The 139,671-nt window shown below is 39.1% G+C and overlaps 8 protein-coding genes, 7 long non-coding RNA genes and 5 other non-coding genes across 34 annotated transcripts; 11 read left to right on the forward strand and 9 right to left on the reverse strand.

Moving 5' to 3' along the window:
• Window positions 1–1,470: 1,470 nt before the first annotated feature.
• Window positions 1,471–9,568, reverse strand: LOC130429930 (uncharacterized). The gene is made up of 3 exons (XR_008907708.1): window positions 8,687–9,568; window positions 6,193–8,236; window positions 1,471–6,109 (listed from the first exon to the last, which is right to left on the reverse strand). It is a non-coding gene; the product is annotated as an uncharacterized LOC130429930 (long non-coding RNA).
• On the forward strand, window positions 2,592–10,738 carry LOC130429929 (uncharacterized). Of its 4 annotated transcripts, XR_008907705.1 has the most exons (10): window positions 3,242–3,382; window positions 3,463–3,542; window positions 3,660–3,917; window positions 3,996–4,244; window positions 4,611–7,556; window positions 7,639–7,848; window positions 7,944–8,118; window positions 9,587–9,698; window positions 9,788–9,859; window positions 10,018–10,738. It is a non-coding gene; the product is annotated as an uncharacterized LOC130429929 (long non-coding RNA). The 4 variants fall into 4 exon arrangements; XR_008907706.1 differs by adding an exon at window positions 2,592–2,717 and having other exon boundaries at window positions 2,843–3,917; XR_008907704.1 differs by having other exon boundaries at window positions 3,463–3,917.
• A 584-nt stretch (window positions 10,739–11,322) lies between these two features.
• Window positions 11,323–17,224, forward strand: LOC130430148 (uncharacterized). 3 transcript variants are annotated; one of them, XR_008907737.1, is made up of 3 exons: window positions 11,323–11,468; window positions 12,858–15,890; window positions 15,974–17,224. It is a non-coding gene; the product is annotated as an uncharacterized LOC130430148 (long non-coding RNA). The 3 variants fall into 3 exon arrangements; XR_008907738.1 differs by lacking the exon at window positions 11,323–11,468 and having other exon boundaries at window positions 12,748–14,460; window positions 14,609–15,890; XR_008907736.1 differs by lacking the exon at window positions 11,323–11,468 and having other exon boundaries at window positions 12,748–15,890.
• Window positions 14,291–14,397, reverse strand: LOC130431081 (U6 spliceosomal RNA). The gene has a single exon (XR_008908105.1). It is a non-coding gene; the product is annotated as a U6 spliceosomal RNA (small nuclear RNA).
• Window positions 17,225–19,824: 2,600 nt separating the features above from the next.
• Window positions 19,825–21,534, forward strand: LOC130430259 (uncharacterized). Its single transcript, XR_008907757.1, has 2 exons — window positions 19,825–20,800; window positions 20,949–21,534. It is a non-coding gene; the product is annotated as an uncharacterized LOC130430259 (long non-coding RNA).
• On the reverse strand, window positions 20,631–20,737 carry LOC130431082 (U6 spliceosomal RNA). Its single transcript, XR_008908106.1, has one exon. It is a non-coding gene; the product is annotated as a U6 spliceosomal RNA (small nuclear RNA).
• LOC130430258 (uncharacterized) lies at window positions 20,788–23,462 on the reverse strand. The gene is made up of 4 exons (XR_008907756.1): window positions 23,382–23,462; window positions 22,568–22,892; window positions 21,815–21,937; window positions 20,788–21,172 (listed from the first exon to the last, which is right to left on the reverse strand). It is a non-coding gene; the product is annotated as an uncharacterized LOC130430258 (long non-coding RNA).
• A 1,390-nt stretch (window positions 23,463–24,852) lies between these two features.
• On the reverse strand, window positions 24,853–27,164 carry LOC130430446 (uncharacterized). Its single transcript, XM_056759560.1, has 3 exons — window positions 26,947–27,164; window positions 26,049–26,862; window positions 24,853–25,970 (listed from the first exon to the last, which is right to left on the reverse strand). The coding sequence occupies exons 1-3, from the start codon at window positions 27,151–27,153 to the stop codon at window positions 25,924–25,926; spliced, it is 1,068 nt and encodes a 355-aa protein (XP_056615538.1). The 5' UTR covers window positions 27,154–27,164; the 3' UTR covers window positions 24,853–25,923.
• Window positions 27,165–30,122: 2,958 nt separating this feature from the next.
• On the forward strand, window positions 30,123–36,216 carry LOC130429852 (uncharacterized). Its single transcript, XM_056758676.1, has 12 exons — window positions 30,123–30,231; window positions 30,586–31,082; window positions 31,164–31,220; window positions 31,539–31,624; window positions 31,717–32,174; window positions 32,353–32,665; window positions 32,750–33,548; window positions 33,645–33,854; window positions 33,950–34,197; window positions 34,444–34,700; window positions 34,779–35,027; window positions 35,394–36,216. Exons 2-12 carry the CDS (start codon window positions 30,587–30,589, stop codon window positions 36,214–36,216), a joined length of 3,996 nt encoding a protein of 1,331 aa, XP_056614654.1. The 5' UTR covers window positions 30,123–30,231; window position 30,586.
• A 1,405-nt stretch (window positions 36,217–37,621) lies between these two features.
• LOC130430261 (uncharacterized) lies at window positions 37,622–39,768 on the forward strand. Its single transcript, XR_008907759.1, has 3 exons — window positions 37,622–37,705; window positions 38,195–38,359; window positions 38,420–39,768. It is a non-coding gene; the product is annotated as an uncharacterized LOC130430261 (long non-coding RNA).
• A 569-nt stretch (window positions 39,769–40,337) lies between these two features.
• LOC130431083 (U6 spliceosomal RNA) lies at window positions 40,338–40,444 on the forward strand. Its single transcript, XR_008908107.1, has one exon. It is a non-coding gene; the product is annotated as a U6 spliceosomal RNA (small nuclear RNA).
• Window positions 40,445–42,204: 1,760 nt separating this feature from the next.
• LOC130430332 (uncharacterized) lies at window positions 42,205–47,647 on the reverse strand. Of its 3 annotated transcripts, XM_056759391.1 has the most exons (6): window positions 47,372–47,647; window positions 44,147–44,316; window positions 43,543–44,050; window positions 43,174–43,410; window positions 42,849–43,064; window positions 42,205–42,756 (listed from the first exon to the last, which is right to left on the reverse strand). In XM_056759391.1, the coding sequence occupies exons 4-6, from the start codon at window positions 43,389–43,391 to the stop codon at window positions 42,498–42,500; spliced, it is 693 nt and encodes a 230-aa protein (XP_056615369.1). In that variant the 5' UTR covers window positions 43,392–43,410; window positions 43,543–44,050; window positions 44,147–44,316; window positions 47,372–47,647; the 3' UTR covers window positions 42,205–42,497. The 3 variants fall into 3 exon arrangements, with proteins under 3 accessions (XP_056615369.1, XP_056615367.1, XP_056615368.1); XM_056759389.1 differs by having other exon boundaries at window positions 43,174–44,050; XM_056759390.1 differs by lacking the exon at window positions 47,372–47,647 and adding an exon at window positions 44,871–44,986 and having other exon boundaries at window positions 43,174–44,050.
• Window positions 47,648–51,910: 4,263 nt separating this feature from the next.
• LOC130431084 (U6 spliceosomal RNA) lies at window positions 51,911–52,017 on the forward strand. The gene has a single exon (XR_008908108.1). It is a non-coding gene; the product is annotated as a U6 spliceosomal RNA (small nuclear RNA).
• A 7,840-nt stretch (window positions 52,018–59,857) lies between these two features.
• LOC130431086 (U6 spliceosomal RNA) lies at window positions 59,858–59,964 on the forward strand. The gene has a single exon (XR_008908109.1). It is a non-coding gene; the product is annotated as a U6 spliceosomal RNA (small nuclear RNA).
• Window positions 59,965–72,080: 12,116 nt separating this feature from the next.
• LOC130429764 (uncharacterized) lies at window positions 72,081–76,993 on the reverse strand. The gene is made up of 3 exons (XR_008907681.1): window positions 76,921–76,993; window positions 76,564–76,661; window positions 72,081–72,151 (listed from the first exon to the last, which is right to left on the reverse strand). It is a non-coding gene; the product is annotated as an uncharacterized LOC130429764 (long non-coding RNA).
• On the forward strand, window positions 73,073–77,046 carry LOC130429763 (SLAM family member 9-like). Of its 2 annotated transcripts, none has more exons than XM_056758520.1 (4): window positions 73,073–73,190; window positions 76,084–76,422; window positions 76,559–76,840; window positions 76,914–77,046. In XM_056758520.1, the coding sequence occupies exons 2-4, from the start codon at window positions 76,125–76,127 to the stop codon at window positions 77,027–77,029; spliced, it is 696 nt and encodes a 231-aa protein (XP_056614498.1). In that variant the 5' UTR covers window positions 73,073–73,190; window positions 76,084–76,124; the 3' UTR covers window positions 77,030–77,046. The 2 variants fall into 2 exon arrangements, with proteins under 2 accessions (XP_056614498.1, XP_056614497.1); XM_056758519.1 differs by having other exon boundaries at window positions 73,079–73,194.
• A 1,278-nt stretch (window positions 77,047–78,324) lies between these two features.
• LOC130429758 (uncharacterized) lies at window positions 78,325–88,630 on the reverse strand. Of its 6 annotated transcripts, XM_056758507.1 has the most exons (6): window positions 88,197–88,630; window positions 86,073–86,135; window positions 84,361–84,690; window positions 82,025–82,312; window positions 81,642–81,923; window positions 78,327–78,827 (listed from the first exon to the last, which is right to left on the reverse strand). In XM_056758507.1, the coding sequence occupies exons 3-6, from the start codon at window positions 84,662–84,664 to the stop codon at window positions 78,685–78,687; spliced, it is 1,017 nt and encodes a 338-aa protein (XP_056614485.1). In that variant the 5' UTR covers window positions 84,665–84,690; window positions 86,073–86,135; window positions 88,197–88,630; the 3' UTR covers window positions 78,327–78,684. The 6 variants fall into 6 exon arrangements, with proteins under 6 accessions (XP_056614488.1, XP_056614485.1, XP_056614484.1 ...); XM_056758510.1 differs by lacking the exons at window positions 86,073–86,135; window positions 88,197–88,630 and adding an exon at window positions 85,121–85,445 and having other exon boundaries at window positions 78,325–78,827; window positions 81,642–81,848; XM_056758506.1 differs by lacking the exon at window positions 86,073–86,135.
• A 1,946-nt stretch (window positions 88,631–90,576) lies between these two features.
• LOC130429761 (uncharacterized) lies at window positions 90,577–97,737 on the reverse strand. The gene is made up of 5 exons (XM_056758516.1): window positions 97,412–97,737; window positions 96,939–97,208; window positions 92,953–93,249; window positions 91,486–91,605; window positions 90,577–91,055 (listed from the first exon to the last, which is right to left on the reverse strand). Exons 1-5 carry the CDS (start codon window positions 97,479–97,481, stop codon window positions 90,988–90,990), a joined length of 825 nt encoding a protein of 274 aa, XP_056614494.1. The 5' UTR covers window positions 97,482–97,737; the 3' UTR covers window positions 90,577–90,987.
• Window positions 97,738–115,971: 18,234 nt separating this feature from the next.
• On the forward strand, window positions 115,972–118,058 carry LOC130429762 (natural killer cell receptor 2B4-like). Of its 2 annotated transcripts, none has more exons than XM_056758518.1 (4): window positions 115,972–116,270; window positions 116,660–116,995; window positions 117,116–117,412; window positions 117,486–118,058. In XM_056758518.1, the coding sequence occupies exons 2-4, from the start codon at window positions 116,701–116,703 to the stop codon at window positions 117,599–117,601; spliced, it is 708 nt and encodes a 235-aa protein (XP_056614496.1). In that variant the 5' UTR covers window positions 115,972–116,270; window positions 116,660–116,700; the 3' UTR covers window positions 117,602–118,058. The 2 variants fall into 2 exon arrangements, with proteins under 2 accessions (XP_056614496.1, XP_056614495.1); XM_056758517.1 differs by having other exon boundaries at window positions 115,972–116,266.
• A 9,234-nt stretch (window positions 118,059–127,292) lies between these two features.
• On the forward strand, window positions 127,293–135,797 carry LOC130429853 (uncharacterized). The gene is made up of 8 exons (XM_056758678.1): window positions 127,293–127,458; window positions 130,378–130,686; window positions 132,013–132,348; window positions 133,433–133,741; window positions 133,815–134,120; window positions 134,396–134,473; window positions 134,706–134,756; window positions 135,110–135,797. The coding sequence occupies exons 1-8, from the start codon at window positions 127,293–127,295 to the stop codon at window positions 135,154–135,156; spliced, it is 1,602 nt and encodes a 533-aa protein (XP_056614656.1). The 3' UTR covers window positions 135,157–135,797.
• Window positions 135,798–139,671: the final 3,874 nt, after the last annotated feature.

Below are 139,671 nucleotides of genomic sequence, written 5' to 3' on the forward strand. Positions count from 1 at the left end.
TGTGAAAAAGGAGGTAAAAGTTTTTTTATTAAAAATGTACGTTTGTCAGCTAAGAATTTTAACACTCAATGTAAGGTAAGAATTAATTGGGAAAATATTCAAAACCGCTGTCATAAGCAAATAATAAAAAGCTGGATTTTTTTAGACTTATTCGATAATATAAATTGTTTCTTTATTTGTTTTTAATTAGAATGGATGGGTTGAACATTTTTGTCGTCTTTGTTGTATTATCTTTTATTTGTCTTGCCTTAGCCCCGCTTAAAATTGATGTTTTCGAAAGTAAACTGTATACCATCTTGTTTTGTAATGTGATTTTTATCGCAGATGGAATTGATGCAGTTTAATCGCCAGTGCTTTCATATGAAGGTGGTTATGAGAACAATATTCTTCGCATAGGTGTTTTTCCGCATAAAAACACAAACTACTTCAATTAATGGACTTAACTAATAATGGCACACTTAAAAAAGATATCAGCTGACATTCTCGCCCAATGAGCATTTAAGCTGTGTCGTAAGCAAGTTAGGGACGAGACGAAGCCTCGTGAAGCTTTTTAGCCAAGTGAAGCGAGAACAGCGCCATGTGGTGCTTATTTAAAACATAGCAGCCGGAAGTATGTGGAAGAAGCCCTGACATATGAAGCAACCACCACACACTCCATAGCTTCTATGTTATGTGTGCAAATAAACGCCTTACACATTTGTGTTTAATTTCTCCATAAAATAAATTAATATAACCATTAAAGTGTGACGATAAAATATTTTCATATGGGCTCATAAAATTCAATATGATCTATAGCACTCTCTCTCTACACACACAGTGAATAAGGACATTGTGTGATAGAATCATCTGTATAGGCAGATGAGCCGATAAAGATGAAACAGAAAGCAATGGCATATAATTACTGTATAAGACAAAAGTCTTGTTGTATCATCAGTTTTTTATACATTTAGTCATAAAGGTTAAAATATAAAACGAATGACAAATGGCCTAAAAGAAATCAAATGAATAACAGTATTAACATTACATCTCAAACCCATAAAACATATTACACTCCTAAGAAACAATGTCAATTAATGTCAATAAGATATGTAACAGACAGAACAAATAATAAATCTCTACTCACCATAGACAGTAACGTTGAATGTGTATAAGGTCTCTGCTTGCTACTGATGGTTATTTGATAAAGTCCAGAGTTGAGTTGTGTACCTTTTTATTATTGTTTAAGCACAAAGATAATTCTGATATTACTCAAACAACATGCATGCTATTGATATATTACGTTTCAGATACTCCTTTCATTGATCTTGACCAACGCACCTCAGAATTGGAGTTGGTCCCCATAGTTAGGGTAAATACAGAGGACACATTTTCCCACTTAGTTGCAAGTGCAACTTCATACTCATGATACCTATAAATCTATTGGTAATTAACCTATTGAATGTTGAAACAAAACATTGCAAATGAATCCTCTCAAGTCAAATCCATTTTAATTGAAGTGCAAGAACAAACAGATTAAACAAATGTACCATTTACAAATCTGAAAATAATACATTTATATTTCAGGTTTTATTTTATAATGGCAGCCGTTATAATTCAAGGTTAGAATGACTACAAAGATCGTAAAAAAATATTGTAGTGTCATTATGTGCACGTTCCCCTCGTGCGCAGTAATTTAGCCTTTCATTTTTCAACGTAGAAACATGGGTTTTCCAAAAACAAAGGAAAACAATGTGAATTAGCTCTGGCAAAATAGCATAAATAAGTGATTTTCAAATTTTAACAATGCATTCCAACACACACTCATTTTTAAAACAACAATTACATTGCATGAACGTGTATGAGTTTAATATAGCATAACAAGCATTTTCTTGCACACTGTGGAATCTGCTGCTCTAAATGACTGAAGAAAGAATAACGCATGCGTGGACACGTGATAAATAAATACAATACGTACAAATAAATGAACGTTGTATATGTACACAAGAGCTCAGACGCACATCAGCCTGCATGCGGTAATGATGATGAAATAGACAAAATGACAGTGAAGGGATCTTCCACTGAAACGTTTTCAAACATATCAAAAAGTTCGCTGCCTCCAAACAAAGGTCAGTAATTGCAGTCGCACCAGGGGCAGGTCCTGGCAGCATTGACGGCGCCACTCGCACTTTGAAGTGTTATTTACAAATATTTTATGAAATTCGAATCTTTACGCAGATATTTTATCTGAGGTTTTCAAACAGGTTAAGAAGCTCAAACAGGTTTTCCTGATTTAGGTTGCCAAAAGAAATGATTTCACAATGAAAATACTTTAAACCACTATTATAAAAAAGTCCTTTTGTAAAATAAAAAATATACTGAAAAGAACGACGAGGGTGTTCAAGACCTTAATAGACAACTTTCAGTTTAGGCACCAGAGGATCACACATTATGTTGAACCCATCAAATAGTCTTACAGAATTATTATAAAATGCAAATTTGATTTAGTTTTTAAATAGAGGATTTTAATTATTACTTAAACAATATAAATTATCTGCTTAACTTGTATTTAAAAGGTGAGAATTTTATGTTATGTTCAACAAATAAAGTGAAACCAATCGTCGAGTGAACTGCTCGAATTGTCTCTCCTGCTGATTGGCCCCCGACGAATTGTTTCAAGTGCGGGGTATTAGAAACTGCTATCGTTTCATTGGCTTTCGACGAAGTGTGTCAGATAACAGGTAAGTGCTTTTCTTACTTTAAAACCGTATCAATATCTCATAGAATTTTCTGTTTCTATTGAACACCAATTTGGTGTTCTCAAACTAATCTCATGAAACTTTATGTCTTTACCGTTTTATAAAAGCAATAATCCCCGTTTTTGATTGTGCTAACCTGCGCAATGAAGCTGGAGACCTGGTGCTGATGGAATCAAAGAAAGCATCCGTCATGGAGAAACTCCACATGGCCCAAGTGGCTAAAGGAGTGTCGTTTGTTCCAAAGGACTCTGAAGCTGTGCTGGGGGAGGCCAAGGTCAGAGTTGTTGACGCTGGAGGGGATCCCTTTGATCAATTGGTGTTAGCGAGTCAGAGTGCCATTCAATTTGGGCAGTACAGGGGGAAAACCTTCAAGTGGCTTCTTGAAAATTACCTTGTTTACATCCTCATGGTCCTATCTGCGCATCAGTGGGAGCGTGAGGCTTGGAGACTGAACAGAGGGGCCCTCATGGAGAAAAAGGATGCCTTTCTCCAATACGCCTGCTCATTCAAGAATCAAGAATAAACATGACATGATAGCTGAATCATGACACCTATGCCATCTGCATTATCTTCCCAACATGTTCGGCATCCTTCACACCGAGCTTCTCCCACACAAAGCAGACATTCCCACCCAGTCACAGCACGTGGTACGTTTTTTATTGTAATTCTAGCCTAGTTCAAATGTTTGAACTTCTTTATGATTTACATTTTTATTTTTTTGCCAAAGATGAGGAGCCAACGGATGCTGTCTTGGTGGCCTCAGCTATGAATAAAAGCATACCAATGTAGCAGAATTAATACAGACAAGTAAAGCTAATAATAAAAGAACATTTATTTTATATTTAGCATATCCTGATTTGTATTCTTTGACTACTTTGCTTTAGTGTTTCATAATTAATTTTGGAATGTTCTTTCTTCTTGTAGGTGTGAAGAGGACCGGATGGGGCTCCAGAGTATGAAAGGGTGGTGGAGCTGGCGAGGTACCTGGTCGAGCTCAGGAAAAACAACCCGTCTCTCGGATAGGGAAGCCACTGTTATTATCGTGCTGTGGGACAGACTCCCAGACAGTGACAAACAGGGGGTTTCCTATCCACCCAGGCACAAGGACAAGCTTTTGTAGGGCAGGTTTAAAGCCTCACACTCGAAAAACAAATCCTGCCACAGAAAAGAGAGCCTTAAGCGGTAAGTTAAACATTTGCACCTAAAGCTGTGATAATGCTAAACAAATAACACTTAATAAATCCTTTCCTTATTTTACAGGTGTGTCCTGGGGCAAGGATCAGGATCTGCACAATGGCCTACAATAAGCAGAATTGTAGAGGCTGTATGTCTGGAGCTGTGCTCCATAAATCCAGCAGGTAGGATAAAGTGGGGCGTTACTATGAACCGGTGGTCAGCCATTCTCTACGACTACCAGGCCATCAGGAGGCTGGTGGGGAACTGCCCTACACTGAAGGGAAAGACCCGAATTCAGCTGTTCGAGGTCAATCAACGGACACTTTCTGTTTGGTATGTATTTTCTTTCAGTTATCCCACTTCTCATTATAAAACGTTTGTTCTGTTTCAAAGGAAATGTTTGGAAGATCAACTATATTTTTATTAATATCACTACATTTTTATTTGCTTTGTTTTATTTTTTTAAACCTCGCAACATCTACGGAATAACTATTTTATAAAAACAATGAGTCACAAGAAGTCTTGCTTTACAGTGATTTTATGTCAGATTGTGGAGTTATTAAAACGCACCCTTAGCTGTTATAACATCACTGTCTATAACCACAGTGTCACTGAGCTAATTGCTTTAGTAAGTAGTTTCTTTCACCAAACCAATTTCCAGATTTTTTGCAATTCTTCTAATTGTACAATTTTAAATAGGTACAACGACTACAGGAAGAAGATAGAGCCAAATGTCTTGTCACTGAGTTTGCCCCTACCTCAGATGAGCATGATGTCTCACACCCCTCTTCCAGTGGCCAGTCAGAAGCCTTCAGGGACATTAGGGGCTGAAACAGCTATTCGACTCTACCACTTTGTTGTGAACCCGGACAAGTCAAATCAGGCCACTTGGCAGGGACAATGCCCACCTCACCCTGCAGCTGCGCCCCTCTCTGCTGCAGGGGAATCTCCCCTTAAAGCCTTGAGCAGGTCAACACTTTGGAGAAAAAGGAAGGCAGCAGAGAGTTTGGCTTGTGAACAGGCCCGCAAACACTACAGGGCCGTCAGTGTGGGCAACCATGCAGAAGAGAGTTTGGGCACGCCAGGATTGGAGGGACATTCTTCTGTGCCACCACAGAGGGGAAGACTGGATTAAAGAGATGAGAAATTAAGGAAATCCTCCTCCTCCAATGTAAATTAATTTATTGTGAATATATACACATAGTAAACTATTTTTACATAGAAAGTTATTTTTTTTGCAATTTTTTGCTCTTATGCTCTTGTTTTAGTGTATATAGCATGCATAATGCATTCATATTGAAGAACATGGTCTATTTGCCCACTTGTACAGTGGATTTATGGGGTATTTTATGATTTTTGCATGTGCTTCCAGTATTTACTAGCTAACCCTTGAATTACCGGATACATGTTTGTGGTGTGGCCGTTGGCAGAGTTGAACTTCTGGGACTGTTGCTTGTTAAGGTTGTTCCTCTCTGCCCACTTCTTTACAGCATTATCCCTCTGGCTTTCGGTTCCTGGGATCTCTGGACTATTTTTTGTTGTTTCTGCCGTGTTTGGAGTTAACAAGCAGCTTTGTTTTTGTGCAGGATAAACTCTCTTCAACGGCTTCCTGCTTTTGAGTACTTTGTGTTCCGTGACACACACAGAATTATCTTTTAAGGACGGGGTCAACAGCCCGCTGCTCGGCCAGCCACAGCTCTACTGTTTTACCATCATATGTCGAGCAAAACCTTTTACTCTTGTACTGAGAATGTCCACATTATTTTGTCTTAGGCTGAAGGCAAAGTTGACATGTAAAAATTTTGGAAACCTTTCTGTTCCTGATTGTATTGCCTTCCTCAATAGCTTTCTGCTGCACCTGTTCTTTGTCTTCTTCGCCAGGCAGTCGAGGAACATCCTGACCAATGTCTGTACCATGAACCCTCTTCTGCTCAGAGAGTCATTCAGAAACACTTCTACATACTGCAGTGGCACAGAAACTCTTTCCCTTGTAAAAACTGTCCGAACTCTAATCTTTTCGGCTGACCACACATGACATGTTAATCCCTTGGGATCTCTGCATCTTGCTGGCTTCTTACCATACTGCAAGGCCCTTCGGTCTTCTTCGGCTCTTTTCTTTCGCCTCCATGCAGTGGCCCCTGGCACCCGTTTACAGACTTCCCCATCCACAGAGGGTTGTGAAGCAGTTTGGGGTAAACCTGTCAGAGACATTAAATCATTAATATTATAAAGTACATTCCTCAACTAATTTATATTTTATTCATGTGCATTATTTAGTCACCTGGTTTAGCTGGATGTCTCAGCACATCAGGCCATTGAGATTTTCTTAATTTTTTCCCCTTTTTGTTTTTTTCTCTGAGGCTGCAGACTTTTTGAAGGCTTGATCTCCAAAAACTTTGCTTGGCAGAGATAACAGGAGGCCAGTAAGGTTTACAGAATTTGGCAATTCTTTTGGCTTTCTCTGCCGTTGCAAAAGGTCCCCACTGCTACAGGTTTTCCTAAATCATTCTTCATCCTCTCCATTAAAAATAGACAGAATAACTTTGCAGACACAGGGGACACCACCGGATCTTCCATATTTAATTAAATACAGGTGCTGGGGCAGTGACTCAAGATTGTTCTGGATCTTTTGCATACAGAGAAGATTGTTTGGGTTCCGCTGAGCAGAGAGGTTGTGAGATTGCTGCGGGGGTGTACGCTAGGGAACAGTGCCACAGCTCTGTACAGGCACCTGTGCATCAGACACAAAGAGCATTGGCTGAGCCAGTCAGCAATGTATCTGTCTGTGCTGAAGACGTTTGTGAACCAGGAAACTGATCCCAGCAGTCTCGTTGCCCCACTGCCACAGATGGGGCCCGTGCCTGGTCCTTCTTGGCTGCTGTCCGTGTACGCTAAAGACGTACTGACACGGCTTTCTGAGCTTAGGCCCGTGTCAGCTCTGTCTATGGTTCCATCTTGAAGATGGATTCCACCAAAAAGCCAACACCTCATTTAGTGTCACATTTAGTTATTATAATTATAAAAAAATAAAAATGTTCCTTGCATGATAATAGTAATATTTCTTATCGTGTGCTTTAGATCACCAAGAAGCTAGCTGGTGAAGTTGCTGGCACCGCTTCGTGGGCGACAGATGTGTGGAACGAAATTGGACAAGTCCTCATGTGTATCCTCACAGAAAGAGAGGGAAACGGCCTGCTGCCCATGTGTTCCGGATTTGTGGATCGCTACCGTCGAGCTGGAGAAGCTCCTCCTCAAATACTTTACGTGGACCAGGACTGCTGCGCCTCAGGAGGTAAAGGCAAGGCGACAGCAATGTTTAGCGAGTGGGACCTGCTGGTGGTCATGCACACTGTCGCCGCCGCACTCGTGGGGCACCGGAGACTAAGGAGCTGATCGAACAGCTCCTAAAGGACTTCATGTAGGCAACGGACACAAAGGGAGTAAGGCTCTTAGACAACGACAGGATGAACGAGATACGGACACAGCAGCTGCACATCAACTGTATCCAGGACCCACCACGCGTGCAGCTGTACAGAAAGATAGGGCAGGTGACAAAAGGGGGCATCATTCTACCCCAGTATCGCTATGCACGTGGCTCGACATCCTTGGAGTCCTTTCACTTGCACTTGAACCGCTTTGTGCCAGGTATCCATTTTTTCGTAAACAAAGTGAGTTATTTTGTCACGTGGTTTCCTTGGTGCCAATTTCTTTCTGCCTGCTTTTATAGGAACAAGTGCAAATGACCTTCATTTTCAGATGTTCTTGCTGAAATGGCTTGTACAGTGGAATGAGGCTCATGCGGTTGCTGAGGTTGAAGGTGGGAGCAAAAAGGATGTCATGTTCGGTGTTCATCTGTAGCGGTACGCCAACACCCTGAGCCAGCAGTTTATGGGCCTTAATTTGGTGGAGGACTACACCAGCACTGGCGAATACACGGGTAACATGTTCGTCGTGCAGCACACATGAAACTTGTGTAGTAGCTGTGACACCTGCATTTCACCCCTGTGCTCATCACATTTTGAATGTCTACAGATGAACTCATTGGTGTGCAATATTTGTATTCCCAAACAAACACCGCTTTTGGGGGAGATTTCGGTGACGACCCTGATATTCCGGATGGGATTCAGGAGCAAGACCTTGAGAGTGATCTGGAGACTGATGAGGGGTTGCGGATATTGCTATGAGTGGTGAGCCCCTCGAAATCATGGTGAAGAATTTCTTCTTTTCTATAGGCTGAAGGCTACAAGTTGCTTGTAATGACAACAATGTCTCAATCCAGTGATTTCTAAATCTTGTTTATTGATGCATAAACCTTGTGTGTGGTTCTGTAACAAATAAATAAAAAACAAACATGAAATATAGAAAAATATCACAAACATAAATCAACTAGTAAATACTTTGAACAGCTATAAATACTATAGATTAACAAACGAAGCAACAACTCTGATATACTGATATACTCTGAACAAAGCTGATATACATGCGCTGCCCAGGTGCAAGCGGCTGCTTCTCCACGTGCGCAGGTGCTAATTTAGCCAATAGCTCTGAACACTTATGAGGCCCTATACTATTACTGAGTGGTTGTGCTAAGAAATAGACATACATACACATACACACATTACATGAATGTTAACTACCTCCAATAACAGTTGACCGTCAATAGCGCAGTCACGTAACGGTATTAAATGTAATCATATGTATATTATAGTGCCGAATGCGACAGTTACATGCAAACAACCAAACAGTTACAGGTATACATATTTCGGGGTACTTACATTATGATGCACGCACACATATGCAAACAATGTACACTTTGAAAGTTCGATCCACCCGTTTCTTCTCTAAACTTTAGCACAACTGAACTCTGTCCTAACGTTCACCTTTTATCCGCTCGGTTACCTGAAAACCGCATCACAAACTTTGGTACAGTCCATTTCGCTTCAAAGGATAGGGGTGATCGGGAGAGTCCATGTTTTAGGCGGAATAGTTTTTACACATGGAGCTCAGCTTAGACGTAGAGCCATAGTTGCCATCGCGTTAAAAAAAATCATGAGTCGTGGGTTGCGTTTTTTTTTAGCTTATTTAAAAAATATTTGTTGCTTGTTAGGAAAATTTGACAAGCAACTTCCTTTCTTTAGATTTATGGTCACCGTTTTAAACGCATGCATTGATTGACATTTTCAGATTACAACTAATTGCCAATCAATGAAGTAATATCAATTCTGTGACGTATTTCGTCAAAACATTCAGCCTCTCCTTCCCCTCTCCCCTCATTGGAGAAAAATCTCATTCAAATTGCAGGCGCGTGACGTTGTAATCCAAGAGATGACATTTAAATGGACATAAATAAAACATGTAAATTTGAGAAAACAATGGCACCAACAAAGTGGTCCAAGTATGGAAAAAAGTACAACAAAGCCCTTTAAGGCTGTTATCTTTTTCCATCTCTCAACCCTGCTCACAGCTCATCAAAGATGAGAGGTTATAGTGTGCCCTCACGTTTTGTTGCCGTTTGCTGATTTTTTTTCTAAATATCGTCTGCTCTTCATTTTTTGAAATAAACAAGAATTTCCAGTTTAAATATTGCAGGCTCATTTATTGTAAAAAAATAGTAAATGATAAATTAGAACGATGGAGAGAAAAATAATCAAATAATATTGGGCTTGTTTTTAAAGCTGAGGTTGGCAACTATGCGTGCAGCAGCAGGCAGAGGCCATGCAACCTCGTGGTCTGTCATTGACACGGAAAGAGTCTTTCCTGAGAGATGAGAGGCCCTCTCAGATGCAGGTAATTTACATCCCATATAGGTATTAACATTGTGATAATGATCATTTATTTTGATCTAAGTGGAAATTACCGTATACACTTCATTTCAGAGGATGCAGAGTGATGCAGCAGAGGTTACTTTGCTCGAGCCCATGATAGACAAGCCGCCCAGTCAGAGCCAGGTAATTTACATCCCATATAGACATTAACATTGTGACAATGATCCTTTATTTTGAAGTTACTTCATTGCCTCACTTTTAGATGTTTCAAAGTCTGACATACTTTGAAACACATATCTAAGCATGGTAGCACTTGTGTAATAATTTCCTTTAATGTACAGATGGAGATCCTGGGACCAGATGGCAAACTTGGTTATGATCACGTCATCAGGTTAGCACGTCACATACGAGTTCGACATTCCTGCGGATGCATCGGGACAGGCAGTGCAGCGTGTTCAAGGCAAACCCTCTTCAGTGGCTGTTGTCATGCCTGCTGCAGCACAACAGGTGCAAGGCCAGTCCCCTCCAGTCCAGGAAAGTGTTGCAGTCCCTGACCCAGCCCACTTGCTTCAGGCTACAGACACTGAAGATATTGATGTACCTGCTGCTACACCTCCTGGTCCAAAGGTGCCGAGAACCACAGCTTGGCGGCAGAGGCAGCTGCAGCACAAGGTGCCATTAAGAAAAAGAGGCAAAAGACAGAACAATGTTTGTAAAAAGTGTGGCCGACTAAAGAGTTTGGCGAGTCAGTTTCGAAGGGTTCACTTTTGTACAAAAGCCTCAGGAAAAATCTGTTGAGCAGTGGACAGAGGAAATGAGGAGAGGACAACGCTGAAATTATATATACAGACATGTATATATTGTTTTTGTTAGTTTATTGTTGTTTTTCTTCTGTGTATATTTAATATTATAAAGCTTGCAATTTTCTCATTAATGTGGACATTTCTACTATATTAAATATTTAAATTTAATGTGCATTGTGCAATAACCCAAGACTTAAAGAACATAATTATATGAAGAAAGCACTTTATGAATAAAAATCAATAAATTGTTGCATTTTGACACTCCTATAAACATTTACTTCTCAGATATGAAGTTCAGAAAGCATTTTGGCAAAATTAATAAATGGCCTCTCGAGTTAACATTTTTAACATATAAACACTTGTGTATATGTACGGCAACATATGTGCTAATAAACAAACACTGAAATAAGTTGTGACCCGCCAAGGGTGTCAGTGAACACAGGGGGCCGAGGAGAAGATTCATCATCATCCTCGTACAGAGAAGATTGTTCGGGTTCCGCACCCTGCAGAGTGGAACAAATGGAACAGTGTGCTGGCCTCTGATTGGCTGATGTGTTGTGAATTGTTTCATCACCCGCCCCTCACGCTTTGCATTGCGGGACACAGTATTACATAAAATATAGTGTTTCTATAAAGCATCGTGACAGATATCACGGATACCTAAGATCTTCATATTATAAATAGAGTCTGAAACGACAAAAAAATATTTAGCCATAATATTTATTGCACACATGTATTGTAAACATGACTGTGAAGTGTCATTTTCAAATATTTTATTAAAATATTTGGGAAAAAAGTTCAATTCAACTAAAGCGTGCATCCACACAATAAAATACCGAAGATTTGCATGAAACAATGTGGAGTTTAAAGTGTTTTAAAGCCAAATACTGGTCGAGAAGATTTAGTTGATTGTTGATGTGTCATAACATCTGTCTTGACTCGGGAAGCTCCTTCACTTCTTAACTGAAAACTTCTCCTCAGAGCGAAATGTAAGTTATTTTATCTTCATCTTTCACTGTTTGTGTAAAACCTCGTAGTTGTTTCTGTTCTTGTGGACGCGCATCTGATGCTGTGAGGGGCGACCAAGGCTCGTGAACCTCAGGCTCTGTATTTTGTTGCCACCTAAAGTAGAACATATATTATACTAACACATCTACAAATATATTTCTCTATTTAAATGTTTTATTATATGTATTATACGTTATAAACCGAAAGGACACATCGGTTTAATCACAGGTCAGTAATCTAATGTTATAGCGCCATCTGGAGACCGTCAAATCTTTACGCAGATATTTTACCTGAGGTTTTTAACCAGGTTCAGCAGCTCAAACAGGTTCTCCTGGTGTATTTTGCCATAAGAATTAATTTCCAAATAAAAACACTTTAAACCATTATTAGAAAAAAGTCCTTTTGAACAATAAATATACTGAAAAAAACATCGAGGGCGTTCAAGACCTTAATGGGCAACTTTCAGTTTAGGCACCAGGGGGCGCCAGAGGATCACACATTATGATGAACTCATTAAATAGTCCTATAGAATTATTAAAAAATGCAAATCATTAATATTTATAAAGGGGAAATGACAAGTTTATTGGTCAAGTATACTTTGCACATACAAACATAAATATTTAGTAAGTCAAGTGCTTTTATGGCTCTCTGCTTGTCTGTTTGACTTGTATTCATGTATTGAAACCTTAATGTTCTTTTAAAGAGATAAAATGCTAAAAGGTCAGAATTTTACGTTATGGTTCAACACATGACAACACACAGACCTTAAATCATGAAATAAGTCTTAGAAATGTGCACAGCTGATGTCATTTTCAGTTAAACTCATTCATTATAAAGAATTTGATTAAAATGATGAATTAAAGTATAAATAAAGGACAAAAATGAGGAACGCTTCACGAATTTGCGTGTCATCCTTGCGCTACAGGTTAATCTTTCTTCATTCTCTCCATTAAAAACAATAGACAGAATAACTTTTCAGACACAGAGGACACACCGGATCTTCCACCTTTAATTATACACATGTGCTGGAGCAGAGACTCAATATTGTTCAGGATCTTCTGCAGACAGAGAAGATTGTTCTGGATCCGCAGAGCGCGTGTCTTCTGTTCCATTAATGTTCCAATTTCTGGGCGCGCTGATTGGTGCTGCGCCTTGGCCGTGATTGGACGGCGGGATGTTCCAAATTGTTGCGCAGCTCGCCATTTGTCCATTTTGGCGTTTCAATATTTCTCGAGCACGCCGATTGGCCGTGTGGGCGGGTCCGCGGACTGCGCGTTTCGCGTGGGGGATGAGAGGGTCTTCAGTACTGTATATCGCTTCGTTGTGACATCACCTGTTGTATAATTGACTTGTGTGCTATGATGTGTCAGGGGGCCGAGGAGAAGATTCATCATCATCCTCGTACAGAGAAGATTGTTCGGGTTCCGCACCCTGCAGAGTGGAACAAATGGAACAGTGTGCTGGCTTCTGATTGGCTGATGTGTTGTGAGTTGTTTCATCACCCGCCCCTCACGCTTTGCATTGCGGGTCACAGTATTTCATAAAATATAGTGTTTCTATAAAGCATCGTGACAGATATCACGGATACCCAAAAACTAAATATTATAAATAGAGTTTGAAACGCAACGAATATTTATCCAGAATATTATTTTTTGCACACATGTATTGGAAACATGACTGTGATCTTATTTTCAAATATTTTATTAAAATATTTGGGAAAAAAGTTCAATTTAGGTAAAGCATGCATGCACACAATAAAATAGCGAAGATTTGCATGAAACAATGTGGAGTTTAAAGTGTTTTAAAGCCAAATACTGGTCCAGAAGATTTAGTTGATCGTTGATGTGTCATAACATCTGTCTTGACTCGGGAAGCTCCTTCACTTCTTAACTGAAAACTTCTCCTCAGAGCGAAATGTAAGTTATTTTATCTTCATCTTTCACTGTTTGTGTAAAACCTCGTAGTTGTTTCTGTTCTTGTGGACGCGCATCTGATGCTGTGAGGGGCGACCAAGGCTCGTGAACCTCAGGCTCTGTATTTTGTTGCCACCTAAAGTAGAACATATATTATACTAACACATCTACAAATATATTTCTCTATTTACATGTTTTATTATATGTATTATACATTATAAACCGAAAGGACACATCGATTCAATCACAGGTCAGTAATCTAATGTTATAGCGCCATCTGGAGACCGTCAAATCTTTAAGCAGATATTTTATCTGAGGTTTTTAACCAGGTTAAGCAGGTCAAACAGGTTCTCCTGGTGTATTTTGCCATAAGAATTCATTTCCAAATAAAAACACTTTAAACCATTATTAGAAAAAAGTCATTTTGAACAATAAATATACTGAAAAAAACATCGAGGGCGTTCAAGACATTAATGGACAACTTTCAGTTTGTGCACCAGGGGGCGCCAGAGGATCACACATTATGTTGAACCCATTAAATAGTCCCACAGAATTATTTAAAATGCAAATCTTTCATTTTTTATAAAGGGGAAATGACAAGTTTATTGGTCAAGTATACTTTGCACATACACACATAAATATTTAGTAAGTCAAGTGCTTTTATGTCTCTCTGCTTGTCTGTTTGACTTGTATTCATGTATTGAAACCTTAATGCTCTTTTAAAGAGATAAAATGCTAAAAGGTGAGAATTTGACGTTATGGTTCAACACACAGACCTTAAATCATGAAATGAGTCTTAGAAATGTGCACAGCTGATGTCATTTTCAGTTAAAACTCATTTATAATAAAGAATTTGATTAAAATGACGAATTAAAGTATAAATAAAGGACAAAAATGAGGAACGCTTCACGAATTTGCGTGTCATCCTTGCGCAGGGGCCATGCTAATCTTCTCTGTATCGTTCCAATTTTAGTATATGTGCTGCCGAAGCAAGCACGAACAAGCAGCTGGACTGCTGGGTATTTATACCACGGTGCTTCAGCAAGTCTTCTAATAGATGGTAAGCGGACAAACCACATGTACTTGTCTTTGGCTTTCACATTCCTGATACAAACCTGTTACACACTCCATAACAAATCCAAGCCTCACATTAATCATTAAACCTTTAAAAACAAGATATTTAGTGTAAACTATGTCTGTCTGCCCAGGAACGGGCAAACATGCAGATCAGAAGGTCCTCAGACAAACAGGATTGGCTCACGGTGGTGACTTCCCGAAGCTTTGTTCTCTGTCCCCTCCCCCGTCAACATCGAATAAACATAGAGTTGAGTTGTGATGGTGAGAGATCCTGTCTGAACGTCCACCTGGGGCCCGTTTCAATAAGGAGGTTCAACCACCGAGTTAAAGTCTCAAGTCTACTTTATTTATAGAGCCCTTTCCACTACAAAGTAGACCAAAGGACTGTACAACCAGTACTAGTGTTGTAAAAATATAACGCATGACGTGTGCGGTTGACAAATGCGACTCCCTGAAAAACAAACTAAATCCTGGCAAGGACGCATCCGGGAGAAAGGTCTCATCTGGTCCCCTATCTAACATTAACTTTGTGAATGTAAAGTCTGACCCATTGGTTCTGGCCCGCGAGATCCACTTTCCTGCCGATTTTAGCACCAACCCGGATTAAACACCCGAAGATGCTGATCAGTTACTACAGGAACAGATGCGTTCACCATAAAGTTGGGTTGCGCAGATTGTTTGAATCTAGAAAGTGACAAATGTGCTGAATTATAGACAGTGAGACATGTCCTTTGAGTGTGTTTAAATAAGCGTGTTTGGTTTGTGTTTCTTCCTTCCAAATCTAAGTAGGCCTACTCTCCACACTTCAGATAAGTACGTGGCATTAATAAACCAGAAGATCTCGCGGGCCAGAGTTGGGAACCAATGGTCTAACCTGACGTTACCTAACTAGCCGGCTAATTTTAGCCTATTCAATATTCATGAAATCAAATGTTGGAATAGTGGTAAATTATATACATACCTCGTTCAAACACGCAACCACATTTCCTCGTCAGTTCGTGAGAAGCGTTCAAGAACACCGCCCAAAATGTACCCGCAGAGAAAGAAGATCCAGAACCATCTTCTCTGTCTGCAAAAGATCCAGAACAATATTGGGTCACTGCCCCAACACCTGTGTATAATTAAGGGTGGAGGAGAAAAAGAAGGCAGAAAAACTGAAGAACTTGGAAAAAATGCAGCATGCTACAATGCAAAGGCTTTTTGCTTTTGCAACTGCAGAGAAAGTGTAAAAAAAGGCCAAATTCTGTAAACCTTACTGGGCTCCTGTTATTTCTGCAGAGGAAAGTGAGACAAGGAGACGTTTTAGAGAAAGTTAAGAGATCAAAAGATCTGCAGCCTCAGAGAAAAAAACAAAAAGGAACAAATTCAGAAACTCTCAATGGCCTGATGTGCGGAGACGTCCAGCTAAACCAGGTGACTAAATAATGTACATGAATAAAATATAAATTAGTTAAGGATTGTTCTGAATAATATTAATGATTTCATGTCTTTGACAGGTTTACCCCAAACTGCTTCACAGGCTGTGCTGCCTCCACATCCCTCTGTGGTTGAGGAAGCTCTTAAACGGGTGCCAAGGGCCACTGCATGGAGGCGAAAGAAAAGAGCCGAAGAAGAGAGAAGGGACTCGCAGAATGGGAAGAGGCCAGCAAGACTCAGAGATCCCTAGGGACTCCCATGTAGTTTGTGTGGTCAGCCAAATAGACTTAGTTTTTTACAAGGGAAAGAGTTTCTGTGCCACTGCAGTAGGCAGAAGTGTTTCTGAAAGACTCCCGAAGCAGAAAAGGGGTGCATGGTACAGACATTGCTTAGGATGTTCCTCAAACCACTGCCTGGCTAAAAAAGAAAGCTATTGAGGAAGGAAATCCAATCAAGAACAGCAAGGTTTCCAAAATTTTTACTTGTCAACTTTGGCATCAGCCGAAGACAAAAGAATATGGACATTCTCAGTACAAGGGTAAATATGAGGTGACATATGAGGGTAAAACAGTAGAGCTAAACATAACTCACGAGGGGGAAAACAGGACAAGATAAACTAATTACCAGAACAAGGACACAGACTGACTAGACTAAGAAAACAAACACTAAACTACACTTACAAGACACGATGAAACAGGAACTTTGCATGACAAGGTAACTAGCAACAGCATACACATACAGACAATGACCAAGACAAGACAAAGAAACATGAGGACTCTTTAAAGGGAACAAACACAGGATAATTCATGAGGACCTGGTGATAGGGATGAACACTCAAGGAAAGCTTACGAGAAAACGAGATGGCGGGAACAAAGACACAGACCAGAGGGAGAGTATAGCAAGCCGTTAGGATCACTATCTCTCCCTCCACGTACAACCTTGGGCTATGCCATGACTGCGCTGCAAGAACAAGAATAAACATGACATGATAGCGGAATCATGACACCTGTGGCATCTGCATCATCTTCCCAACATGTTCGGCATCCCTCACACCGAGCTTCTTGTTAGATTTAATTTCCGCATAAATGAATATACACATGCAAACTAATGAATTGTGAGGTTGTTAAGCTCACTGAATACATTCCTGGCTAGATAGTTGGATGAAGGGTTTCCCTCTGGCCATATGGGGGGGGATTATTCTAAGCTAAACATTCTTTGTCTTATGTGCTTTATCTTATTTGGTCATTCTGTTAACCCCTGGACATTTGAAACCATCCAGAGGTCTTTTGTTACCTTTATAAAGGCTGAAATAAAATAAATGAGTTAAAAGCTTGATGCCTTTGTGTCTAGTTCTTATGCTCCCAGATCTGCAGAAGAATTCTCTTACAACATCCAGCCTATTTCTGATTTGATTTTAAGTGTAATCCAAAACACAGAAAGAAACTTAGTGTTCGAAAGGAACCAGAAGTTTAACACTTCTCCCACACAAAGCAGACTTTCCCAGCCAGTCACAGCATGTGGTACGTTTTTAACATTTGCACCTGAAGCTGTGATAATAAATCCAGCAGGTAGGATAAATTGGGGCGTTAATATGAACCGGTGGTCAGCCATTCTCCATGACAACCAGGCCATCAGGAGGCTGGTGGGGAACTGCCTTACACTGAAGGGAAAGACCCGAATTCAACTGTTCGAGGTCAATCAACGGACACTTTCTGTTTGGTATGTATTTTCTTTCAGTTATCCCACTTCTCATTATAAAACATTTGTTCTGTTTCTAAGGAAATGTTTGGAGGATCAACTATATTTTTAATATTATCTCTACATTTTATTTGCTTGCTTTTATTTTTTTAAACAATGCAACATCTACGGAATAACTATTTTATAAAAACAATGAGTCACAAGAAGTCTTGCTTTACAGCGATTTTTTTTGACAGATTGAGGAGTTATTAAAACGCACCCTTAGCTGTTATAACATCACTACCTATAACCACAGTGTCACTGAGCTAACTGCTTTAGTAAGTAGTTTCTTTCACTAAACCAATTTCCAGATTTGGTGAAATTCTTTTAATTGTAAAATTTTAAATAGGTACAACGACTACAGGAAGAAGATAGAGGCAAATGTCTTGTCACTGAGTTTGCCCCTACCTTAGATGAGCATGATGTCTCACACCCCTCTTCCAGTGGCCAGACAGAAGCCTTCAGGGACATTAGGGGCTGAAACAGCTATTCGACCCTACCACTTTGTTGGGAATATAATGTTGTGTATATTTTGGCACGCCAGGATTGGAGGGACATTCTTCTGTGCCACCACAGAGGGGAATGCTGTGGAGGACTGGATTAAAGAGGTGAGAAATGAAGGAAATCCTCCTCCACCAATGTAAATTATTTTATTGTGAATATATATATATATATTGTAAATATGTACATAAAACTCTATTTTTACATAGAAAGTTATTTTTTTGCTTTTTGTTTGCTCTTATGCTCTTGTTTTTCTGTATATAGCATGCATTATGCATTCATATTGAAGAACATGGTCTATTTGCCCACTTGTACATAGTTATTTGACTTGTTCTTATTATGCCACATATATTATCATAAAAAGCTCTTGTAAAAAGTTATTTGACTTGTTTTATTACAAAGGAACAGGCATGTTTATTTACAAAACTCTTGTAAAAAGTTATTTTTATTAATGTGCTACATTTGTTTAAAATTAAACCTTACATAACATGCTTCTTGTTTTGAACTTTAATTCCTTTAACAGCTTCTTTAAACATTCAAGTAAACAAACATTAAATACAATATCTCTTAAAAAACATAATTATCAAAATAAATTTAAGAACACACCTTTGATTAAGATTCAAGAAAAAATATATTAATTTTAATGTAAACAGTCAAGTACTTTTTGTTTTTAATAGACACACAGAATTCACTTTTAAGAACGGGGTGAACAGCGGGAATTTGTTGTTGTTTGTTTGTTTTTTCTGAGGCTGCAGTTTTTTTTAAAGGATCTCTAAACTTTCTCTAAAAAGTCTCCTTGTCTCACTTTCCTCTGCAGAAATAACAGGAGGCCAGTAAGGTTTACAGAATTTGGCCTTTATTTAGGGTTTCTCTGCAGTTGCAAAAGCTAAAATCCTTTGCATTGTAGAATGCTGCATTTTTTTTCTCATCTCTGGAGATGTCAGGAGGCCAGTGGGGTTTGCAAACATTTATTATTTTCTTTCAGCTTGTTTTAAAGCTTCTGCATATGGTCCAACACAGAAGGTCTCCACTGCTACGGGTTTCCCCAAATCTTTCTTCATCCTCTCCATTAAAAACAATAGACAGAATAACTTTGCAGACACAGAGGACACCACCGGATCTTAACCTTTAATAATACACAGGTGCTTGAGCAGAGACTCAATATTGTTCTGGATCTTCTGCAGACAGAGAAGATTGTTCTGGATCCGCCGAGCGCGTATCTTCTGTTCCATTAATGTTCCAATTTCTGGGCGCGCTGATTGGTGCGGCGCCTTGGCCGTGATTGGCCCGTCGGGATGTTCCAAGTTGATAAGCAGCTCGCCATTTGTCCATTTTGGTGTTTCAATATTATTCGTGCACGCCGATTGGCCGTGTGGGCGGGCCCGTGGACTGCGCGTTTCGCGCATACTCGTACAGAGAAGATTGTTCGGGTTCCGCACCCTGCAGAGTGGAACAAATGGAACAGTGTGCTGGCCTCTGATTGGCTGATGTGTTGTGAATTGTTTTAGCACCCGCCCCTCACGCTTTGTATTGCGGGACACAGTATTTCATCAAATATAGTGTTTCTATAAAGCATCGTGACAGATATCACGGATTCCTAAGATCTTCATATTATAAATAGAGTCTGAAACGCCACGAACATTTATCCAGAATAATATTTATTGCACACATGTATTGAAAACATGACTCTGAAGTGTTATTTTCAAATATTTTATTAAATTATTTGGTAAAAAGTTCAATTCAACTACTCTGTATTTTGTTGACACCTAAAATATTATACTTACAGATCTACAAATATATTTCTCTATTTACATGCTTTTAATTGTTATGACACATTATAAACCGAAAGGACACATCGACTTAATCACAGGTCAGTAATCTAATGTTATAGCGCCATCTGGCGACCGTCGAATCTTTACGCAGATATTTTACCTGAGATTATCAAACAGGTTAAGCAGCTCAAACAGGTTCTCATGATTTAGTTTGGCAAAAGGTTTAAACCACTATAAGAAAAAAGTCCTTTTGAACAATAAATATACTGAAAAGAACATCGAGGGCGTTTAAGACCTTAATGGTCAACTTTCAGTTTGGGCACCAGGGGGCGCCAGAGGATCACACATTGTGTTGAACCCGTTAAATAGTCCAACATAATTATTATAAAATGCAAATCTTTAATTTTTAAAAAGGGGAAATAACAAGTTTACTGGTCAAGTGTACTTTGCACATACACACATAAATATTTAGCTAGTCAAGTGCTTTTATGGCTCTCTTCTTGACTGCTTGACTTGTATTGTATGTATTGAAACCTGAATGTTCTTTTAAAGAGATAAAATGCTGAAAGGTCAGAATTTTACGTTATGGTTCAACACATGACAACACACAGACCCTAAATCATGAAATGAGTCTTAGAAATGTGCACAGCTGATGTCATTTTCAGTTAAAACTCATTTATAATAAAGAATTTGATTAAAATGACGAATTAAAGTATAAATAAAGGACAAAAATGAGGAACGCTTCACGAATTTGCGTGTCATCCTTGCGCAGGGGCCATGCTAATCTTCTCTGTATCGTTCCAATTTTAGTATATGTGCTGCCGAAGCAAGCACGAACAAGCAGCTGGGCCGCTGGGTATTTATACCACGGAGCTTCAGCAAGTCTTCTAATAGATGGTAAGCGGACAAACCACATGTACTTGTCTTTGGCTTTCACATTCCTGATACAAACCTGTTACACACTCCATAACATATCCAAGCCTCACATTAATCATTAAACCTCTAAAAACAAGATATTTAGTGTAAACTACATCTGTCTGCCCAGAAACGGCCAAACATGCAGATCAGAAGGTCCTCAGACAAACAGGATTGGCTCACGGTGGTGACGTCCCGAAGCTTTGTTCTCTGTCCCCTCCCCCGGAACAGACGTCACCAAACCCACTCTCACCCCCCCGACCATAAGAGAACATTCCACGTGGTCAGGCGCTCAAAGTCTGAAACCGTGGGGGTGGTAAAACGAAAGCAGTCTTTTATGTCTCCGGCTACCAGCTCATGTAAAAGAAAAACGTGTGTTTAGTAAGTTCAGAACAAACCAGAACAAAGATGAGACAAAATATTATTTCCAAACATACATAAAAACTGTGTGACATTCTGCGGAGGAGGGCAAGCTTTGACACATCTCGTTTGGTATAATCTATTCATTTTGCTATTATTCATTTTTTATTTTTATGGCCGATAGTAAGATTAGATGTAATGCCTTTGTATGCCACGAGATTCTCTAAAGCACAACACTTTCTTTTCCTTTTAAAATAAACTAAATATGTTCATCATCTAAATGTTTCATGAAACAATTAACAGCATTTAATTTAAATTATTAACATTTTAATAAAGGCTATTTTTTAACATTGTTATTTTAATAAGACTGATGTGTGTCTGCAAGCTCTTATGATGTAATGACGTTAGTTGTAATGCATCTGTCTACCACTAGAGGCTATAAAGACCCTGTTTTATACTTTGTGCACCCAATGAAATTTTATTTTATTTATAGTTTAAGTTATCAAAACAATACCTAAAACCATCAGATCTAAATAAGTCTCCACCAGAACATTTTCAAATCAGCTATTCAATTGAGCTTACACTTCTTTTACAGGATTCAAATGACATTATAAGTGACATGTATGTTTATTTCACCTGATGAACAACAGAAGCTGGCGATTGATGATCTGCTGCACATTAGAGACTCTTACGGGCGTTTGTACCGACTGACTTCTGACTGCAACTCCTCCTGTTGTTCTCCCATCAGCCCTATATTAGCTGTGTGGACAGAAAAAGGAAACATTAAAGCATTGAAAAACTAACACGCATCAACAACTCACACGGTGCTTGAGATTCTGTAGTTTACCAAGATCAAATGATGATCAAAATAAAACATCAATACTCGCTAATAGTACACACTTTTCACCCATTTGCTGGGTAAAAACAACATTAATCTTAATGGAAGAAGCGCATTGTGATCTCGGAGGAGATCTGAAACAGTCTGAACAACATTTGCATTTACAACTAGCCAGAATAATATTGGAGAGAAATTTCGACGAATCATTTTTATAAAAAAAATCAGAGTAAACTTAACATTGTGGAGAGCAAAATGGCATTTGCTGGGCTCCTGAGCCCTCACATAAACCACAGTCTCTGTATTTTGTGGCACCTAAAACAAACCAAATGAACAATCCTGTATGCTGAAAGCGTTTGGCCACCAGGGGGCGCCATAAGATCATATATGATGTTGAACCCTACAGCACTATTATTACACGCAAAGATGCTTTAAAAGACAAAAACACAAGTTTACTGGCCAAGTGTACCAGTGAAACATGAACAAAGTAATAAAAACAATAAAAAGGTAATGACCGTATATTGCAAAACGCATATTGTAATAGCAATAGTTACCATTTCAAACACAATTTCATTGTTTCATCGTTGCTTTAGCCTGGGTCAATCCTGATGAGTCCCTCTATGGCTCGTCATAAGAGACCCCGGAAAGCTTTGACTACACAGAGACATCATTTATTATTCATCTTAGCTTCAATAAAATAAATATGCAGCTGACCTCATTGTTTCCGGCTTTTAATTTGTGAAGTTGCGTCGGCATGTGGGCCTGCGGAAGGGTGTCATCCTTTCCTCTGATTCACAGTCACAAAACAACATCTATATGGGCCTGCACAGCTCTTCTTGAAGTTATTCCAGTAATAAACCAGCTCTCCTGACCCAGAACCTGGGCAAAGACCAGATGGTATCTTAACAAGCATCATTCAGCAAAACAAACCAAAAGTTAAATCACTAAACTAGTACTAAACTATACTTTGTAATTTCCCAGTTCTCAGTGCATGGCTGACCAGGTACTTCAACGCAGAAATATGTCTTTTCCACATACACAGTCAAACAATATGTATTAGTTCTGGCGAAATGGCATAAATGAGTGATTCCCAAATTTTAAGATGCATTCCAACACACACAACAATTACACACAGTAAACAGACCTTTTCTAAATAATACAGTATAACAAACTTTTTCTTGCACACTGCACTGTGGAATCTGCTGCTCTAAATGACTGAAGAAAGAATAACGCATGCGTGGATGATAAATAAATACAATACGTGCAAATAAATGAACTTTGTATATGTACACAAGAGCTCAGATGCATATCAGCCTGCACGCGGGAATGATGATGATATAGACAAAATGACAGTGAAGGGATCTTCACCTAAAACCTTTTAAAACTTCGCTGTCTGCAAAGAAAGTTTCTTCTGACATTTTACCGATCAGTCGCATCAGGGGCAGGTCCTGTCAGCACTGACGTCACTGGCACAACACGCTACAAGCCAATAAGACTGCACGAACTTTTGCAACGGACCAATGGCAAGCTACTCGTTCTGACCATATCGGGAAGCTCGCCCAGTGGAACAGAGCTCCGACCAATCGCGAGCCAGTCGACAGGCCAATCAGGGTGAAGAAATAGTTTTTATCGCGCTGTTTGGAAAACTCTTAAATGAGTCTTTCGTGATTTCGCATTTTCACGTATTTTGCGTTTTGCAGTTGTTCATGATTATATTAGACACGTAAAATGAAAATTGAAGCGCCTCGTTTAAACACGCACCCACATTTCCTCGTCAACACCGCCCAGAACAATCTTCTCTGTTTGCAAAAGATCAAGAACAATCTTGGCTCACTGCCACAACACATGTGTATAGTTAAGGGTGGATGAGAAAAAGAAGGCAGAAAAAATGCAGCATGCTACAATGCAAAGGCTTTCAGCTTTTGCAACTGCAGAGAAAGTCTAAAAAAAGGCCAAATTCTGTAAACCTTACTGGGCTCCTGTTATTTCTGCAGAGGAAAGTGAGACAAGGAGACGTTAAGAGATCAGGCCTTCAAAAGATCTGCAGCCTCAGAGAAAAAAACAGAAAGGCACAAATTCAGAAACTCTCAATGGCCTGATGTGCTGAGACATCCCGCTGAACCGAAAAGAAATGTTTCCAAAATTTTTACATGTCAACTTTGCTATCAGCTAAAATAATGTGGACATTCTCAGTACAAGAGTAAAAGGTTTTGCTCGACATATGAGGATAAAACAGTAGAGCTGTGGCTGGCTGAGCAGCGGGCTGTTGACCCCGTCCTTAAAAGTTCAAAGCAAAATTTGCTTGACTGTTTACATTAAAATGTATTTATTTTTATCATAATCTAAGTTGTGTTCTTAAATTTATTTTGATACTTATGTTTATTAAGAGTTATTGTATTTAATGTTTGTTTACTTGAATGTTTAAAGAAGCTGTTAAAGGAATTAAAGTTCAAAACAAGAAGCATGTTATGTAAGGTTTAATTTTAAACAAGTGTAGGACATTAATAAAAATAACTATTTACAAGAGTTTTGTAAAGAAACATGCCTGTTCCTTTGTAATAAAACAAGTCAAATATCTTTTTACAAGAGCTTTTTATGACAATGTATGTGGCATAATAAGAACAAGTCAAACAACTATGTACACGTGGGCAAATAGACCATGATCTTCAATATGAATGCATAATGCATGCTATATACATCAAAACGAGAGCATAAGAGCAAAAAAATGCATAAAAATAACTTTCTATGTAAAAATAGAGTTTTATGTACATATTTACTAATATATATATATATATACACAAACAATAATTTAAATTAGAGGAGGAGGATTTCCTTCATTTCTCATTTCTTTAATCCAGTCCTCCACAGTCTTCCCCTCTGTGGTGGCACAGAAGAATGTCCCTCTAATCCTGGCGTGCCCAAACTCTCTTCTGCGTAGTTGCCCACACTGACGGCACGTGTAGTGTTTGCGGGCTTGTTGCTCGGGCATGTGAAGTCCCTGTTCTCGAGCCAAACTCTCTGCTGCCTTCCTTTTTCTCCAAAGTGTTGACCTGCTCAACGCTTTAAGGGGAGAATTCCCTGCAGCAGAGAGGGGCGCTGCTGGTGGCGCAGAGAGGGGCGCTGCTGCAGGGTGAGGTGGGCGTTGTCCCCGCCGAGTGGCCTGATTTGACTTGTATGGGTTCACAACAAAGTGGTAGGGTCGAATAGCTGTTTCAGCCCCTAATGTCCCTGAAGGCTTCTGTCTGGCCACTGGAAGAGGGGTGTGAGACACCATGCTCATCTGAGGTAGGGGCAAACTCAGTGACAAGACATTTGCCTCAATTTTCTTCCTTTAGTCGTTGTACCTATTTAAATTGTACAATTAAAAGAATTCCACCAAATCTGGAAATTGGTTTAGTGAAAGAAACTACTTACTAAAGCAGTTAGCTCAGTGACACTGTGGTTATAGACAGTGATGTTAGAGCAACTAAGGGTGCTTTTTAATAACTCCACAATCTGTCAAAAAATCACTGTAAAGCAAGACTTCTTGTGACTCCTTGTTTTTATTCAATAGTTATTCCGTAGATGTTGCATGGTTTAAAAAAATAAAACAAAGCAAATAAAATGTAGTGATATTGATAATAATAAAGTTGATCCTCCAAACATTTCCTTTGAAACAGAACAAACGTTTTATAATGAGAAGTGGGATGACTGAAAGAAAATACATACCAAACAGAAAGTGTCCGTTGATTGACCTCGAACAGCTGAATTCGGGTCTTTCCCTTCAGTGTAGGGCAGTTCCCCACCAGCCTCCTGATGGCCTGGTAGTCATGGAGAATGGCTGACCACCGGTTCATAGTAACGCCCCACTTTATCCTACCTGCTTGATTTATGGAGCACAGCTCCAGACATACAGCCTCTACAATTCTGCTTATTGTAGGCCATTGTGCAGATCCTGATCCTTGCCCCAGGACACACCTGTAAAATAAGGAATGGATTTATTAAGTGTTATTTGTTTAGCATTATCACAGCTTTAGGTGCAAATGTTTAACTTACCTCTCTTCTCCGTGGCAAGATTTTTTGAGTGTGTGGCCTTAAACATGCTCTGCAAAACCTTGTCCTTGTGCCTGGGTGGATAGGAAAGCCCCTGTTTGTCGCTGTCTGGGAGTCTGTCCCACAGCTGGATAATAACAGCGGCTTCCCTATCCGAGAGACAGGGTTTTTCCCTGAGCTCGACCAGGTACCTCGCCTGTATCCTTTCTTGATCCATCAAGGAAATCCCGATGGTTTCCTTGGCATCCTTGAAGCCCTCCAATGTCTCCCCAATCATACGCTCTGTAACTTCGGTGCCGCGTGTACGACGGCGACAGTGCTTCGCCAGCTGCTTGGGGTTAAGCTTCCTCATTAGCAGCTCATCTGTGAGGCCTGTGACGCCCTGGCATTGCTCAAGCTCCCTCCTTTTTGCCTCCTTCAGCATGACCACATCTCCCTCATCCCACTCAAAGATGCAGGCAGAGAGCTTTTCCATAAATAGGCCGTACAGCGGGTGACTGTCTGTGTGGAGACCAGCTGCAAAGCGCCTCAAAAAGTGCCAAACATCGAGGCGCAGCACCAGGTCATCCCACCCGACAAACATGGCACCTGCTCTCGATGTTCCCATTGCCGAGCAGCAGTCTCTGTCCACGTAGAGCACGTGAGGAGGAGGAACCCCGGCCAACTTGTACCTGTTGACCAGGCCTGTAGTCATTGGGAGCAGCCCCTGACCCTCATGTGAGGTGAGAACGGACATTAAGATCTGTCCGTGCTCGTTCCCCACATTCGTGACCCAGGCTGCAGTCCCCGCTGCGGCTCCTGCCAGTTTTTTGGTCACCTATTTTAAAACAGAAGATACGGAAAGCATCAAATGTATCATAAAATGTATACGCACATGTAAATGTATGTATGTAAATGTCACCTTTTTTGTGGAATCCATCTTTAGGATGGACCCAAAGACAGAGATGACCCTGGCTTTGAGTTCCTCATACCAGGACAAGACACCCTCGACGTGGACATAAAGGAGCCATCTGGCAGATGGTACAGGTGGCATAGGTGGTGGGGTGACGGGCCGTGTGCTCCCCTGAAACTGGTCGCACACAGTGAGATATTGCATGCTCCTCTGCATCCAGTCCTCGCTGTGCTGTTCATGTAGCGTGTTGTGCAGCATAGTAACACTGTTTCCAAGGGAGCGCTCCCTCATCAATTTCACCACATGCATGTCACAAGACAGAATGTTAAAACACACAGACAAACCAAATTACATTCAAGTGAACCTACAATGTTATGGATTTACAAAGTTTTTGTTAAACATCACTACACCTTTCTATTAAAGTATTCATATATTTTTTAATTAATTATTAATAATCAACATGTTCACCGTTTCAGTATAATATCAAAAGTATCTGACTCACCTGTAAGTGACACTCCAGGTATTCCGCAGCCAGGAAGTACCAGCTGTACAGATTGAGCACCCGTCTCACCGTTTTGTAGAGCCCACACGATGTAAGCCGATGCCCCAAGTGTTTGCAGGTTGGTGCACTGCAGATGAGCTTGTACGACCACATCCTGTAGGGCATCCACAGACATAGAGGCCAGGTGAAAAATGTGTCTGGTGATGCTGCCGGCTGATAATACTGCAGATGTGGCTGCTGTGGAAGTACTGTAAAAAAACACAAAAGAACTCATTCACATGCAAGCAGCGGGGTGCATTTACAGTTTGAAGACGGTTTTGGCAACACAACAAAAGATCATGACGTTAGTGACTAAATCTGAGATCACATATGATCAGCTGAGCACAAATCAAAGCAGAATGTGGTTTTGAGGCATGGATTAAAAGCAGTTTGGCAAGGCAAGAGTAGTTTGGTTGTGCCACAGGAAGGACAAGACATGCAAACTAATCTACGATGATAACGGTTTGGCTCTTAAACACTTACCCCATATCAAAACAGCTTTTGTTAAAGCTAAAAAACAAAAAATAATTTTTACTCCAAGCTTACTTTTTTCCTCCAGCTGCATAGCTGAGGCCAACAAGTCAGCATCCATTGGCTCCTCCTCTTTGGCAATTTTTTTTTAAATGTAAATCATTAAGAAATTCAAACATTTGAACTAGGCTAGAATTACGATGAAAAACGTACCACGTGCTGTGACTGGCTGGGAATGTCTGCTTTGTGTGGGAGAAGCTCGGGGTGAAGGATGCCGAACATGTTGGGAAGATGACGCAGACGGCACAGGCCTCACTATCTGCTTGTCCCCCTCTTCAAAGTACTTCTTTAGGGTGTCCATCTTGCTGCCCACCTTTGTCTGCTTCATCCTTATGAACTTAAGATAACGGTGAAAAAAGTTATACCATTTAATAATACAAATAATACAACAACACAACTATGTTTCTAAACAAGCAAGCACAAATGTATTTTACTTCTTCCTCTCAGCATCATTGGCCTGATACAACTCTTTGTAGGTGTTACTTTTGTACCGGCCAAAGCCAACCAGGCATTCACCCTCAAAGCCAGGCAAGGTGCCTTGTCTCTGCCTGCAAAGTCTGATGGCCTCTGTGACGTCGCTGAATGAGCAGGCGTATTGGAGAAAGGCATCCTTATTCTCTATGAGGGCCCTTCTGTTCAGTCTCCCAGCCTCACGCTCCCGCTGATGCGCAGAAAGGACCATGAGGGAGTAACCGAGGTCATTTTCAAGTAGCCACTTGAAGGTTTTCCCCCTGTACTGACCAAACTGAACGGCACTCTGACCCGCCAACACCAACTGATCTAAGGGATCCCCTCCAGCGTCAACAACTCTGACCTTGGCCTCCCCCAGCACAGCTTCAGGGTCCTTTGGAACAAAGGAAACTCCTTTTGACACTTGGGCCTTGTGGAGTTTCTCCATGACGGATGCTTTCTTTGATGCCCTCAGCACCAGTTCACCAGCCTCATAGCGCAGGTTGGCTTTGCTGTCCATTCTGTAACGGTACATGATTACTATAATCATGATACATAATACTATGATCAACAATACACCAGTGCCACGTTTAACAGAGTATTGCAATGTAAACATGGCATTTGGTGTTGGTGATAATGCCTGCACTCAAATGCATCATTTATTAAAAAGTTGACGGTTCAATACCAAAGTGCAATTGCCAATATACATTATTTTACACCCGTGCACAATCGATTCAATAAAAACACGTGGATACAGAAGACTTGCGACGGACGAAGTGCATTAATGAAACTGTAGAAACATTATAACAGTTTCAATATCTCTTATAATTTTAAGTAAGAAAACCAATGAAATGTCAGAAACACTTCGTCGAAAGCCAATGAAACGATAGCAGTTTGTAAAAACCCGCCCTGCTACAACTCGTCCGAGGGCCTGATAACTCGTAAAGCTATACCAATCATCGAGTGAACTGCTCGAATTGTCTCTCCTGCTGATTGGCCGCCGACGAATTATTTCAAGTGCGTGGTATTAGAAACTGCTATTGTTTCATTGGCTCCCGAAGAAGTGTTTCAGAGGCCCACCGTTTGATTGGCCCTCGTACGAATTGTAGCAGGACGGGGTTTTACAAACTGCTATCGTTTCATTGGCTCTCGAAGAAGTGTTTCAGAGGCCCACCGTTTGATTGGCCCTCGTACGATTTGTAGCAGGGCGGGGTATTAGAAACTGCTATCGTTTCATTGGCTCTCGAAGAAGTGTTTCAGAGGCCAACCGTTTGATCGGCCCTCGTACGATTTGTAGCAAGGCGAGGTTTTACAAACTGCTATCGTTTCATTGGCTCTCGAAGAAGTGTTTCAGAGGCCCACCGTTTGATTGGCCCTCGTACGATTTGTAGCAAGGCGAGGTTTTACAAACTGCTATCGTTTCATTGGCTCTGGAAGAAGTGTTTCAGAGGCCAACCGTTTGATTGGCCCTCGTACGATTTGTAGCAGGGCGGGGTATTAGAAACTGCTATCGTTTCATTGGCTCTCGAAGAAGTGTTTCAGAGGCAAACCGTTTCATTGGCCCTCGTACGATTTGTAGCAAGGCGAGGTTTTACAAACTGCTATCGTTTCATTGGCTCTCGAAGTAGTGTTTCAGAGGCCAACCGCTTGATTGGCCCTCGTACGAATTGTAGCAGGGCGCGGTATTAGAAACTGCTATCGTTTCATTTGCTATCGACGAAGTGTTTCAGACATTTCATTGCATTTATGCGGTGATAAAGGTGTAAAAACAGGTAAGTTGTTTTTTTACTTAAAATTATAAGAGATATTGATACTGTTTTAATGTTTCTACAGTTTCATTAATGCACTCCGTCCGTCGCAAGTCTTCTGTATCCACGTGTTTTTATTGAATCGATTGTGCACGGGTGTAAACTAACGTATATTGGCTATTGCACTTTGGCATTGAACCGTCAACTGTTTAATAAATGATGCATTTGAGTGTTTGCATTTTCACCAAAACATTATTCAGCTATTGCACTATTTTTAAATGGCATGTTTAGATTCTAAAAGTCTGTTAAACGTGGCACTGGTGTATTGTTGATCATAGTATTATGTATCATGATTATAGTAATCATGTACTGTTACAGAATGGACAGCAAAGCCAACCTGCGCTATGAGGCTGGTGAACTGATGCTGAGGGCATCAAAGAAAGCATCCGTCATGGAGAAACTCCACAAGGCCCAAGTGTCTAAAGGAGTTTCCTTTGTTCCAAAGGACCCTGAAGCTGTGCTGGGGGAGGCCAAGGTCAGAGTTGTTGACGCTGGAGGGGATCCCTTAGATCAGTTGGTGTTGGTGGGTCAGAGTGTCGTTCAGTTTGGTCAGTACAGGGGGAAAACCTTCAAGTGGCTACTTGAAAATGACATTGGTTACTCGCTCATGGTCCTATCTGCGCATCAGCGGGAGAGTGAGGCTGAGAGACTGAACAGAGGGGCCCTCATAGAGAATAAGGATGCCTTTCTCCAATACGCCTGCTCATTCAGCGACGTCACCGAAGCCATCAGACTGCGCAGGCAGAGAGAAGGCACCTTGCCTGGCTTTGAGGGTGAATGCCAAAGCATACATTCCCAGCCAGTCACAGCACGTGGTACGTTTTTCATCGTAATTCTAGCCTAGTTCAAATGTTTGAATTTCTTTATGATTTACATTTTTATTTTTTTTGCCAAAGAGGAGGAGCCAATGGATGCTGACTTGTTGGCCTCAGCTATGCAGCTGGAGGGAAAAGGTAAGTTTGGAGTAAAAATTATTTTTTGTTCGTTAGCTTTAACAAAAGCTGTTTTGATATGGGGTAAGTGTTTAAGAGCCAAACAGTTATCATCGTAGATTAGTTTGCATGTCTTGTCCATCCTGTGGCACAACCAAACTACTCTTGCCTTGCCAAACTGCTTTTAATCCATGCCTCAAAACCACATTCTGCTTTGATTTGTGCTCAGCTGATCATATGTGATCACAGATTTAGTCAATAATGTCATGATCGTCTTCAAACAGTAAATGTATCCCGCTGCTTGCATGTGAATGAGTTCTTTTGTGTTTTTTTTTACAGTACTTCAGTCTTTGGCCCCCACACCGATCTCTTCGGCTCTACTGGTGCATTGGACCACTCAGAGGCAGGCATCAGCACCTTCTGAGGTATGATTTTCACATCCAACATTTGCGCACCGTGACTCGATAAATATGCAGGAATGAATATTTACGAATTTGGTTTGTGTGAGTGTGTTTAGGTTGTTCTCCCTGAGTCTTGGAAGCGGTCGCTTCCAAAAGAGCAGCATAGCTGGATCGTCCGAGCCCTCTTCCGGCAGCGGGGTGGAAAAACGGTGCTTACAGAGGACCTGCAGATGTGGTGGTATCCTCCCCAGCCACATCTGCAGTATCATCAGCCGCCAGCATCACCAGACACATTTTTCACCTGGCCTCTATGTCTGTGGATGCCCTACAGGATGTGGTCATGCAATCTCATCTGCAGTGCACCAACCTGCAAACGCTTGGGGCATCGGCTTACATCGTGTGGGCTCTACAAAACGGTGAGACGGGTGCTCAATCTGTACAGCTGGTACTTCCTGGCTACAGAGTACCTGGAGTGTCAACGTTGCCATAAGAAAGTTGCTGCATGGTCCTTTGATGTTCTAGACCAGCTGGATCCGGCTCACCGTGGGATGTTCCCAGCCATCCTCACTTACAGGTGAGTCAGATACTTTTGATATTATACTGAAACGGTGAACATGTTGATAAAGTTATTAATTAAAAAATATATTAATACGTTAATAAAAATGTGTAGTGATGTTTAACAAATACTTTGTAAATCCATAACACTGTAGGTTCACTTGAATGTAATTTGGTTTGTTTGTGTGTTTTAACAGGCTGTCTTGTGACATGCATGTGGTGAAATTGATGAGGGAGCGCTCCCTTGGAAACAGTGTTACTATGCTGCACAACACGCTACATGAACAGCACAGCGAGGACTGGATGCAGAGGAGCATGCAATATCTCACTGTGTGCGACCAGTTTCAGGGGAGCACACGGCCCATCACCCCACCACCTATGCCACCTGTACCATCTGCCAGGTGGCTCCTTTATGTCCACGCGGAGGATGTCCGGTCCCGGTATGAGGAACTCAAAGCCAGGGTCACCTCTGTCTTTGGGTCCATCCTAAAGATGGATTCCACAAAAAAGGTGACATTTACATACATACATTAACATGTGCATATACATTTTATGATACATTTTAAGCTTACCGTATCTTCTGTTTTAAAATAGGTGACCAAAAAACTGGCAGGAGCCGCAGCGGGGACCGCGGCCTGGGTCACCAATGTGGGGAACGAGCACGGACAGATCCTAATGTCCGTTCTCACCTCACATGAGGGTCAGGGGCTGCTCCCAATGACTATAGGCCTGGTCAACAGGTACAAGTCGGCCGGGGTTCCTCCTCCTCATGTGCTCTATCTGGACAGAGACTGCTGCTCGGCAATGGGAACATCGAGAGCAGGTGCCATGTTTGTCGGGTGGGATGACCTGGTGGTGCGCCTCGATGTTTGGCACTTTTTGAGGCGCTTTGCAGCTGGTCTCCACACAGACAGTCACCCGCTGTACGGCCTATTTATGGCAAAGCTCTCTGCCTGCATCTTTGAGTGGGATGAGGGAGATGTGGCCCTGCTGAAGGAGGCAAAAAGGAGGGAGCTTGAGCAATGCCAGGGCGTCACAGGCCTCACAGATGAGCTGCTAATGAGGAAGCTTAACCCCAAGCAGCTGGCGAAGCACTGTCGCCGTCGTACACGCGGCACCGAAGTTACAGAGCGTCTGATTGGGGAGACATTGGAGGGCTTCAAGGATGCCAAGGAAACCATGGGGATTCCCTTGATGGATCAAGAGAGGATGACAGTTGTCTGGGAGACCCAACGACGCCATCTTCCCTGCATCCAGGACCCTCCGGGAGTGCAGATGTACACCCAGACAGGAAGTGTTACCAAGGGTGGGGTGACTCTTCCTGTATACCGCTGTGCTCGGGGCTCCACTTCTCTAAAGTCCTTTCACAACCACGTGAACCGCTTCATACCTGGTAGGATTACACGCATCTACCCTGATATGAATTTTTAGGATAATTGATTTTATGTTGCTTCCAGTTATACACAAATTTTATTATATATTTTTTTAGGAACAAGCGCTAACCTGGAAAATTTCCAGGCTTTTTTGCTCGAGGGTCTGGAGCGGTGGAATGAAGATCGTGCGGCTGCTGCTGTAAGTGACGCCCCACAGTCCCTGCGCTGTTACAGTGCTTCCTTCCAGCACTGTCTCAATGAGCTCAGTCAGCGTCTTCTCGGCTGCAGTCTGGTTAAAGACTATTCCAAGCCGGGAGAGTACACGGGTATGTCAGTAATGTCATTCCTTATTGTCTTTGTGAAAAGAAGGTTACAGACTTCTGTTTTTAAACACTTGTGTTCTATATTATTGTTTTATCAGGTGAGCTCATGGGGGTGGAATACCTGTGCTCTCAACAATCTTGGGAGTTCAGAGAAAATTTTGGTCGGGACCCAGACACCCCAGACAGTATCCCAGACACCTCGGAGGAAGCAGAAGATGGGGGATTTGCAGATGAGGAAGAGGAGCAGGATCTCACTGTCTCCACTCTTTCTTTGGTGTCCACCAAAGTGTCTCTGGATCTACAGCCTTTCTCCCAGGATCCACCACTTGATCCTCAAACACAAGATGTAAGTGTTCAGGCATCTTTCGCCACGCTAATTATCGTAAGGGAAGCCTTTTTCTACCTTTACCGGTTTATGCCTTCCATTTTGCAAATGAATAAAAACATACCAATGTAGCAGAACTAATACATACAAGTACAACTAATAATAAAATAACATTTATTTTATATGTAGCATATCCTGATTTATATTCTTTGTTCTTTTTCGCTTTAGTGTTTCATATTTAAAGTGGAATGTTCTTTCTTCTTGTAGGTGTGCAGAGGACCGGATGGGGCTCCAGGGTTTGAAAGGGTGGTGGAGCTGGCGAGGTACCTGGTCGAGCTCAGGGAAAAACCCTGTCTCTCTGATAGGGAAGCCGCTGTTATTATCCAGCTGTGGGACAGACTCCCAGACAGCGACAAACAGGGGCTTTCCTATACATCCAGGCACAAGGACAAGGTTTTGCAGGGCACGTTTAAGGCCACACACTCAAAAAACAAATCCTGCCACGGAGAAGAGAGCCTTAAGCGGTAAGTTAAACATTTGCACCTAAAGCTGTGATAATACTTAACAAATAACACTTAATAAATCCATTCCTTATTTTACAGGTGTGTCCCTGGGCAGGGATCAGGATCTGCACAATGGCCTACAGTAAGCAGAATTGTAGAGGCTGTATGTCTGGAGCTGTGCTCCATAAATCCAGCAGGTAGGATAAAGTGGGGCGTTACTATGAACCGGTGGTCAGCCATTCTCTACGACTACCAGGCCATCAGGAGGCTGGTGGGGAACTGCCCTACACTGAAGGGAAAGACCCGAATTCAGCTGTTCGAGGTCAATCAACGGACACTTTCTGTTTGGTATGTATTTTCTTTCAGTCATCCCACTTCTCATTATAAAACGTTTGTTCTGTTTCAAAGGAAATGTTTGGAAGATCAACTATATTTTTATTAATATCACTACATTTTTATTTGCTTTGTTTTATTTTTTTAAACCTCGCAACATCTACGGAATAACTATTTTATAAAAACAATGAGTCACAAGAAGTCTTGCTTTACAGTGATTTTATGTCAGATTGTGGAGTTATTAAAACGCACCCTTAGCTGTTATAACATCACTGTCTATAACCACAGTGTCACTGAGCTAATTGCTTTAGTAAGTAGTTTCTTTCACCAAACCAATTTCCAGATTTTTTGCAATTCTTCTAATTGTACAATTTTAAATAGGTACAACGACTACAGGAAGAAGATGGAGCCAAATGTCTTGTCACTGAGTTTGCCCCTACCTCAGATGAGCATGATGTCTCACACCCCTCTTCCAGTGGCCAGACAGAAGCATTCAGGGACATTAGGGGCTGAAACAGCTATTCGACCCTACCACTTTGTTGTGAACCCGGACAAGTCAAATCAGGCCACTCGGCGGGGACAACGCCCACCTCACCCTGCAGCAGCGCCCCTCTCTACTCCATCAGCAGCGCCCCTCTCTACTCCATCAGCAGCGCCCCTCTCTGCGCCATCAGCAGCGCCTCTCTCTGCGCCACCAGCAGCGCCCCTCTCTACCCCACCAGCAGCGCCCCTCTCTACCCCACCAGCAGCGCCCCTCTCTACCCCACCAGCAGCGCCCCTCTCTACCCCACCAGCAGCGCCCCTCTCTACCCCACCAGCAGCGCCCCTCTCTACCCCACCAGCAGCGCCCCTCTCTACTCCACCAGCAGCGCCCCTCTCTACTCCACCAGCAGCGCCCCTCTCTACTCCACCAGCAGCGCCCCTCTCTGCTGCAGGGAATTCTCCCCTTAAAGCGTTGAGCAGGTCAACACTTTGGAGAAAAAGGAAGGCAGCAGAGAGTTTGGCTCGAGAACAGGGACTTCACATGCCCGAGCAACAAGCCCGCAAACACTACACGTGCCGTCAGTGTGGGCAACTACGCAGAAGAGAGTTTGGGCACGCCAGGATTGGAGGGACATTCTTCTGTGCCACCACAGAGGGGAAGACTGTGGAGGACTGGCTTAAAGAAATGAGAAATGAAGGAAATCCTCCTCCTCTAATTTAAATTATTGTTTGTGAATATATATATATATATATATATATATATATTTGTAAATATGTACATAAAACTCTATTTTTACATAGAAAGTTATTTTTATGCAATTTTTTTGCTCTTATGGTCTTGTTTTAATGTATATAGCATGCCCACGTGTACATAGTTGTTTGACTTGTTCTTATTATGCCACATACATTGTCATAAAAAGCTCTTGTAAAAAGATATTTGACTTGTTTTATTACAAAGGAACAGGCATGTTTCTTTACAAAACTCTTGTAAATAGTTGTTTTTATTAATGTCCTACATTTGTTTCAGTTTCAGGTTTAAAATTAAACCCTACATAACATGCTTCTTGTTTTGAACTTTAATTCCTTTAACAGCTTCTTTGAACATTCAAGTAAACAAACAATAAATACAAAAACTCTTAATAAACATAAGTATCAAAATAAATTTAAGAACACAACTTAGATTATGATAAAAATAAATACAGTTTAATGTAAACAGTCAAGCAAATTTTGCTTTTAACTTTTAAGGACGGGGTCAACAGCCCGCTGCTTGGCCAGCCACAGCTCTACTGTTTTACACTCATATGTCGAGCAAAACCTTTTACTCTTGTACTGAGAATGTCCATATTATTTTAGCTGATAGCAAAGTTGACATGTAAAAATTTTGAAAACATTTCTTTTCGGTTTAGCTGGACGTCTCAGCACATCAGGCCATTGAGAGTTTCTGAATTTGTGCCTTTCAGTTTTGTTCTCTGAGGCTGCAGATCTTTTGAAGGCTTGATCTCCAAACTTTCTCTAAGTCTCCTTGCCTCACTTTCCTCTGCAGAAATAACAGGAGGCCAGTAAGGTTTACAGAATTTGGCCTTTTTTTAGGCTTTCTCTGCAGTTGCAAAAATGAAAAGCCTTTGCATTGTAGCATGCTGCATTTTTTCAATTTTTTCTTTATTTTTTCTCCCTTCTTTTTCTCATCCACCCTTAACTATACACATGTGTTGTGGCAGTGTGCCAAGATTGTTCTGGATCTTTTGCAAAGAGAAGATGGTTCTGGGCGGTGTTCTTCAACGCTTGACACGAACTGACGAGGAAATGTGGGTGCGTGTTTAAACGAGGCGTTTCAATTCGCATTTTACGTGTCTAATATAATCATGAATAACTGCAAAACGCAAAATACGGGAAAATGCGAAATCACGAAAGACTCATTTAAGAGTTTTCCAAACAGCATGACAAAACCTTTTTCTTCACCCTGATTGGCCTGTCGCCTGGCTCGCGATTGGTCGGAGCTCTGTTCCACGTAGCGAGCTTCCCGATATGGTCAGAACGAGTAGCTTGCCATTGGTCCGTTGCAAAAGTTCCACAAAGCGTGCGCTCTTATTGGCTTGTAGCGTGTTGTGCCAGTGGCGTCAGTGCTGCCAGGACCTGCCCCTGATGCGACTGATCGGTAAAATGTCAGAAGAAACTTTCTTTGCAGACAGCGAAGTTTTAAAAGGTTTTAGGTGAAGATCCCTTCACTGTCATTTTGTCTATATCATCATCATTCCCGCGTGCAGGCTGATATGCATCTGAGCTCTTGTGTACATATACAAAGTTCATTTATTTGCGCGTATTGTATTTAATTATCATCCACGCATGCGTTATTCTTTCTTCAGTCATTTAGAGCAGCAGATTCCACAGTGCGGTGTGCAAGAAAAAGTTTGTTATACTGTATTATTTAGAAAAGGTCTGTTTACTGTGTGTAATTGTTGTGTGTGTTGGAATGCATCTTAAAATTTGGGAATCACTCATTTATGCCATTTTGCCAGAACTAATACATATTGTTTGACTGTGTATGTGGAAAACACATATTTCTACGTTGAAATTCGTGGTCAGCCATGCACTGAGAACTGGGAAATTACAAAGTATAGTTTAGTAATAGTTTAGTAATTTAACTTTTGGTTTGTTTTCCTGAATGATGCTTGTTAAGATAACATCTGGTCTTTGCCCAGGTTCTGGGTCAGGAGAGCTGGTTTATTTCTGGAATAACTTCAAGAAGAGCTGTGCAGGCCCATATAGATGTTGTTTTGTGACTGTGAATCAGAGGAAAGGATGACACCCTTCTGGAGGCCCACATGCCGACGCTACTTCACAAATTAAAAGCCGGAAACAATGAGGTCAGCTGCATATTTATTTTATTGAAGCTAAGATGAATAATAAATGATGTCTTTGTGTAGTCAAAGCTTTCCGGGGTCTCTTATGACGAGCCATAGAGGGACTCATCAGGATTGACCCAGGCTAAAGCAACGATGAAACAATGAAATCGTGTTTGAAATGGTGACTATTGCTATTACAATATGCGTTTTGCAATTGACTGTCATTACCTTTTTATTTTTTGTATTACTTTGTTCATGTTTCACTGGTACACTTGGCCAGTAAACTTGTGTTTTTGTCTTTTAAAGCAGCTTTGCCTGTAATAATAGTTCTGTAGGGTTCAACATCATATATGATCTTATGGCGCCCCCTGGTGGCCAAACGCTTTCAGCATACAGGATTGTTTCATTTGTTTTCATTGAATCTGTGGTTCATGTGAGGGCTCAGGAGCCCAGCAAATGCCATTTTGCTCTCCACAATGTTAAGTTTACTCTGATTTTGTTTATAAAAATGATTCTTCGAAATTTCTCTCCAATATTATTCTGGCTAGTTGTAAATGCAAATGTTGTTCAGACTGTTTCAGGTCTCCTCCGAGATCACAATGCGCTTCTTCCATTAAGATTAATGTTGTTTTTACCCAGCAAATGGGTGAAAAGTGTGTACTATTAGTCAGTATTGATGTTTTATTTTGATCATCATTTGATCTTGGTAAACTACAGAATCTCAAGCACCGTGTGAGTTGTGGATGCGTGTTAGTTTTTCAATGCTTTAATTATTCCTTTTCTCTGTCCACACAGCTAATATAGGGCTGATGGGAGAACAACAGGAGGAGTTGCAGTCAGAAGTCAGTCGGTACAAACGCTCTGCGAGAGTCTCTGATGTGCAGCAGACCATCAATCACCAGCTTCTGTTGTTCATCAGGTGAAATAAACATACATGTCACTTCTAATGTCATTTGAATCCTGTAAAAGAAGTGTAAGCTCTTTGAAATAGCTGATTTGAAAATGTTCTGGTGGAGACTTATTTAGATCTGATGGTTTTAGGGATTGTTTTGATAACTTAAACTATAAATAAAATAAAATTTCATTGGGTGCACAAAGTATAAAACAGGGTCTTTATAGCCTCTAGTGGTAGACAGATGCATTACAACTAACGTCATTACATCATAAGAGCTTGCAGACACACATCAGTCTTATTAAAATAACAATGTTAAAAACAGCCTTTATAAAAATGTTAATTATTTCATTAATTAAATTCTGTGCATTGTTTCATGAATCATTTAGATGATGAACATATTTAGTTTAGTTTAAAAGAAAAGAAAGTGTTGTGCTTTAGAGAATCTCGTGGCAGACAATGGCATTACATCTAATCTTACTATCGGCCATAAAAATTAAAATGAATAATAGCAAAATGAATAGATCATACATATCGTAATGTGTCAAAGCTTGCCCTCCTCCTCAGAATGTCACACAGTTTTTATTCACGTTTGGAAATAATCTTTTGCTTCGTCTTTGTTCTGGTTTGTTCTGAACTGACTAAACACACGTTTTTCTTTTTCATGAGCTGGTAGCCGGAGACATAAAAGACTGCTTTCGTTTTACCACCCCCACCGTTTCAGACTTTGAGCGCCTGACCACGTGGAATGTTCTCTTATGGTCGGGGGGGGGGTGAGAGTGGGTTTGGTGACGTCTGTTCCGGGGGAGGGGACAGAGAACAAAGCTTCGGGACGTCACCACCGTGAGCCAATCCTGTTTGTCTGAGGACCTTCTGATCTGCATGTTTGCTCGTTCCTGGGCAGACAGACGTAGTTTACACTAAATATCTTGTTTTTAGAGGTTTAATGATTAATGTGAGGCTTGGATTTGTTATGGAATGTGTAACAGGTTTGTATCAGGAATGTGAAAGCCAAAGACAAGTACATGTGGTTTGTCTGCTTACCATCTATTAGAAGACTTGCTGAAGCACCGTGGTATAAATATCCAGCGGCCCAGCTGCTTGTTCGTGCTTGCTTCGGCAGCACATATACTAAAATTGGAACGATACAGAGAAGATTAGCATGGCCCCTGCGCAAGGATGACACGCAAATTCGTGAAGCGTTCCTCATTTTTGTCCTTTATTTATACTTTAATTCATCATTTTAATCAATTTCTTTATAATAAATGAGTTTAACTGAAAATGACATCAGCTGTGTACATTTCTTAGACTTAATTCATGATTTAAGGTCTGTGTGTTGTCATGTGTTGAGCCATAACTTAAAATTCTAAGCTTTAAGGATTTTATCTCTTTATAAGAACATTTCAGGTTTCAATACATGAATACAAGTCAAACAGACAAGCAGAGAGCCATAAAAGCACTTGACTTACTAAATATTTATGTGTGTATGTGCAAAGTACACTTGACCAGTAAACTTGTCATTTCCCCTTTTTAAAAATTAAAGATTTGCATTTCTATTAATTCTGTTGGACTATTTAATGAGTTCATCATAATGTGTGACCCTCTGGCGCCCCCTGGTGCATAAACTGAAAGTTGCCCATTAAGGTCTTGAACGCCCTCGATGTTCTTTTCAGTATATTTATTGTTCAAAAGGACTTTTGTCTTATAGCGGTTTAAAGTATTTTTATTTTGAAATGAGTATTTGAAAATAACACTTCAAAGTCATGTTTACAATACATGTGCAATAAATATTATTCTGGCTAAATATTCGTTGCGTTTCAGACTCTATTTATAATAAGAAGATCTTGGGAATCCGTGATATCTGTCACGATGCTTTATAGAAACACTATATTTTATGTAATACTGTGTCCCGCAATACAAAGCGTGAGGGGCGGGTGATGAAACAATTCACAACACATCAGCCAATCAGAGGCCAGCACACTGTTCCATTTGTTCCACACTGCAGCGTGCGGAACCCGAACAATCTTCTCTGTTCAAAAGAGACACTGCAAAGACTCTGCATGTTAACTAGCTGTGAGAATCTGGATTTCGTCCTGTCCTCCACAAATACTGCATCTGTGTTTATTCCAATATTCATCATATGTATTCTTATTCACTTCTATTCATAATATTTGCTCCTTACTTGTTTAACCTCGTTGAAAGTTGTATTATGTCTTATGCTGTCTTATGTTGATATAAGCATATGTTGTTCTCCATATCAAGGTTCCTTATGATGCCTATGGACGATTGTTCTGTTATTGTAATATTAAATATGTAATCATATCTGATTGTTCAGGAGGAAAGACTAAACAGAAAGTCTGGTGATTTTCCTCTGTTTGGGTGGTTTTATATGACGCCTCCTGAGGCAAACTTAAGTATTAGTCCTAAAATAATAAACTTTGGACTCTGATTGAACAAGCACTTGTGTCTGTGTCAAACTTTGTCTCCAGGCCTGAAACTCTGTGTGTTCCGTCGACTAGACTCTTCAACCGTAGAATATTGTTAGACAAGGGGACGTAAGAAGTTTACATTCTTTCACTAGCCATGTGGATCCATACCTAGGGTCACCTGAGACATTAAGTAGCCATGCGCTTGTGTTCTTTTTTGCATGTTCTCTTGATTTAAATAAGCCAAATATTGTCATAAAATATATTTTCTACTATTTATTTCAGTGTTCGTGTATTTTCACATATTTTGCCCTACATATACACAAGTGTTTATATGTTAAAAATGATAACGAGAGACCATTTCTTAATTTTGCCAAAATGCTTTCTGAACTTCATATCTGTGAAGTAAATGTTTAAAGGAGTGTGAAAAAAATACAATTTACTGATTTCTTTTTATTTATAAAGTGCTTTCTTCATATCATTATGTTCTTTAAGTCTTGGGGTATTACACAAAGCACAATAAATATTTAAAGTAGAAATGTCCACATTAATGAGAAAAGCGCAAGCTTTAATAATATTAAATATATACAGAAACAACAATAAACGATATAAGAAAATGTACATGTATATACTGTATATATAATTTCAGCGTTGTGCCCTCCTCATCTCCTCTGTTCACTGCTCAACAGTTTTTCCTGAGGCTTTTGCACAAAAGTGACTGTAAAAAGTGTGGCCAACTAAAGAGTTTGGCCACAGTCAAACATATTGTTCTGTCTTCTGCCTCTTTTTCTTAATGGCACCTTGTGCTGCAGCTGCCTCTGCCGCCAAGCTGTGGTTCTCATCACCTTTTGACCGGGAGGTGTAGCAGCAGGTGCATCAATATCTTCAGTGTCTGTAGCTTGAAGCATGTGGGCTGAGTCAGGGAATTCAACGCCCTCCTGGACTGGAGGGGGCTGGCCTTGGACCTGTTGTGCTGTTGCAGGCATGACAACAGCCGCTGAAGAGGGTTGGCCTCGAACACGCTGCACTGCCTGTCCCGATGCATCCGCAGGAATGTCAAACTCGTAGGCTGGGTGCCCATGCCGAACCGGTTTGAGTTGCTTAAACAGCACAGGTGGGAGAGGTTCAGAGGTGTGCAGAGTGGGTGGTATATGACAACAAATGCATGTGAGCAATTGATTACTGAACCTACCATTGTGAAAGAGTCTGCCGATTTAACTGCAACAGCTGCAGCTTTGTTTCAGCCATGAGTCTGGGACTGTCCAGGACTACATCCCTTATCGTCCTGTAAGCACGCAGAATGGAAGTCCACCTGTTCACCCTGACACCAGCCACTGTCTGACCAGCAGCCTCCAATAGACGGCTGGCGTTGGGCACCAGAGAATGTCCACTGCCTTCAAGGAAGCAGCTGTGAAATAGACGACATGTAATGTTAAAGCAGAGTAAGTGATGAAAATATAAAAAAAAGGGAATTAAATACAAATTCTACAAACTGTCTGGCAAATGTGGACACATACAGCTTCAAACTGTCAGCTCCAGGTGTGACATTTGTCTTAGTGTGACTGACTTTGAAGCGCCTCTTCACCAGCCTTGAGAGCACCCTTGTCATCCCCTGACAGTTTATCGCAGAGAGTAACAATCTCATCCACCTTCCGCTGTACAATGCACCTCTCATTTCTGAGGTCCACCAGATTGTTGGCCAACCTGATGACGTGATCATAACCAGGTTTGACATTTGTTCCCAGGCTCTCCATCTGTACATTAAAGGAAATTATTACACAAGCGCTGCCATGCTTAGATATGCATTTCAAAGTATGTTAGACTTTAAAACGTCTAAAAGTGAGGCAATTAGGTAACTTCATCCTGTCCTTGTCTAAGAGTCTTACTCCCATTGTGTCTGTTGTCTCCATGAAGTCCTCTAGGAGCTGTTCAATCAGCTCCTTAGTCCCCGGTGCCCCGCGAGTGCGGAGACGACAGTGTCTTGCCAATTCTTTAGCAGTGGGCTTGCAGTCACACGCCTCCTTCAGCCTCTCAACATCGCCAGCATCTCACTCAAAGACGCAGGCTGAGAGGCGTCCCATGCAGGGGCCATACAGCGGGTGGCTCTGTCGTGACCCCGACTGCAATGCGGCGCATAAAATGCCACAAATCCAGCCTGACCACCAGCTGGTCCCACTCGCTAAAAATTGCTGCCGCCTTGCCTTTACCTCCTGAGGCGCAGCAGTCCCGGTTCACTTAAAGGACTTGGAGGAACTTCTCCAGCTCGACGGTAGCAATCCACAAGTCCGGAACACATGGGCAGCAGGTTTCTGTGAGGACTTGTCCGATTTCGTTCATCACATCTGTCGCCCACGCAGCAGTGCCAGCAGCTTCGCCAGCTAGCTTCTTGGTGATCTAAAGCACAAGATGAGAAGTATTACTATTATCATGCAAGGAACATTTTAATTTTTTATAATTATAAAAACAGATTAAATGAAAATGAGGCGTTACCTTTTTGGTGGAATCCATCTTTAAGATGGAACCATAGACAGAGCTGCCACGGGCCTTTAGCTCAGGAAGCCGTGTCAGTACGTCTTTAGCGTACACTGACAGCAGCCAAGAAGGTCCAGGCACGGGCACCATCTGTGGCAGTGGGCCAACGAGACAGCTGCATCAGTTTCCTGGTTCACAAACATCAGCACAGACATGTGTATTAAAAAAAAAAAAAAAACAGTATGATACATCTATACATCATAACTACATGCACTGCACAGATAATAAAAAGAAATGTGCGATCAAAGGGTCAAAAAGATCAGAGAACCCCTGAAACTCATGATGAAGTTTACTTGAAGTTCAAGGTCCAGGTAACAGCAGGGTGTCAAAGTGGCCTGTGGAGGACAGACATGAAAGGACAAGGGGTTCACATCCGCACAGGGCACTTTGACACCCTGCTGTTACCTGCACCTTGAACTTCGTCATAAAGTAAACTTCATCATGAGTTTCAACACACTTGACAATGACAGTGCTAGTCACAGAGAAAATAACTTAGAAGAAAGAGAAAAAAACTTCCTGTCGAACTAATTCATAGCACCTGAACTATGGAAAAGTGACACTTTTACAATGCCACTGAAAAACTCTTGATCAAAATAACGTTATTTATTTAATCCGCAAACTGCTCACATTTTAAAACTTATGACGCGACATTTTCACGACATGCGTCGCTTACAGTACGTACAGTTACTAAAGTACACAGAAGTAAACATTAGATCTCAATTTCCTGATGCATAGAAATGGCGAAGATGAATGTAGATGCAAAAAGCAAAAGGCAATGATACAACAGGTGATGATGTCACAACGAAGCGATGTTCAGAACTGAAGACCCTCTCATCCCCTTCGCTAAACGCGCAGTCCACGGACCCGCCCACACGGCCAATCGGCGTGCACGAAATATTGAAACACCAAAATGGACAAATGGCGAGCTGCGCAACAATTTGGAACATCCCGACCGCCCAATCACGGACAAGACGTCGCACCAATCACTGCGCCCAGAAATTGGAACACAAATGCAACAGAAGACACGCGCTCGGCGGATCCCGAACAATCTTCTCTGTCTGCAAAAGATCCAGAACAATCTTGAGTCTCTGCTCCAGCACATGTGTATAATTAAAGGTGGAAGATCCGGTGGTGTCCTCTGTGTCTGCAAAGTTATTCTGTCTATTGTTTTTAATGGAGAGGATGAAGAAAGATTTGGGGAAACCCGTAGCAGTGGAGACCTTCTGTGTTGGACCATATGCAGAAGCTTTAAAACAAGCTGAAAGAAAAAATACATTTTGCAAACCCCACTGGCCTCCTGACATCTCCAGAGATGAGAAAAATACCTGAAAAAAAAAAATGCAGCATTCTACAATGCAAAGGATTTTAGCTTTTGCAACTGCAGAGAAACCCTAAATAAAGGCCAAATTCTGTAAACATTACTGGTCTCCTGTTATTTCTGCAGAGGAAAGTGAGACAAGGATACTTTTTAGAGAAAGTTTGGAGATCAAGCCTTTAAAAAGAATCTGCAGCCTCAGAGAAAAACAAAACAAGGAACAACTTAGAAACTCTCAATGGCCTGATGTGCTGAGACGTTCAGCTTAACCAGTTGACTAAATAATGCACATGAATAAAATATAAATGACTTAAGGAATGTACTGCATAATATGAATGATTTTATGTCTTTGACAGGTTTACCCCAAACTACTTCACAACCCTCTGCGGCTGAGGAAGCCCTTAAACGGGTGCCAAGGGCCACTGCATGGAGGCGAAAGAAAAGAGTTGAAGGAGACAGAAGGGCCTTGTAGCATGTGAAGAGTCCAGCAAGACGCAGAGATCCCAAGGGACTCACATGTCGTATGTGTGGTCAGCCAAAGCCGAAAAGATTTGAGTTCGGACAGTTTTAACAAGGGAAAGAGTTTCTGTGCCACTGCAGAAGGCAGAAGTGTTTCTGAATGACTCTCTGAGCAGAAGAGGGTTCATGGTTCAGACATTGCTCAGGATGTTCCTCGACTGCCTGGCGAAAGACAAAAGAACAAGTGCAGCAGAAAGCTACAGAGGAAGGCAATACAATCAGGAACAGAAAGGTTTCCAAAATTTTTACATGTCAACTTTTTCTTCAGCCCAAGACAAAATAATGTGGACATTCTCAGTACAAGAGTAAAAGGTTTTGCTCGACATATGAGGGTAAAACAGTAGAGCTGTGGCTGGCTGAGCAGCGGACTGTTGACACCGTCCTTAAAAGATAATTCTGTGTGTGTCACGGAACACAAAGGTCTCAAAAGCAGGAAGCCGTTGAAGAGAGTTTATCCTGCACAAAAACAAAGCTGCTTGGTAACTCCAAAGCACACAGCAGAAACAACAAAAAATAATCCAGAGATCCCAGGAACCGAAAGCCAGAGGTATAATACTGTAAAGAAGTGGGCAGAGAGGAACAACCTTAACAAGCAACAGTCCCAGAAGTTCAACTCTTCCAACGGCCACACCACAAACAGGTGTCCGGTAATTCAAGGGTTAAAAATCCTGGAAGAAGATACCAAGATCATTAAAGAAACCATAAATCCACTGGGTAAGACAGGTACAAAAGAAAAAACATCATCGCACTGACAGACCAAAAGGGAGAGGTAGAAATAGGACAAACAGAAACGAGCAACAGGTGATGTAATCACAAGTGATAAACTTAAGGGTACAAACAACATTCAGGTGAAAAAATGTTGTCAGGGGAAAATAAGGCACACGTGAGGACCCTGCACACGGTGCCCACGAAACAAAACCCCAAAACATCAAACCCCAGACTCTCACAGTGTGTGTGTGTGTTCAAAACGAAAAGTACTTGACTGCTAACATTAAAAATGTTTTTTTTTCCCTTGAATCTAAATCAAAGTTGTGTACTTCAATTTGTTTTGATACTTGTGTTTATTAAGAGTTTTTGTATTTAATGTTTGTTTACTTGTTTAATGAATGTTTAAAGAAGCTGTTTAAGGAATTAAAGTGCAAAACAAGAAGCATGTTATGTAAGGTTTCATTTTAAATAAGTTAAGGACATTAATAAAAAAATATTGAAAAGAGTTTTGTTAAGAAAGATGCCTGTTCCTTTGTTATAAAAACAAGTCAAATAACTTTTTACAAGAGGGCAAATAGACCATGTTCTATTATATACAAATGTACAATATATATAAATATATTCACAATAAAATAATTTACATTGGAGGAGGAGGATTTCCTTCATTTCTTTAATATAGTCTTCCACAGTCTTCCCCTCTTTGGTGGCACAGAAGAATGTCCCTCCAATCCTGGCGTGCCAAAACTCTCTTCTGCGTAGTTGCCCACACTGACCTTGGCCTCCCCCAGCACAGCTTCAGGGTCCTTTGGAACAAAGGAAACTCCTTTAGACACTTGGGCCATGTGGAGTTTCTCCATGACAGATGCTTTCTTTGATGCCCTCAGCACCAGTTCTCCAGCTTCATATCGCAGGTTGGCTTTGCCGTCCATTCTGTAACGGTACATGATTACTATAATCATGATACATAATACTATGATCAACAATACACCAGTGCCACGTTTAACAGACTATTGCAATGTAAACATGCCATTTAAAAATAGTGCAATAGCACGTCTGGATAATGTTTTGGTGAAAATGCAAACACTCAAATGCAACATTTATTAAACAGTTGACTGTTCAATACCAAAATGCAAAATTGCCAATATAATTCAAATTGAAACCCGTGCACAATCAAAAACAGCGATTATTGCTTTTATAAAACGGTTAAGACATAAAGTTTCATGAGATTAGTTTGAAAACACCAAATCGGTGTTCAGTAGGAACAGTAAAACAGTATCAATATCTCATATAATTTTAAGTAAGAAAAGCACTTACCTGTTATTGCACCGTTGTAAGCGCCGAAAACCAATGAAATGTCTGAAACACTTCGTCGAAAGCCAATGAAACGATAGCAGTTTGTAAAACCCCGCCCTGCTACAATTCGTCCGAGGGCCAATCAAACGGTGGGCTTCTGAAACATTTCTTCGAGAGCCAATGAAACGATAGCAGTTTAAAAAATACCCCGCCCTGCTACAATTCGTACGAGGGCCAATCAAACGGTGGGCCTCTGAAACACTTCGTCGAAAGCCAATGAAACGATGGCAGTTTCTAATACCCCGCACTTGAAATAATTCGTCGGCGGCCAATCAGCAGGAGAGACAATTCGAGCAGTTCACTCGACGATTGGTATCACTTTATTTGATGAACCATAACATAAAATTCTCACCTTTTAAATTCAAGCTAAGCAGAGATTTGATATTGTTTTAATAATAATTAACATCCCCTTTTTAAAAACTAAAGCAAATTTGCATTTTATTATAATTCTGTAGGACCAATTAATGGGTTCAACATAAATGTGTGATCCCCTGGCGCCCCCTGGTGCCTAGACTGAAAGTTGTCCATTAAGGTCTTGAACACCCTCGATGTTCTTTTCAGTATATTTATTGTTCAAAAGGACTTTTTCCTTATAGTGTTATAATTTCATTTAATTTTGAAATGATTTCTTTTGGCAAAATAAATCATGAGAACCTGTTTGAGCTGCTTAACCTGATTGAAAACCTCAGATAACAAATCTGCGTAAAGATTAGACGGTCGACATATGATGCTGCAACATTAGATTACTGACCTGTGATCAAATCGATGTGTCCATTCGGTTTATAATGTATCATAACGATTAAAAACATATTAATAGAGAAATATATTTGTAGATCTGTAAGTATAATATATGTGGTCTATTTAAGGTGGCAACAAAATACAGAGCCTGAGGTTCACGAGCCTTGGTCGCCCCTCACAGCATCAGATGCGCGTCCACAAGAACAGAAACAACTATGGGGTTTTACACAAACGCTTTAGTTGAATTGCCAAAAAACGCCAAATAATTTAATGAAATATTTGAAAATAACATCACAGTCATGTTTCCAATACATGTGTGGCGTTTCAGACTCTATTTATAATAAGAAGATCTTAGGAATCCGTGATATCTGTCACGATGCTTTATAGAAACATTATATTTCTCGGTGTGAAGGATGCCGAACATGCTGGGAAGATGATGCAGATGCCACAGGTGTCATGATTCCGCTATCATGTCATGTTTATTCTTGTTCTTGCAGCGGAGTCATGGCATAGCCCAAGGTTGTACGTGGAGGGAGAGATAGTGATCCTATCGGCTTGCTATACTCTCTCTCTGGTCTGTGTCTTTGTTCCCGCCATCTCGTTTCCTCATTAGCTTTCCTTGAGTGTTCATCCCTATCACCTGGTCCTCATGAATTATCCTGTGTTTGTTCCCTTTAAAGAGTCCTCATGGGTCATTGTCTGTATGTGTATGCTGTTTACCTTGTCTGCAAACTTCCTGTTTCATCGTGGCTTTTAAGTGTAGTTTAATTTTTGTTTTCTTAATCTAGTCAGTCCATGTCCTTGTCTTGGTAATTAGTTTATCTTGTCCTGTTGTCCCCCGTGAGTTTTGTTTTGCCTCGTTGTAGTGTCTGTTATTTTATTAAATATCTATCCATGCCTGCCTGTATTTGGATTCTTCCCCCTCCGTTTCATGCCAACAGGCCTCACTTACTGCATGTCCCTCTCCTCAAAGTACTTCTTGAGGGTGTTCATCTTGCTGCCCACCTTTGTCTGCTGCATCCTTATGAACTTGACATAACTGTGTAAAAAGGTATACAACCACACACAACCACACAATTAACTTTTAAGGATGGGTCAACAGCACGCTGCTCGGAAAGCCACAGCTCTACTGTTTTACCCTCATATGTCACCTCATATTTACCCTTGTACTGAGAATGTCCATATTCTTTAGTCTAGGCTGATGCCAAAGTTGACAAGTAAAAATTTTGGAAACCTTTCTTTTCTTGATTGGATTGCCTTCCTCAATAGCTTTCTCCTGCACCTGTTCATTTTTAGCTAGGCAGTGGTTTGAGGAACATCCTGAGCAATGTCTGTACCATGAACCCTTTTCTGCTTCGAGAGTCTCTCAGAAACACTTCTGCCTTCTGCAGTGGCACAGAAACTCTTTCCCTTGTAAAAACTATATCCGAACTCGAGTCTTTTCGGCTGACCACACAAACTACATGGGAGTCCCTAGGGATCTCTGAGTCTAGCTGGCCTCTTCCCATTCTGCGAGTCCCTTCTGTCTTCTTCGGCTCTTTTCTTTCGCCTCCATGCAGTGGCCCTTGGCTCACGTTTAAGGGCTTCCTCAGCCACAGAGGGTTGTGGAGGCAGCACCGCCTGTGAAGCAGTTTGGGTTAAACCTGTCAAAGACATGAAATCATTAATATTATACAGAACATTCCTTAAATAATTTATATTTTATTCATGTACGTTATTTAGTCACCTGGTTTAGCTGGACGTCTCCGCACATCAGGCCATTGAGAGTTTCTGAATTTGTTCCTTTTCGTTTTTTTCTCTGAGGCTGCAGATCTTTTGATCTCAAAACTTTCTCTAAAACGTCTCCTTGCCTCACTTTCCTCTGCAGAAATAACAGGAGCCCAGTAAGGTTTACAGAATTTGGCCTTTCTTTAGGCTTTCTCTGCAGTTGCAAAAGCTAAAATCCTTTGCATTGTAGCATGCTGCATTTTTTCCAAGTTTTCTTCAGTTTTTCTCCCTTCTTTTTCTCATCCACCCTTAATTATACAAAGGCGTTGGGGCAGTGACCCAATATTGTTCTGGATCTTTTGCAGACGGAGAAGATGGTTCTGGATCTTCTTTCTCTGCGGGTACATTTTGGGCGGTGTTCTTGAACGCTTCTCACGAACTGACGAGGAAATGTGGGTGCGTGTTTAAACGAGGTATGTATGTAATTTACCACTATTTCAACATTATGATTTCATGAATATTGAATAGGCTAAATTTAGCCGGCTAGCTAGGTAACGTCAGGTTAGACCATTGGTTCCCAACTCTGGCCCGCGAGATCTTCTTCTGGTTTATTAACGCCACGTACTTATCTGAAGTGTGGAGAGTAGGCCTACTTAGATTTGGAAGGAAGGAACACTAACCAAACACGCTTATTTAAACACACTCTAAGGACATGTCTCACTGTCTATAATTCAGCACATTTGTCACTTTCTAGATTCAAACAATCTCAGATTTTACATTCACAAAGTTAATATTAGATAGGGGACCAGATGAGACATTTCTCCTTGCCAGGATTTAGTGCGTTTTTCAGCGAGTCGCATTTGTCAACCGCACACGTCATGCGTTATATCTTTACAACTCTAGTACTGGTTGTACAGTCCTTTGGTCTACTTTGTAGTGGAAATGACTCTATAAATAAAGTAGACTTGAGACTTTAACTCGGTGGTTGAACCTCCTTATTGAAACGGGCCTCAGGTGGACGTTCAGACTGGATCTCTCACCATCACAACTCAACTATATGTTAATTCGATGTTGACGGGGGAGGGGACAGAGAACAAAGCTTTTGTGATGTCACCACCGTGAGCCAATCCTGTTTGTCTGAGGACCTTCTGATCTGCATGTTTGCCCGTTCCTGGGCAGACAGACGTAATTTACACTAAATATCTTGTTTTTAGAGGTTTAATGATTAATGTGAGGCTTGGATTTGTTATGGAATGTGTAACAGGTTTGTATCAGGAATGTGAAAGCCAAAGACAAGTACATGTGGTTTGTCCACTTACCATCTATTAGAAGACTTGCTGAAGCACCGTGGTATAAATACCCAGCGGCCCGACTGCTTGTTCGTGCTTGCTTCGGCAGCACATATACTAAAATTGGAACGATACAGAGAAGATTAGCATGGCCCCTGCGCAAGGATGACACGCAAATTCGTGAAGCGTTCCTCATTTTTGTCCTTTATTTATACTTTAATATGTCATTTTAATCAAATTCTTTATAATGAATGAGTTTAACTGAAAATGACATCAGCTGTGTACATTTCTTAGACTTATTTCATGATTTAAGGTCTGTGTGTTGTCATGTGTTGAACCATAACGTAAAATTCTCACCTTTTAGCATTTTATCTCTTTAAAAGAACATTCAGGTTTCAATACATGAATACAAGTCAAGCAGACAAGCAGAGCCATAAAAGCACTTGACTTGCTAAATATTTATGTGTGTATGTCCAAAGTATACTTGACCAGTAAACTTGTCATTTTTCCCCTTTTTAAAAATTAAACATTTTAAATAATTATGTTGGACTATTTAAAGGGTTCAACATAATGTGTGGCTCTCTGGCGCCCCCTGGTGCATAAACTGAAAGTTGTCCATTAAGACCTTGAACGCCCTCGTTGTTCTTTTCAGTATATTTATTGTTCAAAAGGACTTTTTTCTTATAGTGGTTTAAAGTATTTTTATTTTAAAATGATTTCTTATGGCAAACAAAACCAGGAGAAACAGTTTGAGCTGCTTAAACTGTTTGAAAACCTCGGGTAAAATATCTGCGTAAAGATTCGACGGTCGCCAGATGGCGCTATAACATCAGATTACTGACCTGTGAACAAATCGATGTGTTCTTTCGGTTAATAATGCGTCATAACAATTAAAAACATGTAATTAGAGAAATATATTTGTAGATCTGTAAGTATAATATATGTGGTCTATTTTAGGTGCCAACAAAATACAGAGCCTGAGGTTCACGAGCCTTGATCGCCCCTCACAGCATCAGATGCGCGTGAACAAGAACAGAATCAACTATGTGGTTTTACAGAAACAGTGAAAGATGAAGATAAAATAACTTACATTTCGCTCTAATGAGAAGTTTTCAGCTAATAAGTGAAGGAGCTTCCCGAGTCAAGACAGATGTTGTGTCACATCAACGATCAACTAAATCTTCTGGACCAGTATTTGGCTTTAAAACACTTTCAAACTCAACATTGTTTCATGCAAATCTTCGCTATTGTATTGTGTGCATGCATGAACCCTTTAGTTGAATTGAACTTTTTTCCCAAATAATTTAATAAAATATTTGAAAATAACATCACAGTCATGTTTACAATACATGTGCAATAAATATTTTTCTGGCTGAATGTTTGTGGCGTTTCAGACTCTATTTATAATAAGAAGATCTTGGGAATCTGTCACGATGCTTTATAGAAACACTATATTTTATGTAATACTGTGTCCCGCAATACAAAGCGTGAGGGGCGGGTGCTGAAACAATTTACAACACATTAGCCAATCAGAGGCCAGCACACTGTTCCATTTGTTCCACACTGCAAGTGTGCCGAACCCGAACAATCTTCTCTGTACGAGGATGCGCGAAACGCGCAGTCCGCGGGCCCGCCCACACGGCCAATCGGCGTGCACGAATAATATTGAAACACCAAAATGGACAAATGGCGAGCTGCGCATCAATTTGGAACATCCCGCCGTCCAATCACGGACAAGACGTCGCACCAATCAGCGCGCCCAGAAATTGGAACACAAATGGAACAGAAGATACGCGCTCGGCGGATCCCGAACAATCTTCTCTGTCTGCAAAAGATCCAGAACAATCTTGAGTCTCTGCTCCAGCACATGTGTATAATTAAAGGTGGAAGATCCGGTGGTGTCCCCTGTGTCTGCAAAGTTATTCTGTCTATTGTTTTTAATGGAGAGGATGAAGAAAGATTTGGGAAAACCTGTAGCAGTGGAGACCATCTGTGTTGGACCATATGCAGAAGCTTTAAAACAAGCTGAAAGAAAAAAATAATTTTGCAAACCCCACTGGCCTCCTGACATCTCCAGAGATGAGAAAAATACCTGAAAAAAAAAATGCAGCATTCTACAATGCAAAGGTTTTAGCTTTTGCAACTGCAGAGGAGGCCAAAAGAACGGCCAAATTCTGTAAACATTACTGGTCTCCTGTTATTTCTGCAGAGGAAAGTGAGGCAAGGAGACGTTTTAGAGAAAGTTTAGAGATCAAGCCTTCAAAAAAAAAACAATCTGCAGCCTCAGAGAAGAAAACAAACAAAAAACAAATTCAGAAACTCTTATGTGCTGAGACGTTCAGCTAAACCAGGTGACTAAATAATATACATGAATAAAATATAAATTAGTTATGGAATGTACTGTATTATATTAATGATATTATGTCTCTGACAGGTTTTCCCAAAACTACTTCACAGGCGGTGCTGCCTCCATAACCCTCTGTGGCTGAGGAAGCCCTTAAACGGGTGCCAAGGGCCACTGCATGGAGGCGAAGAAAAGAGCCAAAGAAGACAGAATGGACTTGCAGCACGGGAAGAGTCCAGCAAGACGCAGAGATCCCAAGGGTTTCACATTGTGTGGTCAGCTGAAAAGACTTGAGTTTGGACAGTTTTTACAACGGAAAGAGTTTCTGTTCCACTGCAGAAGGCAGAAATGTTTCTGAATGACTCTCAGAGCAGAAGAGGGTTCATGGTTCAGACATTGCTCAGGATGTTCCTCGACTGCCTGGCTAAAGAAGAACAAGTGCAGCAGAAAGCTATTGAAGAAGGCAAATCAAGAACAGAAAGGTTTCAAACATGTCAACTTTGCTATCAGCCTAAGATAAAATAATATGGACATTCTCAGTACAAGAGTAAAAGGTTTTGCTCGACATATGATGGTAAAACAGTAGAGCTGTGGCTGGCCGAGCAGCGGGCTGTTGACCCCGTCCTTAAAAGTTAATTCTGTGTGTTTTTGTGTTTAATGTTTGTTTACTTGAATGTTTAAAGAAGCAGTTAAAGGAATTCAAGTGCAAAAGAATAAGCATGTTATTTAAGGTTTAATTTTAAACAAGTGTAGTACATTAATAAAAATAACTATTTACAAGAGCTTTTTATGACAATGTATGTGGCATAATAAGAACAAGTTAAATAACTACAAGTACAAGTGGGCAAATAGACCATGTTCGTCAATATGAATGCATAATGCATGCTCTATACAGAAAAACAAGAGCATAAGAGCAAACAAATAGAAAAAAAATAACTTTCTATGTAAAAATAGAGTTTTCTATGTTCATATATAAATTTTTATAGGTATATATATATATTCACAATAAAATAATTAACATTGGAGGAGGATTTCCTTCATTTCTCATTTCTTTAAGCCAGTCCTCCACAGTCTTCCCCTCTGTGGCACAGATGAATGTCCCTCCAATCCTGACGTGCCCAAACTCTTCTGCGTAGTTGCCCACACTGACGGCACGTGTAGTGTTTGCGAGCTTGTTGCTCGGGCATGTGAAGTCCCTGTTCACGAGCAAAACTCTCTGCTGCCTTCCTTTTTCTCCAAAGTGTTGACCTGCTCAATGCTATAAGGGGAGATTCCCCTGCAGCAGAAAGGGGCGCTGCTACAGGGTGAGGTGGGCGTTGTACCCGCCGAGTGGCCTGATTTGACTTGTACGGGTTCACAACAAAGTGGTAGGGTCGAATAGCTGTTTCAGCCCATAATGTCCCTGAATGCTTCTGTCTGGCCACTGGAAGAGGGGTGTGAGACATCATGCTCATCTGAGGTAGGGGCAAACTCAGTGACAAGACATCTGCCTTTATCTTCGTCCTGTAGTCATTGTACCTATTTAAATTGTACAATTAAAAGAATTACACCAAATCTGGAGATTGGTTTAGTGAAAGAAACTACTTACTAAAGCAATTAGCTCAGTATCACTGTGGTTATAGACAGTGATGTTAGAACAGCTAAGGGTGCGTTTTAATAACTCCACAATCTGACATAAAATCACTGTAAAGCAAGACTTCTTGTGACTCATTGTTTTTATAATAGTTATTCCGTGGATGTTGCATGTTAAAAAGAATAAAAGCAAGCAAATAAAATGAAGTGATATTAACAAAAATAAAACATTTCCTTAGAAAAAGAACAAACGTTTTATAATGAGAAGTGGGATAACTGAAAGAAAATACATACCAAACAGAAAGTGTCCGTTGATTGACCTCGAACAGCTGAATTCGGGTCTTTCCCTTCAGTGTAGGGCAGTTCCCCACCAGCCTCCTGATGGCCTGGTAGTCGTAGAGAATGGCTGACCACCGGTTCATAGTAACGCCCCACTTTATCCTACCTGCTGGATTTATGGAGCACAGCTCAAGACATACAGCCTCTACAATTCTGCTTATTGTAGGCCATTGTGCAGATCCTGATCCTTACCCCAGGACACACCTGTAAAATAAGGAAAGGATTTATTAAGTGTTATATGTTTAGCATTGTCTCAGCTTTAGGTGCAAATGTTTAACTTACCGCTTAAGGCTCTATTTTCGGTGGCAGGATTTGTTTTTTGAGTAAAACATGCCCTGCAAAACCTTGTCCTTGTGCCTGGCTGGAAAGGAAACCCCCTGTTTGTCACTGTCTGGGAGTCTGTCCCACAGCTGGATAATAACAGCGGCTTCCCTATCAGATAGACAGGTTGTTTTTCCCTGAGCTTGACCAGGTACCTCGTCAGCTCCACCACCCTTTCATACTTTGGAGCCCCATCCGGTCCTCTGCACACCTACAAACAGAAAGAAGAACATTCAAATTAAATATGAAACACTAAAGCGAAAAAGTCAAAGAATACAAATCAGGATATGCTACATATAAAATAAAAGTTATTTTATTATTAGTTGTACTTGTATGTATAAGTTCCTTTCGAACACTAAGTTTCTTTCTGTGTTTTGGATTACACTTAAGATCAAATCAGAAATAGGTTGGATATTGTGAGAGAATTCTTCTGCAGATCTGGGAGCACAAGAACTAGACAAAAAGGCATCATGCTTTTGAACTCATTTATTTTAGGATCTACAAGCCTTTATATAGGTACCAAAAGACCTCGTGGTGGTTTCAAATGTCCAGGGGTTCACAGGATGACCAAATAAGGTATAGCAGATAAGACAAAGAATGTTTAGCTTAGAAGAATCCCCCCCCCATATGGCCAGAGGGAAACCCTTCCTCCAACTATCTAGCCAGGAATGTATTCAGTGAGCTTAACAACCTCACAATTCATTAGTTTGCATGTGTGTATTCATTTATGCAGAAATTAAATCTAACAAGAAGCTCGGTGTGAAGGATGCCGAACATGTTGGGAAGATGATGCAGATGCCACAGGTGTCATGATTCCGCTATCATGTCATGTTTATTCTTGTTCTTGCAGCGGAGTCATGGCATAGCCCAAGGTTGTACGTGGAGGGAGAGATAGTGATCCTATCGGCTTGCTATACTCTCTCTCTGGTCTGTGTCTTTGTTCCCACCATCTCGTTTCCTCGTTAGATTTCCTTGAGTGTTCATCCCTATCACCTGGTCCTCATGAATTATCCTGTGTTTGTTCCCTTTAAAGAGTCCTCATGGTTCATTGTCTTGTGTTGGTCATTGTCTGTATGTGTATGCTGTTGCTGTTTATAGTTACCCTGTCTGCAAAGTTCCTGTTTCCTCGTGTCTTGTAAGTGTAGTTTAGTGTTTGTTTTCTTAATCTAGTCAGTCCGTGTCCTTGTTTTGGTAATTAGTTTATCTTGTCCTGTTTTGTTTTGCCTCGTTGTAGTGTCTGTTATTTTAATAAATATCTGTTTAAAACCCCTTCACCACCATGCCTGCCTGCATTTGGATTCTTCCCCTCCGTTTCATGCCAACAGGCCTCACTTTCTGCATGTCCCTCTCCTCAAAGTAATTCTTGAGGGTGTTCATCTTGCTGCCCACCTTTGTCTGCTGCATCCTTATGAACTTAACATAACTGTGTAAAAAGGTATACGACCACACACAACCACACAATTAACGTTTAAGGACAGGTCAACAGCCCGCTGCTCGGAAAGCCACAGCTCTACTGTTTTACCCTCATATGTCACCTCATATTTACCCTTGTACTGAGAATGTCCATATTCTTTTGTCTTAGGCTGAGAGCAAAGTTGACAAGTAAAATTTAGGAAACCTTTCTTTTCTTGATTGGATTGCCTTCCTCAATAGCTTTCTGCTGCACCTGTTCTTTTTTTAACCAGACAGTGGTTTGAGGAACATCCTGAGCAATGTCTGTACCATGAACCCTTTTCTGCTTCGAGAGTTTCTCAGAAACACTTCTGCCTACTGCAGTGGCACAGAAACTCTTTCCCTTGTAAAACACTAAGTCTTTTCGGCTGACCACACAAACTACATGGGAGTCCCTTGGGATCTCTGAGTCTTGCTGGCCTCTTCCCATTCTACAAGGCCCTTCTGTCTTTGGTTCTTTCTTTTGGCTCCTCACTTTCCTCTGCAGAAATAACAGGAGCCCAGTAAGGTTTACAGAATTTGGCCTTTCTTTAGGCTTTCTCTGCAGTTGCAAAAGCTAAAAGCCTTTGCATTGTAGCATGCTGCATTTTTTCCAAGTTCCTCAGTTTTTCTCCCTTCTTTTTCTCATCCACCCTTAATTATACACAGGTGTTGGGGCAGTGACCCAATATTGTTCTGGATCTTTTGCAGACAGAGAAGATGGTTCTGGATCTTCTTTCTCTGCGGGTACATTTTGGGCGGTGTTCTTGAACGCTTCTCACGAACTGACGAGGAAATGTGGGTGCGTGTTTAAACGAGGTATGTATGTAATTTACCACTATTCCAAGATTTGATTTCATGAATATTGAATAGGCTAAAATTAGTCGGCTAGTTAGGTAACGTCAGGTTAGACCATTGGTTCCCAACTCTGGCCCGCGAGATCTTCTGGTTTATTAACGCCACGTACTTATCTGAAGTGTGGAGAGTAGGCCTACTTAGATTTGGAAGGAAGGAACACTAACCAAACACGCTTATTTAAACACACTCAAAGGATATGTCTCACTGTCTATAATTCAGCACATTTGTCACTTTCTAGATTCAAACAATCTGCGCAACCCAACTTTATGTTGAAAGCGTCTGTTCCTGTACTCACTGATTAGCATCTTCGGGTGTTTTATCCGGGTTGGTGCTAAAATCGGCAGGAAAGTGTATCTCGCGGGCCAGTTGATAACCAATGGGTCAGACTTTACATTCACAAAGTTAATATTAGATAGGGGACCAGATGAGACATTTCTCCTGGACGTGTCCTTGCCAGCATTTTTCAGCGAGTCGCATTTGTCCACCGCACGCGTTATATTTTTACAACTCTAGTACTGGTTGTACAGTCCTTTGGTCTACTTTGAAGTGGAAAGGGCTCTATAAATAAAGTAGACTTGAGACTTTAACTCTGTGGTTGAACCTCCTTATTGAAACGGGCCCCAGGTGGACGTTCAGACAGAATCTCTCACCATCACAACTCAACTCTGGACTTTATCAAATAACCAATAGTAGCAAGCAGATACCTTATACAGATTCAATGTTACTGTCTATGGTGAGTAGAGATTTATTATTTGTTCTGTCTGTTACATATCTTATTGACATTAATTGACACAGTTTCTTATCATTGGTTAATGGGTTTGAGATGGACTGTTAATACTGTCATTCATTCGATGTTGACATCTGTTCCGGGGGAGGGGACAGAGAACAAAGCTTCAGGACGTTACCACCGTGAGCCAATCCTGTTTGTCTGAGGACCTTCTGATCTGCATGTTTGCCCGTTCCTGGGCAGACAGACGTAATTTACACTAAATATCTTGTTTTTAGAGGTTTAATGATTAATATGAGGCTTGGATAATTGTTATGGAATGTGTAACAGGTTTGTATCAGGAATGTGAAAGCCAAAGACAAGTACATGTGGTTTGTCCACTTACCATCTCTTAGAAGACTTGCTGAAGCACCGTGGTATAAATATCCAGCGGCCCGGCTGCTTGTTCGTGCTTGCTTCGGCAGCACATATACTAAAATTGGAACGATACAGAGAAGATTAGCATGGCCCCTGCGCAAGGATGACACGCAAATTCGTGAAGCGTTCCTCATTTTGTCCTTTATTTATACTTTAATTCATCATTTTAATCAAATTCTTTATAATAAATGAGTTTAACTGAAAATGACATCAGCTGTGCACATTTCTAAGACTTAATTCATGATTTAAGGTCTGTGTGTTGTCATGTGTTGAACCATAACGTAAAATTCTAAGCTTTTAGCATTTTATCTCTTTAAAAGAACATTCAGGTTTCAATACATGAATACAAGTCAAACAGACAAGCAGAGAGCCATAAAAGCACTTGACTTACCAAATATTTATGTGTGTATGTGCAAAGTACACTTGACCAGTAAACTTGTCATTTCCCCTTTTTAAAAATTAAAGATTTGCATTTATATTAATTCTGTGGGACTATTTAATGGGTTCATCATAATGTGTGACCCTCTGGCGCCCCCTGGTGCATAAACTGAAAGTTGTCCATTAAGACCTTGAACGCCCTCGTTGTTCTTTTCAGTATATTTATTGTTCAAAAGGACTTTTGCCCTATAGTGGTTTATTTTGAAATGATTTCTTTTGGTAAACTAAATCATGAGAACCTGTTTGAGCTGTTTAACCTGTCTGAAAACCTCAGATAAAATATCTGCGTAAAGATTCGACGGTCGCCAGATGGCGCTATAACATTAGATTACTGACCTGTGATTGAACCGATGTGTCCTTTCGGTTTATAATTCGTCATAACAATTAAAAACATGTAAATAGAGAAATATATTTGTAGATCTGTAAGTATAATATATGTGGTCTATTTGAGGTTGCAACAAAATACAGAGCCTGAGGTTCACGAGCCTTGATCGCCCCTCACAGCATCAGATGCGCGTGAACAAGAACAGAATCAACTATGTGGTTTTACACAAACAGTGAAAGATGAAGATAAAATAACTTACATTTCGCTCTAATGAGAAGTTTTCAGCTAAGAAGTGAAGGAGCTTCCCGAGTCAAGACAGTTGTTATGACACATCAACGATCAACTAAATCTTCTGGACCAGTAAAACACTTTAAACTCCACATTGTTTCAGGCAAATCTTCGCTATTTTATTGGGAGCATGAACGCTTTAGTTGAATTGAACTTTTTTCCAAAATAATTTAATAAAATATTGAAAATAACATCACAGTCATGTTTACAATACATGTGCAATAAATATTATTCTGGCTAAATGTTTGTGGCGTTTCAGACTCTATTTATAATAAGAAGATCTTGGGAATCTGTCACGATGCTTTATAGAAACACTATATTTTATGTAATACTGTGTCCCGCAATACAAAGCGTGAGGGGCGGGTGCTGAAACAATTCACAACACATCAGCCAATCAGAGGCCAGCACACTGTTCCATTTGTTCCACACTGCAAGTGTGCCGAACCCGAACAATCTTCTCTGTACGAGGATGCGCGAAACGCGCAGTCCGCGGTCCCGCCCACACGGCCAATCGGCGTGCACGAATAATATTGAAACACCAAAATGGACAAATGGCGAGCTGCTCATCAATTTGGAACATCCCGCCGTCCAATCACGGCCAAGGCGCCGCACCAATCAGCGCGCCCAGAAATTGGAACAGAAGACACGCGCTCGGCGGATCCCGAACAATCTTCTCTGTCTGCAAAAGATCCAGAACAATCTTGAGTCTCTGCTCCAGCACATGTGTATAATTAAAGGTGGAAGATCCGGTGGTGTCCACTGTGTCTGCAAAGTTATTCTGTCTATTGTTTTTAATGGAGAGGATGAAGAAAGATTTGGGAAAACCTGTAGCAGTGGAGACCTTCTGTGTTGGACCATATGCAGAAGCTTTAAAACAAGCTGAAAGAAAACAATAATTTTGCAAACCCCACTGGCCTCCTGACACCTCCAGAGATGAGAAAAATACTTGAAAAAAATGCAGCATGCTACAATGCAAAGGATTTTAGCTTTTGCGACTGCAGTGAAAGCCAAAAGAACGGCCAAATTCTGTAAACCTTACTGGTCTCCTGTTATTTCTGCAGAGGAAAGTGAGGCAAGGAGACGTTTTAGAGAAAGTTTGGAAATCAAGCCTTCAAAAGATCTGCAGCCTCAGAAAAAAAAACAAATTCAGAAACTCTCAATGGCTTGATGTGCTGAGACGTTCAGCTAAACCAGTTGACTAAATAATGCACATGAATAAATATAAATTAGTTAAGGAATATACTTTATAATATTAATGATTTTATGTCTTTGATAGGTTTCCCCCAAACTACTTTACAGGCGGTTCTGCCTCCATAACCCTCTGTGGCTGAGGAAGCCCTTAAACGGGTGCCAAGGGCCACTGGATGGAGGCGAAAGATAAGAGCCCAAGAAGACAGAATGGACTTGCAGCATGTGAAGAGTCCAGCAAGACGCAGAGATCCCAAGGGATTCACATGTCGTTTGTGTGGTCAGCCGAAGCCGAAAAGACTTGAGTTTGGACAGTTTTTACAAGGGAAAGAGTTTCTGTGCCACTGCAGAAGGCAGAAGTGTTTCTGAATGACTCTCTGAGCAGAAGAGGGTTCATGGTACAGACATTGCTCAGGATGTTCCTCGACTGCCTGGTGAAAGACCAAACAACAAGTGCAGCAGAAAGCTATTGAGGAAGGCAATACAATCAGGAACAGAAAGGTTTCAAACATGTCAACTTTGACAACCAAGACAAAAGAATGTGGACATTCTCAGTACAAGAGTAAAAGGTTTTGCTCGACATATGATGGTAAAACAGTAGAGCTGTGGCTGGCTGAGCAGCGGGCTGTTGACCCCGTCCAGGGGCGTAGCAAGCTTTTCAAAAGTGCGGGGGATGGATGTGTTTTGTTTGTAAACAATGAAAACGTTGAACGTAATGACAGAAAGGTACAAAAGGTATAACATACAAGATATAAAAAGCTTCCCATTTAAATGTGTGATACTAGTAAAGTATAAAAACACATTCGGAACACACAGAAAATAAGTCAAAACTCTGTTGTGAAAATACACAACCTTGCTAATGAATCAGAAAAACTTTAATAATCACAGGGGGGAAGACAGTGGAAAGCTTGATAGTGACATTGGTCTGACAGGACTGTGACCGCTAAAGTTTGCTTACTTGCACCTTAAAAAGGGGAGATATAAAAAAACGCCCACACAAAGCTTTTTCTCTTGTGGTATAAATAATGTAACAATTTTCTGTTTTTAAACATTAAAATAATATACACTTTTCGTTCATAGTTCTTCAACAGGTACAATCAAACATAATAGGTAAGTATCCACAAAAGTATTCAGCTAAACAAAAAAAGCAATGTTCAAAATATCAAAATCAATAAACCCATAAATACAGTGCTTAACAAGGACAATTTGTCCCTCCTCCTCGTCAATTCCCTGCCTTCTTCATCACAGTTACTTTATACATTGCATGCCACATAAATAACCCAATTTAGCTATTTCTGAACAATATCCCAATTTCCAATTAGCATTAGTCTAAAAACTAAATATAATTCAGAAAACACTCGACATATCAACAAAACATAAACAGAACATCTCCCCAAACACATATCAAGGTTATTTAAAAACTTTGAAAGCATAAACACTCATTCAAAGTCGCTGGAAAAGGAAGACGTAAATAACCATAACCGTTCCCGCCTCCTCAGCACGAGCTAACCGATAAATCTAACACACCAAGAGAGGCGGGACTTAAGGCAGAACAGCCAATCATCATCCGGTCACACTCAAAGCCGGTGTTCTGATTGAGTGGGAGGGGAGAGGAGAGGAAGCAGCCGCATCGAGCGCAGACACAGAGCGGACAGAGAAACGCTGGAGTGACTGCTGTAAGGCGTTTTGTAAAAACTGCTGAAAAACTGCAAAAAAAGTGCGGGTGTTTAACCCTTTCACCGGGAAAAGTGTGGGTGTTAAAACACCCACATCCCCCACGGTTGCGACGCCCCTGACCCCGTCCTTAAAAGATAATTCTGTGTGTCTATTAAAAACAAAAAGTACTTGACTGCTTACATTAAAATTTAGTTTTTTTCCTTAAATCTTGATCAAAGTTGTGTACTTCAATTTTTTTGATACTTATGTTTATTAAGAGTTTTTGTGTTTAATGTTTGTTTACTTGAATGTTCAAAGAAGCTGTTAAAGGAATTAATGTGCAAAACAAGAAGCATGTTATGTAAAGTTTCATTTTAAACCTGAAACTAAAACAAGTGTAAGACATTAATAAGAGACTATTTACAAGAGTTTTGTAAAGAAACATGCCTGTTCCTTTGTAATAAAAACAAGTCAAATAACTTTTTACAAGAGCTTTTTATGACAATGTATGTGGCATAATAAGAACGACTCAAATGACTACAAGTACAAGTGGGCAAATAGACCATGTTCTTCAATATTAATGCATTATGTATGCTCTATACAGTAAAACAAGAGCATAAGAGCAAACAAATAACTTTCTATGTACATATATATTCACAATCATTTAATTTACATTGGAGAAGGATTTCCTTCATTTCTCATTCCTTCAAGCCAGTCCTACCCTCTGTGGTGGCACAGAAGAATGTCCCTCTAATCCTGGCGTGCCCAAACTCTCTTCTGCGTAGTTGCCCACACTGACAGCACATGTCTGTTTGCAAAAGAGGATGGTGATGGATCTTCCCCTGTGTTACGATCTAATTCTTAGATCACAACAAAGTAAGGAGACGCCACACAACCACTGCTTAAATCATAAGATTTATTTAACTTAAATAAGAAATATGAAATGTCAAGTGATCAGTGTAAATGTATGTCAGCATGTAAATGTAAATAGCAAGTTCAAATGATATCAGTTCAACCAAACATAAACAACTAAAGGTCCAAATCAAACATAATCGGAGAAATAAATCACATGATGATGACTCCAACGAGGCTATGCGTCTCCCGTAACCCACACATCCCGTCAGCTCTCCGGTAGTCTCAATGACCAGCAACACCAGCGAGTAACACTCTCTTCTTCCTTCCCCCTTGGTCTCTGCTCGCTCTGTGTCTTTTAAAGTACCCTGATTACGGTCAGGTGTAAAGCCACGCCCTCCGCAATCAGCATGCCACTCAGGAACAACACACACAACTACTCGCTGAGCCGTCACACCTGTGACCCCTGACACCCTTGGTGGGCCCCTGTGGCACTGAGCCCCAGTGGGGTGGGTCCCAACTGGGACCTCTTTGGGGTTGTGGGTGTTCATAATTCCTGGGATTAGGAAATTCTCCAAATATGGAACACATCAGGAGGCGGGACAGTAAAGCACTTGAGCTCTGCATGTCAACTAGCCATGTGGATCCATACCTAGGGTCACCCGAGACATGACCTATGCATATTAAGTAGCCATGCGCTTGTGTTCTTTTTGCATGTTCTCTTGGTTCAAATAAACTAAACGTTTTAATAAAATGTATTTTCTACTACTTATTTCAGTGTTTTTTTGTGTATTTGCACATTTTGCAACAATTTCTTGATTTTTATTTTAATTTATAAAGTGCTTTCTTCATATCCTTATGTTCTTTAAGTCTTGGGGTATTGCACAATGCACATTAAATAGAAATATTTAATAAAGTAGAAATGTCCACATTAATGAGAAAATGGCAAGCTTTATTAATATTAAATATATACAGAAACAACAATAAATAAACTTACAAACAAGTGATATAACAATATGTACATGTCTGTATATTTAATTTCAGCGTTGTCCTCTCCTCATCTCCATTTTTCCTGAGACTTTTGTACAAAAGTGAACCCCTCGTAACTGACTGTGGCCAAACACTTTAGTTCGAGGGTTGGCCTCGAACATGCTGCACTGCCTGTCCCGATGCATCCGCAGGAATGTCGAACTCGTGTGTGACCTGCTTACCTGATGACGTGATCATAACCAGGTTTGCCATCTGCTCCCAGGCTCTCCATCTGTACATTAAAGGAAATTATTACACAAGTGCTACCATGCTTAGATATGTGTTTCAAAGTGTGTTAGACTCTGAAACATCTAAAAGTGAGGCAATGAATTATCTTCAACTTCAAAATAAAGGATCATTATCACAATGTTAATACCCATATGGGATGTAATTTACCTGGCTCTGAGTGGGCCTCTCATCTCTCAGGGAAGACTCTGTCCGTGTCGATGACGGACCACGAGGTTGTATGACCTCAGCCTGCTGCTGTACGTCTAAACTGAGCTCCATGTGTAGAACATGGACTCTCCCGATCACCCCTTTCCTTTGAAGCGAAATGGACTTTACCAAAGTTTGTGATGCGGTTTTCAGGTAACGGAGCGGATAAAAGGTGAACTGTAGGACAGAGTTCAGCTGTGCTAAAGTTTAGAGAAGAAACAGGTGGATCTAACTTTCAAAGTGTACATTGTCTGCATATGTGTGCGTGCATCATAATGTAAGTACCCGAAATATGTATACCTGTATCTGTTTGGTTGTTTGCATGTTTGCATGTAACTGTTGCATTCGGCACTATAATATACATATGTTTACATTTAATAACGTTACTTGACCGCGCTATTGACGGTCAACTGTTATTGGAGGTAGTTAACATTCATGTTATGTGTGTATGTGTATGTATGTCTATTTCTTAGCACAAACACTCGGTAATAGTATAGCGCATCATAAGTATTCAGAGCTATTGGCTAAATTAGCACCTGCGCACGTGGAGAAGCAGCCGCTTGCACCTGGGCAGCGCATGTATATCAGCTTTGTTCAGAGTATATTAGAGTTGTTGCTTTGTTTGTTAATCTATAGTATTTATAGCTGTTCAAAGTATTTACTAGTTGATTTATGTTTGTGATATTTTTCTATATTTCATGTTTTTTTATATTTATTTGTTACAGAACCACACACAAGGTTTATGCATCAATAAACAGGACTTATAAATCACTGGATGGAGACATTGTTGTCCTTACAAGCAACTTGTAGCCTTCAGCCTACCCGAACTAGCAATCAAAAAGAAGAAATTCTTCACCATGATTTCGAGGGGCTCACCATTCAAAGCAATATCCGCAACCCCTCATCACTCTCCAGATCACTCTCAAGGTCTTGCTCCTGAATCCCATCCGGAATATCAGGGTTGTCACCGAAATCTTCCCCAAAAGCGGTATTTGTTTGGGAATACAAATATTCCACACCGATGAGTTCATCTGTAGACATTCAAAGTGTGATGAGCACATGGATGAAATTGAGGTGTCACAGCCACAAAACAAAAGCTCATGTGAGCACAAACATGTTACCCGTGTATTCGCCAGGGCTGGTGTAGTCCTCTGCCAAATTAACGCCCATGAATTGCTGGCTTAAGATGTTGGCATACTTCTGGAGTTGGCCACCGTAGCAGATATCTTTTCTGCTACCACCCTCAACAGCAGCGACCGCACAAGCCTCGTTCCATTGTACGAGCCCTTACAGCAAGTACATTTGGAAGTGAATGTCACTTGCACTTGTACCTATAAAAGGCAGAAAGTAATTTGCACCATAAAAACACATGAACAAACAACTTGCATTAATTAGGAAAAGTGAATACCTGGCACAAAGCGGTTTAAGTGGAGATGAAAGGACTCCAAGGACGTCGAGCCACGTGCACAGCGATACTGGGGTAGAATGATGCCCCCTTTTGTCACCTGCCCTATCTTTCTGTACAGCTGCACGCCTGGTGGGTCCTGGATACAGTCGATGTGCCGCTGCTGTGTCCGCCAGATCTCGTTTATCCTGTCTTTGTCTAAGAGCCTTACTCCCTTTGTGTCTGTTGCCTCCATGAAGTCCTCTAGGAGCTGTTCGATCAGCTCCTTAGTCTCCGGTGCCCCACGAGTGCGGCGACGACAGTGTCTTGCCAATTCTTTAGCGGTGAGCTTGCAGTCACAGGCCTCCTTCAGCCTCTCAACATCGGCAGCAACCCACTCAAAGATGCAGGCCGAGAGGCGTCCCATGAAGGGGCCATACAGCGGTTGGCTATCTCTCGTGACCCCGACTGCAATGCGGCGCATAAAATCCCACACATCTAGCCGAACTACCAGCAGGTCCCACTCACTAAACATTGCTGCCGCCTTGCCTTTCCCTCTGGCTGAGCAGCAGTCCTGGACCACATAAAGGACTTGCGGAGGAGCTTCTCCAGCTCGGCGGGAGCGATCCACAATCCCGGAACACATTGGAAGGAGGCCTTTTCCCTCTGCTTCTGTGAGGACACGCGCGAGGACTTGTCCAATTTCGTTCCCCACATCTGTCGCCCACGCAGCGGTGCCAGCAGCTTCACCAGCTAGCTTCTTGGTGATCTAAAGCAGACGATAAGAAGTATTACTATTATCATGCAGGGAACAATTTTATAATTATAAAAACTAAATGTGACACTAAATGAGGTGTTACCTTTTTGGTGGAATCCATCTTTAAGATGTAACGATAGACAGAGCTGACATGGGCCTTTAGCTCAGGAAGCCGTGTCAGTACATCTTTAGCGTACACGGACAGCAGCCAAGAAGGACCAGGCACGGGCCCCCTCTTTGGCAGTGGGCCAACGAGACGGCTGGGATCAGTTTCCTGGTTCACAAATGTCTTCAGCACAGACAGGTACATTGCTGATGGGCTCACCAGTGCTCTTTGTGTCTGATGCACAGGTGCCTGTTCAGAGCTGTGGCACTGTTCCCTAGCGTGCGCCCCCGCAGCAATCTCACAACCTCTCAGGCTGCGGAACCCGAACAATCTTCTCTGTCTGCAAAAGATCCAGAACAATCTTGAGTCACTGCTCCAGCACATGTGTATAATTAAAAGTGGAAGATCCGGCGGTGTCCCCTGTGTCTGCAAAGTTATTCTGTCTATTGTTTTTAATGGAGAGATTTGGGAAAACCTGTAGCAGTGGGGACCTTCTGTGTTGGACCATATGCAGAAGCTTTTAAACAAGCTGAAAGAAAAAAATAATTCTGCAAACCCCACTGGCCTCCTGACAGGTGAGGAAAATACCTGAAAAAAAATGCAGCATGCTACAATGCAAAGGTTTTAGCTTTTGCAGCTGCAGAGGAGGCCAAAAGAACGGCCAAATTCTGTAAATCTTACTGGTCTCCTGTTATTTCTGCAGAGGAAAGTGTTTGGAGATCAAGCCTTCAAAAAAATCACGGAGAAAAAAACAAAAAGGAACAAATTCAGAAACTCTCAATGGCCTGATGTGCCGAGACGTCCAGCTAAACCAGGTGACTAAATAATGCACATGAATAAAATATAAATTAGTTAAGAAATGTACTGTATTATATTAATAATTTTATGTCTTTGATAGGTTTACCCCAAACTACTTCACAGGCGGTGCTGCCTCCACAACCCTCTGTGGCTGAGGAAGCCCTTAAACGGGTGCCAAGGGCCACTGCATGGAGGCGAAAGAAAAGAGACGAAAAAGACAGAATGGACTTGCAGCATGGGAAGAGTCCAGCAAGACGCAGAGATCCCAAGGGATTCCCATTGTGTGGTCAGCTGAAAAGACTTGAGTTCAGACAGTTTTTACAAGGGAAAGAGTTTCTGTGCCACTGCAGAAGGCAGAAGTGTTTCTGAATGACTCTCTGAGCAGAAGAGGGTTCATGGTACAGACATTGCTCAGGATGTTCCTCAAACCACTGCCTGGCTATGGAGAAAGGCAATCCAATCAAGAACAGAAAGGTTTCCAGAATTTTTACATGTCAACTTTGCTATCAGCCCAAGACAAAATAATATGGACATTCTCAGTACAAGGGTAAAAGGTTTTGTTCGACATATGAGGGTAAAAGAGTAGAGCTGTGGCTGGCCGAGCAGCGGGCTGTTGACCCTGTGCCCCTCTTTGCTCCACCAGCAGCGCCCCTTTATGCTGCAGGGGAATCTCCCCTTAAAGCCTTGAGCAGGTCAACACTTTGGAGAAAAAGGAAGGCAGCAGAGAGTTTGGGCACGCCAGGATTGGAGGGACATTCTTCTGTGACTGTGGAGGACTGGCTTAAAGAAATGAGAAATTAAGCAAATCCCCCTCCTCCAATGTAAATTATTTTCTTGTGAATATATTGTTCATGTGAATATATATATATATATATATATATATATATATATATATATATATATATATATATATATATATATATAATAGAACATGGTCTATTTGCCCATTTGTACATAGTTGTTTGACTTGTTCTTATTATGCCACATACATTGTCATAAAAAGCTCTTGTAAAAAGTTATTTGACTTGTTTTTATTACAAAGGAACAGACATGTTTCTTAACAAAACTCTTGTAAATATTTTTTTTTTATTAATGTCCTACACTTGTTTTAGGTTTAAAATTTAAACCTTACATAACATGCTTCTTGTTTTGCACATTAATTCCTTTAACAGCTTCTTTAAACATTCAAGTAAACAAACATTAAATACAAAATTAAGTATCAAAAGAAATTTAAGTACACAACTTTGATTAATATTCAAGGAAAAAAAACCTAAGTTTTAATGTACATTAAGGCATTTGTCAGACGCTTTTATCCAAAGCAACTTACATTGCTTTATCCTATAAAAATGCTTGATCTCCAAACTTTCTCTAAAACGTCTCCTTGCCTCACTTTCCTCTGCAGAAATAAAAGGAGCCCAGTAAGGTTTACAGAATTTGGCCTTTCTTTAGGCTTTCTCTGCAGTTGCAAAAGCTCAAAGCCTTTGCATTGTAGCATGCTGCATTTTTTTCATCAGTTTTTCTCTTCTTTTTCTCATCCACCCTTAATTATACACAGGTGTTGGGGCAGTGAGCCAATATTGTTCTGGATCTTTTTTGCAAACAGAGAAGATTGTTCTAGATCTTCTTTCTAGGATGGTGATGGATCTTCTCCTCGGCCCTCCTGTGCCCCCTGACACATGATAGGGCACAAGGCAATGATACAACAGGTGATGATGTCACAACGAAGCGATGTACAGAACTGAAGACCCTCTCATCCCCTTCGCGAAACGCGTAGTCCGCGGGCCTGCCCACACGGCCAATCGGCGTGCATGAGAAATATTTAAACACCAAATGGACAAATGGCGAGCTGCAAACAAGTTGGAACATCCCGACGGACCAATCACGGGCCGAGGTGCCGCGCGAATCAGCGAGCCCAGAAATTCGAACATTTGGAACACAATTGGAACAGAATGTTTCACAGTCATGTTTCCAACACAATTTCTGTGTTCAATAAATACTATTCTGGCTAAATGTTCATGCCATTTCAGACTCTATTTTTAATAATCTTTACGATGGTTTGTGGTTGTAACATGTAGCTTGTCGTTCTCCTGAACCTTTGAGTCGTTGCTCTGATTAATCTTAAAGAATAACTCATATCCACCCTGAGTGTAAAGCAATGTTGTTTATTGTAGGCCAAAGACTGTGTTGTGTTTAGTACTAAAATCTTTTATTTAGCATGCAAGAAGGTCTTGGGAATCCGTGAAAACAGTATAAGGGTCTTTATAGCCTCTAGTGGTAGACAAATGCATTACAACTTCCGTCATTACATCGTTACAGCTTGCAGACATTCCATCAGTCTTATTAAAATAACAATGATAAAAATAGCCTTTATAAAAATGTTATTAATTTAATTAAATTTAATTCTGTAAATTTTCCTTAGTCTTGTGCCGAAGACCGAAAATGCGCGATCCCCTTTGGTTTTCAGGTGAGTTTTTGGTGTCAGAACAGTTGATTTGAGTTCTATCAACTCTGGGGAGAGTTACCCTGAGTACCAAAAAAGCAAAATGGTGACAGAAAGAGAGCAAAGCACACCTTCCGCTTTGCATACAGTGGATTTTGGAATGTGCTGAACATGACTTAAGTTTCAATTGATAAAGAGATAAATGCACCCATAAACAAACAAATTAAACAGTAAATGAATGAATAAATGAAACAACAGAAACAAAACAAAAATAATAAAAAATGATTCTACTCTCACCCCCCATCAGTGCTCTAGTGATGGGTCTAAGACGCCATGGTGTATGTGACACTTAGGGTGCCAGATTTTCATGTTTTCATGCATGCACTGCCCCTTTAAGAGAGTGCTGCCAGAGATGAGGAAGTATTGAGGAGGTACGAGAAAACAAGCCATGCTTACGTTAAATAGTGTGCTTGCATCAAACAGAACCAAACCTTTACAAAAATAATCAGCAAGATCAGAACAGTGTGTGACTCAGTTCTTGAGCTCTAATTGGTCCACCAGGATAAAGTTTACCATCTCCTACAGTCCTTAAGTTGTGTTTTTCCAGTCCCAATCCTTCACCTTGCATTCTGAAACAGAAAACCCAAAGTTTCCCTTATTAAAGGGTTTTAATATACTCAGTTTTCACTAAACCTCCTCCTGAAACGGGTCCCTGGAGAACATCCCATCAAGAACATCAGCATTGATGGAGACTTTATTGACTTCTCTGTTTAAAAAAAGCTAAATTAATCTAGGATTAGAAACAAACTTTTTTCTGCCTTAAGTTTTTAAGTAAATGCTACACAATAACTCCACAAGTCATTTCAACTTAATATTTTACTTAATAACATACATCAACTCAATCACACTAAAATGACTTAAGTTCCTGTGTTAAAAAAAGAGTGTTAAAAAGTTGTTCAGTGCATAAATCATTAAAACACGTTTATAAACACACAAAAATACCCAGCAAATAGCATAGAGAGATAAACAAATAATAAAAACATCTTTTTTTAACCAAAGTGACACGTTCTCCAGACCCGTAGGATTGTGCAAACATGAAACCATCTATACTAATGTTGCTGACTTCCTCTAGATTTAACCACCATCACCATTTCACCCACAACTGTCTGTCAAAAGTTCCCTCAAAGACACATCATATGATCATCCTGCTCAGAGTTTATTTATATAGCACATTTTCCACAGTAATACAATTTGCTTGACATAAATAAACCAGTTGTGTAAAACATGCCAAAAGAAAATATATCTTTAAATAAGAATTAGACATGAAACTTTAACATCTACACAATATATCAAAACACTTATGACCATTTGACCTGACATAAACTGTACCCTACCTATTGTTTCCAGGATGCTCGAGCTTGCAGAGAGATTCACTGCTCTATACACAGCCCCTGTCACAGAGAATGTCTGCCTTCAAAGGCGTGACTTTACTAAAAGGGCCATTGTACTTTCCTCCCATTCAGAGAAAAAAAAACATTGTACAGCTTCTTGTTAAAGTCTAGAATCTTTGATAAATCGGACCCTCAGTGCTCTGTACATCACAACACAGCATCTTGTGTGAAAATGTTTATCATGTCGGTTTTTCTCTCTTCGTGCTTCTGTTTTCTGGTAGGTAAGTAACAAGCGTTTAAAAAAATGGTAGCAGTATGTCAAGAATAGCAATTATGTAATATAATTAAAATATGTGCACTTAAAATAAAGTCATAAGGGGTGGTGGGAATCCTACACTGTACAAAGGCGAATTAATACAACGGAAACCAAAACAGATCTCAGTTGAAGTTGGGCTTTGTTGAGGCAAAGGGTAGCCTAAGACTGCAAAATATATAAGAAATAAATTAAATGAAAACTTATTTTCTAATTCAGTCCACATTCAGAGTGGCTAAAATTGAACGGACTATAATAACCCAAATCCAGCCAATATATAATACACCATTAAGTGGTTCCAAACTATTTTATATAACCATTAGGGCCTATTTTTTACTCTCATTTTTTTACTCCGATATAAACGCATAAGAGGATCACAAATTTTTAAAATAGATTTATTTTAAATTCCATGATTGAACTGAATTACCGGCCATTGTTTTGATTCAATTCCACATGCCTGCCTGAGTGACCTCGCGGGTTGCGGGAGGCGGCAGAGGCAAGCTTCACGGTAACTGGCACTGAATAAATATTCATTTTTCAACCAAATTTATCGACAAAAACGTACAATGTATTTTTGTAGTTTTGTTTTGTTGTGCTAAAAAGTGAGAAGTAGCAAGCATCTCGAGAGAAGGAGCTCATACAAGTCAAAGGTACGTAGTCTTTCACCTAGTTTAATTGTCCTTTTAAAGTTATTGCAATGTGTTTTAAGTTTAGTTTTGGCGTGTTTTGTTGTATTTTTTTTTTATATTTTCTTTTGTACTAAATGATGGCATGAAGTGAATAATATTCTTATCTCGTGCTCTGTATGCTTATCCTGATGCTTAATTTTAAAACAACTTACTGAAATCTATCAAACATGGATAGTTTGCTGTCACCCGTTCCGTATACGGGACACCTAAGTTTGCGTCAATATTGTGCATGTAATTTCATATCGAATCATGACAAACTATATATCAATGGAAAGGCCTAAGTCTCATCAATACAGATTTCTTTGGTGTTTTTTTTAAATAATTTATGTAGGGAGAGTAATTGATTCTTTTTTTATAAAGAGTCTGCTTAAATTTTTTGTTATACCTTTTTTTAATCAAAGAAAAACAAACTTTTTTCATTTATTTTTTACAATAAACCTAACAACATATCTTGAATTTTTTAAGCAATAATCAGCTACTTTCTTATTCAAACGAGACCAACCATAAGTCTGTATTTCAAAGAATTCATGAGTTATCGCCATTTCAGTTCCAACATGTGTTTTCATGTGCAGACTTAAAAAGGGCTCTGACACAGTAAATGCATTGTTGGAACGTAAGCGTGTTGAATGCGAGTGTAGAAAAAGTAATGACACCCAGCTTTGATAAAATTAAAATTGCAGCCTTTTTGTTCCGTGCAACTGAAACATGGGCTATAACGGAGCCTTGACGATTAATTAACCGTGACGTTTTTAAGTGCGGTTAATATTGAACCTGGGTAATCGCTACATCCCTAGTTGCAACGTGGAGTTACATAAATGGTTGTGAAAATTAACAAATACTTAAAATTATTTTAAAAGCATTTCAAGCTAAATTGTTTTTTTTATTTTTATTACAATAGGTTGCCAAATGGTTCATAGAGGCACTACTTCTGGCACTGTTTCATCTCTGAGGATACTTGACTAAATGCAGATTATTCAAAAATAAAAACCATATGTGTTCATTTGTCTTCCTTTTTACAACACATAGAATTAATGCTAAAACTTTAACTGAATTTGTTGTGGTTAAAAAAATTATACAGATTAAAACATTTTAGTTGAATGAAGTATAAAACTAGTTGAGCAAACATAGCCTACTCTTTAATGTTTGGGTCAAGTTTGTGCCAATTTAAAAAATTACAATTCAAGTAATACTTTGGGGACAGAAATTGAGTCGTGAAATTTATGTTGAACTAGTTACTAAATAATAATTTGTTGAAATAGCTTGAATATTTTTACAGTGTATGTTTATCTGTCCTGATAAGAAAAGAAAGCATAGCCTACTACAGCTGAGGTTAAAGTTGGCTGCACATTCTGTTTCAACCATAACGTTCACTGCTAAATACAGGAGATGAAAAAGAGATAAAGAGGAGATTTAGAGCCTAGTCTTCCATGTTAAAGTAGTGTAAATATCTGTATTCATGTTTTATTTAACTACTGTCACAAAAAAAAACACCTTTGCGCCTACGGTGTATATAAGTAACTCACAGGTACATATCGGAACCAAAGAGGACACATTCATACCTTAGAGCTACCTAATGTATTCACATCTGTACCTAAATGGTACATAATAGGATCTTTCTAAAGGAGATCGTCCCATTGACCAATTTTCTGTCAGTGTGTAATATCACAAGAATTTAGTTTGGGCCTTTTAAAGCTTTTAAATCCATTAACCTTTTTGGAAAATTTGATATTGTGGCTTTATAATTAGTCAGAATGCGATGAGGTTTTTGACTGATGTGCCCAGATAGCACAGGTATGATTTTAAGATGTCTGCTAAATATCTGGAAAACATCTGCTGTGTAAAAAGATGTAATAAACGTCTTAGAGCAGTTTTACATCCATTCTAAATCATAAACATCTTACAGACATCTTCTAAATGACGTCTGACAGGAAACGTCTCGGCAACGAGAAAAAAAATAATCATCTTACAGACATCTTGTATCTATGCTTTCAGGGTAGGATAGGTTTTGCTTGTCAAATAAAAGCTGCTTTTTGGTTTATCAGCATATGACAGTGGTGAACGATGTCTAAAATGACCAATTTAGTAATGTGTTGTCATACCTTCGAAACGTTCACAAAACAGATTATAATTACTAACAAAGACAGCTTATGATGTTTGTGTGTCTGCAGGTGTGATTGGTGATCCAGATGAAGTGAAGTCAGTATCAGTGATGGAGGGAGATTCTGTTACCCTACATATTGATGATAAACATCACACAGATAGCGCTCATCTGATGCTGTGGACTTTTGTTACTCAAGGGTCTCCCATAGTAAGAATAAACAAAGAAGCCAATAAAGTCTCAATATTTGCTGATGTTCATGATGGGATGTTCAGAGACAGACTGCAGGTGGATGACCAGACTGGATCTCTCAACATCACAAACATCACAACTCAACACTCTGGACTTTATCACATCACCATCAGCGGCAAACAACAGATCTCATACAGATTCGATGTTACTGTCTATGGTGATGAATTAATAGTTCTTTATTTTATAAAAAAACTTAAGCAATTAATTTAAGCAGACAATAGAGCAGGCATCATGCTTAACATCAATAGTGTGTTATTGACTTCAATTTCAGTTTGTTCTCCATATTTTTCCAGCTCACCTGCCTGTTCCTGTCATCTCCAGAGGGTCTACACAATGTTCATCATCAAATTGTTCTGTGTTGTGTTCAGTGTTGAATGTATCACATGTGAGTCTCTCCTGGTACAAAGGAAAGAGTTTATTGTCCAACATCAGTGTGTCTGATCTCAACATCAGACTCTCTCTACCTCTGGAGGTGGAATATCAGGATACAAACACATACAGATGTGTCATCAACAATCCCATCACGAACCACACACAACATCTACACATCACTCAACACTGTCATCCGTGTTCAGGTAGAGTACGACAGTTTATTTATTGATCTGAGATCAGATCACTTACAGTACTGACGCTTGTGTTCCATGACAGGTCTCACCTTCATTCATAAAGTTGTGATGTGTTGCGCTGCTGTTGCATCTCTGAAGATTGTGACTGTACTTCTGATCATCTGCGTCTGCAGGAAACACAGAGTGAATGAACGATAACAAACGCAGTCTGTTTCAAAATGACTTTTAAAGATTGTATACAGTCGTGTGAAGGACAGCTGATCGAGTATTAAAAACAATGTTAACAGACAGCAGTGAAGTATCGTCAGATTCATTGTGTTTTTTCTTGACAAGACAACAAACATTATTTCTTGTATTTTGTTTTTATCTGTGAATGCATGCAACACTCTTGCAGCTTCATTTCAAGTAGCACCAGGTGACTTTATTGTTTCGGTGGTGGAAAGAAATGTGGTTTTGTTCTGCTGGTGGACATGACCGTGTGGTGGTCTATTGATGTTTTGTAGTTGCATTCGTGTATGCGTGTATATAAGAGGTGTGAAAAACGACTTTTCTTTTTATTGTCCAGCTTATATTTTCCACTCTACTCAAAAATATGTTTACAGCTAAAGGATGTACTATTATTATATTCTAATACTATAATACAGAGTAAAGATGTGAACGAGGGGAGGTTTGTAAACCTTTTCAAAGGGGTGCGGTTCTGGTTTGGTGAACAATACTGAATGCGAGGAAGGTTGGTCAGTAACTACAGTTTTAGAAATGCTACCGACTTGGCTATGTCTGTAAAGATCACTTGTGTGTTGAACAGTTATGTGGATCTGTGTATGGTGGTGCCGTCACTTCCTGATCCAGGATCAGTGATCCTTAGCAGTAATTCTGATTTGCGCTAGACCTTAAGAAATGCTTGGGAAAATGCAGCTTTTGTGAACGATACCGCACTACTTGATAAAAAAAAAAAGAGTGTCTCTACTGAAGAGCTATTCAGCTCGTTCTGATTTCCATCAAGTCACCTGCTGCTGTTACCACCTGTGCTCTAAATAAACTCACCTGTTTGACTCAATCCATCAGTGTCTTGAGTCTGCATATCTGTACTACAATAAAAAATAACTATTCTACTTTTTTTCCAGCTAAACAGAAGAAAAAAGTACTACAAAAAAAATCTGTCGGCCACGGTTGCGGATTTCACTTCTCAGAAAACTGAATGAATTCAACAAGGCACCGCAGAAGCGTTACAGCAGTGTCATGGAAAACATCTTGACCAGATGCAGACTTGAGGTCTATTAGTGAATTCAAATATGACCTACGATTACCAGTAGGGAGCGGACTTGTATAAAGCATGTGTGTTGTATTAGTCATTGACTCTTATAGATTACTGTTCATTTCTACTTTATTCATATTCTTTTCATTTTGTAGCGGCATTAGACGTTAGGCTTTGGTTTTCGTGCAGCTTGCAGCACAAAGTACGGCGTAAAACAAGTAAATATGTCTTCTTTTAACCAAGGACACCAATGAACACCTGAATCATTTTGCTGATCATCTTTATTCAACAACATGAAGAAAATCTCTATATTCTTTGTCATCTATTATTCATCAACGGTAGCAACATTTATACAACAACATATTTACAACACTACAAATTTACAGTGCACATTACGTTATCGATTTATTTGATTCATTCATTTTCATGGTTCATCTCCCAGATGTATATCTATCAGGAATTTAAAGGTGTGCTGAACTGGGTTACTTTTGACGTTTGTGTGATTTTTAAATTCTACAACATCAAAATCATAAGTAATAGGTTACTTTCTATAAGTACATATCTACAGAGCTATAACACCAACTAGAGAATGTACAATTCATAATTGACATGGAGATGGTGTAGCCGGAACTCTTGTAGATCTGATGTCATAGACCAGAACAGCAACAGTAGCCACACCTACGACAGCCGAGATGACCAATCGGATCAGTGTTTCAGGACCATAACAACAGCACACACAGTCTGAGGAATTAAAAACAACATGAAATGAAATCCTCATTAGGTAAAGTGTGTCATTTCCAAGCAGAACCGCTAAATTATGTATTAAAACACTTTGGCATAAGTGAAAACAGACAAAACATCTTAAGCATGAAATTCACTTTTCCTCTGTTGAATGCCTTTGACAATACGAGGACATGTACCACGAAGCCGGTTTAGGTGGCTAACCAGCTAAATTTAGGATTATCTTGCGCTAACCCTGGATTTGAGGTACCATGAACGTAACACAGCTTTAATCTGTGTTCATCTCCATGGTAACATAAACTGATTTTTTCAATTACTGTCGTTTAAACGTGAATTTACATTTTAACACTATTTTATTTTTGTAAATCTAGACATCGAGATTGAAAAAAGTTATCATGCGCATCCAATTAGATACAATGGAAATACTTGACAATACCACTAGATCCAACTGATCGTTCCTAAACCGCTCACTCAGAGTGCGCTTAATGGGGAATCAGAAACGTAGAACGGTTAACATCATGGAGACGCCTGGCTCTTCGCATCAGGATGACCTTATGTCAAAGAAAGGTAGTAATGTTTCTTCAGTGGTTTGGACTTGAGAGGTCATATGTCAAAGAAATTTTGGTTGCAATCTTCAGTGGCAGCACAAATAATTTATGTCAGCATTTGCGCCACAGTTACCAGGCTGAATGTCTCGAATGCACAAAATGAAGAGATGAAAACAACACAGTCAGCCGTCCAAAGACGATAGATCCACCTCGAAGTGCACAACGCCAGGTTTCATTGGCGGCATCGTTTTCCAACACCATTCCATTTGATAAAAAGTCACAACGATGGCAAGAAATAACAAACGTTGTGGCATTACATATAGCAAAGGACATGGTTCCTATGCACACCGTGGAAAAGCAAGGGTTCATAAAGATGCTACACACTGATGATCCAAGATACAAGTTACCAAGCCACAAACATTTTACAGAAGACGCAATTCCCCGAATGTCCACAGAAACCCGCGAAAAAGTGGCGAAAATTTTTGGTCACTAGAAGCGTGAACTGCAATATTAAATGTATTTACTTGCTCTCTTTTTTTAACAGCACACGGTGTGAAAGATGAGGTGGGGTTCAAGACAAAAGATGATTTTAGAGCAGGAGAAAGCCATAGCTCCGGTCCTTGGCTCTGACAAAAAGACTTCTCAATTTGTTCCAACGTGGGATGATATTGAAGTCATGGAGTCCATAACAAAGCTGTGGGTCCCCTGCAGGAGTTCACGGAGGCACTGTCGGGTGAACATAGGTGAATGTCTCATACATCAAACCGGTTCTTCATCTGTTAAACAGTAGCATTCTACAAGCACAAGATGATGACACAGATTTAATGAAACGCATCAAAAGCACAATACTGCAATACCTCGACAGCAAATACAGCGACCCTGACACAGATGATCTCCTCAGCAAAGCTTTTCTGATGAATCCCAGGTTCCGTACCAATTACATAGAACCTGACAAGTTGGAGGGGATCGAAGAAAATGTTGTTGAAGAGATCTTTGTTGCCAGACAGAAATTTTGAGACAACAGTTCAGATGACTCAGGATGTGGAGCAGGAATAACTAAGAGTAAAACCAGAAGCTGGTGCCAAGAGGAAGAGAACCTTGGCAAGCTTTTTTAAGGAAACGGCACCACAACCACAACTTGCCATTCAATCAGAAAAAGACAAAGTCTCGTGATGCAGACCCACTTCAATGGTGGAAGGAGCATGAGGCAAACTCTCCGCAGACTCGCAAAAACATTCCTCTGTATTCCCACAACAAGTGTTTCTTCTGAGCGGGTGTTAAATGATAGATGAAATAGTCGACAAACTGGTCTTCCTGTCAAGAAATCTGTTGTAATATCATGTTTTCAGTTTTCATGATTATGCAAAAAGTGCCGATCATTGTTAATCTTGTCGTTTGATACACTACTAAGTACCTTTCACTATTTTTTTATTTGCTCGACTTTTACAGAATGTATGCATTGGTTAAGGTGTGACATTTTCTCACCTGGTATGTTCAGAATTATAGGTTTTAATGAAATTTAAACTATATTAGACTTCGTTATTTAATCATATATTTTGCAAAGTTGTACTTCTACACCTTCTTGACCACTGTAAAGTACACTGAAAAAACAACTAGGCCTATAGGAAAATGTTTTAAAATACAAAAACTTTCCTTATGGTTTTTAAAAATTACTAATAAAGAGAATGTTATTTTAGTACTGTATTGTTGTTTGTGGTTTAAGTTGACTAGTTTAAACACAAAAAATTAAAGAAATAGAAATCGCAAAAAGGTTCTGAAAAAATCTAGATTCGATTCTAAACCAATCATCTTAAACTGCACAGCTACAGATTTCATACCAAAATGTAACCAATCAGCTTTGAGCAAATTTACAAATAAGTGATGCCACTAATTCACAATGCGTATTAAGGCTGACGATAGTTCCCATTGTTCCCTGTACCCGTGGAACGTTGTACAGTGCGCGTGACGAAAATTTCGTCATCAGAATATTACGCCCACCGCCAGAACTTTGTACGAAGTACACAAATGCTTATTACCTTTCTTGTAGTATACTGATTTGAAGGAGATTGGTTTTGCGATGCATGCACACATAAACCAATCTTCGCTTCAGGATCGAAGCTTGAGTTGACAAAGAAACTCTGTGAGCTACTTCATTGGTACCAACAAAGCTTGATCAAGATTTTTTTAAACCTAAATCATATATGCTAAAACCAAATTGGTCAAGATAAGCTGAATGAATAGACATAAACATCACATGTGACTCTACCTGAACATGGCTGACAGAGTTCATTGATGTTGAGATGTTGTGTGTGGTTTGTGATGGGATTGTTGATGACACATCTGTATGTGTTTGTATCCTGATATTCCACCTCCAGAGGTAGAGAGAGTCTGATGTTGAGATCAGACACACTGACGCTGGACAATAAACTCTTTCCTTTGTACCAGGAGAGACTCACACCTGACACATTCATCACTGAACAAAACACAGAACAATTTGATGATGAACATTGTGAAGAGTCTCTGGAGATGACAGGAACAGGCAGGCGAGCTGGAAAAATGCAAACACAATGGAAATGTTTGGTAACATTTACAAACAGTATCAACAGAAAGTTTGCATTGTGTGCCATAAAACACAAAGATCAAACACACCTGAACACCTGTGACGGAGTTGATTGATGTCTAGATGTGTGGTCTGCTTTGTGATGGGATTGTTGATGACACAACTGTATGTGTTTGTATCCTGATATTCCACCTCCAGAGGTAGAGAGAGTCTGATGTTGAGATCAGACACACTGATGCTGGACAATAAACTCTTTCCTTTGTACCAGGAGAGACTCACATGTGATACATTCATCACTGAACACAACAACACACATTTTGACACTGAAGCAGAGTTTTGTGGACAGTAACTGGTGATGTCAGGAACAGGCAGACGAGCTGGAAAACATTGAGAACAAACAAACATAAACATGTGTAGTAAATATGACAATCATAAAACAAGAAGCCTGGTAAATCAGTTTTTAAAGTCTCACAATTAAATGGATTCAAATTTCAATAATTCATTCGCATTTAATGTTATGATGCCAAAAAGCAAAAGACGGATCAAAATACAGAGTAATGTTTAAGAAATCCAAAGAACGTCGCACAAACATTGTTGTTCGAGCGATTTATTTATTATCAAGGTCTGATATATGTTGACAAATCATCATATAGGAAGCAATACATGCCTAAATTCTTCTGGTTTCCGCAACGGTTCTGTGTAGTGAACGGTATACCTATTTTCTTGCATTAAGATCAGTACAATAAACATAAAATGTGATACAAAAATCGAATTTGTGAGTAAAATCGTAACCGGGTGTGTCAGAATAAACACGCAACAGGTGTCACATATACGGGTGAACATTTTGGCCAAAGAGAGTAATTCGTGTCGAACTCAAGCCTTTCCTAGCCGATTTTGAGCAACGGCAGGACCTGACCAAGGCGGCTGGACTTTAATGGCACATGTGATCTGCAGGCGTCTGGACAGTCGATCAAAGTCGGACAAATTGTCTAAACTGAATGCATTGCTGTTGTTCAAGTCATACAAGCCTATTGCTTTCTTTGTGACAGTAATGGCTGCTCACTGATCTGGGTGTGTGTTTGCGGTGTTTGTGTTACTCACTGCTGTGTGTGTGCACTTGAATGGGTTAATGCAGAGCACAAATTGTGAGTATGGAACACCATACTTTGCCTCACGTCATCCAGTGGTGGAAAGTAACGAATTACAAATACTCAAATTACTGTAATCGAGTAGTTTTTTCAGGAAATGTACTTTTTAAGTCGTTTCAAAACAGTGTACTTTCACTTGAGTACATTTTCAGTGGTGTAATTGTAGAGGATGACGAACTTGTGTGCCAGGCAGGGCGCGTACCGAACGGCGATTTTGCACACTTGAAAGTCACTGGGGCTTGTCCGAGGTATGGAGAATATGGAGTTCCTGTATCACTCCATTCGCCAAGTTCCATCCAAACGGATATAACATGCAAAGCAGTTTTGCAAACTGTGCATTACCAGTTATAAATGTTGTAAATAACGTTCAGTTTCTTGCAAAAACGTCATTAAATCGAAATAAGATCACTATTATGTTTCCTCTATCTTTATTTTGAACTTTTAAAGACATGAACCATGACAAACCATGGACCACAACTCCAGGTAAAAAAACTCTAATTTTCTTCCTAAGAAATAATGTCACATACATCTAGGATGACTTGAGGATCCTTGGATTTATCAGCAAGCTCCTCTATTTTAGTGCTAATCCAATGCAATTTAGGTTACAAATGTTTTGCATGCAGTATATGGGACTCTTATTTATTCATTTCTGCTGGGGCCTAGTACACATGATTGAACAGTGTTGGAAGTGCATAAATGGTTTTGACTGGAAAACTGAGCTCATAATAGACAGACAGACCGACAGACAGACAGAACAACACATTGAATGGTTATTTAGTCAGAATTGTATTTCGTTACTTTTTAGGCAGAGTAATATTTACTTTTACTGCGACAGTTGAGTGCGTGAAATGTCCAGTTCCACACTTCATATACTCGGTCGAAAAAGTGCATCATCCGGGTACTTACAGTGCACTACGTTTTTGGAGGATTTTCAATGTGAACGCACTATCACACTATTTATACCACAAAATGGCGTAGACTAGTGCATAATTGCGCGATTTGTGAGAGACCTATAGTTTTCTACTACCTTGAATCATGCCAAGAAATGGCATGCACAAACTGCAAAATTCGGGCGATGCTCGCACTATTCTAACTAACTATACTTCAGGCTAAAATAATGTGATATGTGATGTTAGGATTGCCCACTGGTGGAGCACAAGGGCACTCAAACTGACAGATTTGACATTAACTAATGTATTCCATCTTAACCCAATAAATAATTCACAAAATAAATAATAAATATGTAATCAAAACTCAGATACTAGGCCATAACTCACCATAGACAGTGACAATGAATCTGTTAAAGGTCAGCATCATGCCACTGATGGTCATTTGATAAAGTCCAGAGTGTCGAGTTGTGATGTTTGTGATAGTGAGAGATCCAGTCTGAACATCCACCCGCAGTCTGTCTCTAAACATCCCATCATGAACATCATCATATACAGAAACTGTATTGGCTTCTCTGTTGATTCTAACTATGATTGATGCTTGAGTTACAAAACTCCACAGTATCATATCATCTGTCTGTATGTCAGTATCATCCATGTGTAGAGTGACAGAATCTCCCTCCATCACTGACATCGATTTCACTTCATCACCATACAAATCTGCAGAAAGTGTTAGAAATCAGCCTCTTGCAAATGACACAGAAATAAGCAGCTGTCTAGACTTTTTGTTTCCCTCTCTCTAGGAGAAAAAGTCATGTTAAAACCTCTTCTTCGATCACATGCAGCTTTACACTTCATGTTGCGGCTGAAGCATAAATTCAGAAGCACTTCTTACTCATTTGACCAAGTGTCCTACACTTAAGCTGTTTTCATTGGTGAAATCTTACCAAGTGATACATTTATGCATCATTAAAGGAGTCATCCTCTACAATGGATCTCCACGTGAAAAGAAACCTCATCTTCATTTAAAAAGCATAATTCATCTGAGATTAGAAGTAACAGCAAACCTATTGATTTGAGCTGTGCCTTCTAACTGTACACACTGATATTATAAACCATGAAACAAAGTTAGAGTATTTCTATCACTTACCCACCAGACTGCAGAAGCACAAAGAGAGAAAAACAATCAGAAGCATCGCAAAGAATAGTTTAGAGGTTTTACAATGTGTCACCTTACTTCATAACATCAATTTGAAAGTCTACAGATAGGTTTCGTGAAGATGACTATTTCTTTTACTTCCTTTACCGCACTACCGCAAGTGATTTCCCCCATTCTTTCAACACATACACAGTGTGCAAAATTATTATTGTGTTTTTGAGGATAAAGTTTTTGTGCACTTGGTCGTTCCAAAATGTTATTACCCTTACACCTGAATATTTTAGGAACTTAAAGTTACGCTTTGGCTGTTTTAGGAAAATATCTATGTATTTGCACAATTCTTGGCCAGAATGATTATTCAAAATATATATATATTTTTTCACTTCACTTATTTTTATCTTTTAAACCGAGAAATCAATTTAGAAATAAACATTTCTGACATAGAAAAAAAACAATGACCAACATAGCCCTCCTTTTCAACAACAGTAATAAGCCTTCCGTCTGTCAGTTTCTTGATATGCTGACGATCAACTTTTTGTGCAGCAAGCAGAAACCACAGCCTCCCAGACACTGTTCATAGAAGTGTAATGTTTCCTTCAGTATAAATATCCTGTTTAAGAAAAGCCCACAAGTTCTCAATAGGGTTTGGATCATTTAGATAAGATTCCAGAGTTGATTTTGCATCCATTTTCAACCCGAAACGGCCCAAGTAGCTCATCTTCTATATTACCAGCCCAAGCAATACCCCACCTAGTTTAAGTGGAGCTTTGTGTTTGTGACTGATCCAGCCATGGGTCCATCCATCTGGTCTGTCAAGAGTAACTCTTGTCTCATCAGTCCATAAAACTTTTGAAAAATCTGTCTTCAGATATTTCTAGGCCCAGTCTTGACGTTTCAACTTATGTTTCTTGTTCAATGGTGGTTGGATTTCAGCCTTCCTTACCTTGGCCATGTCTCGGAGTACTGAGCACCTTGTACTACTGGGCACTCCAGGTAGGTTCCAGTTCTGGAATACGACAACAATGGAGGATAATGGGTTCCTGGTAGCTTTGCGTGTGATTTTTAAATCTTTGAGAGTTAATTTGCGTCTATGTATAAGAATATACATATATAAAAATAAATAAAGCTTTGCATGACATTTTTTTTTGCACTTAAGCTTTTTGTTGTCCTAATGTTGACCCAATTGCTTTCATGTTTACCCAACGTTTAAGTCGCTTTGGATAAAAGTGTCTGCTAAATGACTAAATGTAAATAAGACAACAGCAAATACGGCATCACCATTTAACGAATAACAAGCAACACTAATCAGATGATGCTTCTTATATCCTCTTTTTGTGACTCCTTGTTTTCTTTTTAACGGAGAAAACGAGGAAGTATTAAAAGTTTTCGTTTTGACCAGGAACATCTGCAAACAGAGGGCAGAGCAACAGTAAAAAGACAATGGTCTTTCTTAATGAATGATCAGTCGGTGTTAATGGCCAAAAACACAAGTGTGGGTCAACAATAGCCAACCATATATGCGATTGTTTGTAGACTGCAGTTGAATTTGAGGAAACCAAATAAAAAAAAGAAACTGTAAAATATTATCGTAACAACAGAGCTCAAAACATGAATTAATAACAGAGTGTTGGTATGACCAAAGATTGTCTTACTGAATGCATGTGTCACTTGATTTCTGAGTTCTAGTACCACCTGAAGTGAAAACAAATGTGCGAACATGAGATATGTGTTTGTCTATTAGTAACCGTTTGTGGTTAAATGCTTCAGCATATGTATGTGAGAGGTGTGAACAAACTGGGTGTGTTTGTGTGAATAGCGTGTGGTGGTTCTTCTGCTACCTTGATAATATTTAATTCTTCAAAAAACATTTTTCAGTACTTTACTCTCAGTGTAATACAACTTTTATTTCCAAACATCTCAATTTGATCATTTTGTTGAAATTTTACACACAATAAATAAAGACTATAGAAATAACTACAGCATTATTGTTACTACCACCTAATTCTATTTCCTCAACACATAATAAGTCACCTAAACCATGAGGCCTTCACCATTAACAGACAATAAGATAACAAAGAAAAACAAAATTTGATGTCTACAAAAATATTTCAACAGCATTACTGAAAATAACAGATTGACTTGTAATATACATTTTTAACATAGATACTGAAAGAATCACATATATAATGTTGATGATCATACAATAATACATAATGTAAACCTTGATCTATAAACATGATTTCAACCAAATATCACGGTTGAAGCTCTGTCGTGCGCCAGCTGGGTAATTAGTTTATTACTTTATAACAGTAAACATTAATGTTTACTGCTTATAAAGTGTATACATTTACTATAGCTATAGTATAAGTGAAAGTTACCATAATATTCTACCGCTGTAATATACTTGCCTATAATTTACTATAGTAAATATTATACTATACTAAAGTACACTACAGTATTTTCATGTTATGTGACACAACTGAATATGTTATTGACTAACGTTTTAAATAAATGGAGAAGTTTAAAACAATACCATACCATTTTATTGTTTTTGTTTTTTATTTCATAAGATTTATATGTAATACTTAATAGGATGGGTGTGTCAAACTTACATTTATTATTACATTAGTAAATAAATCAAATCTGCAGTAAAAAAAACATTAGTATCGATGTTTTTATGTTAGGATCGATCCTTTACGATACAACCTCAGCACCGGAAGTATCGATATTTCAGGATCGATCCGCCCACCCATGTAGGTTCTGGTCGCGCAACACCGCAACTTTCTTAAAAATGTAATTAACTATTGGAAAAGCTACACTGTTTTAAACGTAACGTTAGCTGAGCTACCGAAAAATGAGCTACATTGAAAAATGTAGTTAAGGTAGTAGCGTCACTACTTATAGTTAACGTTAGCTAGCTACTCCCCAACGATGTGAGCAGTTGTTGTCGTCATGGTGATATCACACAAATGTTACAATTGTATATAGGCATACAGTTACGTTAAATAAAAAAGTATCTCTAGATGGACATTAAAGTGAAGTTTAATAGTAACATAACAAAACGTACCATCCTTCATCGTGCTCTACAACAACACCCTGGCGGAGAGGCGCGTCATTTCGTCGGTCTACATCCGAACATTGCGTCCATTTGTTCGAACCACTTCCACGTTCTCCTGTTTAACCCACTCTGGCTGTTGCGGTCCTTGATGGTTCTGCAGTTTCTTTTGTTATTTTTATTTGTCTGTTTGTAGGTCCGCTGTTGGCCGTGTGCGGCCATGAGCCGAGCCATTTCCTGAAATATGTTCTTATTCTGGGTCTCCCCATCCAGCTGGATCCGCTACTCTGCTACCGACGAAACGAAAGTAACGTCTGCACCTCATCTACTAACCACGTCACAGACAAATCTTCAAAAATGTGTCTCAGATGGTCGTTTAGCGAACAATACTGCGGTGTCTGCAGCTGCCATTTTTAAATCTAGCGGGTGATGACTCGTGTCGCAAATCCAATGACGTTGGTAATCACGAACGATGGAGGATTCTCCGTTGACCAATCAGTGATCTCCATTGTTTCACGTCACGTAGCATCGGTTCGTCGTTTGGCTAAAAGGGATACAGCTACATCGACTGGGCATGCGCATTTCAATACCAAATATTTGTTGTCACGCTGCCAACAGTTGATTACATTTTTTTTTCATTGTCAGGTTAGATTAAGGGTTGGGTTAGGCATTAGCTTATGTAATATATTGTAATTTTATGGCGAGATTTTGAATCACTACCGGTCGTAGCTCTGTATTCCTTCTAGCCACAACCTTCGGCTCACTTGGAACCTCGACCGTGGTGCAGCCAATTAAAAAGGGGCAGGGAGCAGAACCTCAATCCCAGTTCATATTTATTTCCATGTAAATTTATATTTAAACTGAGTAATATGAAATAGAATGATAGTAAACACAACAGTGCAATTTTACTCTCAAGTGTGTCAAAATTCTAAGAATGTCGTTATTTTACTATTATTCTTACACTTAAGGTTCATAAGTGTTAAAATTAGGTCTCGGCTCCTAAATTGTTTAAGAGAGCTGAAGAGGTCTCCTAACCGCAGGGCAGGCTCTACACTAATTTATCCCTCATTTTTCCTCAATTTCCTCGGTGGCGTGGCGGTGCTTTTATATGCCCACGACTATCATCATCAGCATGTGGAGCTGAATAAGGTCTGACTGGTTCATAAAACATTTATATTATTTTACACATTAAGTTGCAAATTGAATAACAAGTTTAAAAAAGTAGAGATGTATCGGGGCTAAACGTATGTCGGCACACAGGGAAAATGCCTGGTATGCCCGATTATCAATCCAGCCCTAACCTTGAGGTTGAGTCAACTTCGTTCACTCCAATGGAATCCTTCATGGTGACAGTGACACCTTGTGGTCACTTGCGCATATTCATTTAATCAAACAATGACGACATTCAGACACTCAATGGCAAAATTATAATAAAAAAATAAGAATAAAAAGTAAAAGGTGTTGATTAATTATGAGCAGTGTGTAGTAGAAATAAATCACAATGACATCCCCAATTTAAAATTCTTATTCTCCATTGAAAGATTATATTTTCTGTAACATTTTTCATCAAAAGATCCGAAGGATTAACGATGCAGATTTTTTCCACAGCCTTTACCTAGAGGTTGAACAATTTTGAGTGAATCTCCCCAAGTGAATTTGGCTTTTTCCTGTCCTGCATGTATTTCCTGTCCGGCATGTATCATCTTGACCTTTCAGCATGCAGGTAAACTTATGATTGCACTGAACATCCCAGATGATTTGTAAACATAAAAATATTTAAGAGCTCAGTGTTGAGTTTACAATTGACCGGTCACCAGAGTTTGATTGACAATCAATCTGACCGCATATATATTGTATATGCCATTCAAAAATTGAAAGCGAAGACATTATTTAATACCAAAAGATCTTCTCTGTCGGCGCATTGTTAGTATTCGTTTCAAAATAATGCAATTTCATATCATATAAGCCTCCTGGTCTCTCCATGGATGTTAAGGACTTGGATAAAGTCCAACTTTGCCCCGTTTGGACTCGTACTGTAGGACTTACCTGATAAGGACTTGGACTTGACTCGGACCCAACACAACTATTTCGTTTTTGATGGTGATCTTTTCTGCATTTTAGTCGAGGGAGCACTGCAGGCCAATTGAACATAACATACATCTACAACTCTGTGTTCGTATTTGTACGGATGTTAAAGTGTGGGTTTGTATGTGTGTACTGAAAATTGTATATACATTTTCAAACAAAAGGAATCATATTTTACATCAAATCCCATTCCGTGTTTCGAGTCTCTGTAGCACACTAAGATTTGAAGGTTTTTCCATTGATACATGTTTTTTATTCTTCTTGTACAAAGATAAAAGTTTAGCTAGATGTTGATGAAGTTCAGAACCCTGTAAGTTTTCACCATAAAGAAATGACGGATCGTAAATGTCTATTGACTGTTATGTAAACAGACTTGTTTTTAAAGGGTTAAAACTCTGCAAATGAAGGAATGTTTAATAGTTATGAACTGGAAAGCTTTCTGTTAAAAGATTTCGTTGTCAAAGTCAGCAACAGTGGGAAAATGTGAATGTAATATTTTTATGTCCATATAACTCACTAACATATAACCAAACTCACTGAAAGGATGAAAATGTCTATTAATCTTTAAATTTTTTTAACACACTTTATATGAGTAATGGAACACAAGAAATTTACTATGTGTAAGTCTTTTACTGGTCTTTTACTAAGTCTTTAACCAAGTCTTTAACTTTTGCCAATGTAAGAGAGGCCAGCTAGTGAAGAGGCATGCAAGTGAACCTCACTCCCTGACCTCAGTAGGTGCTCTATAAGATGCTCGAGGCTGCGGTTGGATTGGACCCTCTCGACCTATTAACAGAGATTCAAGAAATAGCATTAACATGTGAACAAATAAGATAAAGCATATTTTCCGTGCTGTCCACGACAAGGGACATGCAGTTTCACACTAATAGACTGAGAGAAAAACAATAGGGTCCTCATTATATGTTAATCATTATATTTGCAGACATTATTGAAACGATGGCAACTTATTGAGATATCAAAGCCATACACTTACCCCTAACCTTACCCTAAACCTAAACTTTATGAATAAAAATGAATTAAACCAATTTTAGTTAAAACAAATATCTTTGTGAACTGCAATGTGATAACAAAAAGTGTGTTTTCAGCGAGTGGATGATAAGAACCCTAGATACTACTTAAATGTGTTTACTAAAATTGCACAGCACAACAAAGATCAATTTTTATTCACATTGTGTCAGTTAAACAAGATTCTTACCTCGACGTTTGTGGCAATAGAAAATCAAACCAGCAACAGCAATAACCAGGACAAGTGTAAAAACACAAATTCCTGCTGTCCACCCTGAAGACAGACCGGTGGATGATCTTTGACTCACAACTGTCATGACAGAGACATTATTCATATTATAACCGAAATTATCAGTCTGATCATATTCACCAGAAACCACCATCAGACAAGAGTAAAACACTTTATGTTGATCTATATGATCTGTTAAAAGTGAACAGCCAAAAAAGAAGCAATAATATTCAAATAATGGTTGAATGATTGAATGATGTCAATGTTGTATTGATGTCATGCATTACTGTATGCTAACCATGTGTGCATTTTATGTGCATACATGCATTACAAAAGTAACGATATGACATTTATGTGTTTGAGTAATAAAATTAGCAACGTATTATTAATACAATTTGGGAAATATTATAGTGGGTACAATATTATTCATGCACACTACAGATAATTTAATAAAAAAATTAAGATGTGTTCGTTTTGTTACCATAATTTAGACATTCTGTCACCAGAGACAAATCTTTGATTAAAATGCTTTCTCGTTTCTGGAATTCGATGATTGAGATACACGGACGGATTCTACAAAAGAACTGAAAGAAGCGAAAGGGTAAAGAAGAAACGATGATGTTGTGTGTTAAATGTCATTAGACTCTGTTATAGTGGACTCTAAGGGTGCGTTCATATTTGTAGTTCAGTTCTTTTGGTTATTTTTGTCCGGACCAAGAAAAGAAAATGATTAATTTAGCGTTCAGACTGACATTTTAGCAGTGAACCTAAAGATACCAAATTTAACATCTTACGTGTAAAGTCGCAACATCTTTTGACAGGCTTTATGATTTATCTTTTAAAACAGAACTTACCGTTCATCCAAAACAATGCTGTGTGTTGGGTTATACATGCTCAGTGTATGCCTGTGCATACGAGGGTATTTTTTATCAAGCTGATAACTCGCAAAAGCAATATTAAACAGTCAAAATGGCACCAGGAATTCTCCATCACACGGGCAAGCACAGATCTAATAAACACTCCTTTTATATTAAAAAAATCACTTGGGTTTTTGTATTGTTAATACTTCTGGTTTTGGTTCGATTCTATGCCTTTGTTCCGTGGTGCGTTCATATTTCAATCGAACCACGCCACAGTTTTCTTGAAAGTGGTACACCTTTTCAGGGGTTTCAGTCTACTTGTTTGGTGCCCACCAGGGTTTGGGCGATAGGATTCCCACTTTCACAAATAAAACGCACTTACAGAGCAATCGCACCAGTTTGATTTGAGTTTGATTTAATCGAACCAAACATGGCATAAGTGAACACACCCTAACTCTATTGTGTTTGGTGTCTCTAGAACCAGACTTTGATCGTTTCTCTACTGTTGTGGTTCCGATTGTGAATATTATTTGTATAACAACATTAAAGTAACGCTTGAGATACTCACCAACACCGAATCCCTTTATTGTCAATGTTCCTTTAATGATCTCTAGTTGATAAATTCCAGTTTGTTCAGATGTGATGTTTGTGATGGTGAGATCTCCAGTCTGATTGTTCATCTTCAGTCTGTCAGTAAATCTCTCATCAGAGTCATAAACTGGATCACTGTTGATCTCACTGTTGATTCTAGCTATGCGACAGACATTAAACCTCCACACTGTCACATCTTTACTCTGTAGTTTAGTAAGAGAGTGTAAAGTGACAGAATCTCCCTCAGTCACTGACTCTACTACAACAGACATTTCTGCAGACACAAAAATAGAAAGAGATGAAACATACTTACAAATACAGTAAACAGATTCATTTGAAATCTTTGATTTAGTAAATCTCATGTTTTCTGCTACACTGAATATGAAAGTCAATAGGCCTTATATGCTACATATATTTTTATACGGGGGAATGGTCTCAGATCACTTGCCATAAACATTCATATGTAGTAATGAGCACAGACGTTTGAGCTTCAAACTATGATTACATGCAGTCAGAGGAAATCAAAGCAACGTATATTTAGCTGATTTTACAATCTCTATCCCTTTAAAACCGCCTTTGAATGTGCATCTGTCACATGTAGTTCTTCTGTGTGAAAGCAACTGTGCAAGAGATCAAAGGAAAAGACACATCTTCCGACTGTGGTGTTTTTGAAACTGTAGAACATACGATTCTTATTGCTGTGGTCAAAACAGCGGATGCTAAACAGACAGTCGGTTGCACCCCACTGTTGTAAAATATTACAGTTTCAGGAGTGAGTTGTGTTATGTATTCTGTCTCTTACTGCAGATTTCATTCGTTATTGTGATTTACTGAACAATAAACAAAGGGCCAGCTTTAGTAACAAGGGCAACTAGCCCGAGAGTGCAATTTAAAAAAAACACTAAGGGGAGTGGAAATCTATGAAGAGAGATCTCATGTCCATAAAGGCCAAACCAAGAAGCAGTACAATTGTCACAGGGTTTAAACACCCGCTGAATCGCCATGGAAGCTTGTCATTCACGTTGGTGAGTAATACTGGCGTCTGTCTTCTCCTTTACTCATAAATGCTCTGATCTGTGATCTCTTCCATAGAGCCTTGGCATGAAACGGGTCAAATACGTTTTGTTTTCTCAGCAGATTTTGAAGTATGATCTGTATATATATAATCTGCTATATATTTTTGCCGTGCATGAGTGGGAAAGTGATTTGCGATTTACTGCAAGATGCCGCTGGTTCGCTGAATGCAGGAAACATGATGGGGTGTTAGAGTGTAGGAGATTGTAAAAGTATGCCGATGCAGATCCAGTGATAGTCCTGTAGACAAGCATTAGTGCTTTGAATCTAATATGCGGCTTCAACCAGTAGCCAGTGGAGAGATATGAAAGGGGAGTCACATGAGCCCTTGGGCTGTTGAATGATGATGCGTACTCCTGCGTTCTGAACCAGCTTGAGTGGTTTGTTAGCTTTTGCAAGAACACCAACAATGAGAGCATTGCAGTAGTCCAACCTTGAGATCACCAGGTCTAACCTTTCTAATGTTGAATAAGGCATATCGGCATGACCGGGTTGTCTTTGCAATGTGATTGTGATGAGCAAGCTTGTATGAAAGCCGTGATGGAATGACGCGGAGAGTCAGCTGCTCGATGCTTCGGCTTCGCTTCTCTCACTGAGGAGATCATAAGACTTAAAGGACAAGCGGCCGGCAGTGGCCTGGAGGTGGTTATACATTTACATTTATGCATTTGGCATTGAATTATCCTATACATTTATACTTAGGTATCTGCAATCCCCTGGGATCAAACCCACAACCGTGTGTCGTAAACGCAATGCTCTTACCACTGAGCTACAGGAACGCTAGTGCATAAACTCTCCTCTAGCTGATTGTAATCAGACGGTTGATTTGCATTGTATCATGGGAAATATGAGTGAGCAAGTATACGTTGGATATACTCCAAAATCAGAATGCATTGTGGGTCAAAAGTATGGACAAAATGTATGGAATTAGTTGATAACTCAGAATTCGGACAACACTACAAAATGGCGGACACCAGATATACTTCACTATTTAGGAGATAGGGGGCGTATTCAGAGACAGCTTCACTGTCGCTCGTCTCATCGGATGTCGCAAGGCTTCCTTTAAAATGAATGACATTTCCTCGCTTTATCGCTAGGTGTCGCAGGCTGTGTGAAGCTTCACATTCAAGGTGGTCATGGGATATTCATACAAGTTAATACCAGGAGTAAACAATGTGATTTCTCATCTGTGATCAAATTTGTCACCTTAGAAGAATGATAATTGTAGTTGAGTAGACGGGGCGAGACCGTGGTTCGAGACCGGTGAGTAATTGTTAATTAGTGCCAGCTGTGCGCACACCGGGCTCGAATCATGTAGGAGATAGGGAGCATATAAAAGGAACGAGCGACCGGACCGTCGAAGAGAGAGGTCCGGGCCCGAAATGTTTGTATTGTATTTTCTTATGTTTTACTGTGTTGTTCGCCGGCGGTCGTCCGTGAGGGGCCGCCGGCTGTTATGTTTATTTATTAAATGTTTTAAATGTTTGCCGGCTCCCGACTCCTTCCTTCCCTACTTGAATCTTATTACATTGGTACCGAAACCCGGGAGGAAGGAGAGACATGCTGTCGGAGAGCCCTCGCTGCTGAGGGGCATCGCGGTGCTGAGGAGTTCGGGCAGCGCGGACGAGCGACGTCCGCCAGTGGCTGCCCGAGGCGGTGGTTCTGGAGCGAGGATTCGGATGGAACGGAGAGATCGCTGCCATGCTCCTGGGCCGAGGTGGGGTGGTGGCCGTCCAAGAGGGAGCGGAGGAGTCAGCGCCGTTGGCCGTGAGCCGGAATCCTGCTGCCAACAGCCATGATGGTGAGGGGCAGGAAACGGCGGACTGACTCGCTGCCGATGCCCTCACATGGAGGAGACATCGCCAACCGCCAGGAGGCCGAGGAGGATCGGGCCGTCCAGCACCACTGCATAGCACCGCGTGGAAGAGCCTCTTGGCTGGTTGAGGAACGAGCGGCAGCATGTCGGGGAGCCAGACTATAATTTTTTTTCCCTCTCTCCCCTCTCTCTTTCCGGTTGCTCCGAGGGCTCCCGTCTCCGTTGTCTCGCCTCGTCGCTGCATACCCTCCACCCCAACCCCCCCCGAGGGAGGGGGCGGGAGCTTGCACAGTCGCGGGGGTACCCCCCGGCCTGTGAGGGGTGATGGGGGTATGTAGTAGAGTAGGCGGGGCGAGACCGTGGTTCGAGGCCGCTAAGTAATTGTTAATTAGCATCACGTAGGAGATTGGGAGCATATAAAGAAACAATGGCGACCGGACCGTCAAAGAGAGAGGTCCGGGCCCGAAGTGTTTGTATTGTATTATCTTATGTTTTACTGTGTTGTTTGCCGGCGGTCGTCCGTGAGGGGCCCCCGGCTGTTATATTACTTTATTAAATGTTTTGAATGTCTTCCAGTTCCCGACTCCTTCCTTCCATACTTGAATCTTGTTACATTGGTGCCGAAACCCAGGAGGAAGGAAGGAGACGGGAACCGGCAGACATTTTAAACATTTAATAAAATCATATAACAGCCGGTGGCCCCTCACGGACGACCGCCGGCGAACAAACAAACCAAAACATAAACAGCCGGCGGCCCCTCACGGACGACCGCCGGCAAACAACAACACAGTAAAACAAATACATACACAGACATGTTGGGGCCCGGTCCTCTCTCTTCGACGGTCCGGTCGCTCGTTCTCTTATATATTTAAAATATTAAGAGTTAACTATACTGACATGATCATGTCACAACAGAATGTTTGGTCAATTTAACCACCATACAACAACATTAATATGTTTATGAGGTTATGTACAGTATAACAATATCTCTAATTTCGCACTGTTTTTTTTTGTCCAGTGTTGACTGATTATGAAAATGAGGACACTATAAAAGTAAAGCTTGAGATACTCACGAGCCTCTGATTTGGTCCTGTTTTTATTTATGACGAAGTCTAGCTGACAAAATTCAGAGTCGATGGTTGCAATGTTTTTGATTGAAAGATTTAACATCGGAGTACATCTCTTATCAGACTGCAATTGTGATGCAGATTGTGATTCCGTGTTTAGTTCAGCGACGTCTTCAAATGTTATCCGTGTGCCATTAACATCAATGTGTAGAGTGAAAGATTTTCCCTTCATCACTGTCACGGACTTCACTTCATGTGCATCACCACCAAACACACCTGCATACACAAAACACAAATAGTCAGAGATTAAACAAACACATAACAACACATCTATATTCAATGTCAATTAAAGGTTTTGATCTTTGAGTTTTGATAAGTAAATCTTACGTTGTTGTTTACAGTTTACATTAAATATAAAGTCAGAATATTCAAGTTGAAAATGTTGTAGACATGTTTATATGATGAATAAATGAACATACCATTGATGAATAAAGAGATAATGAGAAGGAAAGATATTGTCTTCATTTTGTAGTTGGAGTTTGACTTCATAAAGATGATCAGTAAAGTTTACAGGTGTATTTGAGCTCAGACTGTTAGTCAGTAACACAACTTTTGTCCAACAGATGACTGAATGAGCCCTACTTGGCCAAATGCACCCGAAAACAAATAACAACCAGCCAATAACAGAGCGACATAATAGCTGCGTTAATTCCCCAGTTGTGGTCTTTGCTCTTGACCACTTGACTACTTAAATGACGTATTTCCTGTTTCAGATGCAAAAATTAATTGTTGGCCATAGTAGCGGCTGATAGAGGGTTGTTTTAATTTTATCGGTATTTATCCAAAAATTGGATGTATTAAAGCTGACCTTCAGATGCACGCTGGTTGCGGTTAAAAACACTACAGAGCTTTCTTGTGTGTGTTGTGGTCGTTCACTTACTTCTATTATCAAAATAACTAAAGGGAGAGACCATCAAAGGCAATTCACCAAGAATGCATTATTCCCATTACACTACAGTAATTGTCCTTTGTAAATATAATCATGCAGTTGTTTACAGTAGCAATTGGCAAAACATTTCCTGTTACGTGAGGCAGATCCCCAGACCCTCCCGTCCCTCGCTGCAATTTTTTAAAGCGATAGTTCACCCAAAAATGAAACTTCTGTCATGAATTACTCATTCTCAAGTTATTCCAAAACTGCATACATCTTTTTGTTCTGATGAATACAGAGAACGATTTTTGGATTAACACTTGTAACCAAACTGTTTTTGCAACCCATTGACTACCACAGTAGGTAAAATTACAATGGTAAAAAGTACCCCACAACTTTTTGCTGTCCTACATTCTTCAAAATATCTTTTGTGTTCCACAGAACGAAAAGATTATAATGTTTTTTTTCCTACTAAGGGAGTCAATGGGGATGTTTTAAGCATCCTTCAAAATACCTTTCTGTTTGTCCATCAAGATCTATCAGTTATCATTATCGGCTAAAATTTACATTTTGGTTACATTTTTCAATTGTGTTAAAGTGTTTTCGGGAACTAAAATTAGGGCTCCAACAACTGATCAATTATAATTGATAATGAAATGATGTCTACATTTTGTGCATTTCTATGCCAGTGTCTCTGTCAAGTTCAGATGAGGAATTTGATGGTGCCAGCCATGATCATCCATATCCACTTCCAGAGGATATCATTTTTCCTTTGAAGACGGTCTCAGATGTTTATGAAATGGAGCAGAAATTGGCAGACCCCAGCCTCCAGAAACAAGTGCTATATGTTCCAACATGTTTCAGAAGGTTCCCAGCTCTGAACGTTTATGTTTTTGCACGTACACAATTTTGTTTCTTTATTTTTTTTTAAATACTGCTTGGACATTTTCTGTATTTTCTGGCAGCATTCTTATAAAAGCACTGAGATATAACCGAAATAGTCATTATACCATTTAGAAAAACAACAAATTAAATTTTTACAGTTCCCTCATTTTTTTTTCAGGTTACTTTTTTGTCATCTCCTCAATAATAATAGACCTATTTTCCATTAGGTTGCTTGGGTGGCAGAAATTGGAGGGAGTACTGTTGATGAAGCAACAAGAAGAATGATGGCCTTCCTTTTTGACCACCAATTAGAAAAAGAGTAAAATTTTGTTGGCCGCATGGAAACCGGGAGTTTCGGGCCCTCAGACTGTTTGAGGTTATTTATGGTATGTTTACTTGCTCTCGGCTTATTTGTAACATTCATATGCAAACAGGTTATGAGGTAGAGTTGAGTTTGTTCATGAATTAGTTGAATCAAATTAGTTTGATTGTATGCAAATAATAAATACATTTAGTCATTTAGCAGGCGCTCTTATCCAAAGCGACTTACAGGTGAGGTAAGCAATAGAAGCAATTGGAACGACCTTTAATGGACAATCATGATTATGAGTATATGGACCATGTGTATAGCTTATTTTAATGATAAGTAACATCATTTGTGGTGCAGTAATCAAAAAATTCTAACTTTTAATAAAATGTACACACACAGGACAGAGGACTGAGGAGCTGCAAAGTTTCTTTTTGGGTAAAATGTATTAAAGGTCAAGGATTGTTTAGTGTTTGATTGTGATCAAATACATCCAGAACAATAAGTTTGTTTCTACATAATATATGTGTATGTTTATTATGCATATTGATTTTGCTTTTATAAACCTAATTATTTCCTAAACAGATATATATTTATATCTACTTACTGTATATCAGCCTCAGGAGCTGATTAAGATCTGACTGCTGCATAAAACATTCGTATTATTTTACACATTACCTTGCAAATTGAATAACAAGTTTAAAAAAAAGTAGTGATGTATCGGGGCTAAACGTATGTCGGCACACAGGGAAAATTGCCCGATTATCAATCCAGCCCTAAACTTGAGGTTGAGTCAACTTCGTTCACACCTTGTGGTCACTTGCGTGTATTGATCTAATTAAACACTGACGACTATTCAGACACTCGATGGCAAAATTATAATAAATAATAAGAGGTGGCAAAACGTATAGAGTAAAAGGTGTTGATTAAAGGTGTTGATTAAATGTGATCAATGTGTATTAGAAATCACAATGACATCCCCAATTTAAAATTCTTATTCTCCATTAAAAGATTATGTTTTTTTAACATTTTTCATTAAAAGATCATAAGGATTAACGATGCAGATTTATTTCCACAGCCTTTACCTAGAGGTTGAATAATTTTGAGTGAATCTCCCCAATTGAATCTCTGGCTTTTTCCTGTCCTGCATGTATTTAACAATATAAGAGCGTCATCTTGTGTCCACAGCAGATATTCACACCACAAGAGAAGCTTAAAGGGTTTCTCTGAAATGAACATTTTGTCATATTTTACTCACCCTCTTGAAATTTTTAAGACTGTAAACTCGGATTTGATGAATTTGTACTTGGACTTGAACATTTTAGATTTTTTTTAAATAGGATGATCTGTGTAAATCGTTTGTGTGTTGTTTAATTTACCTTAGTTTGTTTCATTTATTCATTTAGTTGAGGCTTAATAAGACATTAAAAAAATTATGAAAGATGTAAACATCATCTTGACCTTTTGAGCATGCAGGTAAACTTATGATTGCACTGTAAATTGCAAATTGATTTGTAAACATAAAAATAGAGCTCATTGTTGAGTTTATGCAATATGAGACATGCAAAAATTGAAAGCAGAGACATTATTTAATGCCAAAAGATCTTCTCTGTCGGCGCATTGTTAGTATTCTTTTCAAAATAATGCAATTTCATATAAACCTCCTGGACTCGCCATGGATGTTATGGACTTGGACTAAAGTCTGACTTTTCCCCATTTGGACTCGAACTGGGAGTAGGACTTACCTAATAAAGACTGAGACTTGTCTCGGACCCAACACAACTATTTCGTTTTTGATGATGATCTTTTCTCCATTTTAGTCGATGGAGCGCTGCAGGCCAATTGAACATAACATACATCTATAACACTGCTTTCGTATTTGTACGGATGTTAAAGTGTGGGTTTGTATGTGTGTACTGAAAATTGTATATACATTCTCAAAGAAAGCCATCATATTCTACATCAAATCACAAATCCCATTCTGTGTTTGGAGTCTGTAGCAAACTGAGATTTGAAGGTTTTTTCATTCATACATGTTTTTTATTCATTTTTTATTCTTCTTGTATGAAGATAAAAGTTTAGCTAGATGTTGATGAAGTTCTGAACCCTGTAAGTTTTCACCATAAAGAAAATTTCAGATCGTCAATGTGTATTGACTGTTATATAAACAGACTTGTTTTTAAAGGGGTTAAAACTCTGTAAATGAAGGAATGTTTAATAGTTATGAACAATTCAGTTGTAAGTCTGCAACAGTGGAAAACATATGAATATAATATTTTTATGTCCATATTTTTGTCCATTTTGAATGTCCATTTGACTGTGTTTTTTATTTATTTTATTCATAAGGGTAAAGGGACGTAGATGATAAACCTACAGGTTAAATACCTGTGTAACAGATTACTCAGTCACAGTGTTGGGTAAGTTACTCTGAAAAAGTAATTAATTACTAGTTACTCATTACAAATACTAAAGTGTAATTAGATTACTATCCAAATTACTCTGTCCAAAAAGTATTTAGTTACTCATTACTAATTACTTTCTATATCCTACATCAACCTTAATTAGTTAAGTGATTCAAGGATAGACATGAAACGGCTTATTTAATTCATTCAAATAAATAATATTATTAACTGACCAAAGTATTACAAATGTGAGAATTATACATTAAATCACAGATTTTAAAGTAAGACTTTGAATTTTGATGTCAATAACACTATTGCACACATATATTTCACAAAGTATTTAGTTTAATTACATCAAAAGTAACTGTAATTAAATTACAGAAAACATATGAGTAATCCCTTACTTTACTTTTTCAAGGGAAAAGTAATTAAATTACAGTAACTAATTACTTAGTAACTAGTTACACCCAACACTGCTCAGTCACAAACAAATGACATTACTGCAAACTCACTAAGAATGAAAATGTCTATTAACCTTTACATTTTTTAACACACTTCATATGAGTAATCCAACATAAGAAATGTACTATGTTTAAGTCTTTTACTGGTCTTTTACTATGTCTTTAACCAAGTCTTTAACTTTTGCCAATAGAGGCTAGTGAAGAGCCATGCAAGTCAACCTTACTCCCTGTCCTCAGTAGGTGGTCTATTAAATTCTTGAGACCACGGTCTGAAGAAACAATCTCCACCTATTAACAGAGATCCAAGAATTAGCATTAACATGTTAACAGATAAGATAAAGAATATTTTCCGTGCTGTCCAGGGGGAGGGACATGCAGTTTCACACTAATAGACTGACAGAAAACACACAAAGGTCCAAATGAACATTAAAGTTTTTAGATGTACCTTCTCTGACAGAGATTTTATATGCGACAGAAAATATTTATGTACACTAACAAGTTTGCATAAAAAGAGGAAAAACCATAGTGTCCTCTCACCTCGGTGCTCCGCCCCCTAATATAAACAAATAGTAAAGCTAAAGAAATATATTTATAAATAAAGAATATAAGCTCTCTGCAATAAAAACTTCAGATAAATCAAAGCGATCTCACACAGAATATAGGCTTCTACCTCAAAGTTACACTGACTGGTCAGATTTCTAGACCTACATCCCAAGTAAATAAAAAAGGGAAATGGCAATCATTGAACTCATTATTCAACTTATGACGATAGGCTAAGTGGGATGATTTTGATATGATTCTTGTGTCTAGGCTCATTGTTAAAGGACATGCCCATTGGCCAATCAAAAAGGGTTTAGAGAATTCTAGCCAATCAGATTACAGATGCCAAGCAGAACTTAAACCAATCAAACTGAAGAAGACATTGAAGACAGAAGTTCGGCAGGCGCCCACTAACAGATACCAAGTGTGAACTTAGTTTGATGACTGAAGTAGTGAGATATGGGAATTCACACATAGTTTGTCACATTTTAATGCAAGATGTTTAACATGCATTCGACTTAGCATTATTTGTAAATATATTGTCAGATTTTTTTATGTATAACCTGTCAAAATGATTTGCAGCAACCCTGTTACTGTGTGTTATTAGTTTTTAGAGGTTGTTATCTGGGAATAACGAACCTGCAGATGTCGCGACTGGCCAATCAGCATCAAGCATTTAAACGAGCCGTGTAATAAGCAATAATAACGGGGTGTAAATCATTATATTTATAGAAATTTTTAAACCTATGGCAACTTATTGAGATATCAAAGCCATACACTTACCTCCAACCATACCCTAAACCTAAACTTAATGAATACAAATGAATTAAACCAATTTTATTAAAAACAAATATCTTTGTGATCTGCGATGTGATAAGAAAGTGTGTTTTCAGCGAGTGGATGATTAGAACTATAGATACTACTTAAATATATTTACTAAAATTCTACTGCACAAAAAAGATACATTTTTATTCACTTTGTGCCAGTTTAACAAGATTCTTACCTTATTTTTTGTTGAGATAGAAAATCCAACCAGCAGCAGCAATAACCAGGACAAGAAGAAACACACAAATTCCTGCTATCCCACCTGAAGACAGACCGGTTGATCTTTGACTCACAACTGTCATGATAGAGACATTATTCACACAGTATTATAACTGAAATAATCAGTATGATCATAGCCTATTCAGACAAGAGTAAAACACTTTATGTTGATATATGATCTGTTTTAAGTGAACAGCCAGAAAAGAAGCAATAATATTCAAATAATGGTTGAAAGATTGTTAGAATTACTGTGTTGATGTCATGCATTACTACATGCCAACCATGCCAATCATACGCAAGGCTATGAGTTCAATCCCAGGAAACACACGCTGATAAAAAATAGCTTGACTCACATGACATGCCAGAACTAACGCTGAAAGCTTGATTACTTGAATCTCAAAATATTAATTCCCATAACTTGCCATCTAAGAATTTTTTCTGTGGTTATTATGACATTATACATATGATGTGGGTTAAAAGATAATGTTGATGTGACCGACTTCATATGTTCTGATTTCAGTTGTACTGATGGGATCATTTTACCACAGAATGTTTGACAATTTTGATATCAGAGAATTCACATTAACGTTATGTGTAACAGTAGTAAAGTACAGTTTTAGATACTCACTAACACTGAAATTATATGTTGTGATCTTGTTGTTGATGATCTCTAGTTGATAAAGTCCAGTGTGTTCAGATGTGATGTTTGTGATGGTGAGATCTCCAGTCTGATTGTTCATCTTCAGTCTGTCAGTAAATCTCTCATCAGAGTCATAAACTGGATCACTGTTGACCTCACTGTTGATTCTAGCTATGCGAGTGCCATTAAACCTCCACATCAGCACATCTTTACTCTGTACTTCAGTAAGATTAGAGTGTAAAGTGACAGAATCTCCCTCCATCACTGACAATATATCAACATTCACATCTGCAAATACAAAAATAGAAAGAGATGAAACATACTTTCAAAATATTAAACAGATTCATTTGAAATCTTTGATTTTGTAAATCTCATGTTTTTCTGTTACACTGAATATGAAAATCAAAAGGCCTTATATGCTACTTATATTCTTATATGGTGGAATGGCCTTGGATCACTTGCTATAAACATTCATATGTATTTACTATCTGTAGAGTAACGGCCAGATATTTTTGAGCTTCAAACTACGATTCCATGCAGTCTAAGGAAATCAAAACATGTTTGATATATTGAGCTGATTTTACAACAAACACAGCCCCTATCCCTATAAAACCACATTTAAATGTGCATCCAGCAGATGTCGCTCTTCTATGCATGCCAGGATGCAAGAGATCAAAGGAAAAGACACCTCTACAGACTGTGGTTTTGTTGAAACTGCAGAACATAAGCATTTTATCGCTGTAGCACCACTGTGGTCAAAACAGCGGATGCTGAACATGCAGACTATTGCACCCCACTTTGTAAAACATGACAGTTTCAGGAATGAGTTGTGTTCTGTAATTTAATGTATTTACACCTGTATTTTACTGCAGATTTCATTCCTAGTTGGGATTTACTGAACATTAGAGAAAGGGCCAGATTTACTAAACAGCGCGAGAGTGCAATTTCAAAACGCACAGAGGGGAGTGGAAATCTCTGATAAGAGATCTCGTTCCCATAATAACTAAATTCTGCGACAATTGCGCTACTTTTTGGTTTGAAGACCCACTGAATCGCCATGGAACGTGCAGCATTATTTGATGTCTTCTTTAAATAACCATTAGCATTTACTTTAAGGTACAGTAAGCCTGGTAAAACTACATTTAACAGCATGATAGCCACAGTGTTGTAAAAGTTTATTTAAAAAAAGATTGGGAAGATCACTGATACTGAAGCCGTACCAAGCTTGGGCTCACTCAGACCTGCCTGAAACGCCCTCAAAAATCTATGTCAGTTCGTGGTATGATTTGACTCAGACCGCCCAAATGTAAATGCAAGAAAGTTGGGCGTACCTGTCAGTTCAATTCCTTTGGAAACTGATGTACCGAATACAGTGAGGAAAATAAGTATTTGAACACCCTGCTATTTTGCATGTTCTCCCACTTAGAAATCATGTAGGGGTCTGAAATTGTCATTGTGGGTGCATGTCCACTGTGAGAGACATAATCTAAAAAAAAATCCAGAAATCACAATGTATGATTTTTTTAACTATTTGTTTGTATGATACAGCTGCAAATAAGTATTTGAACACCTGTCTATCAGCTAGAATTCTGACCCTCAAAGACCTGTTATTCTGCCTTTAAAATGTCCACCTCCACTCCATTTATTATCCTAAATTAGATGCATCTGTTTGAGGTCGTTAGCTGCATAAAGACACCTGTCCACCCCATACAATCAGTAAGAATCCAACTACTAACATGGCCAAGACCAAAGAGCTGTACAAAGACACTAGAGACAAAATTGTACACCTCCACAAGGCTGGAAAGGGCTACGGGGAAAATTGCCAAGCAGCTTGGTGAAAAAAGTCCACTGTTGGAGCAATCATTAGAAAATGGAAGAAGCTAAACATGACTGTCAATCTCCCTCGGACTGGGGCTCCATGCAAGATCTCACCTCGTGGGGTCTCAATGATCCTAAGAAAGGTGAGAAATCAGCCCAGAACTAGACGGGAGGAGATGGTCAATGACCTGAAAAGAGCTGGGACCACCGTTTCCAAGGTTACTGTTGGTAATACACTAAGACGTCATGGTTTGAAATCATGTATGGCACGGAAGGATCCCCTGCTTAAACCAGCACATGTCCAGGCCCGTCTTAAGTTTGCCAATGACTATTTGGATGATCCAGAGGAGTCATGGGAGAAAGTCATGTGGTCAGATGAGACCAAAATAGAACTTTTTGGTCATAATTTCACTAAACGTGTTTGGAGGAAGAAGAATGATGAGTACCATCCCAAGAACACCATCCCTACTGTGAAGCATGGGGGTGGTAGCATCATGCTTTGGGGGTGTTTTTCTGCACATCGGACAGGGCGACTGCACTGACAGGATGACCGGGGCCATGCATTGCGAGATTTTGGGGAACAACCTCGTTCCCTCAGTTAAAGCATTGAAGATGGGTCGAGGCTGGGTTTTCCAACATGACAATGACCCGCAGCACACAGCCAGGATAACCACGGAGTGGCTCTGTAAGAAGCATATCAAGGTTCTGGCGTGGCCTAGCCAGTCTCCAGACCTAAACCCAATAGAGAATCTTTGGAGGGAGCTCAAACTCTGTGTTTCTCAGCGACAGGCTCGAAACCTGACTGATCTAGAGAAGATCTGTGTGGAGGGGTGGGCCAAAATCCCTCCTGCAGTGTGTGCAAACCTGGTGAAAAACTACAGGAAACGTTTGACCTCTGTAATTGCAAACAAAGGCTACTGTACCAAATATTAACATTGATTTTCTCAGGTGTTCAAATACTTATTTGCAGCTGTATTATACAAATAAATATTAAAAAAATTCTGAATTTCTGATTTTTGTGGACATGCACCTACGATGACAATTTCAGACCCCTACATGATTTCTAAGTGGGAGAACATGCAAAATAGCAGGGTGTTCAAATACTTATTTCCCTCACTGTATATGGTAAGAGGCCTTACATTTCCGTCACACGCTCGCAGTATTCCACCAATCACTATGCACTGGTTAACTGGCCAATCATAGCACACCTCAAGTTTTGAGAGCGATGAGCTCTGTAAAAAAATCGGCTTGTTTCAGAGAGACAGGCCAAAGAGGAGATAAAAAAACATTCATGGTGTGTGGAAAACGGAACCCTCTACTACCCACAATTATAGGCCTGTCTCTTTTCTCCCATTTATTGCAAAATCACTTGAAAGGACAGTTTTCAACCAGGTGTCTTCCTACCTCTCCCAGAACAAACTACTGGATTATAAGCAGTCTGGCTTAAAAAAAAAAAACTCCACTGAGACTGCACTTCTGTCGGTCACAAAAGCACTGCGGCTAGCCAAAGCAGAATATAAATCCTCAGTCCTGATTCTGCTAGACCTATCTTTTGCCACTGTTTGACACTGTCAATCATCAGATCCTGCTAGCAACCCTGTAATCTCTAGGAATCTCAGGCTCTCCCCTCCGCTGGTTCAAGTCCTACCTCTCCGGCAGTTCCTTCAGGGTGTCATGGAGGGGCTCTGTGTCCACTGCTCACTACATTATCACTGGGGTCCCTCTGGGATCGGTGCTTGGACCGCAACTTTTTGCCATCTACACAAAATCCTTGGGACCCACCATATGGGCACATGGCTTCTTGTATCACTGTTATACTGACGACACCCAGATCTACATCCCGTTTCATCCAGACGATATCAGTGTAGCAGCTCGCATTACAACCTGCCTAGAAGACATCTCAGCTTGGAAGCGCATCACCTCCAGCTGAACCCTGCCAAGACAGAACTACTCATGTTTCTGGCACACCCCACTGTGCAACACGATCACACCACCCAACTTGGCAATTCCACAATCACTCCTTCCAAAACAGCCAGGAACCTCAGAGTCATATTTGATGAACAGTTGTCCTTCAATGATCACATTGCAAAGACGTTGGTGTTGCCACCATTTTATTGTATTGTCATTTTTGTTTGTAACACTAGAGGGAATATGAGTATATTTCAGCCAAGTGCTTACAGGTGGCGCCATGGAAGGTCAAACAAACATGTCGAGACTGCAGCGTAATGTGCAGCACTGTGCTCGTGTCCGTTAATGGTATGTTTTGAATGGAATTTATGTTCATTAAATAGAAAAAAATCGAAGTTAAGTCTGAAGTCTTTATTTTATTTTAGTTATACAGTATGCAATGCCAAAGGACAATAAATGGATTGGCATATCTGACTTTATTCCAATGGTATGGACAATGATTTTATTTATTCAAGGCAAAGCATGTGTCAAAAACAGACTTCTAATACCAGCTGCGTCCCTACACCAGGAGTGAACAATCCCCTCATCTGTGATTAAAGGAATCATCTGAGAAGAATGATAATATTAAGCACAAACATACATTGATGAAAGCCAAACATTAGAACAAGCATTTTGCGAGTCACAGGATGATGCTGACACAACAGATTTTAAATATTAAAGTAAAGCCTGAGATACTCACAAACTCTGAGTGGTTTGGTTGTGTTTTTTTTTGATGATGTAATCTAGCTGATAAAGTACAGAGTTGATGGTTGTGATGTTTACGATGGAAAGCAGTAAAAGTGGAGTAACTCTCTTATCAGAGTCCAAATATAATCCAGAATATGACACAGTGTTATGTTCAGTGTCGTAAACATCAATGGATAGAATAACAGATTCTCCTTTCATCAAAGTCAGGATATTCAAATTGAAAATGTTGTAGAAATGTTTATATAAATGAACATACCATTGATGAATAAAGACATAACAAAAAGGAAAAAGATTGTCTTCATGTTGTTGTAGGTGTTTGACATAAAGATGATCACTAAAGTTATTCAGACGTTTTGTGTTTGAGCTCAGACTGTCAGTCAGTAACAGCCACGGTGCCCACAACACATTGCAAGGCAGAACGAGCCCTATGCTTCTGCAAAATGTGGCTTTGGCATCTCGCAGCTTCACTTCCGGTGGCATCTTCAGCACCCAATAACAAATAACAACCAGCCAATAATCTATGTAATTTTTTTACTTTAAAATCTACATCTGAACAAAAATAACACCATAAACCAATCATTTATGTCATTTGGAAACATTTGTCATTGGCCTACATATTGTTAATACAGAAGTGAGTTTTTGTTGCGCTACATTAGTGAAAGCTGAAATCGTTCATGGCAACAGTTAACATGTGATATTACCCCTTTCTGATTCAATATCACATACATTTCCATGCCAAATTTTTTTAAATCACAAGCCTTAAATGCACTGCAGGCCACTACACGTTACTTTGAAATGCTACCAGCTTAAACTGATATCCAGTACAGTCGGTTAATACAGAATCATTTCTATTTTTATTAACCTCTATGGAAAAATAACGATCAGAGTTATATTGATATCAAGACAAATTGCAAAAATCCAACTTTTGTAGTTTAGTAAAGTACTGCAATTTATACTGTTTCTATTCATTTCATGCACGTCTGTGCTCGTGCTTCTCCAGCATGAGCATTCTCTGTTCTGCATGATGCGCTCGCATCATTCAAACATTAAAGGAGGCGTGAATTAAAATCACAATTTTAACCCGGCTTTTGTTAAATAAGAGGAAATCATATTCACACACTTTTGTCTGGTTCGCAGTCTCAAACGTAGACTGGTACGGTCATATATCATTAAACACAATACAACTATAGGCTATTCAAACTATATGCAAAGCCTTCATCAGATCCTGGGAATATGTCAGTCAATTTGAGAAAAATCATCCCGTGCGAATTTGTATCATAAAATAACGGATGTTGGGAGATCATTTATAAATAAATCACAGTAGGTCTCCAGATAATATTGATGCCGTGTGAGAAAACTATGAATGGTGCTAATGCGTAACGTAACGTTATGTCTCAAACCAAATTCACAGAAGGCCCCAACTACGCAACCTGCTATCCAACCAGTGGGCGTTTACTTATAAATGCGCCCATTTAAACCGAGCGTTTGAAGAGCCGGCCTCAAAACCTTGGTACAAAATAGCCTGTTACTTTTTGATTTTTTATTGATGTTTTTGAATGTAAAAACCACGCAAACATCAAAAGTAGACCACGTTAATTAATGTGGTGTATGAAAAAATGCAGTTGTACAAAATTCATAACTCTAACTAATAAAATGTATAACACTACGTTATACTACGAAATTATATGTATTTTTATAGCGCTTAATTGGTATTGTATCAATGCAGCTGTACCCCTAAAAAAGCAAAAACAAGAGAAAATCATATGTTAGCCTAAAATAGAATAAATAGATACAACCTTAAAAAGTAGTTTTGCCCGCGAGACGCGGGCAAAAAGTCCTATTATATATCCAGAACGTGATGCATGATGGGATACACTTGGCCCTAGTGTGGGTTTAGTGTGTGTTAAGGTTTGAAACTTTGGCATTTTTAGGACATTGCACAGACTTGCGATCTTACTTCCTGTCTCGTGCCGAACTCATTTATTTCAATGGTAGCTTAGTAGTAATCAGTGTTCCCAGATTGGTTGGATAAATTTCAACCCAAAGGCTCACTAAAACAAAAACCAGCCCTAATTTTAACTCCTGGTATCTGTTGTCGCTAAGCAACCATCGGCCACTATAACCGTGAAGACGAGGAGGTATAAACAAAGGACATATGGATTGAAGGCACGGAAAATACCTTGCAATAACTCTGCTACTAGATTTAGTTATGATGTGGTCATCTGTGTCTCCATTTCATTGAGCTTGTCTATATTGGCTGGCAGTTTCTTGTCACATGACCTGCGGTGCGCTTGCAGCTTTCTGAAAAAGAGATTTTTTCATCTCGATGTGGCACCGATGTGCCTGAAAAAAAGAGCAGATCGCACCGCATGTGCGTCGTGACCGCATCGCCCACTATTTTCAAAAATAACGAATCTGCTCCTGGAAAAGTGAACATTTAAATTCATGTATTTGGCAGACTCTTTTGTCCAAAGCGATTAATATAGCATTATTCTACACATTGGTTTCAAGTATGTGCAAATCCCCTGGGATCGAACTCACAACCTTCCGATGATAACACAATGCTCTTACCACTGAGCTACAGGAACGCAGGCCTTGTGTAGTACAAGTAATTTTAATAACATGTTTGTATATTTGTGATGTATATTACTGCTATGTATATTACTGATCATTCAGGTCGTTCACGAACGAGAAGCAGCGGATCGTTTCGTTCATGTACAAACGAGATCTCTCAATTAAAGGCATATTCGTTCAGTACATTCAACCATCATATGCTCCATCCAAGCTGACACCCGAGCGCCATTGGCTTGTGCTTTAGACACTCTTAACTCTTTCACCGCCATTGACGAGTTATCTCGTCAATAAAAAAATAAACGCTTCCCCTAAAAGACGAGTTATTACGGCAATCAGTGTTTGTGCTGTTTAACAGCAGGACTCAGCCCTGGTCTGATGGGTGACGTCATTCCAAATCATGTCCTACGTGATTTCCGCCTGGAACGGGATAAATGGCGGACGGCCGGTCAGACCAGGGCTTAGTCCAACCCACTACACACACCTTTGGGAAACAGTACAGAATCCCAGAATCTAAAACGTATATGTTTTACCGGTTTTTAATGATTGTTCTGAGTGTAATCTGGGTGGAATCTTTGACAAAAAAGTTAATTATCTCAGCTGTTTAATCAAAATGATGCATTTTTGTAGAAACCTAGCCTCATAGACGGAGTGATGAAAAACGAAAAAATGAAAATCGAAGAATAAGGTTAAAAGCAGAGAGTCTGTTCTTTCATTTGACATATTGTTTGTCCATATTCTTTACAGAAAATTTACGGCGAGCCATTAAAGTTGGGTGTAAATGTAAAAAAATGATTATCAGTATAACCTAGCGACATCCAGCGACATGAGCGACAGTGGCCATTGGTGACAGAAAGTGGGCATGTCTAGCGACGCTACAAAGTTGAATTGCTCAACGTTATGCAAATGATGAGCGATTTTTGGGAGCGACTATATTAATAAAGCTCGTCGTCTCCCATCAGTTACTGCAGGGTTTGTTTATAACTGTGACTAGAGCAACCAAAGAATGGAACGCTTTCTAACACCCTAGCGACACAGAGTCGCTTGCAGTATATATTCAGCCTAACTGTGTTAACTGGGACTGCACCCCCAATAGATCCTCCATAATTTTTGGGACTGCTCCATTAACGGATAATTGGACATTGATATCAAGTTCCACAATGCATTCATTCATTTGGGAGATATTGTAAGTACTGTGCAGAGACCTTTAGAGAGGCATGTTCTCATGTGTTCCATCCTTTCGCAGATGTAGAGCGCCATCTAGTGTCACCCGTAACAAAAACATCCTTTTGACTTGATGCATTCTAAGTAGATCACTAGGGTCTCAAGAGGAGAGCCGGCAAACACCAAATAATACCTATCTATTAATGTACATTAATGTTGTATCGGATCATCCCCAGAACACAGACGAATGTAGTACCAAACAAAAATGCTTTAATATTCACACTAGAAATAATCTGGAGGGCACAATCACTCACTAGTAAGACTCGACAAAGAAGGAAGGAACACAGTGAAAATATATTTAGTCCGGGCGATCATGTTAGTGGCAGGCAGGAGAAGGACTGGTGAGGGAACGTGGAGGATGAAGTGTGTTGTAGTCCAGGGGGAACACAGGTGAAAACACCGGTAGGCATTCCTTAACTGCAAGTCACCTTGGATCAAAGAGTATGCTAAATTATTTATTTATTTATTTTTATTTTAGTCATTTGGCAGACGCTTTTATCCAAAGCGACTTACAGTGCACTTATTACAGGGACAATCCCCCTGGAGCAACATGGAGTAAAGTGTCTTGCTCAAAGACACACTGGTGGTGGCTGCTGGGATCGAACCAGCAAACCTTATGATTTACCAGTTCAGTGGTTTAACCCACTAGACCACCATCTCCAGTGAATTGAATTTATAGTTTATTATAAAAATGTAACAAATTTAAAGCAAATGAATTGATTCCTAAAACTGAGTACCAACGTCATCATGCTAGACTTTTAAGCCTTCTAAGATCGTCCCACCAGGGAGTCTTCCAAATAAGTTGTAAGTATGCTTATTATTTAGGTTGGATTTTACTAGTCTTTGCCAAACTTGAGAATAAACAAGAAAATAAGCAGAAGATGTTGGGAATGCGCAGTGAATAATACATTATATATATACAAATATAATCGCGACATCTCTGTTTGCACTTCTCTAAACTATTGCACTGTTACTGTTATGAGTTGAAGGTGATTTATATTTCTTGATCATTTGAAGTGTGTCAAATAAAATCCTTTGCTAAAAATCACAATGCCGCTTATTTTCTCATTCTTATACACTTATTGACGACACACTGGAGTAATTTTATTGTGAGATCTGTTATAATGAGACTAAATGTGCCTAGAAGTACTTGTGTAGGAACATCATGAGTAAAATAATGCAGCGTTGGAACTCAATTACTTTATTCATGAACACTATTTGCAGAATAACTACAGATTTCATTCAAAACCTTTGGCCGATTTAAAAATGTGATATTAGGTTCATATGTACATCTTCATTAATTAGTGTGTATTATATTGAGGCAGAAACAAATTTTAGTTTTGGACACCAGATGGCGCAAAAGTCAAAGTGAGTTACTAATCACATTGTGATGTCAGTTTAATATATTTTAATGGTGTTGTTCACATATTTAAAATTTAAATGCTGAATCTCTTGACATTTAACACGCTTTTCAAATCGGTCATTATTATAGTGCCATCGTTATTACTGTTAAAGTGTATATTTATAGTTATGTGATGTGAAAACTGTCAGCTGATGAAGAGATTAGGCGAATAGTATAATTTGATCAATGTGTGCCGGTGTTATGACGAATTTTGACTCCCTGACAGATTACGACTCCCCTATTCCCCACTAACATTATGTGTTAAGGTTGGGTGTGGGGGAGGGGTTACAATTTAGGGTTAGGTGTGGGGGAGGGGCTAGGATTAGGGAATCTAGATCAAAGTCTATGAGGGGAGTCTTAATCTGGAGGGGTGTGTAAATTAGGTAAAAACACCGGTGTTGTACCGAATTCGACTCCCTGTGAGATTTTGACTCCCCTACTTCTGATTGGTTCTTTCACGTAGGATGCTGCTTTGTGATTGGTCCCTATACCTAAATCCCGCCCCGCCCCAACACCTAATCCTAACCCTAACCTTCGGGGAAAACAGGGGAGTTGTAATCTCACAGGTAGTCGATGTTGGTACATCACCTGTTCCTGCCCACTGTTAGGATATAAAGAAATAATATATGTAATCATTTTTTACCGACTTGTTGTTTTTGCTTTTGTCGTGAGTTTTGTGCCCCAGTCACTTGTTGCAGTTGCATAAACAGTCAGACTTTGACATGAGTCATAGTCGTGGTGTATGCCCTTTACACAATGTAACTCGAATCCAATGTTCTGAAACCAAAACTCAAAGTTTCACATCTTGGTGAAAATCAACTCATTCACATTTTTAGTCGGTGCTGGTTGAAGTTCCTGATCCAGATGTCTCTACATGTGTCGAAATCCAGCCAATTTATCGGCCACATTTGTCCTCAATATTTCAAAGCCTTCCTTTGTTTTGTCTCTGTCGTCTGTAAATTGATTTTATTATTATATAATCTTTAAGTATATTTTTGCGTATAATTGTAGTGTTAGGCCTTAACAACACTATTGGTAATCATTAGCTGTTACCTTACCCTATCTTTGAAATGGCTCTTTGTGTCAAACCTGTATTTCATGCCATCAGATGCTGACTCAGTTTGAGTAATTTGATTACATACGTTTTTGATCATTGTTTTTTAATGTTATTAAAGTGTTACTTCTTATTCATAATGTACCCGGTGACTAAGATGAATCCTCACTTGTGTGTACTTTGTGGATGGACTTTGGCTGGCTGTTAAATTGCACATGTATACGCAACGAGAACAGTACAAAACTGTTTTAAGTGTTATGCATCGTCCGCAATAACCAGAAGACTCTTTCTTTAAAACGTAAGGCAGCAAATCGTTTTAAAGTTTACAAATCATAAAAACGTTTGAATACTTGACCCCCATGTAGCATAAGCGCAAAGAGAAAAAGACAAGCATTAAAAACATTGTTTGTTTGACTCAAGTGACACCTTTTCAGACCCATAAGACTGTGCAGACATGACACCGTTGTTACTGCTAATGTTGCAGACTTCCGTTAGATTGAACTGCTATGTTACCACCCATCATTCTTTCACCTTCAACTGTCTTTCAAAAATACCTTCAAAGACCCTTCAAATGATCCTCATGTCAACTGAATTTCTTTAAGCTATAGCACAGTCTTCATAATAAAATGTGCTTAACATAAATAACTCAGTGGTGCAAAATGGCTTTAGTGATTTGCCAAGTGAGAGATGCCCTAGGTCAACAACATGCTTTTTTGGGGTTTAATTCATAAGAGACAGACTAATACACATCCATGGATGTAAATGTACCCAAACTATCCAGAAGGCTTGTTTTCATTGGTAGTCCCATTGCCAGATGTTCTTAGGCCAAGTAACTAAAAAGAAATACAACAAATCAAGAATAATCGCCATTGTAACCCATACTAAATTTATTTAGTTCCTGGTTATATACTTGTTTTTGTATATTACTTTTTAAATAGAAGCACATGTTTGTATGATAGTTTATTAAATAATGTGTAAATTAGTAAGGAAAATAAAAAACAGCATTATTGTTAAAAGATTTATCTGAATGATGTAACCTGGAAGCTGACCAATGAGAGCATTTAGATGCTCGTGGGGAGCAGACAGCACAATCCGCGAGACAGAACAGAGCAGTGAATTTGAGCGCTCGTCACAAATTAAAGAAAAAATATTTTTAATCTCGAACTAGATGTAAAACGTTTTACAATTTAAAAAAGGAGACCTTTATCGAAGATGTCCAGTGGATATTTTTTGTTCTTGAGGATTTAGTTTTGAGTTTCACCGTGCGGAAATACTTGATGTAGTCAAACAAAAGTCTTTGTTTAATCTCACCTGCTGTAGGCTCTGTATGCATCACAAAACATCCTGTGTGACGATGCTTCTCATGGCTGTTCTTCTCTCTTTGTGCTTCTGTTATACTGGTAGGTAAGTAACAAGCGTTTATACTAAATGGGAGCAGTTATACTGAAAAAAACAACTATTAATGCAAATTGTTATGAGTGTTTTTTAAAGTAAAACGTGCTGCTGTAATTCAAGTGCAACTTGCTTACAAGAATAAAGTAAATTCTACTTGTAAGATACATTTAGTTGTTGTCAAAATATTATTTATGTAAACAAATGACAGATTACGTTGATCAAAAACATGCATCTGACGCAAACTTCCCGATTCACTTACTTTCTTATTGAAATATAAGTGAGAAGAGACTGGTGGTCTCTGTACTGACATCATCACAGTTGCTGCTCAATAAGTGAAAAAAAACACACTGAATAGCGGTAACCACTCTCTTAAATCTCAATTATTTTGTGTTCTGCAGGTGTGTTTGGTGATCCAGATGAAGTGAAGTCTGTGTCAGTGATGGAGGGACATTCTGTTACTCTACACAAAAATGATACACAACTAAAGAGCGCTCATCTGATACGGTGGACTTTTGTTTCTCAAGAGTCTCCAATAGTTAGAATCAACAAAGAAGCCAATAAAGTCTTAATATTTGATGATATTCATGATGGGAGGTTCAGAGACAGACTGCAGGTGGATGTTCAGACTGGATCTCTCACCATCACAAACACCAAAACTGAAGACTCTGGACTTTATGAAATAACCATCAGCGGCAAACAACAGATCTCATACAGATTCAACATTAATGTCTATGGTGAGATTACAACTGCCATAAAAGTTCTTCAACTATTTTATAAAAAAAAAAATTAAGCATGCTTGACATCAATAGTGTGTTATTGACTTTCATTTCAGTTTGTTCTCTATATTTTTTCAGCTCACCTGCCTGTTCCTGTCATCTCCAGTGACTTTTCTCAATGTTCATCATCATCATCTTCAGTCTCAAATTGTTCTGTGTTGTGTTCAGTGTTGAATGTGCCACATGTGAGTCTCTCCTGGTATAAAGGAAAGAGCTTATTGTCAAACATCAGTGTTTCTGATCTCAACATCAGACTCTCTCTACCTCTGGAGGTGGAATATCAGGATACAAACACATACAGATGTGTCATCAACAATCCCATCGCAAACCACCCACAACATCTCAACATCAATCATGTCTGTCAGCCGTGTTCAGGTAGAGTACGACAGTTTATTCACTGATCTGAGATCAGATCACTTACAGTACTGACGCTTGTTTTCCATGACAGGTCTCACCTTCATTCATAAAGTTGTGATGTGTTGTGCTGCTGTTGCATCTCTGAAGATTGTGACTGTACTTCTGATCATCTGCGTCTGCAGGAAACACAGAGTGAATGAACGATAACACATGCAGTCCGTCTTAAAATGACTTTTAAAGATTGTATACAGTCGTGTGAAGGACAGCTGATCGAGTATTAAAAACAATGTTAACTAGCAGCAGTGAAGTATCGTCAGATTCATTGTGTTTTTTCTTGACAAGTGAACTAACAGTATCTCTAGTATGACGTTTTATCTGCGAATGCATGCAACACTCTTGCAGCTTCATTTCAAGAGAAACCATGTGACTTCTTTGTGTCGGGGGGCAAAGAGGTGTGGTTTTGTTCTGCTGGTGGTCTTTTGATGTTTTGTGTGTGCATTTGTGTGTGTGAATTTGGAGGTGTGAATGATGTGTGTGTGATTGTGTGAAGAGTGGCTTTTCTTTTCTATTCCTTTTTCTTTCCTTATGTTTTCCACTCACAAAAATAGGTTTACAGCAAAATGATGTACTATTACTATACACGAATACTATAATACAGCTTTAAGATGTGATCGAGTGGAGGTTCGTAGACTTTTTCAAGGCGGTGTGGTTCTGTTTTGGTGAACAATACTGAGTGTAAGGAAAGTTGGTCAGTAAATACAGTTTTAGAAATGTTACTGACTTGGCTACTAAAGGTCTCTAAAGATCAGTTGTGAGTTGATGAATCTTTTATGGGCTCTGCAGACCCCAAGTTAAGTGTTGTTGATGGTAAAGTATCATACTGAGAGAAATAAGCACCTAAGATCGCAGCCGGCAGATGTTTCTACTGCTCAGACATGTTACTCTGAAAAAGTAATTCATTAGTTACTAATTACATATTCAATATTGTAATTAGATTTCTGTACAAATGACTCTCTTCAAAATGTAATTACTTATTACTTTCTATATCCTACATCAACCTTGGTTAGAATTGATTCAAGTATAGACATGTAACGGCTCTTAATTCATTCAAATATATATTATAAAACTAAAGTACTCTTATTTACTAACCAAAGTATTATAAATGTAATTATGGAATTTTGCAGTTACACCACTAGATACACATACAGGTGAAACTCAAATAATAAGAATATTGTGCAAAAGTTCATTTATTTCACTAATGCATCTTAAAAGGTAACTAACATATGAGATAGACTCATTGCACGCAAAGCAAGATAGTTCAAGCCGTGATCTCATGTATAGAGGAGCCAAACAAATCAGCAACACTCTAAAACGGATGTGTTAATGACTAACATGTGTTTGAGTTATAGACACATGTCATACGTATCATTTTGTGTTGATTAAGTGTTAAAAATAAAACATTTGTAGGCATTTGGCAGACGCTTTTATCCAAAGCGACTAACATTGCTTTATCCTATACATTTTACATAGGTATTTGCAATCCCCTGGGATCGAACCCACAACCTTGCGTCGTGAACTTAATGCTTTTAAGATGAAGCACTTGCATCTTGAGGATCCATGTGCAGTTTAATTGAAACCAAGGTTGGACAAGCAGAGTCAATCACCATCAAACACTAATATCAAAGGCAAGACAGTTCGTAATCCAATAGCAGGCATGGCTCGGGGCAGGCAGCAGACAATCTTCTATTTCAGTAGCCAGGGATCACAGTCCAAAGGCAAGCAGCAAACAAACACGAACGGTAAAGGCAGTCCAAGGGTAATACACAGAAAGGCGGGTAGTAGGCAATCCAGCTCAGAAATGTTAACCGGGGGCAAACAAGTCTGCCCAAAGATCCAAGGAAGGCACATGACTTAAATAGCTCCCACAATGAAGTTCAGGTGTGCAAGTAATCAGCAACAGTCATGTGGGAAATGGAGTCCAAATAGATTCAATATTCTGGGGAGGGAGCCCTCTGGTGGCGAACGGAAGAGTCTGCAGGGACCTCACCACTGAGCTACAGGAAAGCACAAAATAAAAATCATGTTAAACTAGACACATGTGTTCAGATGAAGACAACATGTGCTGTTTTTCTTATAAATAGTCGATTTGTTTTTGCCAAGATGCAACATCATGTCAGTCTAAGATGCTTATCTAAAATTGCTTAGATTTTGGGATGGTAAATATTTGTGTTCATATTGAGATCTTCAATAACATTGACTTTTAATTGTAGACTTGACAAATCTCAGCTCAGATTGTGAAATTGTTGAGATTTCTTTATGATCTTTGATAAATCTTCCAAAATATTTCAAAAACCCTCAATATCTGGCCTGTTTTAAGGTGAAATGCAAAACACAAGCTAAGTGGAGAACCATCAGTGTTTCAAAACGGTTCAGTATGCCCTGACAAAGTCTCGCTTGCTATAAGTCACTGGACTTGGCCAGTTTGATTAAACACATAAGATTCGTAAAGGTTTCATGAAGCATCACTGGTTACTATGCTGTTTTATCCTTATATATTATTCTGTGATCACAGCCTGCTGCCTGTACATAAATCTTCTCAAAAACATCCTCAGATCTTTCTGCACCTACATCGCCAACTTGTAAGGAAACTGCTGGTGGAGGGAAATATAAGGAGGCAAATAAACAGACCAGTGTATATCACATTAGTTGTGTATATATTATTTTTATTTAAATCCAAACCGGTTAAGCTTGCAAAATTTTCATAACCAAGCTCTCATGGTGTCATTGGCCAATGCCCAACACTTTTTCCAGATTAGATGCAATATTTGGAACAAGACATTGTGCTTTGGGATGGGGATGTTGCACTTTTACCATTACTTCTGGAAATTGTTATGAGAGGTTTAACTTTCTGTGGTTGGACAGCAGGATTGAATGTCAGTCTACAGAGGATAGAAAGGGGAGCGCAAATGTACAGCCTAAAAAAGAACTAATGTTTTTATGTGTCACAGAGCGTTACAACTCTCAGCTTTATAAGTTTGATTTGCCGTCATCTGGTGGTGAAGAGATGAACTGCACTTCCAAACTGCAGCTGCTGCTCCAGCGAATCCTCTCGCTTCATGAGTTTTCAACCAAGACATTTAAAAACAGACTGACGTCAAATACTCTCACGGCCAAGTAGCCTTAACATACACATTAAATAACGATTTAAGAATCCAAGAATGTAAATTTTACTTATATACAAAAATATGACTATTTATGTCTTTAACATCATGGGCTGTCTGTACCCTCAGATTGTTCCACACCTATACAAATTTCTTTCTTCTGATTAAGAGAGACAATGATGTTTGTAAGAATGCATAAAACCAGACAGATTTTGCACCTCATTGATCCCCATAGTAGGAAAAATTATTTCTTTTTTTTTGTTCTGTTGAATTCAAAAGAAGACATTTTTAATAATGTTATGACCTCAAGAGACTCTGGAAGCTGATGACTAGAAATGGTACTGAACCAATAGAAGAGCATCTAATAACTTTTTGTCTGAAATAAAAAAATACAGTCACCAACATCCTATTTAACAATTACATAAAAAGAGTGATAAAATTACACTTAAATTCATTAAAAAACCCACAGAGTGCAGAGGCTTACTTTGAAACTGATGGAATATAGGGGTGCTGAGTCGTTGTGTATTATGAATACGATTTCGTCATTTTTTGGTAACTATCAGAATCTTCATGAAGCTATGAAACTGCGCCCCTAGCAACCATAAACAGCAACCTAGCAACCGATCACATTATAAAAGGTCCAGATGGATATCTTTGCAGCTAATCAGTGGCTGCACTTTAATAAAACAATTGTTTGGTTCAACATAAAAAAATAATTTACCTGGTTGCCTTAAAATTTTGAGTTACTTCAACTTAAAAATATTAGTTAACACAATGAGAGACACTCATGGATTCAACCAATAGCTAGTTCAAACAACTTAAGACGATTTGTCACATTAAGACTCAAATTAACACTCTCGACGTTGTGTCGAACCGACAGATGGGGTTCGCGCTTGAGAACCAATCAACTTCGACTAACTTAGAAAAGGCCAATGAAATTGGTGAATGAAATTTGCATGCCGGACTCCGCCCCCGAATATCCGGATATAAAAAGGGAGACGCCGTGCTGCATTCATTCATTCAAATTTGTTTGGCCATGAAACAAATCGATCTGCAGGTGTTGAAATTTTGTTTAATTTTACAAAACCATCTGTTTGCTTGTAATTGATGGCCTGTTTCTTATTTTAGGAAATATATATATAGTTATGATAATTTGAGTCAAAATGAGGATTTGATCTCTGAATTATCTGACGTAATAATTGATCTGAGATGTACTTATTCCACAAACAATATTATATTAGTAGATTTTAATATGGTGCAGGATGAGTGGATGGACCGATGTCCTAAGTTTCATCACTTTTATCCTATATTATGTAATTTCAGTAGTTCCTTTGGTTTGTTAGATCCCTGGAGAGATTCTATCCCAATTTATGTCAGTTCGCTTGGTTGAAACCAAATGGTGCAAGTAAATCTAGGTTGGACTTTTGGTTAATTTCATGCCATATTATGGAATATGTTTCTGATTGCTATATTTCCCCTGCACCAATTTCTGATCATTGTCTGATTTAAATCAGAATCTAAATCTAAAATCTCTTGATGTTCAATGTCATAATAAGGGATATTGGAAATGTAACGCTAATCTTCTTAATTCAGAGTCTTCTTGTCAAAGAATTAAAACTATCGCCACAGAGGTTACTGAAGATAGCTCACTTACTTCATACATGAGTAAATGGAAATATTTGAAATTTCGTCTTTGTTATTTCTCAATTTCGTTTGGTAAACAGTTGAAAAAACTTTCTAATTTAGAAGAAATGAATCTCATTAGGGAGATAAGTGAATGTTCTAACAATAGACAGTCTGATGGTTCTTATCGAAATAAATTTGTACTTTTGTAAAGGCAAAAGGTGCTTACGTTCGTTCAAAGGCCAGAGGATGGAGTAAGAAATTCTGCTTACTTTTCTAGATTGGAGTAAAGCAGACAGGAGAGAAAAAATATACATTCTCAATTATTGATGGGAGATAATCTAATGACATTAAACAAGAAATATTTAAATTCTATAGTAATCTTTAAAAATCTAAATTAAGTAATTATTCTCATTCCCAAACCAGGAAAAGATCCAAAGATTTTTGATAACCTGCGGCCTATTACTCTATTAAATAATGACTACAAATTATTAGCACACGTTTATTCAAATAGTCTGAAATACGGACTGTCCAAAATTATAAGTAATACACAGTCAAGGTTTATGAAGGGTAGATCGATTCATACCAATCCACGCTTGATCCAAGACTATATTGACTATAGAGATATAATTTGTCACGGTTCTGCCTATCATGTTTGGCTATTCTTGGTCTTGAGGCAGAACCAAAACAGAATTCCCTGTTTTATGTGGGGAGAGAAGTTTTTAGTTTTTTGGCTTTCCATACTCTCTCCCCGAGTCTCGTCAGTTCCCGCCCTTTCTGTCTCATTAGCTTTCCTTGATTGTTAACCCCTATCACCTGGTCCCTATTAATTATCCCTTGTCTGTTTCCCCTATATATACCTCTCATGTTTCATTGTCTTGTGCTGGTTCGTTACTTGTGGATACATGTACGTGAAGATACTTGTGCTTATGCTCAGTTGATTGCATCTGTTTTGCTGGTATACGTTTACCCAGTCTTGCCTTGTTCCTGTTTCCCCGTGTCTTGTAAGTGTTAGTTTAGTGTTCCTTTCAAGTACTTTGTTTTGTAGTTTAGTTAGTCCTTGTCCTTGTTTATTTATATATATATATCTTGTCCTGTTTTCCCCCTTGTGGGTTTTGTTTTGCCTTTTTGTTAGTGTTTGTCCAATAAATTCCTGTTACCCCTACCTCCTGTCTCGTGCTTGCCTGCACTTGGGTTCTCCCCCGGAAATCATAACATAATTAAGGAGGATGGAATTGTTTTTTTTCTTGATTTTTACAAAGCGTTTGATACAGTAGAGCATCCGTTTATTTTTAATGTTTTGGAACTTTTGGGTTTTGGGAGAAATTTCAGAAACTTCTGTCTTTTATACCGGGATACAAATTGTTCTGTTTCACTGCCAGAAGGGACCGCTCAACGCTTTAATATAAGCAGAGGAATTAAACAGGGCTGCCCCATCTCTCCATTACTTTTTATTTTAGCAGCTGAAATACTTGATCTTGCAATAAGATATTCAAATTCAGATATAGAGCAATCGAACATTTTTGGTAACTCTATAGTAATCTGTCCGCTGGCTGATGATAGAGTTTTATTTTTAAAAATGATGTACACGTTCGAAAAACACAATACATTTTAACGAAAAATCTGTATATGTTATTCAGAAATAAGTCACTCTTCTTTAAAGATTGGTGGGAAAGTGGTATCTGGTCTGTTTTTCATCTTCTTGATGAAAATGGTCACTTTTTGAATCACAAAATATTTCGTGAAAAATATGATTTGCAATGTGATTACAAGAAATATCATAAGGTGTTAAATAGTATTCCCAAGACTTTTGTTATGTTGGTTAGAAATATGTTGCCCATTGTATCCTTGGTTATTAATTCACCATCTTTACAAATAAACGGGAAGGATTTTGTTAGGAATAATTTTCCAAACAAAGTAATATGAACTTTACTAATTCATGATACATTTTCAGCTCAGTGAAATCGAAAAAATGTGATTCAGTGTTTTTCAAAGAGCTCTCTTAAAAAAATGAAGAACCATGTATCTTTCCTTTCCTATACCTCCCAAAGTCAAGGAAGTACATTATAAAGTATTTAATGATATTTTTCCTTCCTTGGAATTTCTTAGCTATAGGTTTAACATTGATTATAATTTATGTACGTTTTGTGATTCAGATATTGAAACAACAGCATTTTTAATGTCAATAAAGCTTTTTGGTCTGATTTGTTTGAGTGGCAGAAGAATTCAATTGATCTATTGGCTTTTTCCAAAAGGAATATCTTTTTTGGAGTTAAACTTTGGATTTTTGATAAATAATATCCTTATTTTGAGGAAATTCCATATTTAAGTGTAAGTAGGGTGACCACCCGTCCCGCGTAGCGCGTGCGCGCACAGCGTTTGAAGCCCAATTCATGCGTCCCGCAAATTGAGAAGGTGTCAGGCATAATCAAAGCTTTCTCAAAAAAAAGTTGGTCGCTCTATATCCTCGAGCCCCAGGCAGCCAAACGAACATTACTTGACAGTTCAGCATGCTACTTTTGCCAGACCCACCCCTCAGTTGAACTGCTGACTAGGTTGTTCCGTTGTTGTTGTCATGACAGCGCGCGCACATTCACACACTGGGAAGGAACTTTTAGATGCGCGCTCCAATTTGAAAAATGGAGAAAGACACTGAGTCTGAGCCAGGGGCGATTCTAGGTTTTCAATATTAGGGGGGCTCAGCCTCCAATGAGGATATATATATAGAGAGAGAGACACACTCTAATCACCATATATTGTATACGTTACTAAAATAAATAATTAATAAAGAATATGCAGAAAAGCATAAATACAAATTATTGTTATTCAAATGAATATCACATTAATCGGTCAATCTGCAACATTTATATTTCAAAGTGACAACAACAGTCACAAATCCATAAAATAAATGTCACAATCAACTGCTGAATCATTATTTAGTAAGAATAACTTATGGTGCTTTCATTTCGCTTGAGGTAACGTTAACAAATAGTTAACGAGGGGTGAACGCACATAAAACTTTTAAACAGTGGAAGGGAAAGGGATCTTGTATCGCTTCCACATCATATTAAGATGCATTTATAACAAAGAATGGCAAAAATGCAGATGTCATGTTAATGAACACACCTTGTAAAGTTACTCTGCTAATGACGTTAACTCCAATGTGCTGACGTGTGTGAACTGAAGAATGCGCTAAATAACGCAGCCTAACGCCGTTTTCATAATAAGAGTTTTAAATGGGGCTACAAAGCGATCTCGAATTCTTGTACAGATTACATTACACACAATATTTTAGGGGGGCTGAGCTAGAACTTTAGGGGGGCTTTAGCTCCCCTAAAAAGGGCCTAGCAACGCCACTGGTCTGAGCCATTAATTAAAAAGAGAAGGTGTGGGTACAAGAAAGACTGGGAAAATAAAATAGCTAAAGTAAATCGTAAGTGGAAGTGCATTTGTCAATTCATTGAATGTTCAAAATATTGTGAATCTTTATTTAAAAAAATATACATTGGCTGGCCTATTCATGAGCATACATCAGCAATTACACATGTTTAGGGGAATAGGGCATTATACCATGTAAGGTGGTATGTGCTAGAAATGGGTAAACCACTAGTGAGTCTGTCCGGGGGGTGGGGGCACCGCCGCGCCAGGCAGTGTCCCACATTGTCCCTCAGAAACATACCCCTTGTCCCCCCTTCGGCTTATTAGCAGGTGGTCACCCTAAGTGTAAGTGCCTTAAAATAAAACCATTGTTTTTGATTTTTCAAAAATAATTTTGGATTAACTGTAAATCTTTAAGTAAAATTAAATCGAAAGTTGGACGAAAACTATTTTAATTGTTTGAAGAGTTTGAGCTTTTAGAAGACCCTGATGTAATAGGTTAATAGATTTATTTTTCTATCTTTGTGTCTTATTTTGATTATTCATCCTTCACTCAGTATTTCGATGGCTGTATTACTAAATGTGTTTTCTTTTGTTTTATTTGTGCTCTTGTTTTTCTTAGAAGTTGTATTGTCAAATTGAATATGACTTATTGTAATTGTTTCTGAAGCATAATAAAAAAGAAAGATCCCCTTTTTCGGTGCATGCACGTCTAACTAGTTCTGCCACCCTTCTATCCTTGATGGTGGGGCAGCTGGAGGATAAGTCGATGTCCCCCAGGTGGAATACGCCCTCTCGGTGCACCCCAGACGGCTGCTACCTGGGGGCTCGATCTTATGGTCCACACTTATGGTCCAAGAGAGACACCTCTGCCCGAAACTTGCACATTCAAAGACATAAGATATAAAGACGGTGCACTCGTATTACGATTCGAATAGTCTGACAATATTTGACATTTCTGTGATTTAGGCTAATAGTTTTTATGGTATTATTTACCCTTAATTACTATAAGATTAAATAGGTAAACACAACAAACAAACAAACTAGACAATATCGTTTTTTTTTGTGGTGGGGCCAGTGGATATTTTAGCAGGGCCAGTACAAATGACTTGCCCGAGTGGGCCAGCAGAAACACTCTAACCTGACTGGTTATTTGTGAAGATTCACCAAGTCATCATCAAATGGATGTAAAGGTTAAATCAGTGAAAACGGTTCTTCTGTTTTCAGGTGTGTCTGGTCGTGAAGTGAATGAGAAAAAAGATTGAATCACTTTCATAGAGGAAATAATCAAGCATCATAACAGAATCCCATTTTATATTGTTCTTGATGGGAGATTTGAAGACAGACTGAAGATGAGCAAACTCGATCACAAATGGACAGATATTATCAGCGAATTATCAAAGGTGAGTAAGAGTTTCCTCATTATTGTCCTTTTTTTTCACTGAAAGCAACTTTTTCTTTGACCAAGTAGTGTAGTTTATCAGGACAAAGATATCTGCAAATGAATCTATACATCATTTTGCTTCGTCTGTGTCCTCTCTGTTTTAAATAAATGATTTTCACATTTCAATAAAGAATGCTGTTTCTGCTCGAAACAGATGGTGACATGTCGGCAAAGGAGGGAGCTTCAGTCACTCTAAACTCTAGCATTGCTGAAATTGGTGATGTTTTAATTCAGTGTCTTTTTATTGCTAGAAACAAAAGATGTGATTGCATTTAGCACGTCTGGGTCCGTAATGTTTTATAAACGTGCCGTTCAGGGAATATTCAGAGACAAACTTGAGCTGGACATACAGACTGGATCTCTGACCATTACAAACGTCACACCTGAACATACTGGATATTATGTACTCATGGTATCAAGTGAGGATGTGCGCTTGTCTGTCAAACTTACAGTGACCAGTGAGTTCATTTTTCTAAATAGTTTTACCCTCAAACCTTGATTTACTTTTCTTCCTCTATATTAATTAATTGAGTCGTTAACAGGTATTATCTGAGCTGATCTCACTTTGCTCTTATTCCACAGACACTGTGAAGGTGTCTCTATGATCTAGTGGGCGTGGCTACTGTCACTGTTCTGGTTTATGACATCATTTGAAAAACATCGTTGAGCACATGTCCACACATCAGGAAACTAAACGATAACTGAATTTCTCAATCACTCGTTAATCTTAATTTTATTGAAGATTGAATCTTTCAATCTTCTTAATTGGTTGAAACTGAAAGCTGAAAATTTACTGGAATCGATTTTCATTCGTTAATAAAAGCAACAGATTCTAACATACATGTGTGAACATTGTGGGGAGGAAAAGGTAAAAATGCGTGCCAGCCCACATCTATAAATGAAGGATGCTCTGGAACAGGGCTAGTCAACTGGCGCCCCGCCGATCATCTCTACCTGGCCCACCTTAACATTTCAATTAAATGGAGAGACTTAAAGAAAGCTGTGCTTCAAGAAATGCACACCCTGAGACGCTACATTTTGAGAATTCGAAACGGGGCTACATTCAATACCAAAGTAATTCCCACGGCTCATAACGATATATTCACATATTTTAAAGCGCCATAGGTCGTGTTCCCAAACGCGTCCGGTGGCTGACTGCACTATTATGGAAGCATTTAAACACCGTTTTCTAGCACCACCGGCTGTTTAAAATGTTGTAAAAGCATTAAGATCCCAGGACAAACTCAATGTCACATTATACTCAACAAAAAATTCCCTTTAATCACTTTTGTCTGTTCATGGTGAAGCACTTCACATTTTCAATGAACATCATCTTTATCATCGAAATAAATCAGGCTGTTTTTAAGATTGCATGTGTTTCCTGTTTAAACATTTATGAGGTTTTGTTATGACAACTGTTTCTGATCAAAAGTCGTACAAATCCAAAACTTAACTCCACTTATCTTAGATATGAATACGCCCCTTCATTTCAAGGAAAACTAAAGCCTTTACCTGAAAATGACTGTTGCGCTTAGTCAGAAATGCTATGGTTATTTGACTACATTGATTCACTAGTTGAGTAAGAGACGGTTTAAGCCTGTGGATTGTGAATTAATAATTATTATTAATTCAATTATTTATATATAATGTTACACATAAAACGATATATATATTTAAGAGGCTTAATTGCTCTACAATTGAAGAGTTTAACTCAGGCTTACAATAACAGTACACGAATAAGCATGTACTAATACCTAAATTAATAATCACCTTAATATGAATGATGAATAACAGCCGCCTTAATTACACGTTAGTATGTTTGTTAATTAATGTAATAATCAACATTTTTGGGGTGAAATGCTCTATAGGTAAAACGAATTTAGGTGTGTAAACACGGGAGACATACAACAGCGGGTCCCAATGACCAGGTGGACCACTGCCTTTAACAGACAAAACTTTTCAAAACTGGGGTTATATATTGGTCAATTCCTTTACTTGTACAGACCACCACAAAACCAAATGATGGTTATTGATGTGGTTGTTTTGTGGACTGGTCTACTGTCTCTCTATCGGAATGCAGAGTCGGACGTTTCCGTCATGTGTTTTTGCTCTTTTTTTCGGACAGTACTGTCTCCTCAAAATCTCTGCTTATTTACCTTTGCAGTCTGCACATCTTCTCTTCCACTCGTTCACTAACCACCAAAAAGCGACAAATAATATGATTAAGATGACATGAATATTTACGTAATATATGTAACTGCACAATTATAATGATGTCTCCAAGTCATGACATAAATTAATACCTATTGTCCTGGTCATTGGGACCCGCTGTTCTGCTCATGGTGTATGTCTCCCTTGTTTACCACACCGGATTCAGATTATCAGTTCATTAAATGAGAGTGGTGCGTCTCAAATGAAAACCACCGGTTTAATGAAAACCTTATTGTAGATAATAACCTTTTAACAACAGCAGTGGAATCACTCAAAAAGAGAACGAGAAAAAATTATAGCTTCTACCAATTTCCAATGCATAATTAAAGATTAAAAAAGGCAAGAAATCCATTGGATGATGTTGTGCCATAGGCTGTAAAACCGTTTTATTACAACAGTAAGTTTAAGAGCACAGTACAAACTAACAAAACACTGTGCCCTTAAACTCGTTTTACCTTTAGAGCATGTATGATTTTACTCCAAAATTTTAATTATTAAAATTTAATTATTACATTAACAAACAGGTAACGTGTAATTAAGGCGGCTTTATTCATGCGGGAATTAATATGAGTCATGACATAGTCATGCTTGGTTCTTGATTAGTACATGACTTTCTTCATTATAAATTCATATTAAAGTGATTATTAATTTAGGTATTAGCACATGATTATTCGTGTACTGTTATTGTAAAGTTTAACCCGACCGAAGTGCCCTTGAGCAAGGCACCTTACTTGCTCCTCTTTTGAAGAGTCAAATGCATAATCACATTTCAGATTCCATCATTACTTTTCAACAGATCTGACCAATAGCTCGCTTTTACTTTGACATTATCGTCGCCACACTGTGCTCGAGGGGATTTTAGGGACCGTTTCAACAACCTACAGTAACATGAAGAGACTCTGTTTGATCAGTCTTTTGTCTGTTTTCGTGAATGGTAAGTTTATGAACTGTTTAAAAGCTTTCGCTTTGAAATATACACTTTTTTTAAACAGCTATGGTCATTTCATTTACGAAGTGGCCCTGTTAGAAGCTCTTTTTTACAAATGGGTATTTTCCTGGTTTAATGTGAGTCATATGTATTTGAGGGCTTGTAATTTAGTAAAAATGTTTTGAGCTTCAGGCTATTGAAGATCATTATGTAAATTCTTTAATCTTGCCTTGCGCAGGTGTGTTTGGTGATACAGTGTCAGTGACGGAGGGAGATTCTGTCACTCTACACACTGGTCTTACCGACATACAGAGAGATGATGTGATCGAGTGGACTTTTGGAGATGAACAGGTTCTCATAGCTGTTATTAACAGGGCAGCTAATAAGATCTCATTATCTGATGGCTCAAATGGCAGATTTAATGGCAGCCTGAAGCTGAATGACCAGAATGGAGATCTCACCATCACCAACTTGAGATCTGAACACACTGGAGTTTATCATCTAGACATCACCAGAGAGAAGACAACAACAAAGACATTCAGCGTTGGTGAGTATCTTGGTGTACCCACATTTTTTACATGTATTTTTAGTGGCTGTGCCACTGCCTCAAATTTACACGTGTGTTTAACTCCTCGTGGGAAGTTCGGGGGTGCAGTGAGTAACCACTAGACGGTAGTGTTGTGGCGTGAATCAATTTTGTATTTGTCATGAGCCCTCTGAAGTCATTCAAAACTGTGGATGATTGATGAATTGATACAATATTGTTTAAATAAATGAGATGTCTTTTCCCAAAGATTCTGGTTCCCTGTGTACCCGACGTCCTCCATAAAGTGTAGTCTCTCTAAACGTTGCCTCGTATTAGGAGGTTTGTTACGTTATGTTTCCAAGCCTTCTCAGAGACAGACTCTATCCGGTAGTCAGTGTTGCTGTAGCGGAGCTGTCCTACTTAAGCAGTCAGCTAGGGGAGAAGCTTATAGTTCATATTTTCTGTTTAATTGTTGATTATCCGATCGTTTTGCACAAGTGTATCATCAAGGTATTAGTCATTGAAGAAGAAGTAAGTCAATTTGGTTTTACGTCTTGGCGATGCGCGTTGTATTATTTACTTTCGATTTCGCATGCACATGGCCAGACATGTGCTGATCGGATTATATTTTTCCCGGTCGGGAATATAATTAAACCTGTTGATAATTCAGTTAATGACTAAAATGTTTAGAGTAAGTAATATTGATATTAGAGATAAATACTGTAAATGTTATATTCTGATCATTATGTATATCTTGCATATTATTTATGAGAAATGTGAAACTAGCTTCAGTGCCTTTTACTGGAAGAAATGCTTACTCAGATAAGCCTTTGATGACTCCTGTTCATAGAACTGACTTGAGACTTGACTCGGACAGCTGAAAGACTCCAGACTTGACTCAGACACTATGATAAAGACTCTACACATTTGACACTGTCTGTACACGCAGGCATCTATATATGCATACGCTCTCAGTTTAACTTAACTATTCACGCATGGTTTCTCTGTCTGGTTGGTGTAGATGTCTTAACTGGAGGTATTAGTTTGTCCTTGGATCCATTAAGGTACAGCTAACAGGTCGACCAGGATCCTGGCATTAAAGTTAACTTTTTCAAAAACATTTGTTGTCCTTCATACAGTGTGATCTTCCATGTTACAACTGTATCCGATTTTTACTAGTCATTGTCAAAAAGCAAGCAAACAAAACCCACTACCTATCATAAGTTATGCAGTCAGGATGATCTTAATGCCTCCATAAGCTCCGCCCACAAAACTGTGTTACAATGTAGTTCTTAATTTGTGTTCCTAATCAATTAATAAAACTCAATAACTGTTTGTGTTGTTCAGGTGTGTTTGGTGATACAGGAGGAGTGAAACAGGTGTCAGTGTTGGAGGGCGATTCTGTTACTCTACACACTGATCTTACTGACATACAGAGAGATGCTGTGATACTGTGGGTTTCTGAACGTGAAAAGACCGTCGTAGCTCAAATCAATAGAGCCGCCCAAATCTTCTCTGTTAATTACACTCGTGATAATAGAAGTGTATCAAAAATGCAACTGGATCATCAGAATGGAGACCTCACATTCAGAAACATCAGAGCTAGAATGTCAGGGCTTTATCAAGTTCACATCATCAGCAGTACTCACACTTTACTCAAGAGGTTCAACATCACTGCCTCTGGTGAGTAGCTTTTGTTTTACTGTGGGTAAAAAAGAATGAATTTTCTGTGTACTTCATGAATGTTATGCTTTGCATAAGCATCCGATGAATACAATTGTTAAAGTATGTGCAATAAAAGAACAGAAGCACATGATTTATGGTGTTTTTTTATGATTGGTCTTTCCCTTGAACAGGCAGAACAGTCTTTTTACCCCTTTTTACGAATATTTACCTCTGAAGTTTTGCATGACATGAAAATTACTAGAACATAATGCCACGCCCTAAAGGACTAATCGCAAAGTATCACATCCAGAATAAAACGGTGTCTGTGTACTTTGGACAATAATTTTGCATTTATGAACACATACATGTACATATATTTAGAAAAGTATTTATATTTACCAATAATTTAAATTATATTTACATGTTATTCATTTTCATATATATTATATTTTTCTTAAATATATGCGTGTTTGTTAATGTTTTTATAAATACAAAATGGATACGATTTGAAAATGTTTTGCTGCTGTTATAGGCTTATTTTACATTAACATTTAAGCATTTAGCAGACGCTTTTATCCAAAGCGACTTACATTGCAATGTCCTTAACATTTATACATAGGTATGTCCAATCCACTGGAATCGAACCCACGACCATGCATAGTTGACGAAATGCTCTTACCACTGAGCTACAGGAAAAGTCCAAAAAAGTCCCTAAATTATCAATGGTGGTAAAGTCCCTAAAATATGTCTAGTTGACATGTCAACAATTCATGACCCTTACCGTGAAAACTCAGCTAAAGAACATTTTGTGATAATGTTTTCTAGGTAGTCATCTACATACTGTAACTTTTTGGTGAATCATTTTCGCTTGAATTGAAATGGTAAATTAAACCTGAAAGTTACACCATATCTTGCATCCTAATTTATTCTATAAAAGTGTTTGCTTGTGTAGTAATTCAGTTACATTTATATGTAAATGTTCTCAGATCAGTTTAAATGAAAAATGGTATTTAAACATAGATGGCAAAAGGCCATAGAAGATTTAGTGTGAACTACTTTAATAATGTTATCTCTGACGGATTTTCTGTTTGTTCTTATGTAGACAGAGTTAAGACCGTGTCAGTGATGAAGGGAGACTCTGTTTCTCTACACAATGATCTTACTGATGTGCAGAAAGATGAGGTGTTATTTTGGAGTTCTGACATTTCCATAGCAGAAATAGACAAAACGACACAGAACGTCCTCACATATGATGATGCTGATAGGCGATTCAAGAACAGAATGCAGATAAACAATCAGACCGGATCTCTCACCATCCAAAACATCAGCATCACAGACTCTGGATTGTATAATCTTGAGATCATTGGCAGCAGATACACCTTACTCACAACTTTCATCATTACTGTCTGTGGTGAGTATTTTCTTAAATTGATTTACTTTAATTTTTTCCTGTTTCTCACGTGTTGTGTTTGTTCTTGTGACAGATGCGCTGAGGACAGTAGAAGTGAATAAGGGAGAACCTGTTATTCTCAATGCTGGCGTTGGTTCACAAAAATATAATCAACTACTGTGGAAATTTGAAGATGAACGCACTTTCTTAGCTCAACTTGACAAAACAGGCCAGATCAAATTGACAAATCATGAGGGATTCAAAGACAGAATGAATTTAGATCACCAGACTGGAGATCTGACCATTAGATACGTAGGAACCGAACACTCTGGAGTTTATCATCTAGAGATCAACAGTAACAGACATTCCTTATTCAAGAAATTTAAACTTACTGTCCATGGTAAGTGTCTGTGTTAAGTGAGTTAAATGAAGTATGTGTGACAAACTTATTCTTTATAGCCGACATACCAGCCTGATCTCAAACAAATGCAATTTTACAAAGTGGTTGACTCGTATGAATTCTAATAATTGTGAATCATACAAACACTTTTTTCTTGTATTCATTTATGATTTACATTATCAAGTTAGTGTTTATTATGGTTTAATCAAGTTGAGAGATGTTTTGTTATCTGTTAGATCAGATTTGATTATGACCTTCTTTCTTTATCATTACAGCACGACATTACTTGGCTATATGTGCTGCTGTCATTCCACCGCTGCTGCTGATTTTGGCCCTGCTTATTTATAAACTACGTAAGTTTGACCTACTGTACTAAAAACGTTCAAACTTTTTGCGCCCTTTCGTGTCTGGGATGGTTCGTTGGGTTTTATTTAGATTTCATCATGAAACAAAGACATTACTGATCCTGTGATGGTTCAAGTGAAACAATATATATTTTTTAACTTAATCATTTTGATTCGAGAACAGGTTTGCAATAAATGTAAAAAATTTGCCAATGTGCTGTTGTTGCTGTTTTCTGCACAGGTCAAGGAAAGAAGCAAACTTCAAAGAGGCGGAAAATGTCACCGAATCAAGGTGTGTACACTTGCACCCCCCCACACAAATAAACTCAAGTAACTGTTTCTTTAAGAAATAAATAATCATTGCTTGCCTGTTTAAGGTTTTATAATCTTTGCTTGCTCACATGTACTTATTTGAGAAGTTCATTTATATCCAGTATTTAAATACAAGGATGATACATGCAACTTCATGGGAAAGTTTACTCAAAATATAAATATTGATCAAAAATCTGTTTTGGGAGTGTTATGCAAATTCAGAAATGTGACGAAATAGCCAAATCAACGTCTCATTTCTACAAAGATGCCCTTAAAGGACACAAGCTGCTGTTTCATTTTCCTTTTGATTTCATCTGTTATCTCTACTTACAGATTGCACAGCACCAGTGGAGCAGATGGATCTTTCACATTCACAATAGTGCCTGGTGTGCCGACGTTCTCTGATATTACTAAAATCTCAAGTCACGCAAGACCCAATGTGCCTACTCAGAGTAGTAACTGTACCAAAACTTTGTTTCACAAATTTTTCTTTGTTTTCCCCAAACGTTTATTTGCTGAATTTAAAGGAAGCTGAGACTGATTCAACAAACAATATGCAATATTGTGTGTTAAATATGGTAAAAAATTCAAGATTTGCATGGATATTACAGATAAACATCATTATAAGCAATTCAGTTCTTTGTTGAAGATCTGTTTCTAGTCGTGTGTTAGGTCAATTGCAGCATTTTACATCTGTTTGGATTGTCTTTTACTAACTGGTTTAAACATCAACATACAAATCTCATGTTAAAAGTAACTTCAGACATAGGAGTTAGTATTTTTCGATACTAACTTTAGTTTTGGGACTTTTTGGTGAAATGTTCCTCGTTATTTAAAAAATATAGTTGATCTGAAAGTGTATGCTTAAATGTCTGAAATTACGTTAGGAGCCAAAAATGTAATTTTGCAAACAAACAAGCTTTTTTCATGACAAAACGAACATTTTATTTAACACAAAAATATGCCCATATTACCCCAATGCTTAGATTGTTACAGTAGTTGCCGGTCTGTCAGAGAATAAAATGTGTATTCAAATCCCATAACCTTGTTCCTGTCTACCTCTCAATTTCTTCTTCTGCACATCTGTACACTCGATCTATAACTTAAGCCTACGACCCTGTGACCAGTCTGAGCTGGTGGTCCCTCACGTTAGGCTGAAGCTTGGCCGTCCCATGATTTGGGAAAACCATGCCTTTAAAGATTAGAATGGGCCCTTCTTTTCTGTTTTTAAGTGTTTACTAAAAAATAATTTGTTTTATTTGGCGTGTAGACTACTGTGAAATGGTTTTATGGGTTGTTTAATTTTTTTTTAAATATGTGAATACAGTATGACTCGAGGCTGAGAGACTTAAATACGGTACATTTCATCAGATTAATGACGCGTTTCATCATATAAGAGGTACTTCATCCCTTTCACGAAATACCTTTACCACACGTGTTGCATGTTGGCAGAGCTATCATTTTTTTTTCACAAAGTTAAACACAATTTTTGAACGTTTGCTGAGAACTGCGCATGCGCGACCTTGTCGCAGGTCCTGGCAGACTGAAACAACGGTAAAACGCTCACTACCGTTCGCGAGTGAATGAAAAATCCTATCAAATAACGATTCTAAAATAGAACCGGTTCTCGATACCCAACCCAACTAAAATCATTCTCATCAATTCATTTAGCTTCATTTGATAAACGATTCTGATTGGTTAGTTCACGGAGAGGATGCTTGTACTGTCAGCATCCACTGGCATTCATGTCGTGTCTAAAGCTGGGTGACAACAGCTGCACCACTCGCTAGACCACTTTGCAATGCACCACTTTTTTGAACCTGTTGAATGAAACGTGCAAACCCCTAAAGGAAATGTTTCATGCATTTGTTCTCCTGTGTCTGATTGGTAAGTTATGCACTTGTTTATATGAGTCTTGGTTGTAATTAGTTGCAAGTATCAGTTGCATTTGTTTTCTATTCCATGAAATAGAGCCCTGGATATACACTGTACAAATCTGGAGAAAAACAGGGCGTAATACACTGCATTGATATGATGAAATTTGCTTGGTTTATTATTACAACTGATTCCCCTCTATTTTGAAATTGGCACTCCATTGTGCCGTGTTGTAATGCAACAGAAATGTCTGTGAAATTTACATTGTCCTTGAAGAAAATGACCTATTTATAGTTTTAATTTATAGCATTCTTCATTAAGATATTTAAATTATTCTTCAAACAATTAATGCTTGTCATATTATAAAATAAATTTACATTCTTCAATTGGTTGAAAGATACTTTCTTTATTTACATACTGTCTTAGTAACCAAGCCTTTCTTGAGGGATATGTCTGTTCGAACATTCTTGTATTTAACTACAATGAACTTCAAGTCTGTGAAACCCGGTCTACTGTTTTGCGCTTGTGTTGTTTCAGGTGTGTTTGATGTTGATGCAGATGAAGTGAAGTCAGTGTCAGTGATGGAGGGACATTTTGTCACACTACACGCCAATCTTACTGACATACAGAGAATTGGTATGATACTGTGGCGGTTCGGACCTACGGAGGTTCTCATTGTTAAAATAAACAAAGACGCCAATAAGACGTCAATATTTGATGATGTTCTGGATGGGAGATTCAGAGACAGACTGCAGGTGGATGATCAGACTGGATCTCTCAACATCACAAACACGAGAACCACAGACACTGGAGTTTATCAAATCACAATCAGCACCTGGAAAAAAATCTCATACAGATTCAATGTTACTGTCTACGGTGAGTCAAGAGCTACTGTTTGTAAATCTATTATATATCTAAATTGTTATCGGACAGCTTCGGTTACACTACTGACTTGAATTGTTCGTTACAGAACAGTCTCAGACCTTCCTTCAGAAAGCTGTGATCTCTTATGCTGTGGGTGGATGTGTGATGTTGACCGCTGCAATTCTGGTGTTCTGCCTCTGTAGAAAATATAGATTTAAAGATCGACAAGGCAGGATTATTATCTACTGTTAGTATAAACATCAAAATCACCATTGTTAAAAATTGCCAAATTAACACTCACAGTGTGTAATCCAAATTTTGAGAGTGTGGATTATATATACACTGTGAGTATTAATTTGACCTTTTTAACACTGGCGATTTTAATGTGTAGTACTAACATGTAACATATACAAAATTTCATTTGAAACAGCAATTCTATGAATCTCATTACTCTCATACTATTGTTGAAACAGTGGAGACAAAAGGGGACATCAATTACGCGGATCCAACATTCTGTAAAAGTCAAAGACATCAACCGGTAAGAATGATACTGTATCCTATTTTTATTGATAGAAAAACGAATGAAGAAAACATGTCAGTGTGAAATTGAAAGTGTTTCCTGTCAATTGTGTGGGAGGGGGCAATATTTTTGGTTTCTCTGCTAGGAAACCTTCAAGGACTAGTGGGGGCGAACTTCATGCGCCAAAACAACACATCACACATGGTGTTTGTGTCAAGCGAGCTCTTTACCGGTTATGCACAAAGTGTAACAAGCACAAAGCTCTACTTGTGGTTTAACGATTCATCTGTTAATGTGATTTTAACTCGTTGGTGTATATTAGTGGACATATGGTATCAACTTTAGATGTCTGGGTCAACTTAAACTCACAAATATGAAAATTAAAATATGACGTGCATCACACATCATTTGTTGTGTTCAACATCGTAATTACTTTTATCATTTTACATTTACATTTAGTCATTTAGCAGTCGTTTTATCCAAAGCGACTTACAAGTTGGGTAAACAATGGAATTGGGTCAACATCTGGAAAACAAAAAGCATAAGTGCAATAAAAAACATTTCTCACAAAGCCTACTACAGTGTACTTAGCTAAGTTAACAGTTTTTTAGAAAATTATATAGAAATTTTACATTACAAAGTCAAATAAAGATATTATAATTATTAAGGACTATTTCGGCAAAATGCTGCTAAAAAAACACTTGAACAATTTCCAAAGCAAACCAATGCCCTATAGCCTTCACGTTTATTTGAACATCAGCTTTGAAAAAAATTATATTTAAGTTTTACGGCATACAGATTTCCCTTCATTTATGCTGAAATGTGAGGCTTGGCCATAGTCATGTGACTCTGCAAGGAACTGAGCATGTGAGCTCATTATTTGCATTATTAGCAACTTGTCTTATTTAAAATCTTATGACTGTTGTCTTTACAGAGAGCTCTGCTGGAGAATGCGGTGATATACGACGGCGTCATGAGGCGATGATGATTAAACTCTCTGCGATTCCATAACTAGCAATGTATTGTTTGAAAAGAGAGAGAGAGATGTTTGTTGTTTTGTTTGGGTCCGCTCCTGAGGTAACTATTTATTTATTTCATCGTAACTGAGACTTATAATATACCCGCGTCATTACATTTACATTACATTTAGGCATTAGGCTTTCATCCAAAGCGACTTACATTGCTTTATCCTATACATTTTACATAGGTATGTGCAATCCCCTGCGATAGAACCCACAACCTTGCGTTGTTAACACAATGCTCTTACCAATGAGCTACAGAAAAGCTCATCAAAAGACGAGATTGGTTTTAATGTTTTCATACTTATTGTACGTCCTCTCATACCCCTATATTTAAACAGGGGACGTTACATGAATTGAATGAAAATTTAAACATAAATAAATGAACAAAGAGTAATAATATCGAAGTCGACAGAAAGTCTGCTCTGGTACAAGAATACACACAGATAGGACAGTGTTGTCCGATCTATGTTAAAGATCTGGAACACATCTGCTGTGTAAAACCCTCGGCTGAACATCTTAGAAAGAGCAGTTTTATATCCATTCTAAATCATAAACATCTTCTAGATGTCTATATGACATCTGGCAAGAGACATCTTAGAGATATGTAGCAGATG

Source organism: Triplophysa dalaica, chromosome 10, assembly GCF_015846415.1.
Source record: "Triplophysa dalaica isolate WHDGS20190420 chromosome 10, ASM1584641v1, whole genome shotgun sequence".
Classification (NCBI taxonomy): domain Eukaryota; kingdom Metazoa; phylum Chordata; class Actinopteri; order Cypriniformes; family Nemacheilidae; genus Triplophysa; species Triplophysa dalaica.

Excerpts from the sequence above, each read along its gene's own strand:
- LOC130430446 (XM_056759560.1), bottom strand. The coding sequence starts at position 27,153 with ATGCAGAGGAGCATGCAATATCTCACTGTGTGCGACCAGTTTCAGGGG. Across the intron at positions 26,863-26,946 it reads AGATGGATTCCACAAAAAAG|GTGACCAAAAAACTGGCAGG; the intron begins GTGACATTTACA and ends GTTTTAAAATAG. Across the intron at positions 25,971-26,048 it reads TCTTGCCACGGAGAAGAGAG|GTGTGTCCTGGGGCAAGGAT; the intron begins GTAAGTTAAACA and ends CTTATTTTACAG.
- LOC130429758 (XM_056758505.1), bottom strand. The coding sequence starts at position 85,166 with ATGCTTCTGATTGTTTTTCTCTCTTTGTGCTTCTGCAGTCTGGTGG. Across the intron at positions 84,691-85,120 it reads GTGCTTCTGCAGTCTGGTGG|ATTTGTATGGTGATGAAGTG; the intron begins GTAAGTGATAGA and ends CACTTTCTGCAG. Across the intron at positions 78,828-81,641 it reads ACTCTGTCAGCCATGTTCAG|ACTGTGTGTGCTGTTGTTAT; the intron begins GTAGAGTCACAT and ends TTAATTCCTCAG.
- LOC130429852 (XM_056758676.1), top strand. The coding sequence starts at position 30,587 with ATGGACAGCAAAGCCAACCTGCGCTATGAGGCTGGTGAACTGATGCTG. Across the intron at positions 33,855-33,949 it reads CAAGCCGGGAGAGTACACGG|GTGAGCTCATGGGGGTGGAA; the intron begins GTATGTCAGTAA and ends TTGTTTTATCAG. Across the intron at positions 34,701-34,778 it reads GGAGAAGAGAGCCTTAAGCG|GTGTGTCCCTGGGCAGGGAT; the intron begins GTAAGTTAAACA and ends CTTATTTTACAG.
- LOC130430332 (XM_056759389.1), bottom strand. The coding sequence starts at position 43,418 with ATGTACAGATGGAGAGCCTGGGAACAAATGTCAAACCTGGTTATGATC. Across the intron at positions 43,065-43,173 it reads GGAGCTGACAGTTTGAAGCT|CTGCTTCCTTGAAGGCAGTG; the intron begins GTATGTGTCCAC and ends TCTATTTCACAG. Across the intron at positions 42,757-42,848 it reads CGGCAGACTCTTTCACAATG|CAACTCAAACCGGTTCGGCA; the intron begins GTAGGTTCAGTA and ends GTGCTGTTTAAG.
- LOC130429761 (XM_056758516.1), bottom strand. The coding sequence starts at position 97,481 with ATGAAGTCAAACTCCAACTACAAAATGAAGACAATATCTTTCCTTCTC. Across the intron at positions 97,209-97,411 it reads TATCTCTTTATTCATCAATG|GTGTGTTTGGTGGTGATGCA; the intron begins GTATGTTCATTT and ends TTGTGTATGCAG. Across the intron at positions 91,606-92,952 it reads AATAAAGGGATTCGGTGTTG|TTGTGAGTCAAAGATCATCC; the intron begins GTGAGTATCTCA and ends CTGTCATGACAG.
- LOC130429763 (XM_056758519.1), top strand. The coding sequence starts at position 73,146 with ATGTTTATCATGTCGGTTTTTCTCTCTTCGTGCTTCTGTTTTCTGGTA. Across the intron at positions 73,195-76,083 it reads GTGCTTCTGTTTTCTGGTAG|GTGTGATTGGTGATCCAGAT; the intron begins GTAAGTAACAAG and ends GTGTGTCTGCAG. Across the intron at positions 76,841-76,913 it reads ACACTGTCATCCGTGTTCAG|GTCTCACCTTCATTCATAAA; the intron begins GTAGAGTACGAC and ends GTTCCATGACAG.
- LOC130429762 (XM_056758517.1), top strand. The coding sequence starts at position 116,194 with ATGCATCACAAAACATCCTGTGTGACGATGCTTCTCATGGCTGTTCTT. Across the intron at positions 116,267-116,659 it reads TTTGTGCTTCTGTTATACTG|GTGTGTTTGGTGATCCAGAT; the intron begins GTAGGTAAGTAA and ends TGTGTTCTGCAG. Across the intron at positions 116,996-117,115 it reads ATTCAACATTAATGTCTATG|CTCACCTGCCTGTTCCTGTC; the intron begins GTGAGATTACAA and ends ATATTTTTTCAG.
- LOC130429853 (XM_056758678.1), top strand. The coding sequence starts at position 127,293 with ATGTTTTATAAACGTGCCGTTCAGGGAATATTCAGAGACAAACTTGAG. Across the intron at positions 130,687-132,012 it reads AACAAAGACATTCAGCGTTG|GTGTGTTTGGTGATACAGGA; the intron begins GTGAGTATCTTG and ends TGTGTTGTTCAG. Across the intron at positions 134,474-134,705 it reads CCTGCTTATTTATAAACTAC|GTCAAGGAAAGAAGCAAACT; the intron begins GTAAGTTTGACC and ends TTTTCTGCACAG.